General features: G+C 41.4%; 1 protein-coding gene across 1 annotated transcript; it reads left to right on the forward strand.

Moving 5' to 3' along the window:
- Positions 1 to 12,123: 12,123 nt before the first annotated feature.
- elavl2 (ELAV like neuron-specific RNA binding protein 2) lies at positions 12,124 to 110,204 on the forward strand (the record flags this gene model as incomplete). The annotated part of the gene is made up of 8 exons (XM_083789162.1): positions 12,124 to 12,188; positions 78,639 to 78,729; positions 84,860 to 85,103; positions 95,059 to 95,162; positions 101,087 to 101,240; positions 104,779 to 105,004; positions 105,814 to 105,852; positions 109,874 to 110,204. The coding sequence occupies exons 2-8, from the start codon at positions 78,655 to 78,657 to the stop codon at positions 110,202 to 110,204; spliced, it is 1,173 nt and encodes a 390-aa protein (XP_083645288.1). The 5' UTR covers positions 12,124 to 12,188; positions 78,639 to 78,654.
- Between the last annotated feature and the right edge of the window lie 33,975 nt (positions 110,205 to 144,179).

Below are 144,179 nucleotides of genomic sequence, written 5' to 3' on the forward strand. Positions count from 1 at the left end.
CTGTACTTATAGTAAGTAGAACTTTGAGGTACTTAAAGTCTAGAATAAACTATGCGCATGCTTAAAGTGAATGGCACATCGAGTGGCTTAAGCAACATGCAAAGTGAGTTTAACATTGTTTAACGTTGTTTAATGCAATCAGATAGGACTTTTCTGTTTGGATGCATGGGTTGTCAAGGCCTGAAAGTAGTTTTTTGCCACCCCTGCATAACTTCCGGGTTTGATGAGGATGTCACGTGCATACCCTCTATTCAAGAGACTTATATGACTAAAACTAAAATCTAAATTTGCTGCCAAAAACAACACTGACTGAATAGCCACCCCTCCCTCCGACCTGTCTGCTGGGGCCGCAATGCTTGGCAGAGATTGACAGACAGGAGGTTTTATCTCGACATCTCCATCCCTGCATTAAACCTTCCCAGTCCCACTGCCGTCGCGAGAGCTGTCACGCCACGGTTTGCCGCTCAACCCCGCTAGCGGTGCCCCGCCACCATGCTCACCACGTTACGTAAGCTGCCACCCCGGGCCCTATCGCACGGGGGCATCACAAACCTGAGGCGCTCGCACACACACACACAGAGAGAGAGAGAGAACTTCAGTAGGAATGAAATTTCCCCTTGATTTCAATCCCTGCATTAACCCATTAAGACCTGAGGCCAATTCTTCTTAACAGTTTTCTGAAAAGAAACTTCTCTTGCTATCAGTGCGTCTCAAAAGTTAATGATATGTATTTGAACACAGACTCCCATCTCAAAATTTTATTTTCCAGGGACACCCAGAAGCAAAGATTTGAGTTACATGTGTTCACTTTTCAAAAATATATTGTCAGTGTTTAGGGAGGGAACCACCTAACTCCATTGTTGAGGTTTTTGATTATTATTAATATTATTTTTCTTTTTGCTATGCTATTGAACACCCTTTACGTCTGTGTGTTGGTTAAAACATATTGAACCAATGAAAAGTAGTAAAAAGCGCTTTGGGCAAAACCTCTTAACTCCATTGGACCCAATGGACGCTCAAACTGTCTGCTACAGCAGCTAACTCCACCACTTCTCCCTCTCTCATGCAGTCAATATATAAAGTCACACTACCAGCTTTGATGAGGCAGAATTGCATAATTGTTTCATAATAATAATTGTTTAATAACGTTTTCTTATATTTATGTGCTTTCTACCCCCGACAGCAGAGCTATATTCAAAGATTTGCACACTTTCGCTGGTTTTCAAAAACATCAACTGATCTACAATCTTGCATGGAACAAGCTCCCTCTGTACCTTCGTCAGGCAGCCTCTGTAGACATTTTTAAAGCTCAGCTTAAGACCCACTTCTACAACATTGCTTTTAAGTGATCTTATATTTTTTGTTATTCATGTCCTCACTGTATTGCATTACTGCTTGTTTTTTAATGTCGTTGCCTTGCTTTTCTTTTATTCTCCATTGTTCTGTAAAGCACTTTGAGCTGCATTTGATGTCATGAAAGGTGCTATACAAATAAAGTTTTATTATTATTATTATAGATCTGGTGTTTTTGAACGAGCCAAAGTATAAAATCGACATTGAGGCTTTCCCGGTTTTCCGGGGTTAAAGGGCACAGAAGAACGTGTGGGTGAATGAGGTTCATTGCTGTGATAATACTGATCATACTGTGTTGGAGTCCAAAGCAATTTCCTGCCCGCCGCCGCCACCGCCTCTGTATCAGTATATACGCACGTCCTGAAACCACGGAGATTGGTGGCCAGGATGCTGAATTTTTCATGAGGCAGGAAAGGTTAGATAAGATCCTCCCGTGCATTGGAGATAGTGTACCTCCCCCTTGACAGATCTCCCTTTAGGGCTGAAGGGGAAAAAAGGGAAAAAATAAAATGTATAATATATTTGAACAATCGAATGGCTCATTTTCACACGCGCGCGCGCACGCACACACACACACACACACACACACACACACACACACACACACACACACACACACACACACACACATGTATGTAGTATACACACTGTAATGACCCGTTATAAAACATGTATAGGCACTAGGCAGAGAGAGAGAGAGAGAGTATTTAGTTTTTCCCATGTACTGTAAACTGTACTCCATACAGCTGTAGGGTCCATTAATCTGTACTCTCTGCTGTCAGATTAGACTCAAACAATGAACGAGTCATGTGTTCATGAACATCAAACATACTGTTTGCCTGTAATTGCCTGAAAAGATTGTAGAAATGGTAGAAATGTCATAACACCATAATGTCATGAACGCAACATCCAATAAACCCCCAACTTGGAATCACATGTTGAGGGGCCTCTAATAGAGCACAAAGAAATCGCTTTCACGTCAGTGGGGGGCGCCACAAACATGAAAAGTTGTACCATCTGTCATACAATCTCTTTTTTTTTCCCCCTGCCTTTTCCTCGTTCTTGCCGGCTGCACCCCATGACTGATGGAGCCCTCCTGGGTGTGGACACATACTTGGAGGCAGTTCTGTTGGCCTACACACTACACTACAGACTACAGTATTATAACCCATGTGTTAGAGGCTTTCACACATACAGTATACCACTTTGCTAATCATAGCTAATTTTGGCTAACTGGCCAGTCATGACAGATGGTGTAACTGTAACAGAATAATGAACTATAGAAAGGGGGGGGTGCTCCGCAGAGTGCATGTCTGGGAAAATAGCTAAAATTCTTTAATCACATAATAATAACGACAACAAAGTGAATTGGAAAATAAAATGCCTGCTTAAAGTTTAAAGTTCTGTTTAAAGATTTCAACAGGGCCTGCCTCTCTGATCTCTTTAGTGTTCCATAATTTGGGATCATAATTTAAATGTACTACAACATGAAATTCAACTTTTCAAAAATGTCTGGTGTTTTTCACGCTCCCCCTATGTGTTTTCTATCCCCACAAATATGCAATATTGAACAGATCAGGCTTCCTGCATCATATGGGCTTTACTTTTATGGAAATTGCTCTCAGGAACAGCTCAACTGATTTGGTCGTATGCGTGATGTCATCTGTATCGCCCTACTTTGTATAATTCATGAAAAGCATGAGTGTCTATTTCAAACAAAGTGTTTTTTGACACTCCCCCAGAGAGGACGTATAGGGCCTTAGTCCTGTCATAATTTGACCCCCCAGTATCACACCTTGGAAAGCATGAGTGTCTATTTCAAACAACGTGTTTTTTGACTGGGGGGGTCATATTTTGACAGCAGGAATTGCCTGTCATAATTTCACCCCCCAGTATCAGGATATAATAGGATGTTGATATTCATCCATCAGCCAACACTCCCCACTCACAGGTACAACACATCTTATCATGGTCAGTATCATGGTCAGTATCATGGTCAGTATCATATCGGTATGTCAGTATCATGGTCAGTATCATGTCAGTCAGTATCATGGTCAGTATCATATCGGTATGTCAGTATCATGGTCAGTATCATGTCAGTCAGTATCATGGTCAGTATCATATCGGTATGTCAGTATCATGGTCAGTATCATGTCAGTCAGTATCATGGTCAGTATGTCAGTATCACGGCAAACTTGTGGCATTACTCTTCAAAAATGATGTTCCACTTCAAAGAAATATCGTTCCACTTCAAAAGTGTGTGTGTGTGTGTGTGTGTGTGTGTGTGTGTGTGTGTGTGTGTGTGTGTGTGTGTGTGTGGTGTGTGGGTGTTCATTTCTTTTCCAATTTTCTGGCCTAATAAGCCTCCTGCATATTTTTTATAGTGTTATGTTTCTATTAAACACCAAGTGAGAAGGCTAATAACAGGAACAGAGAGCATTCCCCTTCTTTTCTGTGCTCTGATTTGACTAAAGCTCGACACAGTACTTGATTGCGGTTCACGTCACCGATCTACAGACTCACACCGTGTGTTAGTGATCTTGTAGATTGACTATTTTCTGTGCACGACCCCCGTGTGTGCACCTGAATCACCCATAATTGAGTTGGAGTCAGTCGGATAGTGTGTTACAAAAAACTGTGTTTCTATAAAAAGTCGTTGTCATGGCTACTCCTCCGGAGGAGGAGAAACCGACCGGTCATTACAATACTAAATTGCCAATACTAAAGCAAGATTGGACTGGTCTTGAAAAAAATATATATGTAATTATGTTTTCTTGACAGCTATGTGCCGTTCACCTGTCCCCAATAAAAAACTATTATGAAAAAAAAAAGAAACTCTGAGAGCTGTGGAGGTCCATGACATTTTAAAAAGTTTGAGAACCACCGCTATTGTAATTGTATAGCAGACGTGAAGTCCACATATACCAGATGGTGTGATTGTCAATGTCTGAGCCGCTTCCTCCCGCTTTCCTCCGCCTCTGGGTCTCAACACTATACTCACGACGCGACGCATTTAGACGCAGAATATGGATGCCGAGGTAACTGCTTAAGAGGCATCCACGAAGTCACACCATGGTGCTCCAGCATGGGGTGGCTTGAGTTGACGCTATAGAGCTCGTGAAATGTTCCCATGAGCTTTCTCCAGTCAGAGTGAGCAACACATATTAGCATAACGACTACAAAAGCCCCACCGACTGCTAGGTCTAAACGCAGACATAAGTGTAGCGGCACAACACGTTTGAGTTCTTAGCTGGAAAAGGTCAGAAGCCTGCTTCTCAAACATGGAGAAAAAGCAATTGCTGCTATTTTTGCTGGCATGCGTGACTACAGGCCTTTTTTTCTCTTTTCTCTGACAGAGGACTGTTTCTTTTTCTCTTCTAGCCAAAAAAAATGGGGTGGAGATGACAAGAGACAGCCCCGGGAAGTGCTCTCCTCTTCCCTCTATATATGCGTGTCCCTAATAATAATGCTAGCCACCGTCTTGTGCCCTGCCTGAGCAACTCTGGCTCGACTCTGCTGGCTGGCTGAGCCTTATTGGTGGTTCTTCAACTGAGGATGTCCTTTGACTTGAAGGTCGGCAGTGAAGTACAGTAAGCCTGCGTGCCACCAATGTTAATCCATTCTGACCTGAGATCAGATTCATACGAGGTTTCCGCCGGACACACACTGGTCTGATTAACCTATTCTGACCTGAGATCAGATTCTAAAAATGTCACAGTCGTTCTTCGATTTTTCAAAAATAGCAGACCTACAAGCTCGTATCGCGCCACTCGGTGGCGCGATATGAGCTTGTAGATCTGCTATTTTTAAATAGCTAAAGCATAACATGATGCCGACACCAAAATGGGTGCCCGGTCAGAATGGGTTAATCAAGAAATGTCTTTTTGTTGTAGACACTACTTGTTGAGCCGACCATTGCCTGGAGCCATGGACTATGACTTACCACGTCTGAGGCTGCTCAAATCTAAACTGTAGAGATGAACCGCATGAACCGTAGCTTCCCTACATTCTCTAGTGCTCGACATCAGCAAGAGAACACAATGTTACCAATGGTAATCTGTATGCTGGAATATTCAGGGTGAGTGACAAAATAGCAGCTAGGAGAATGAGACTTATACAGGACACTGCCAAAGACACCAGGAGCTGCCAGCCAGCGAACCGGTGCTGTGGGAACCAACACATGGGCACCGGTCACGAGGATGTCCCATACTAACATATTATGTGGATGTACACTCAAGAAAGATGCAGGAGCGCAAAGCACCAACGAGCTGGCCGGATGTATGGAGAACCGGGATGACTGGATGCGACGATGGAAGGCTCGTCTGAGGACGACCTAGAGAGAGAGAGAGAGAGAGATGTCGTAGTAGGTTCAGTGAAAACAGCTGATCTACAAGCTCACATCACACTACAATGCAACGCTGTATTATGAGCTTGTAGATTGGCTATTTTCGAAGAAGAGATGAGGTTTAGAGGGACCAAACCCGCGGCCAACGAAGTATAGGGTTTAAGTAGTTAAACATGCCAGTCTATAATCAATTAACTGAGGGCCTGATTTACTAACCATTTTTTAACCTAATTTCAGAATCATTCTGCAACTAGAAACACAATGTGTAATTCAGCAAAGAAGTACATTATCATTTTAAACCCACATTGTGTGCCATTGGCATCGAAAAGGTGTAGGATATATGTTAAGTGTGGTCGAGTATGCATTCTGCTGGATTTGCACATGCTCATGCATAACATGCCTGGGATTTCTCCAACACTGAAAACCAGGTGCAAATTAGCACAGGCAGGTTATATTATAAGAAGCGTCTGGTGGAGATGAATGTAAATAAATGCAGCAAAGAGACACAGATTTCCGATCGGTCTGCATAATGTAGATATAGATTAGACCTTGAATCTCCCACACAACGTTCCCATATGGCATTAACCCATTCTGACCTGAGATCAGATTCATACGAGGTTTTCCACTGGACACACACTGGTCTGATGAAACCATTCTGACCTGAGATCAGATTCTAAAAATGTCAGTCGTTCTTTGATTTTTCAAAAAATAGCAGACCTACAAGCTCGTATCGCGCCACTCGGTGGCGCGATATGAGCTTGTAGATCTGCTATTTTTCAATAGATAAAGCATAACATGATGCTGACACCAAAATGGGTGCCCGGTCAGAATGGGATAATCAAGCTCCTTGAAACTGTAGCTACGCTATCTGGTATATGGATGAATAGAATCTACAATAGCACTGCACCTGAAATATGCTTCCCCCAGGTGGATGCTGGGGGGAAGCATATTTCAGGGTTTTGTGCAACAGCTGTTGCAGTTCACAAACACTACAACAACATTCAACATACTAAACACATTTGCAGAAACAGAAAAACAAAAAAAATGAATGTTCAAGTCCAAGGCACCAAATCCTTGAACTATACCATCTGTTTTGTGTACAATTTTGGCTTGCTCTTATCCAGAAAGACGTCTAAAGTAAATGTAAGTAAATGGCACGAACCCTTGTTATTATCAAATTAGCTGCAAATAAAATAACAAAGTGCTGAAAAGTAACCAGGATACCAGGTAACATCCAAACCTTGTATCTGTCTAGAGCATTAGTGGACAAGCCAACTGTATAGACCAGAGCAGAATGTTTGCAAACAAACGTGTGGAGCTGTATGTTATGTACTGTATGTACAATATATTTACACAATATAAACGTGTCCAGACCATGAACTACTTTATGTCTTTGTTAGAAGATTTTTATAATTTTTTTTGTCTTTTCTGCCTTTATTGATACAAGTGAAGAATGTCAGGAAAAAGGGAGAGAGAGATAGGGAGAGACATGCAGCAAAGGTCGTCATGAACGGGACTCGAACACACTCTGGCCGGAGCCTATATGTGGCATGGATATTTAGAACAAAATATATCAGTAGGTAAAATTCTGCCAAACGCAAAATAGCAATGGCGCATTATAATGAAGCCTCTCATTAGTTACCATGAAGTTAGCAGCAAACACTGCTAAAACGGTCAGATCATACTATACACATCCAAATTAAGTATTTTGGACTTCCATTGGACACTGCTCTGTCCTACTGTTGATTTTGACAGCATATTTTGATTTAGTTTTAGTCAGGCTTTTGAGTAAAATGTTATTTTAGTTTAAGTCAAATTTTAGTCATCTGAAATGTTTTAGCTTTAGTCGATTAAATATCATACGTTTTTATTCGACTAAATCTACAGTTGATTTTGTTGACTAATGTGTTTTGGCAGGCCTGAGAGAGAGAGCGAGTGCATTTTCCGGCAGCGGCATCAGTCGCGGAACACCCGAGGCAGGCGGCAGTGTTTCTCGGCAGCATCAGTCCGACACTCTACCCCAAACCATAACCGCAAGCTCGACGCAACACATGTCGGACCAACGCATGTCGGACCAACCTTAGATAGCACTTCCGTAGACTTAGATAGCATTTGATACAGACTTATAGCATGTTATGTAGACAGCACTATAATTGCATTTTATATAGTCATAGCACGCCATAGTACATATGTATAGCATAGTAGTATACATGTATAGTTTCATTATATAGATATTCCACTGTTACATTCTTACGCATGTTTCATGATAAATGCTTTTATGTGATGTATTGCCATGCTTTTGTTCTTGCTTAATGTAAGTCGCTCTGGATTAAGAGTGTCTGCTAAATGCCTAAATTGTAAATTGTAACGCACTGCCGCAGAAGCGAGCGGCAGTCGAGTATTATAATCCCCCCGGCTGCCCCGGCAGCGCCGCGGCTGTTAGCCGGCAGTTGTGGCGTGGAACGGCGGCCCCGAGATGGAGTGGCAGTGGAGTGACATAATCCCCCAGTATGTAGTTGTGATTTGTGCACCTACCTGGCTGTCGGGACTCGAGACCGAGAAAGCCCACTGCATGCACACTCGCCACAGACATACTTCATAATTCATACTACATCGGGTGCCTACGCTCTAACAGAGCTGTTAGGGAGGCGGGGCATATCACACGTGTGCCTAATGCATTATGGTATGGTGGCTGTGTGTGCTATAGCAGCAGCCATCACCAGGCTCCGCCAAACTTTGTTAAACTCAACTGTCATTGCATCTCTGTATGTGTTTATGATTTTATTTTACAGACGGCACGGGTGGGCGGCCTTGCCTCTGGGCCCCCACGCAGTCGCGTTGTCTGCGTCACGGTAGTTACGCCCCTGAGTGCCACGACTCTTACCGGCAGTTGACCGACAATCTGACAGTGCCGCGGAACGGAGCTGTCATATTGCATCCACCTACTCCGGCAGGAACGGAGCTGTCATATTCCATCCACCTACTCCGGCAGCTGCCGGCCCTCTCCCTGGCAGTGTGGCATCTCATTGCCGTTGCTGGAGAATTGCACTCGCTGCTTCTGTCGTAATGGCTGTGTTGTGAGCTTGTAGATCTGCTATTTTCAGAGCGCAACCAGACCTTAAAATGACATGTCTTTTAGTTCTACTGGATCTCTTAACCACTAGTCCCCCCCTAACATTAGTCATTTTTTTTATTTGTTGATGAAATCAATATTTATATATTTTGTCTTAGTTTTAGTCATCATTCCTTAGTTTTCATTTAGTTTTTCATTTAGTTTTTGTCAGTGAAAGAAGGTAGTCGACGAAATACCACTGAATACCGCTCTGTCCGATGCAGGTTCTTGGAAGAACCGGAGTCTTGTCTGCAGTGAGCTGGAAGTGGTGGGAAGGGAGTTCTGTTTTGTGAGTCCTAATGTATTCATTTTATGAGCAATTGTTGCCCAAATTGAATTTCACTCGTTTGGAGTTGCATTGCAAATATTTCAGTGTTCCGGGTGGTCCCATTAGGTGATTGCGTAATTAGCTGTTGCCTTAGTAAATAAGACATTAATTCCCTGCACCTTGTGAGTGCAAATTGCACTGAAAGTAATTTGCCTTACGGGAAAATTAGCAATTTGCCTTGATGCACGTAAAGCTGGCCCTCTGAGTTAAAGTCAAACTCTGGAGTTTGACTGTGTAAGCACTAAGCAGAGCACGTTAAGTTTATTTCTATAGAACATTTCATGCAACAAGGCAATTCAGTGTGCTTTAAGTAAAGGCATTGAATGCATTTAAAAACATAATACAATTAATAATAATTATTATTATTATGTATAATAATAAATAGTACATAAATATGCTAAAAATGCAGTGGAGAACATAACATATTTTAGTCTGGATTTAAGAGAGTTTAGAATAGTTGGTGTGTAATTCTCAGATCCTTTTGGAAGTTTGTTCCGACTCCTGTGCATAGCTAAACTTCGCCATGTTTTGTTTTAATGGGAACAGTGGTCTGACTCATGGACGATCTCAGACTTCTCACCAATTCATAACATAGGGGCAAGTGATGTGCCCCTGAACCATTGTGTGATTTAAGTGTGATCACCAGTGTTGTGTGTACTGTGGTGCAAACCCACTCTTTTGACACTAATTGCTAAGGTTTTCTTTTTTTTTCTTTTTTTTTTTGCTGGGATGAGATACTCATGTCTCAGCATAAAATAATTACCTGGAAGTGCTTTCCAGAGCTGAAGAGCTGTTAACAGCAGAATGAAGAGTCTTATAGTCACCCTATTGTAGTCATGTGGATTAATTGTGAATTTGCCGTTAGTGGACATTGGAGTCACTAAACTAATGGCCATGTTCTAACCTTAAAGGACCACTTCACCACTTTTCAACCTATCTTCATATAATTAGGTCCTCACTAATAATCATGATGAAATGGCACAATGTTTTTCTACTCAGCCTGGAGGGCCGTGGGCAGTTCAGAAACCCGTCCACCAGTGACATCATCATTAGGCAGATATTTTTTAAACAATATCATTTTTTACAAAATATATGATACGAAAACGATCACTTCCATTTCGCATTGCAACTTTTCAGGACTAGAAAGCCCGCAGTTTCTATTAGCTTGGATTCCCCATCGATGATGTCACTGGCGGACGGGTTTTTGAACTGCCCACAGCCCTCCTATATGACACACGGACTGAGTAGAATTGTTTTTGCCATTTTATCATGATTATTAGTGAGGACCTATTATATGAAGATAGGTTGAAAAATGGTGAAGTGGTCCTTTAAACTCAACCCTGTGTTTTATTAGAAAGATAAGGGGGGGTGGGGGGGATTCATTTTGTGAAAAAATAGTTTATAACCTTGCATTTTCATTTCTCCATAATATAACAGATCCCTATGATACCAGTTACAGCTGCCAGGCGGCCAGTGAGGCCACAGCATGGTGAAGTAGTCCGGTAATCACATCAATCTTTTGACATTCAAGGACACATTTAGGTAGAAGAAAACACAGAAGACGGCGTTGCGTGCGTGCGTGCGGCTATGTGTGCCCATGCGACTAATGATATACCTTTTTTACCCCTACCAATGTGCTCCAATAAATATGTATATGTCAGTTCAGTGGTGTGCAACAACTGGGCGAGGTTACTTTACAAGGTTGAGGCATTTGTAAATGTGGCAGGATGCTCGGCCGTGTGCCTGCATGTGATAGTAACGTCCGATATTGGCGTTCTGAATAAAGTGTGTGACCCACACAGCACCTTGGACTTCCTCTGTGGCACACACCACAGGGGTGGGGCTGCGAACACAAGCGAAGGAACATTATACTATGGTCTCCTCTAACTTTGTGGTATATATATTTGTTTTGTTACAGTATACATTTGCACATACACAAAATGTGTCCTCTGCATTTAACCCAAAGTCAAAGTTGTACGATTTAGTCACACACGTTACCGCAGTGAAATTTGTCCTCCGCATTTGACCCGTCTCTTGCAGCGTGTGCCGCGCTCAGGAATCATTACGTTAGTTGATTTGACCCCCAATCCAAGTGCCAAGCAGGGGGGAGGCGTTGGCTCCCATTTTTACAGTCTTTGGTATGACCCGGCCGGGGATTGAACCACCGACCTCCCAGTTTCAGGACGGACACTCTTAACCACAAGGCCACTGTCTGGTTTATTGCGAACGCAGTGAGCCACTTACTATGACAGCAAGGGCTGAATGTCTGTGTGTGTGTCTGTGTGTCTGTGTGTGTGTCTGTCCCACTGTTACACCACCCGCCCGCCACCAGAGGGCGCAGCTGTAGCACACACACACACACAGGGCGCAGCTGTAGCACACACACACACACACACACACACACACGCACACGCACACGCGCACACACACACACACACACACACACACACACACGCACACACAACCACACACACACAAGCTGCGTTCGCTTCACGCATTTGCGCGTCTTACTTGTCTATCTATGAGGACGTAGTGTCATTAATACAGCAGTTGTAGGGGTTATGTGTCTTTCTCAGGGACACTTTGAATGCGTGCGTGCGTGCGGCTGTGAATGATATACCTTTACCCCTACCAATGTGCTTCAATAAATATGTATACGGTATATCAGTTCAGTGGTTTGCAACAACTGGGCGAGGTTACTTCTATCTATGAGGACATAGTGTCATTAATACAGCAGTTGTAGGGGTTATGTGGCTCAAGAGGTAGAGCAGGTCGTCCAATGATCCATGGGTCGGCGGTTTGAATCCCGGCTCCTCCTGGCTACATGTAGAAGTGTCCTTGGGCAAGACACTGAACCCCATATTGCTCCCGATGTGCTGGTTGGTGCCTTGCATGGCTTCCGCCGCAATCTATGTAAAGTGCCTTGGATAAAGGCGCTATATAAAATGCACCATTTACCATTTATTCTCAAGGACACTTTGACACTAAGACGGGAGGTGAACCGAGGATCTTCTGATTTCCAGACGGCATACAACTACCAGTGGTGGAAAGTAAGTAGTATATTTACTTAAGTACTGCACTACATCTCAGAGACAAATATTATACTTTTACTTTTTATATTTTTTTAACTTTAGTTACTGTAGATTTAGATTTTACTATTACAAAACATGCATGACCCATTTCAGCCCTATGGCCATTTGAAAATAGACGATCTACAAGCTCACAATGCTATTTTCAAAAGTTTTGTATACATTTTATACATTTGAAAACTTGTGAAATGGGACATTCTTCATAATGAATACCGTCTACTTTTGGTACTTTAAGTACATTTTGATACCAAAACATTTGTGCTTTTATTGAATTCCAGACTTTTACTGGTAATAGAGTAATTCTACAGTGTAGTATTGATACTTTTACTTACTGACTATATAGCACCACTTTTGGCCACCTTCAAGTCAAGGTAGTATCATTATAAAGCATTCATTTGTTTAGATTGTCTGAATAAAGATTTGAAGTTCTTCAGAAAACTTCAGGTAAGAATTTATAATGTGTTTTTAGAATCGGCCCCAGCAGGTCGTCTAAATGGGTTAAAATGTGTGAGCTCAGATACACGCGAAAGTCTCTTCCATACACAATCCAGTTAGCGTTACAATATGTGACCAGATTTGACTGAGACTGATTTTTTCCAAAAATGAGTTAGCACAGGCAGACTCTTCACATACTAGACTCACTAGAGCATGTCTGAAATAAGTGTCAGAGCTGAAATCGACATGTAAATATGAAATAAATGCTTAAACATGTAGCTAGGTGTAATGTTAAGAGACCACAGAAGTGAACCTTTCAAGCCTGTTTTCTCAACTCGCTGTTTTACATTACTAATACTCTATAAGCCATATCTCCAAAACTGGTGGGTCAAACTGAACAACCAATATGTCAAGTTGAAGCTATGATTCCCTGCTTTCATATAGACATGAAAAAACGAAAATAAATAAAATCAATGGCAGTCTCTCAGTCAGATTTGGTCACATATGCCCTTGCTCAGCTGGAACAAAAGGATAGAGGATTTCTTCCAATTCCAATCAGTTGACAGTCTGGGATGGCATTGGCCACACATTAGTGTATGGAAATAAATGAGTGAATGCATGTATGTATTTTACCATTCAATGCATTTATCTCTGTGACCAGCTTTTTAATTCTCATTCATCCTAAAAGGTGCAGTTCCAACACTATTGGGTCAGTCTAAATAAGCTCTGATTCATAATTGGCTCTGATTCCATGCCCTTTGAAATGACAAAAGCTAAGATACAAAGATTTGGAATGATCAGGTATTTGTGTATAAATATTCATGCTTTTGAACTTTTGGTTTGTTTGTTTTTTTAAATGCACACTATACCTGAACATGGTTTTGTATCTGAACAGAGCTGTTTCCATCACTTTGGCTATACATGGCCTTTTCAGGTCCCAAGGGGGTAATCACTACATTTCCCAGGGATGCCTGCTTGGCTAAGCAGTTTTAATACACAAATCAATTTTGCATTACCCCCTTCTGGCTGTGAGTGCTCATAGTGTGAGAGCCATGAAAAATTGATGGGCCTTAGCATGCAGATTGCAGCCCCAGTGAATCTTAAATCTGGCCAGGACCTTTTTTCCCACCCTTTCCTGCCTTCTTTTTTCTTATTTTTTTCACAATGTCGCGGGGGTGTTTGTTTTGCGTGTAAATTGTACCTCTGGACGCCCCCCCCCCCCCCCCCCCCCCCCCCCCCATGGACGCCCCCCCCCCACCAGTGAAAATAGAAAACGTTCGTGTCGGAGAGGAAATTAAACACACTGGAAGTAAGTGTTTGCCCTTGATAACTTCTGTTTCTACAGCGTGGTGGTGATGGAGTGGGCACACACACATGGTTTAGGGCTGCACGATATGGACAAAAATTCATATCACGATATATATGGCAGATATCTCGATATCGATACGATACGATATAATATATATCACGATATATAGGGCAGATATGTCGATATCGATACGATACGATATATCGTGCAGCAACATATTTTCTTAATGGGCGTGGCTAGCGATTCAGGGCTGGAGCCAGGCTACAACAGGACAGAGGGACAAACGGAGTGATGGTTTATTTTCCGAGGGGCACAGGCTAAAACAGAGGGCTGGCTTTAGAAGTGGACGATATATCGATATGTCGACGATATATCTATATCGCGATACCGTTGCCTTTTTGCGATACTGATATTGTGCATGTTCATACCTCGATACCGATACGATAACGATATATTGTGCAGCCCTAACATGGTTCCACACATGGTCCACACATGGTTCCACACAACATAGACCGATAAGCAGTATGTGTGTTGAAATGCACCACACATAATGACCAGTGACTATATAAACAGTGTTTGTTTTTAACACTGGAATTATATAGTGTCATTATATGGTGTAATTTGGCATGCCTTTGCATTTGAGTAGGTGATGACTTGACTGCTAAAAGAAATTATAGTGCCCATAATTAGGTTTCACTATGAAATGAAGCTATCAGAGGAGAGAATGAGGAAATTTCACACTTTGGAAATTAGATTGTGCAAGGTGCTGTGTTGATGTCCTTGACTATAGGCCTATCAAAAGCTCTTTTTCTTTCCAACGCCTCTCGCACACTTTGTCCTCTGACGAACACTGACAAAAAATCTGCAATGAACTGCAATTCCTTTACTCTGAGGGTCTTTTTCAATACCACTACATTTTGTTAATGTAATGACTTTCCAGTTCCAGAATAGGGTTGATCTCAACCGGTAGTATAGTGTGACATTAAGACTCTTGAATAGATCAGTACTGAATTCCTGCATCTAATGTGGCAACAGGGAGATTTTCCGTTCTAAAACACAGCAGGGCAATTACCATACAGTAAGTCCATTTGTTTCCTTTTAATGGTCTATAGGTCTAGGGAAAGCCTCGATCTGTTCTGGTCATTTAAGAAAATGCATGCATATTGACCACCAGGGATCTTTGTGGAGGTCAGCTAAATGATTGATAGTTAGGAACTAAATGGACAATTACAAAGTCTGTATAACTTCAAGAGTGTATGGAAGTAAGGGCCCATTTGTTTCCATGGTGTGCACTCTCAGAGTATATAGTAAACTACAGATTTTGCAGTGTAGACTGGAATCCCAGAGATTACCTATAAGACAAAGGGAGTCTGTTTGTGTCTGATAAATTAGAGATATATAATGAATAAATTAATCAATCTGTAGGCTTAAACACAATAGGAGGGTGGCAGAAGGCAGTGGGCATGCACAGTGACAGCGTGGATGGATTAATAAAACAAAAATGTATAGCTACTTTGTTCGATAATGCGGAAAGCAACTTGTAGTAACTTTTGGTCTCCGATGGGTGGAAACCTGAACTGTTCAATTCAATTTAAAAAAAATGGCAAAAGAACAAGAACCTGTATGATCGAATGCCCAAGGCTGAGCCAAAAAAATAGCAGCCAGGAGAATGAGACCATGCATGACACTGCCAAAGACACCAAGAGCTGCCAGAGAGCAAAATCGGTGGTGTGGTGTCACCAACATACGGGCACCGGTCACAAGGATGTCCCACATTATCCCATTCTGACCGGGCACCCATTTTGGTGTCGGCATCATGTTATGCTTTAGCTATTGAAAAATAGCAGATCTACAAGCTCATATCGCGCCACCGAGTGGCGCGATACGAGCTTGTAGGTCTGCTATTTTTGAAAAAAATCGAAGAACGACTGACATTTTTAGAATCTGATCTCAGGTCAGAATGGGTTCATCAGACCGGCGTGTGTCCGGCGGAAACCTCGTATGAATCTGATCTCAGGTCAGAATGGGTTAACATGGAGGGATGTACTCAAGAAAGACGCAGGAGCGCAAAGCACCCATGAGCTGGCCACATGTATGGATGGAACCGGGATGACTGGACGCAACGATGGAGGACTCGTCTGAGGACGACCTGGAGAGAAAAGCAGAAGCTCCGAGTCTACAAGCTCAACATGTTGTCGCTTCGCACTGCGTTTCGAGCTTGCAAATCTACTACTTTTAATACTTCACTGTGACGCAGTACTGTGATCAAGTATAGGCCTAGGCTGCTAATCTATAAAGATCTTTTTTTTTTAAATATGGACATAAGAGGTTTCTGCTCGACAGAGACGTTTTGTAACTAGTTTCCTCCAACACTGCAATGTGTACGTGACCCTAAAAATGTGAGGTACTGTACCTGCATACAAAAGCAAGCCCTGAAGATTCAGTGCTACACCTTTTTGTGTAGAGATGGGGGTTTGTTGCCATGGCAATGATAATGTCACTTCAATGGCAGAGATGGTAAGATGGTGGGTGGGTTGCATTTCATATGCAGGTGCTACTGTATGCCGGCTATGCGCTGAGGAAAGTGATGGAGATAATGGAATCAATTTCCTGTGATTTCTGAAGCATAGAGCTTGTGCCGAGAAAGGAATTACATGAGCCAGGGCTGAACATCATCCAGCGACTATTTGACTTCAGCTTGATCAGTGGGATTGAAAATAAATAAAATGTTTCGTGTGTGTTCACCTTCATATAGTATAGGCCTACGGTTGCTCATTGCTGCCATGTGGGATTAATTTTTTTCTGCTTGGTTGTGTCATATTATACCGACAACTTCATGTGGTAAAATCGACATCCTATGTGGTAAAACATCTTTATATGGTAAACACTACGGATAAAATACCACAGGGGCCATATAGCCGCCCTACCCATGGCACCTTGTTCTTGTCACATACAAAAAGTAGCATAGTTGGATATGGTTTGTAGTACTTTACTTATGAGGGAAGGCAGCATGTACACGTGTACAGTACACATGCTTAAACCATAGCAACTTCATTTATTCACACTTTGGGAGAAGAAGCTAACTACATTATAGGAGATTGATTTGAAATAGCCAGCACACAATGAATGTTTTTTTATATACCTCTCATGGACAGAAGCAACGGACACGTTTCGACTTTCGACTGTGGAAAACCTATTACTGTAGGTCGAAACGCGTGTATATGTACATATTAATATATAGCCTATATATATAGCCACGCCCGAGGCACCAGGGAGGAAATGAACCCCAGTCAGGGTAGTTTACACCTAAGTTTACACCTATGCCACCAAGATGTTCGGCCTTAAAAATCTATCCCGAAAGATTCGAAAACTCTTAATTTCTTAAACAGTAAACGGCTGCTTTTCTCCAATTGTTACAGGCCTTATCGTACAGTAGAATGTAATCGGATCAGCCTCCACTGTGACACTATATTTGGCTGATGGTCTGTGTTGTGTGGGTCAATGGCAAAGATTTCTTTCCTCACCATCTGCCTGCTCGATACTAACATGCTTTTCTTGCACTTTGGACCGCCGCAGCTTGCGTACAGCGATGTCGCCGCCGAGGAGAACGGGGCATCTTTCGCAGACTCACTTTCCCTGTGTAAATTCCCCTCCAGCAAATCCTCTAAGGGTTTCAGTCGGAAATGCCAATAGTGAAATCTGGTCCGTCAGCTCTAGGAGGTCAGGACACAATGTATTGAGATTGACATCTGCCTCGATGACATTGAATAGCCGTCGGCTTACAAAATATTTTTGGGTCAGCAAAGCAGCAGGGGGATGCGCGAGTTGACCTGTCACATTTGGCTCATTTAAGGACGTTAATATACACTCGCTATCCTAGCAAACACCATTGCACGCGCACACACGCTTCAAATTATCTTGGGCCCTCTTATTTGTTTCTGCACTCGAAGAAATGCGTCAGCTCAAGTACGGGGGGGTCATGGTTGTGATATTTGGACCTACATATAGTAGGTCACGGTCACTGATGTTTGCTCCAGCCTGGCAATGGAATGAAACCTGTCAAATATCCTTGTTGCACCCCAGCTCTTACGTGTGAGACCTGCTCAGACAGAAAATCAATTTGAATTCCATTCCACAGTGGCGTGCGTGTCCGCGCATGCATGTGTGTGCATGCACACGTGTGTGTGTGTGCGTGAGTACACCGTTTTATTTTATATTTGTGTGTGTGTGGGTGTGGGGGAGGGGGGGGGGGGGGGGTGTACACGCGCATGTACAGTATAGGCACATCATCATGTCCTTGAGCAAACACACACCGGTGCTTCTGTTCCGTATGATAGTATGTGATATACTAGCTAGGGTCTCAATGTGCAAGCGGCATGCATTTTGCACACGGTGTGCTCGCCTCATCGCGTGCCAGCATAATGCACATCCGTGCCATGCAGGCTATGTCTTCACACATCAGTGCGCATGCATGCTAGGTGTGAGGGCGAGGATGTCAGGGTGGTCTACCGCAGGCCAAACACCCGTCCTTGTTGTGGCTATATCCCATTCTGACCTGAGATCAGATTCATACGAGGTTTCCGCCGGACACACACTGGTCTTATGAACCCATTCTGACCTGAGATCAGATTCTAAAAATGTCAGTCGCTCTTCGATTTTTCAAAAATAGCAGACCTACAAGCTTGTAGATCTGCTATTTTTAAATAGCTAAAGCATAACATGATGCTGACACCAAAATGGGTGCCCGGTCAGAATGGGATATATACAGTACGCTTCTCGACTGAGGCTTTTCCAACGACTAATTCTGATCCGGCAATCGGTTTAGCCAACCGTTATGATTCTGCAAATGCCGGTTTTGGGCTGCCAAATGGTGTCCAGTCTCTCTGTTCCATCGATCAGACAGTCCTCTGGGCATCATTTGAGCTCAGTTAAAAGGGACATTAGCTTATACCACGTGACTTGTTGAAGGGAATATTGGCCCTGTAGATCAACTGTACTCCAGGATAGGCTGAGCAGCCGGGCTCTACTCTGTCTATCCATTCAGTGGTAGTGGGGTGCTTACAAGCAAGCAGTACATATGTGGGCTATGTGGTTGCTTTAGTTTATGTGCACTGTGTTGTAGTTTGTGTGCACACGGGCAGTGTTGTTTTTGGCATTTTTCGTCATAGTTTTCGTCACATTTCTCGTCGTAGTTTTAGTCGACGAAATCAACACTGCTGATGGGTCAAGGTCTGGCGGCTTGTGTTCAGTTCATCCTGAAGTCCAGTGTGAGATAAATTAACACACAGAGAGATTAACAGTAACGAAAAACATAGCATACTATTCAATTATTCTGAAGTAAAATAAAAGGCTGTGTAGATAGAAACTCAATGGAACCTTAAAGGGACACTTCACCCTTTTTGCAAAAAAATGTATGTTAATGACGTTTAGAAGCTTTAGAACACTTTCCTGGAGATCTTTATGTGTGTAATATGTGGTTTTAGATATTTTAGATTGTAGCAGTGAGCCTGTTGTCTCTGATGTCATGGACACTGGGCTCACTTCCTTCCTGGACTACATGTTGTCTCAGTAAGACAGCTCTCCCCCTATCCACAAGGAGGAGCAGTGCACCAAAGAATTATGGGAATTGTAGTCCAGGAAGGTAGTGAGACCAGTGTCCATGACATCAGAGACAACAGGCTCACTGCTACAATCTAAAATAACTAAAACCACATATTACACACATAAATACCCCCAGGAAAGTGATCTAAAGCTTCTAAACGTCATTAACATATATTTTTTTGCAAAAAGGGTGAAGTGTCCCTTTAAGAAATGGCATATTTAATGATCACAAAATGGGACCACGTAATATGAACATGAACAGCAAATGACCATGGATAAAAGCCAATACGACTCGCCATATCGCAAATCTATCGATTCGCTCCATATCAGTCCGTTGGTAGGGGGGGGGGGCGCCCCCGTTGGTAGGGGGGGGGGGGGCCTCGAAGCGCAGGGCCAGCGCTGTCATGTCTGTCCTGGAGAGCTCCTCCTGCTATATAGAAATCGCTGCTGTTTGTGACCTTGATAGGCACAGCCTAGTGTGCACACTCTTTTAACCCATTCTGACCTGAGATCAGATTAATACGAGGTTTCCGCCGGACACACACTGGTCTGATGAACCCATTCTGACCTGACCTGTGTCCAAATTATTGTCCATGGGAGACAAGTGCTACTATATTGTGCATCACCGTTGGCATATTATGGACTTCTGAATTAGATTATGTATTAGATAGCTGAACATCCATCTGAGCGGGTTTTGACTATACTGTACATCTGCCAAAGACACGTCCAGTGTGCAGAAATGCATGTTGCATCGCCCAATTGATTTCCTCCTGTCTGTGCAGGCCTGCCAAAGAGAAGATATAATGAGAGCTTGTTTAGTGTGCCTGTATCCAGTCCTCAAAGCATAGCCTCTAAGCCTGATTTATGCTCCGGCGCACGGCAGTGTCGCACGCCAAACATAGCAGACCTTAGATAGCATTTCTGTAGACTTAGATAGCATTTGACACAGACTTATAGCATGTTATGTAGATAGCACTATAATTGCATTGTATATAGTCATAGCACGCCATAGTAGGCTACATATGTATAGCATAGTAGTATATATGTATAGTTTATATGTATAGTCTCATAATATAGATATCCCACTGTTACTTTCTTAGCTTATGCATGTTTCATGATAAATGCTTTTTTGTGATGTATTCCCATGCTTTTTGTTCTTGCTTAATGTAAGTCGCTCTGGATTAAGAGCGTCTGCTAAATGCCTAAATTGTAAATTGTAATTGTAGACCTGCAAGCTCACAACATGCCGCGGATGCAAACGTATTGTGAGCTTGTATACTTGTTTTAGACGCGGGACACTGTCGTGCGACGAAGTATGAATCAGGCTTCATTCTGTAAGCCAGGCTACAGGGGATCCTCGCATATTAGAAATCCCATCCCAGTCGCAGTCGGCAGACTTGAACATTATTGACATATCATGTATGCATGCATGTATGTACTGCATATGCTGTAAAATAAGCCCCAGAGTTGGATGACATTTATCTTGAGCGAAAAGGAGGCAGCATGTCTAATGCTATTCAATGTATCATGTGCTTCTAAACGAACCTCCCAGAGCATTGTGGAAACATTGACCATAAAGTCGGAAACAGAGGGGTCTAATGATACTTATCTGTGTGCTTCTTTGAAAGTGCACTGTGTGTGTGTGTGTGTGTGTGTGTGTGTGTGTGTGTGTGTGTGTGTGTGCGTGCGTGCGTGCGTGCGTGCGTGCGTGCGTGCGTGCGTGCGTGCGTCTCTGTTGAAGGGGAGCAGTGGGGAGAATAGGAAAGCTGTGAGTGGCCCATCTATGAAAGCGCCATTAAATTGTCAGTTATGATGGATGTTCTGCCTTTTCTGCATTAACTGGTACATTAGAAGTCATTAATTCTTCAGGATGTGCACTGGAGATCGGAGCCTCCCAGGGGGGTCTCAATGCCTTGATAAAGCAGGAGAGGAGAGAGGGATGGAGTGGGATGGATGGAGAGAGAGAGAGAGAGAGAGAGAGAGAGAGAGAGAGAGAAAGAGATACAGTGCTGTTGCTGAAGCTTCATACTGGGAAAGAAAGAGAGAGATCGTTGCAGTGTGATGATGACCAATTCCAATGTTGATGCCTGCTCAGTGATTTCCATAGCCTTGAGCAGAAAGACTGATGCAAGAGCAACACTTTCATGCTTAATTCAGATCTGTCGTCTGATGGTGTTGCACGCCGGAAATAGCAATGCGACACCTTGCGAGATTGTAGATCGGCTATTCTCGCTGCACGTTAGCGCCGTACAGCTGAGTATAAATCAGGCTTTTCACTGCTTAAGAGCTGAAAGGATTCTCTCAGCTCGCAGCATTGTTTTCATGCCAAGAAGATCCAGAGAAAGTGGCTTTACAACACTGTCCTCAGCACATTCTCCCCACCCCAGCAGTCACAGTTCACGTTGAAAAGCTAATGGCTTTGCATTTTCATAAAATATCCATTTCCTTTTGTTTTCACAGTGTAACGTTAGGTGCAATTATAAAAAAGGTCACATTTAACCATGATAAATGGCGAACGCGCAGCCGAGTGAGTCAGACTTTTTCGTCGGACACATTAATCTGCTTGAGGGGTGTGTTGATATAAATCAAAAGTTTTCACATTGCAAAGGCACAATTATTCAACTGACTTTGTCAAAAGCCAAAGTGAGCTGCATATTGTGAACTGGGTCACTTTGCCCCCCTACCTGTGCCTATTTTCAACTTGTCAAAACCAGAATGCAACATTTCACTGACAATTAAACAACAATTAGTGGGCATAGTGCTCTTTTGATGGCCATCTGGAAATCAAACAACATGGATATCGTTTCTCTCTCTGTCTGTCTCTATCTCTCTCTTTCCGTCCGTCCGTCCGATCGTCCGTCCCCCCCCCCCCCCCCCTCTCTCTCTCTCTCGCTCTCTCTCTCTCTCTCTCTCTCTATGTCATGTTGACACAGAACCAGCCACCAAAGTGCCTCGATCAGCACAGGAGTCACAACCTTGAAGAGAGCATTATGATCACAACACAGGGCCACGCAGACACGCATGGGGGAATTTAAGGAATGTCAAGGCATGAGCACAGCAACAAAATCCCACTTCTATACTGCCATATATGTATAGCTTTCTCTTCGCACCCCCATGCCCACAAAGCAGGGAAACATAACGACACCTCCAGGACGTGAAATAGTCCTATGTTTATCCCCCAACCCCCCCCCACCCCCCCCCCCCCCCTTTCCTCTTTATGACCTGTTCTGTACATGTACAACCTCGCCATCTGCCGTGTTTTAAAGCCAGTAAAATATGTTGAATGGAGGGCAACGGGGACGAGTGGGGGTGGGGGATGTGCGCGTCGTGCGTTGAGTGGTGGGCTGCGGCTGGTGTGTGTGGTCAATGGAAACTGAAACAAAGCAGCCCACCACCAAGGTCCCACAATCTCACACACTTTCGCTGTGGGCGACCATGTATGCCGGCAGATATTTATCATCCCACGACAAGCGGGTCGCGAGCAAAGTCCCGCGACCATTGTTACTGCCTCTGTATTTATTGTCAGGCCTGCTGGGGCCAAGATCACAGCTGTTTGTTTGTTTATTTATTTATTATTATTATTTGCTTTTTATGGCGGTGTGTCCTATAAGCAGAAATGTGTGCAGAAATTGCTCTGAAGTTGGGCTATTTACAGACGTATATAGCCTTCCGAGTTGCGTATGATTGATGACCGCAATGCGTATTGACTTATGTAAGTCCTTGGGTATGGACAGTTTATATGTTTAGGTTTAGTTTTTTCGTTTTTCTGGGGGGAGTGTTGATACTGTTGGGTCTTGTGGACATGTTTATTCCCACCCACCGCGTCGCTGTGTCAGTGCCTTCATTTGATGTGGCATGTCTGTTAAATTGAGGTGTTGCGATTGTCAGAGGCTCCATTAAAATGGAATTTGACATGTTGTAAAAAGCCATTGGTGTCGTGCTAGACGTTGTCGTTCAGACTTCTGGCTTTATACAGCCGCAGCTTCACACTTTCCCAGGCTGCGGTCTCACCCCCCATAGCTCCTTTTCACCAACTGGTTCACTACGTCAAAACACCTGGGGAAGGTTATCACAGGGGCAGAAAGGCAGAGACAGAGAGAGAAATATCCCACTTTTGCACTACATCAGCAGAAAGCCAGATGGTCTAGGACCAAGTGTTCCAACTTCCCTCCTATTAAAAAGTGTTAGAAATATTCCCTATGTATTATGCAAGCAGAACCAAAAGTTATATCTTCTGAACCTAGTTTTATACTGTGTATACCAAAATTAGATCTGCCGCCCCCTGCATGTCCTCCACACAGCCATAGGGAGTCTGTCAAAACCATGCTGTGTGATAACTGGAACCCTCCCAACAATGTATCAGTATTTTTTATTCTTTTATTTTATGTGTTTTATCTTTTGTTTGACACTTCCTGTATGATGATTATTGTCTGACCCCCAGGGAGGAAGTTGAGTGTGCTGAACTCTCCCCTCTCCTGGCTGCACTTAAATACATCCCACACACTCTCTGAGCACAAGAGCTGAAGAGAGAAGTTCCCCTCGAAGCATTCAAACCTTCTCCTCTCATCTGGTTGACCTATGGCAGGCTTCCCTCACCCCTTCCCCCCCAAGACCTTTGCTGGAATACTCACGGGGCCTGGCTAATTGCTCTTAATATGATAAAAAGAAAAATCGAATAAAAACCGAGTCTGGTGTTGTGGGCAGGCAGTCTGTCAGTATATCCGATCAGAGATCGTCCTCCTTTAGGGCACTTCACATCCACATGCCTGTTCCATTTGCATCGTCTATTGCCATGTAGTGGAGACCTATGTGTGATTCCCATGGTGTATTACATATTTTTTCAATATTTTATATCCCACAATTTTTTTTATAACACATTTTTCACCACTGCCAATTGCCTAAGCTGTATAATTCTGGGCACTATACTCTCCCTCTGCCAACCTAGGGAGAGCCCCAAACTGAGCTCATGCCTCCTTCAGTGCATGAGGAGTGATCAGGCCGCTTCTTATCACCTGATAGGGGGGGGGAGTTTCCCCGGTAGGATGTAGCATGTGGAAGGAACACATTATTCCAACCAGTTCCGAAGGCAGTAGAAACCAGGATTACTGCATTTTTTTGTGAGGTTACCTACTAGGGGATATGGGGATGCATGGCTTATTCACAGAGATGGGCAGTATTTGAAATACATGTATTTGAAATACGTATTTGAAATACTTTTTTGTATTTTGTAATTTGTATTTCGATGGGGATGGAAGATGTATTTTGTATTTTGTATTTAGATACATTTTTGACCCAGTATTTGTATTTTGTATCAAAATACATTTTCAATGTATTTTGCCCATCTCTGCTTATTCAAATATATTTGTGACATGCCCTTTATATTTAGCAAAACATAAACAAAATTGACTACAGTAGCCTACATACAGTAGTCAATTGCTTGCGCTTGTTACTGTGCATTGGGGCAACCAATAAAGACCAAATAAACTAGAAGATAAATTCAACCGGGGATCACAAAATGTACTTGAAGGAAGTGGGCGGGAACACCACAAACTCTAAATGGCATATTGGAGCCAGCCAGAAATGGAAGCCCTCTGTCCCCAATATTTCAACCATTGTATGCCAGCAGTCACTTGGCACCGTCCATGAGGACTGAGGACGACCTAGAGAGAGAATGTTTTAGTGACTAACCCATTCTGACCTGAGATCAGATTCATACGAGGTTTCCACTGGACACACACTGGTCTGATTAGCCCGTTCTGACCTGAGATCAGATTAAAAAAATGTCAGTCGTTCTTCAATTTTTCAAAAATAGCAGACCTACAAGCTCGTATCGCGCCACTCGGTGGCGCGATATGAGCTTGTAGATCTGCTATTTTTCAATAGCTAAAGCATAACATGATGCCGACACCAAAATGGGTGCCCGGTCAGAATGGGCTAAATGACTAAATGTTCCGGGGCTTGATGCCATGCTGAAAATAGCCGATCTACAAGCTCACAACACATCGCAGTGCGACGCGTTTTGAGCTTGTAGATCGGCTATTTTCGACGAAATTGCCGATATATTTAGTCTTAGTTTTAGTCATCATAGCTTAGTTTTCATCTATTTAGTTTTTGTCAGTGAAAATTGGTAGTCGACGATCATTTTTCGTTTAGTTTTAGTCAACAAAATCAACACTGCTTTCTGTCAAGGAAGTTGTACATCACTCCTTATCTAGGAGTCACCTTTTTTAATTAGTAGGCTAATAAGTACCCGCTTTGAGTTGAATTGCCGTATCCAGTATACGTATTTTGTATTTTGAAAATACATGAAAATACATTTTCCAAACATGTGTATAATGATAAGTAAATTCATAATTGTTTGCCAAATATAAATTAATGACCCGTCAGAATGTCTAATACATTGAAGATTATTAAGAATGATACACTTTATATTTTAAGCAAATAAAACAGGACCCACAAAGGAATGGTAACTCAAAACGTACCTCTCATTTGTAGTTCAATTTGAGAACGGAACACTGTCGTCCCCCGTCCCCGTCCCCCCTCCTCCCAGTGAGCTGTGGCGTTCCACAAGGAAGCATACTAGGGGCTTTACTGTTCCTAATATATGTAAACGACATGACATCAGCTTGTGACTGCAACTTGTTCCTGTTCGCAGATGACTCAGCACTGCTGGTCTCGGACAGGAACAAACTGCAGGTTGAAAAGACCCTCAGCTCTGAACTCGGTAGAATCTGCACCTGGCTCAATGATAACAAACTATCCTTACACCTGGGAAAAACTGAATCCATCCTCTTCGGATCAAATAGTAATCTCAGCAAGGCAGATGGCTTCTTGGTTAGAGTGGGTGACAATATTATCACACGAAAAGATGAAATTACCTACCTAAGTTCCATCCTGGAGGCCAATCTTTCCGGTGATAAAATGGCCACCAACGTAATAAAGAAAGTCAAACAAGATTCCTTTACAGGATCTCCTCACTGGTCAACAAAAACACCTTGAAGACCTTAACAGGAGCCCTCGTACAAGGTTTCTTTGACTATGCATGCACCTCTTGGTACCACAGCACCTCAAAGGCCCTTAAAACAAGGCTCCAGACCTCCCAAAACAAACTGGTCAGGCTCATACTTGGCCTCACCCCCCAAACCCACCTCACCCCTGCCCACTTTGACAGGCTGGGATGGCTTAGGGTTGACGACAGAGTACAGCATCTTGCAATGGGTCTGGTCCACAAGATTCTATACGCCACCAAGATACCCATGTACCTGTCTAAATACTTCCTTAATGTAAACGAAGTCCACGCCCACAACACCAGAGGGAGTGCAACAAACCATGTACAACCCAGATTCGGCACAAACAAGGGACTAAATTATTTTCGCTCCTATGCCACCAAAATGTGGAACACTGGAACGCCCTACCAACAGTCATTAAGACATGTGAATCCCTTGACTCCTTCAAAACCGCTCTCAAAGGGCTGCAATTCAAAACTGGTCCCTGTAAAATCTGAATCCCCCCCCCCACCGCCCCCCCCCCCCCTTTTCCCCTCGCTGTATATGTTTCTTTTCCCTTTATGATGAATTCTTGTTCTGTTCTTTAACTATATAGTGTCTATTTGTGCGTCTCTAAATGTTTTGATGAATTGAACAAGGTGGACCCTCTTGTAAACAAGTGTAATGCTTAATTGGGTCGTCCACTCACAGTTAACAGTCTTTGTATTGAGTCTGTGCTTGAAATGTACTGTAATTCTGCAAACTGTTAATACATATTTCAATCAATCAATCAATCAAGTGTGTAAGCCAATCAGAAGGTGGAATAGAAGTGACAACATCACACATTGTGTTGTGTTGTGTGTATGGGTGTGTGTGTTTTGCCCCTACAGTTTAAACCTGAGGCAGTGTAAATGTTTAACACGTGTCCATTTGAGAATAAAACTAGAAAAAGTGCCCTTCTGGGCACAGGTCTCCACCAGGTTATCCACAGATCCGTGCAGTTAGAGGTAAAAACACTTTTCGGCCAGTTATAGCGCCACCTTGAGGCTGAGTTGAAATTGTTCATGTGGCATTTCGTCTTCGGCCTAGTGGGAATGTGGGTGCACAATTTCACGGAAATCACCAGATGTGTTCATGATTTGCAGCATTTTGTTTGAAACTGAGCACTCCTGTGAACTTTGGAAGCCAATCTTAACCAATCAGGATGGAGTGTGAGAAATCTGAAAGACCGGTTTGGTTGAATGGCTCTAGAGAGACTGTGTACCAATTTGCGTGATGTTTGGACAAAATCTGTAGGTGTGCTGTGCAAAAACCTGTTTTGCACAAAGCGGCCTCCTGGTGGCGCTATAACAGGCCGTTCTGGAAAGTTTGGGGCAGAGGTTCATCGTTGGCATCCAGGGAGTGTGTGTGCAAAATTTGGCATCGACCGGGTTAACGGTGGCCGAGATTAGCTGGTCACGGACGGACACACACACACACGGACGGACGGACGGACGGACGGACGGACGGAGTGCAAAACATACTCTCTCCCCATGCCTTCGGCCTGGTGGAGACAATTACATTAAAACAAAAAAAGTATTTTATGTATTTGAAATACAGAAAATACTCAATCTGAAAGTATTTAGATACAAAATACATCTCATTTCTTCCATCCCAGCGAAATTCAAATTACAAAATACAAAAAAGTATTTCAAATACGTATTTCAAATACTGCCCAAACTGTCTGTTGTGACTGGAAGTTGTTTCACCGTATATGTGTGACAATGAGTCTTGTCAACTTGGGTTCAAACTCGGTGGCAGAGAATCTGGGACGCGCTGCTCCCAGAAAGTATTGTGAAATCTGTTTCCCCTCCTTGCAAGAGCCAGGGCCTGTTGTTTAAGTCCATGTTCATCGTTCGTTCCCCATAAAGTACCACACAACCTTTTGAGAGGGGCTGTAATAAATCAGAGCATTCCTGACACGACAGGGGAAGATTATGCAGGAGCAGAATATGGTCGGCAATAATGAAGGAGATTTCACTTTGGCCGTTCGTCACATGTCAAGCCAACTGAATGGAAAAAGAAAGAAAAGGGAGAGAAAGAAAAAAAAGAACATTGCAAAAGACCTATATTAGTAGAGCACGTAGAGCTATCAAAAGCGCCCCTAAACTTTTAAAAGGAAAGATATTGGGAATGAATGGAATTATGAACTGTCACGGACAGAGTATAGTAAGTCATTTTCCTTTATTCCCCCGTGGCCATCCATGGCCTTTTCAGCAACTCTGATATTAGAAAATATTACTGCAAGAATTATGTTTTGACATTCAAATGTTATTGCATCCTTCAATATGTGTGTTTTGCTAGTTTGCTCTCTCTCTCTCTCTCTCTCTCTCTCTCTCTCTCTCTCTCTCTCTCTCTCTCTCCCCCTCTCTCTCTCTCTCTCCCATGCATGTTCTTTTGAATAATGGGGCAGGCTTGACAGACAGAGAGATTCTCTTTTGCCTTGTTGTTGTTTTAGCCCATAAACCCCACCCCACTGTCCTACATGGTCTGGACTATTTTGCAACATCTTGGCTACATCATAAGTGCATCAATAATTGAGTGTGCTCACAGAGGGTGGTGGGGGTGCAGGGCAGTGCTAAAAATTTTATGGCTTGTCATTATGGAAGCCCCCCCCCCTCCCCCCAAAACCCCACCCGCCTACCCCCGCCCCCGGCCTCCAGCACCATCTTTCACCTCCCATAGTTTCCCCCTCTCCCCTGGGCAATGTCTCTCTCCCTCTCCAACAGGAAGTGGTGTGATATGGAGACGTCTCTGGGGGTGGCGGTGGGGGGGGGGGGGGATATTGCTGTCGGCCCGGCGGTGACATCATGTGCTATTACACAGTCTGATCTAACTTAATGCACTGAATAATATCAACCTGTGGCCCGCTTGTGGGCCGCGACTGAGGCCAAATAACCGTGATGATATAACATTTATATTAAAGAATATACAGTATATGAATTATATATTAGGACCCTCTCAAAAACGAGATACTATATCTCAAATGTATATCTCAAATGTTTCACCTGTGTGAAGTGAGGGGCGCTCTTATCATCTTCCAACATCCAATCCTTGTCTGTTCTATGATTAGCCTATGATTAGATGATACATGTAATGATGATGTAAAACAAACGGTGTCAAAACAAATTGTTAATGGGATTTAATGTTTGTGTTAGGGACAAAAGAAACATTCATTTCTCTTCATTGTCAATGGCATTTTAAAAACAAACATTGAAATAAAAACAAACATTAAACCTGTAGGGACTACCGCCTCTCAAAGATTGGTTTTCATTGTCATACCAATAAATAGGAATTTTATAATCCACCCATCTGACCACTTAACAAGGCAGCAAGGGATAACAAGGGATATTTAACTTTCAAATAAAATAAACAAAAAATATATAACTTATTTAAATAAGTAAATAAATAAATTTGGGTCCCTTAAATGTACTGAAATCAAAAGTAGGCTACAATAAAAAATAAAATCCATAAAAGTCCACCACTAATTATGTCACAAAATATACAGTAGAATAAAAACAGATGTCTAAATGTCGTTCCATTACGTGTGAGGTCACATTCTATTTTTATTTCTGCATTTTGCAAACATTAGCTCTTCAGTTAGATTTCATATATGATTGACTTAATTTATTGCAGTGTCGCTGCACAGTAGTGCTTTCATCTGAGAGACTTGCCATGTTACAGCCAGGTGATTCATGTTGTTGTTCTGGAAAATGGGACATGTATACAGTATCCAGCGCTCATAAAGCTGTTGATGATGTGCCTCTGTGCTTCTTTGATCACAAGGCTTTGCGGAGACTAGTATCAAAGTAACATTTACACACTTGTCATCAGTGATTCTTCATCCTGTTTCAGGGGGAAGAACATTGTGTGACGGCTGCACCTATCATGTACTCAATCACTGACTGTGAAACAGAGCCTTCATATAATACTGTGTTATCTTCAGGTCAAAGCTTATGCAAGCCATTAGCTGGGAATAACAGAAACATTTGAAATAAATAGCAACTGACCATCTGCATTAAAACTACTTATGCAAATACTTTTAAGTGCTTGAAAAGAACATATCAACCGAGTCGAGCGTAAATAATGCAATGTTGTGTCTAGACAGAGCGTTTTGATCTTTGTGGTTGGTAAGACTTTCAATTATTTATATATACTTGTATATACGGTTCTTTTGTCTTGCAGGGTTTTGGCGTAGAAATACCTCACTATGTATAAAGCAAACAAACAGCCTTGACTAGACTAACTCACTTGTTTTACAGACTCAAGTAAATGAAAGTTAGATTCTGACGTATATTTTCTTAGCAACTTAAAGAGAGAGAAGACTGACGACGGTGCAGGCAAATTAAAGTTTCCAAGTCCATTTTATTGTAGAGTACAGAGACAGCAGATCACAGCCATGGAGCTGGAGCCCCAGCCCCATGGACAAGCTCCTTCAGCCTGTCGGCTTTACTAGGCTATATTTAATGTGAATTGTGGTTCCAATATACATCAATTCAATTGAAAAAACGCACTACAGTTGCAAGTCTGGTGTTTCAGAATCAGAAAGCAATATTTAACAAAGAGATTACTAGTGGCCCGGACGGTTAGCTCAACCATCTGGTCACCTAGGCTTCCAAACCAGCTGGACGGCGTGCTGCGGGTTTGACTCCCAAGCCCGACGGCATTTGCCGCATGTCACTCCCCATCTCTCTCCCCCTTTCCTGTCTGTCTACTGTTCCCTATCAATAAAAGGCATAAAAAAGCCCCAAAACAAATCTTAAAAAAGGGGGGGGGGGGAAGAGACTAGTATGAGAACACAGTGATGTTGACCATGTGTGGTTTGTTAAAGGGATTGTGACATAAAAAAAAAGGTTTTGGAATTGTTCTTGTTTTTTTTAGGTTTTCTAATCTCAATTGCACCCAAAAAACATGAACTTTTAACATTCAGTAGATTTTCTGTGATCTGGGGTTTTCTGGCTCAAACAGGTGCTCTGATTTGCCGGCAGTAAGTGACATCACTTACTGCAAATACCATATATGTCAATGGGATTTGCCAGCAGATGTCACTGTTTCACTGTGTTGCCTGTTTTCATTGTAGCTCAAAAGGCCCAAAAAAACCCAAAACACTTCAGACCACAGAAAATCCACTGAATGTTCAAAGTTCAAGTTTTTTTTGGGTGTAATTGTGGTCATAAAACCTAAAAGAAAAAAGAAAAATAAATGAAAATGAATGTCATAAAACCTTTAAATAGTTTGTTCTCACATGATTAAATTCCTTTTTGTTTTGTTTGTGGTATACAGCGGTTCTCAAAGTTGGGTATAGGAATCCCAGGGGTCCTTGAAGGGGTACCACGGCCTCCCCACTTAAACACCATGTTATAGTTTGGCTATTGGGAATTAGCCGATCTACAAGTTCACACAGCATCGTGACGGAACGAATGAGTCGTGCAGATGTGCTGCTGTTTCTGAAAATTGTGAAAATCTTTGAATAATTTAGAATTAACACAAATCTTCTCTTATTACGGCGGTCCCTTGCACACAATCCTTTCAGATAGAGGTGTACGTGTTCAAATTCATACACATTTTGTTAGTCATTCACATAAAAAATGTTTGAGAACCGCACTGCAGTGAATGACGTATATCTTGTCAGCCATTCTCCAGCCAATGACCCCGTGTTGACGGGAAGCCATTTTGTTCCTCTTGGTATCTGTCAAGTTCTTCTGTTTCTCTGCCTTGTGGTTTCTCTGTCTGGAAGGTGACATGGTGGTCGTTGCATGTTCACCAGAGCATGAAGCTCTGTCGTCGAGAGACAACAGGACTGTGCCACAGTAGCCTACAATATACCTGCCACTTGACAGCAGTGCACATTGTGCCATGCAGCTTCTGATGACTGTGCTTTTGTACCGGCCACCAGAGTTAACCCATTCTGACCTGAGATCAGATTCAAAAAATGTCTATTACATCCTGACAGTTAAATTTTTAACCCATTCTGACCTGAGATCAGATTCTAAAAGTGTCTTAGATTTTTCAAAAATAGCAGACCTACAAGCTCGTATCGCGCCACTCGGTGGCGCGATATGAGCTTGTAGATCTGCTATTTTTAAATAGCTAAAGCATAACATGATGCTGACACCAAAATGGGTGCCCGGTCAGAATGGGTTATTTTGGGGGGGGGGGATATTTCAATAATACGCATACATATTTTGGGAGTCTGTACCTCTCAGTGAAACTCCCCCACAAGCTTATACTGTCAAATATGGAGTTCCCCAGGTAGGCACCAGCAGAAGAAGCACTGCATGCTCCCTTTGCTGTAACGTGTCCACAGTGTGTTTTGAGACAGGTCATGGAAACCTAAAAGGACTTAACTCTGTACCTATTCCAACAACATGACGTGTTTGTTAAGCAGAAAATGCATTTTTAAGTTTGGGATACCAATTTAACCAATCGGGATAGAGAACGCAGTCAGAATAGGCCTACAGATTGTGAGTGACGAAATGAGCAGAACAAATTGGAACCTACCTGAAAATGTATTTTCTGTTTATTAAAGAGCCGGAGAGACAGAGAGACCCCTGTTACTCATGAACAACCACTCAATGATTACTATTAGAATATACTGATTTTACCTTTTAATTAAAAAAAATAATAGTTAAGCCAAAAGATATCACCCTACCTTTAAGCGTAATTAACCAGGTCCTGTGAGTATTCCAGCTATATAGATCTTGGTAGATGAATGAAGCCTGCCATAGGTCCACCAGATGAGAAGGTTTTAATGCTTAGGATGGCACTTCTCAATAGACCTTGTCAGTGGAACTGCGTTGCCAGGGAACGGCTTGGGCCTATAAGTTTATGTCCTGTCAGCTACCGAAATTCACAAACTCTGCCAGAGGAAATAAACTTGGACCCATCTAGAATGTTTATGTTGTCAAGTATGAAAAGGCCTATTCAAGTCGGAGTGTGCTCAGAGTGTGTGTGGGCTGTATTTAAGTGCAGCAGTGGAGTGAGAGTTCATTTTAAAGCGTGGACTGATTTGAAAAGTCCATCCGAAAACAGCCCCTGGAGAAAAGATTGATTGAATGTCCATGACTTATTAACCACTCAATTATGTTCAGCCAACATTGACTCAATTATTCAGGGGGATTTAATGACTTTGAAGAAAATGTAAACGAAAAGCAAATTCTACAATTAAAGGAAAATAGACTGCATGTACACTACAATACTTGGCCAAAGCTGTGAGGGGGAAAAAAAACACATACTGTATTGTACTGTATGTATTGACGGTGGTATAGTGACTGACTGGAGTTTTAGCATAAACAAGCACGACGTATGCTACTCTGAACATTTATTGAAAGCAATTGCTCTGGGCACCCCTTAGGGGGCGTTATCTGTGTATTTGAATTCACTGTATTCCCTCAACCCCTTTGCCGTGACTTTGTATTCAGCGTGTGTGGGTGCAGTGCATCGCCGAGCTCCACTGGTGTGTCAGTGGGACTGGAGTGTGCACAGTACACTGCACCAGCCAGTCCTGGCACAGTTTCCAATTACTTGTCCCATACACCCCCGAGTCGCTTTCTCTCTCTCTCTCTCTGAAAGATGTGTTTTTAGTATACTGTAGCACCACTGCCCAAAACAGAGCTCCATTACACCCAACTTCACAGCACAATTCTGGGTGTTAATTTAGTTCAGAGAGAGTAAAAGTTTACCTCGCGCTGGGTTGAATTAACACCAAGTTTTTCCTGTGTTGTCAGCGGACAAGCTCCTGTGGAAAGTGAGCTCGCGTTTCCTATATCTCTCCTCTCTCCCTCCCTCTCTCTCTCTCTCTCTGCTGTGTGTGTCATTCTTCTGTTCTAATGAGAAGCAGGGATCAGCAAGGCAGGCCCCCGGAGTTTGACAGAGATGCCTGTCGTGTGCCTCCACAGTTCTCTCTCTCTCTCTCTCTCTCTCTCTCTCTCTCTCACTTCCTCTACGCTCCCCTCTCACACCAGAGCTGTCGACTCCTGGCAGTTTGATTCTAAACTGTTCCCTCTCGTCGGACCGGCTTCCAGGAAAGCTGCCATGACAGAGAATAAAACGAGGGAAATGTATAGTTTGTAGCGAACAATGTGAAGACGAGCTTCCCCTCCACGTGGCGTGTGGAAGGCCCGTGTGTTCGGTTTCCTTTTGCGGTTCAGGCGGTAGTCTTCACATCCTCTTTCCTGTTCCTATAACTTCTCGACGTGTTCTTAAGCAGGTGCCATCAAAGTTTAGATTCCAGAAAGTATTCAGCGTTTCGGAAAAAAAAATGTTCTGTAGCGTGACTGCCAAATGAAACAGTAGTGATATATGACACATTGCATATTTAACGATTGCCCTGGCGTACACCTACAGTACAGTATGAGCAGTGGCAAAATGGAGGTTAAGAACATGGTGCTTTTTGTGATCGACCCAGCGTAACATTCGAGCCATGTCACCACCAGTGAAATTCCCTGAGGTGACATGGAATGCAAAGACAGCATGTCACCTCCACCACTCTCCACCCACGCTGCACTCATGAGGATGCCATTGCACAGTGTGCTACTGTACTCTCTAGCTTAATCCCCTGTATAATATGACACACTTACTGGAGGCTATACTTACTCATTCAGATAATACAATGAGATGTTGGGCTGCATTGTAGAGATGTCCCGATACCATTCTTTCATTCCCGATCCGATTCTGATCCCACAACTCCGATACCGATATCAATGAGATACTTTGTCTTATATAATAATAATAATAATAATAATACATTTTATTTATAAGGCGCCTTTCAGGGCACTCAAGGTCGCCGTACAGGTTTAAAACAGTACAAAAACACAGTTAAAAGCAGAACAAAACACAGCTTGCAGCAGAAGACACTAGAGGTCACGCAGAGTCATAGGCCTGCCTAAACAGGTGGGTTTTGAGGTGAGTTTGGAAAATGGTGATAGAGTCCATGTTTCTGATGTCAGGGGGGAGGGAGTTCCAGAGGTGAGGGGCAGAGCGGCTGAAGGCTCTTGACCCCATGGTGGACAGACGGGCTGGGAGGACTTTCAGGGTGAGGGAGGCAGACCTGAGAGACCGGGTGGGGACATTGACTGCTGCATATGACTGCTGCTCTGAGTCCTAATCCTCTCTACTTTGAGAGTGCTAGTAACTAATGTCTAACACGACTGCTGTTCTAAATCCTTTAGACCCGTTATTGGCCTTATACCAAACCTTGAAACGTACCTCAGTTACGTCACGAAGAATGGTGGTCCCTTATTCCTCAAGACACAGACTGAGTCGCCCGCCTTCGTCTGTGGAAGGGCAACAGAAACTTTCCATCTGTGAAACTCATAAAGCAACATTGTAGAACTCATCCTCTTTGTAATTACCTACCCCCAACAGGTAAACCGTATCAGCACAGCTGTCAAGCCGTATAGCACATGGAAAGGAACCTCAAGGTGATCTTCTCTTCCAGCTGTTACTTTTGGTAACTTCTTCTACAATAAAGACAATACCTGTGGAAACGCAGTCGCCTGGGGCAACTCAGTGTATCACCTACAATACACAGCCTGCTGAAGGAACTCGGGTCCAGATACAAGCTGCTTCTGCTGACCAATGGGGAGACTCAGACACAACAGGAGAAGATGGTGGCAGATGTGAGTAGTTATTTGATGCCATTGTGGTGGGAGGAGAGCATGCTGAGGAGAAACCTTGTGTCTCCATCTTCAAACACTGCTTCACACTGCTAGAGTTGAGCCACAGGAATGTGTTGTGGTTGGAGATTCGCTGGACACAGACATTCAGGGTGGTTTCAATGCAGGCGTTCGGGAAACAGTTTGGATCAACAACAAGGGTGGCTATTCAGAAGAATATAATTGGATTGCATTTAAATGTATTCTATTTTTCAGTGTTTATTATTTACTGTAGTGTAGTTAGTTTAGAGCTATTTTACTCTTGACTTCCGCCGCTCGCATGAATGCAGACCAGCCTCTCGTCTTTAGCGTAAATAAAAATAACGTTTTTGCTACTCACCAAAACAAAGGCGGGTTGTGTCATTAGAATGCCTACTTTCCTTAGTGGGAGCACTCTGATCCCCCACCCCACACGTATAAACGGTACTTTTTGGCCAAAAGGGGATTTCATTTCCACCGGGAAAAATATACTTTTAGTTACTCCACTGCGCCTTCTACCGTTATTGCCCAGAGAATTGCCTCATAGAGAATATTCTTCCTCCGGTGGTGCTTCCACTAAGGAAAGTAGGCTTTCTAATGACACAACCCGCCTTTGTTTGATGAGTAGCAAAAACGTTATTTTTATTTACGCTAAAGACGAGAGGCTGGTCTGCATTCATGCGAGCGGCGGAAGTCGAGAGTAACATAGCTCTAAATGCAACGCATTTGAGCTATGGACCAGGGCTACCCTTATCCCTAAACGTATTTGCCATTGTTTACTATTTTAAACCATTTTAAAATAGTTCAAATAGCCGATCTACAAGCTAACAACGTGTCGATGTAGATTGGCTAGTTGAACTATTTTTAAATGTTTTAAAATTGTAAAAAATAGCAAATAAGTTTAGGGATAAGGGGTAAGGGCGCAAGATAGAGCCCATAGTGTCTATTTTACGTCATGATGATGTATGTACGGTGATAAGAGTGCCCCTCACTTCACACAGGTGTGATTTTTATTAGCTCTGAACCTGTATCCCTTCCTAGTAGTGTGACTGCAACTACACAGCTCACAGGAGTTTGACATGGGTTTTCACACGTCTCCTAGCAACAATGGACAAGTTGAACTTGTCTGGAGACTGTCTGAGGAAACCTTTTGGAGTGTAAATGTTAAAAAGACCCAAACTATGCTATCTCTTATGAATGTGCAAATGAAATGAAATGAAGAACTCTAAACTGAATTCACTTGACATAAAGTTCTTCACCCCAGGGTTTCAGAATATGATGTAGGTTGTGTCACTTTAAATGGCGTAATTGACATTAATGCCACTGCCTGACTGCATAACACTGTATGATATAGTGGCACTGTGGCAACACTCGACTGCTTGAGCCTTGACGAGATGTGGTCAACAATGTATTTCCACTCAGCAATTACTATGAGGAAGAAAAGATAACAATTCTGGGAAATGTACACATGCTCTTCTTTTACGTATTGCATTCAAGCTGGTATAGCAGCCCACTTTTGTTATAATCAGGGTTATTGATGTACTGTACATCGACAGTGTGTACTGTATTCATATACATTCTTGTTTCATCATTCTCCGCTCTTCTGCGCGGCATTCTAGGACTGACATAAATGAAAACTATAAGGCAAAATGGAGAGAGAATCCTAGAGATAGAAAGAGAGAGAGACTCCCTGACTTATCGCAGACTCAAGTAGGTCAATACGACAGGCTTGACTGATTTCTATTCTGTTATGTCTGTTTTGTTCAGACTCGTCGAATCTCAGTCTTGGTAGATTCACCTGTTTGATAATAAAGCAGACGGGAGGGCTGAATGAATGACAGGGTTAATTCATTCTGGACTTCCATACCGCTGTAGGAAAAACATAATACAACGAGAAAGAGGTGCACACTGTGGAGGTCATATCTCCTCCAGGCCGGTGACCTACCCAAGGCTGTGAAAGAGGCAGAACTCTGTTTATTGCTGGGATGATGTGGAGCATTACATCAATTGTCATTTGTCCAGAGCCAAAAGATCAAAAGGAGATTCCGCTTTGATCAATAGCAGGGGGATATCGATCAAAGTGGATTCTCTTTTGCCTCTGCATTCTATAGAGACCACTCAATTTATAATTCAAATTTGGAGTACATCGGATGTGTTCATCAATTGTGTTGTTTTTTTCCCTCGCACAAACTTTAGAAGCCAATTCAAGCCATTATGTCAAACATCTGTAGCACACGAGTCCAGAGATCACGTGAAATAAATCTGTGTGAGGTTTAGGGCAGATTCACACTATGGTCCCGGGTGCGCACTCGGGACCACTTGGCAGATGTTGTAGTAGTGTGATGAACGATGCGTACCGTTCCCGGGAACGGATTGCCCAACTGTACCCGGGAACGGATTGCCCAACCGTACCTGGGATCGCAATCAATCAAGTCTCGGATACGGATTGCTGCAATGTAATCCGTACCGGCATGTGCACTTAAGCCTCTCCAACTGATCCCAAATGCCGCAGCTCACTTGGTCTTCAACCAGCCAAAATTCTCACACGTCTCCCCCTTCTCCGCTCCCTCCATTGGCTCCCGGTCGCTGCCCGCACAGAATACAAAACTCTGATGCTGGTATTCAAAGCAACCAAAGGCATGGCTCCCCCATATCTCACAAGTATGATCGAACCCTACAAACCCTCCAGTGCACTCAGATCAGCCAACGCAGGGAAGTTGGAAGTACCCTCACTAAAAGCGCCGGGACAACGCTCCACACGTCCCAAACTCTTCTCCCTTCTGGCTCCAAAATTATGGAATGCACTTCCCATTGCAGTCAGAACTGCAGCCTCACTCCCAATCTTCTGCCGTAGTGTCACCTTTTCAGACTCCATCATGGCCCGTAGGACTTGCCCTAGCCCCTTAGATAGCACTTTATGTAGACTTAGATAGCATTTTATACAGACTTAAAGCATGTTACATAGACAGCACTATAATTGCATTTTATGTAGTCATATAGCACTTTATAGTACATATGTATAATATAATATAGTATGCATAGTTTATATATAGTTTCATTATATAGATACTCCACTGTTACGATCTTAGCTTACCCATGTTTCATGATAATTACTTTTTATGTATGTGTTGTTTGCCATGCTTTTTTTGTTATTGCTAAATGCCTAAATGCCTAAATTGTAAATTGTACTAAAAGGAGGAAGTGGACTATAATCATAATTTACTGTATATATTTCTATAATGACACATTAATTTTTTTTGTACTTGTTCTGGTATGGCTACTTGAATGTTGACAAAGAATGAGTGATAATCCGTTAGTGTTTGAGTATCATGAGCTGTGGAAGAAATACATGCACTCCAGCTAGGACAAACATACCAAGGTTTAGTCAGTGACGTCACTGCCATACAGACGAGAGACAGCATTACATTGCGCGGTTTAAGACGATTTGAAAAATATGCAGGGATTGACTTTCTTGGCCTACTCACTGGAACATACACAAGAAATGTGGAGCTGATGAGTTTGCGAGATTGGTTCTGAACTAGGGCTGGGTGCATGATTAACCACAATACCGCCATACGGTATGTAAGAAGGGTTCATATTAACTGTGATTATTATTACCTGAACAGGACATTAAAGCATTTTATACATCCAGCTCATACAACCGACAGACACTGAGATGATCCGCAACGTCATCTATAGAACACCGAAGTCTGACTTTCAGGGCGCCAGTACACAGGTTCATGTCTTTTTTTATTTGTATTGAAATCCCCATTCATATAAGAACTGTGTTTGAAAAATAAACCGATCATCCCGGCCTTTCTGTCAGGGGGGTGGCTGTGCGTCGTTAATGATGTCCATTCATATTTGATACAGCCAGTTTCTAGAGAAAATGGAATTAATATGGTCGCATTAGCCTTGAAACTACATAGCACAAAGCAATGTTGCTGCTAATATATGTCACACCCAGCTGTCAACACATTGCGTTCCTGAGATTCCTCGTTGACGTAAGCTCAGCTGGCGGTGACTCGACGAAACATTAAATATCAAAAAACAATAATAATAATAATAATTAATTAACATGTCAGTTTATGTTGTGCGACGGGCAGCTGCAGCCACCCCGCCTACCCGGAAATGTAGTCTCTGGGTTGTCTGACTCTTTTCTTACGCTTATTGTGTTACTCTTTGGAAGCCCAAGGAAGCGCTTCTCCACTTTCTCCTCCCTCCTTAAACCCCCTCCCCCCACTCAACCTTCATCCCTCACTGCTGATGTTTTTGTCAACTACTTCGAGAAGAAGGTTGATGATATCAGCAGCTCCTTTCCTCCCCTCCCACATTAAGTGGCATCTGATTCAACCAACACTAACCCCAACATACCATGCATGTCCTCCTTCTCTCCTCTTTCCCCCTCTTTCTCCCAATCTTCCGCCGTAGTCTGAAAACCCACCTTTTCAGACTCCATCATGGCCCATAGCACTTAGCCTACCCCCTTAGATAGCACTTCCGTAGACTTAGATAGCATTTGATACAGACTTATAGCATGTTATGTAGACAGCACTATAATTGCATTGTATATAGTCATAGCACGCCATAGTACATATGTATAGCATAGTAGTATATATGTATAGTTTCATTATATAGATATTCCACTGTTACTTTCTTAGCTTACGCATGTTTCATGATAAATGCTTTTATGTGATGTATTCCCATGCTTTTGTTCTTGCTTAATGTAAGTCGCTCTGGATTAAGAGCGTCTGCTAAATGCCTAAATTGTAAATTATTTGTACATTTCCACCATCAGTTCTTATATGGGGATTTCAATGCAAATAAAAAGTACACGAACCTGTGGACTGGCGCCCTCTACTGACAGTGACGTCAGGACTTCGGTGCTCTATGGTTCACTGTATGTCATGATGGGACATCCAGTACGATGATCTTTAAACGTGGGTGGCTAATCTGGCGAAATAATTGTCACGGGGACTGATGGAATTCTACTTTGTTCAAAGTCACTTTCTTTCCTCACAACTATGCATTTTTGCTAAGCGTTTAACATAATGCCTTGTCCACTCCATGGTCCATCTGCTACTTCCAAAAGACCACATCAGACTTATAATAGACCTCATTAGACTTGTACTGAACACACTCTGAGCTGGTATAACGTAGCCTCACTAAAGTCACTATACAAGCTCTGCTGTGTCTATGTGCCTTTGGAGAATTAAAGATTAATTGCCAATTTCCACCCGTTTTCAGCATTGATTAATTACAGTGAGACTCGTTGGCGAATTGAGAAGATTAATGCTGTAAGATTTGCCCCTTTAGATTGTTATTGATTTTGATTTTCTAAAAAAAGAAAAGAAAATCTGTCTTCTTCTTCTTCCCAAGAGGGCAGATGGCTAAGCTTCAGAGGCTGCATTTAGGATTTAAAAGTGTGCCAGACAGAGTTTTAAATTATATGTTCTGTGAAAGTGAAAGAAGTTGAAGTGAAATAGGCTGTTATGAATAAAGGTTCGCATAATTGGCCAACAAATGGGTTAGATGATACGGTTACCAATGGCAACAAAAGAATATTACATTATTCAAGTTGCCCTCTATTTTATCTCTGCCATATTACTTGTGCCACAATAAAAGTAAACAAGGCCCAAGTGACTTTTTGCTAATTATCTCTTCTTAAAGGTATATTCAGTGATTTCACTTATCACTTATTTTTTTGTTTTGTTGTGATAATCCTCCCTACTATAGAGTGTGCTGAGTTCCTCCCTGTTCCCCTGGGGTAAAAAAAAAACATAGGTTTCGTTTTTGGCTAGGTGGCCCAGCCTTCATCCAATCAGGATAGAGAGGGGCCTTCTGCCAATCATGATCAAGCGGGGTGGGCCTTGGTGTGTGTGTGCTGTTGGCCTGTTGCGTGTCCCTCCCACTGTAATGCATGCATGTGCACATCTTGTTACCGGAGCTCACTCCTGCTAGAGCAGGGGTAACCAACCAGGGGCTCGCGAGCTACCAGTAGCTCGCGGGAACCTTTCAAGTCGATCCCAAAGTGTCAGACTGACGGGCAGAAATACACAGCAGAATGTCGTTCGCAAAAAAAGAGCAGATCTACAAGCTAACAACGTGTAGAGGCTCGATGCTTTTCAGCTTGAAGATCTGTTCCCCTTGCTTGCCTTCCACCGCACCGCCCTCGGCCCTCCCCCTTTTAGCACTCTGTGCTCATGTGCTGTGACTGTGTCTGTTGTTCCCCTCGCAGGCAGCACACAGAGCAATGAGAGCATCAGAGTGAACGCAGCATGATAGCGTCCCCGACACGTTGAATATTATTATTTGTAAAGTTCGAACGCCAACTTTTAACACTGCACGGCTGCACGCACAAATAAAGAGTGCACTCGGCACTCGCACATGATGGATTATTATCGATCAAAACAATCCTTAGCGTGTTGCACAGCATGAATGATAAGTAATCACCGACCTGGCTGGATAATATCACTATGACAAATTGTCAAAATGTTTAGTGCCGCTGTCAAAACATGACACAGTGAGAGCTGAAGATTCTAACTATTGAACAAGAAAGCCACAGTTTTGAAGGAAGTGGGTCCTAGACAGGCGCGCCTGGCCCTGTCTGTGGCATTGACACAGTGTCCCCCCCCGATTGAGTCTGACCACGCATGCGCAGACCGTCGCTTTGTATTCAGACAGTCTCAGAGGCACTTAAACTGTAAACAGACCCCCCCCCCCGCTTGGAGTGGGTCCCCCCCCGCTTGGAGTGGGCCCCCCCACGCAGGACATGGGGGGACACCCTCGTCAAACATCAGAGAGTAAAGTGAAGGTTCCCTGCTAAAGTAATGCTAGTGCTTCCATGCTAGTAAAGTCATTTGCTAAACCAATTTCGCGATAAAATCCGTTAATTGTAACCGATCGTTTTTGAAGATAATACTAGTATGGTACTAACTGGCTAACAGAAATAGCAGAGAAGGAAATATTAACAATGGTATTTTGTAAAAGTGTATTGGCCCGCCTAGCCTACAGAGCTACCGTCAACAACAAAGGATGTTGCCGCCAGATTCTGCGAGAGAAATAAGCAACCAGTTGTGAAAACAACTTCAAGTCCAAAATAAGCGAAAATAACAACACAAATCTTATTTATATAGTTTTTTTATTTGTACTCATTTGGCACATTTACACAGGCCTAATGCATCTGAGACTGTTATTTTAATGTTTGTTTTTTCATACAAAATGCCAAATAAATACAGTAGACTATAATTTTTTAAAGGAGAGATGACAGGCAAACGATCAAAATGACAATGGCTCTACATTATCTAATTGTGTAGACTTTGTAGAAATTAAGTAGGCTAATCTATTATCTAATGCAACAACAAGTAACAACAACAATACTATTTGTGTTGTGTGCAGGCAGCTAATGTGTCTGTTTGGTGTGGGGGAACCCTTGCTACCAATGCTAACTACAGCTTCCATGCTAGTGCTTCCATGCTAGTAAAGTCATTTGCTAAACCATTTTCGCGATAAAATCCGTTAATTGTAACCGATCGTTTTTGAAGATAATACTAGTATGGTACTAACTGGCTAACAGAAATAGCAGAGAAGGAAATATTAACAATGGTATTTTGTAAAAGTGTCTTGGCCCGCCTAGCCTACAGAGCTACCGTCAACAACAAAGGATGTTGCCGCCAGATTCTGCGAGAGAAATAAGCAACCAGTTGTGAAAACAAATGCAAGCCCAAAATAAGCGAAAATAACAACACAAATCTTATTTATATAGTTTTTTGTGTTCTTAGCTTCTGTAAAACAGATTTCATTGCCAAACACTGTCTTTTGAATAGGCTATTGTGTAATGTGAGCTTGTAGATCTTCACTGTTATTGTGCTGTACTTGTGTCACACACACACACACACACACACACACACACACACACACACACACACACACACACACACACACACACACACACACACACACACACACACACACACATCAATCTAGACAGCACTATAATTGCTTTTTATGCAGTCATAGCACTTTATAGTTAGATATATGTGGGTGATTCTTCAACTTGGGGCACTTTTGAGTTTAGAATTAAAAAAAATGTAAATATGGTTTGAACTCAGTTTAGTTTTCCATTCCTAGGTGTTCATTAAGGGGTCTGGAACAATGATCTTAGCTATCAATCAGGCCATTGCTATTCCTATTTTGATTGTGGGATGTCAATGGGCCATTCACAACCATCTATCCAGGAGGAATGTAATGTCAATAAGCCATCTCTTGGGCAATTGTGGTGAATATGATTGCATTTTGTATCCAGAAATAATGACAAGAGCTGTAGTGTCACCCAAAAGTGCTTTTTGTGCAAAAGTAATGCTTTTAATGGATTCAGAGTAATGAAAAACCCCCAGTTTGACCCCACACATTATGTAGTCATAGCACTTCATGGTTATATGCATAGTTTATACATATAGTTTAATTATATAGATAGATATATTCCACTGTTATGTTCTTAGCTTCTGTAAAACAGATGTCATTGCCAAACACTGTCTTTTGAATAGGCTAATGTGAAATGTGAGCTTGTAGATATGCATCTTCACTGTTATTGTGCTGTACTTGTGTCACACACACACCAAATCAATCTAGACAGCACTATAATTGCTTTTTATGTAGTCAAATTGGTACAGTATACTTTTACAATTTATCCAGGGACAATTGTCTTCTAATAACACTTTACAAATAACACAAGTGCTTACTGTAGTGAATTAAACAGAGAGGACTGGAGTCAATTGGGTTATATTATTTTTAACACGAATTTGAAGCTGTCAAAATCTGACGGCCATTGACACGCCCACCTTTTGGTAACGCCCACTTTTGGCCACGCCCACCTTTTGGTAACGCCCACTTTTGGCCACGCCCACAAAAAGGCCCCCCCTTGTCATTTTCCAGGCAGGCTCCACTGGTCCTAGACAGGGCTTACGTATAGCTCATGCATGGATGCATGGATGATAGACAGACTATCCTGCTGTTCTATCATGTGATATTCGATGCAGGGCAAGATGCTCGATAGTGAATTAAATTGTAACATTCTCCTTGGCTTTGACTGCTTCAGACAGAACATCTGACACACAGCTACGGTAGACTATTAATTTACTAAGCTGTTAACTTACTCGGCTGCCTACCGTTGCTCGTTAATCAGGTCACACAATGGATGGACCACTGATATTTATCCATCCAGGTCGGTGATTTTGTAACACATGCTTTTGTAAGCGACGCTAAGGATTGTTTTGATCGATAATAATCCGTCATGTGCGTGCGCGAGTGCACTCTTTATTTGTCCGTGCAGCCGTGCACAGTGTTTCTCCCACGTTTGGTTAAAAGTTGGCGTTCAAACTTTACAAATATGTGAATATTCATTGAAATGAGAAACAAAATATTGTGCTGTAAAAGCAATTCATGTCCTTTGCATTTTGTTTTATTAAAAAAAAAACTCAAAGAAGTTTATTTGTATTTTTGTCCTAATATTTTTTATTTCTAATACATTTGTCTTAAAGCGCAAATAACATACTTTCTAAAATGGCTTTTAATATTTAATATCATATTGTCTATGTCCCTCAAAGTTATTTCTAATGGTTTTGAGCCTCAATCACCACTGATATAAGTATAACCAGGCCTTGTCATTTCTTTCTGGACTTTGAAAGCAGTTTTAGCTGCAGTACCACAATGTCCTGGGGTGGTGGGGGTGCAGATGCAGATTATTTAATATTTGAGTCATTATAATACTGATGCTAGATAAAACCAGGTTGTTTCCATTCCATGCCAGCTTGGAAAATCGACAATGGTGGACATTGTAAACAAAGTGGAAATGCAAATTTGGAACTGAATACTTAAGAAGAGGAGGAATTATACAAAGTAGGGTGACATTGATGACATCACGATGAGGCCAAAATCAGTTGAGCCGTTCCTGAGAGCAATTTCTATTAAAGCACCTAATATGATATGAAAGCCTGATTGTTCAAAATTGGTTATTTGTGGGGATAGAAAACACATATGGGAGCTCCAAAAACAGAAAAGAAATGGAAAAAGTTGAATTCTATGTTATAGGTCCTTTTTACATTGATAATATAACTTACTATAAGTTTTTATTCTTATTTAAGCTTTAGTCTTTGTGTGGATGTGTGCACATGCATTGAGCCTGTCAGAAATAGCAAAAAACAAGTGTTTTTTCTAACACGTTTTAGTGGTAGATCTTGGCTTACAATTGGGAATAAAATGGGCTCTTGGGCTTGAAAAGGTTGGTTACCACTGTGCTAGAGGATACAAGTATTGTCTTGTGGTAGTTGATCTTTTTTCCAAGTGGATTGAGGCATTTCCATGTAGACATGCGGATGCAAAGACTACAGCTAAACATCTGTTACAAGATGTTATCTCACGTCATGGGATTCCTTTAAAGTTGTCATCGGACAACGGAAGCCACTTTGTTAACGAAACAATATCACATATGAAAACTGGAATTGATTTAAGGCAACATTGTGCTTGGCATCCTGAGAGTGCAGGTTCTGTAGAACGAGCTAATGCCGTGCTTAAGAATAAACTTGAGAAAATGATGGAAGAGACAGAATTGGATTGGGTGACTTGTCCTCCCTTGGCATTTGAATGCTCCTTTAAAGTCTTGATATGGTCTCCTTTCCCCCCCCCCCCCTTTCCCTGCAACATTCTTACATTATGTAAAAGACGGAAAATGGGTCTCCCTGTCTCTATTTGGGGCACATGTTTCTACTGCCAGCTCTTGGGTGAACTCCTGTTGCCCATAAATGCTATGATGTCATGCTGTGTAACAGAAACAAAGGCAGCAATAATCGTATAGCGTTGGTTGTCACTTATCCCCCCCCTTTTATGGTGGCGGGGGAGGAGGGGGGTGGGGGGTCGATCTCCAGTCGAAAGAAATCAGGAAGACTGACACATGTCTGTTGAAGGCAGTGGGGTCTGTATTGTTTGTGCTCCACCAGGATGTTGGCTCCCCCAAACATGGGATTAGGGCTATTGTGATCTGCCTAAAGCGTGTGGTATTAGCCAATATTCTCACGGAATCTCATGAAAGCCACTTTGAAACGTTGGTTGCCTCTGATGTGCATGTGTCGGGGGGAAAAGGTGCCATGTCTGGGCTCTCCCCAAGATCTCAGATTCAATTATGGATCCATTTTAAATGAGATATTGCAATAGGAAATAAAATCCCATATTGTGGATAGCTTTGAAATGGAAAAAAAGCAGTAATTTGCAAGACCTGCATGTGCTGTGTGTGTGTGATCTGCCAAAGAGTGTTGTATCAAACAGATTTTATGATTCCTCGGTCTCTGTAGAATAGTCACTCCTTTTATGTATATTTAACTTTGCATGAGAATCGTGGGAGGGGGGTTGATGGAAATTAATGTAAAATGTAAAATCATTCAAATACAGTAGCTTGTACTTGAAAGGCTTGCCATCTCGCTTAGCATGACGGACGGTTAAGATGCACTTGCAGTGCTGTATATTATTTGCCGTTCAGGAATGTTGTGTTACATTTCTCTCACTCTCCATTTGTTCCCCATCGGTTGGCTGCCTGCTACCCGAATTCCTTTCAGTTACCTACAGGTTTCAAGAGGATGCCTGCATGAGCCCACCATTCCAAACCTGTTGAAATCAGTCGGGGGGGGGGGGGGGGGGGCAAAGGTGCTTCATTGATTGCAGGTCACTGTTGAGCGGATGTTTGTCTCCCTGATTACACCTTCCCCTGGGAGGGCGTTTGTTGAGCTCCTGTGATGACACACACACACAGGCCCACATCATCAGTGTCTCATACCCTTGAGAAGGGGACAAAGCAATACCCACTCAGAGCATGGTTCCATTTTGTGGCTTTTTTTTTTTTACACTGTAAAATCCTTGAGTGTTAAGATCAGATTCATACGAGGTTTCCGCCGGACACACACTGGTCTGATGAACCCATTCTGACCTGAGATCAGATTCTAGAAATGTCAGTCGCTCTTCGATTCTTCAAAAATAGCAGACCTACAAGCTCGTATGGCTTTGCTGACTCCTATTATTGGCTTTCAACACCTGGGTTCCTGAACCAGTGTTGTTTTTGGCAGCACCTGGAATGTTTTAGTGTTAGTCTAGTTTTAGCCGACTAAATCGACAGTTGATTTAGTCGACTAAAATGTATTTTGGCGCGCCTTGATGCCGTCGTAATGGCTGGTTTTACACTTGCTGAAAATAGCAGATCTACTATTTCGGCTATTTTCAGCATGCGACCAAGTGTAAAATGACTTATACTGGATCTCTAAACTGTTTTAGTCTAATTTCTATTTGTTGACGAAATTGTCAATACATTTAGTCTTACTTTTAGTCATCGTGTTTCCATTTAGTTTCCATTTAGTTTTCATCAGTGAAAAAAGGTAGTCGACGAACATACATTTATTCGTCTTAGTATTAGTCGACAAAATCAACACTGTCCTGAACATTAGCTGATGATTAAATTAAGGGGATGCTTAAAGGTTTCAGTAGAGCACACAAGGGTTTCTTTGTCACATGATGTATCTGACTGCTATATAGTAGGTTTGAAAACACAGGACATGATGTTATGGTCCAGAGTACCTGTAACAATGTTTGCAAAAATGTTTTAGTTTTTATGTCTTTGTTTTGTATTCATGAATATAGCAGCCTCCAAAATGAACATTTATACAAAGCCAGAAAAATAATCCTGGCAGCACACTTAAATTATTTTTTATTTATTTAGCATCAGTAAACCTTTATTGCCTAAATTGAATTGAGAGAATTCAGACAATTAGGAGAATAGGGCCGTCTACTGTCTTCCCTGTCCTTTCTTTTATAGACAGCTAAATTAGCATTACTGTAGTTATCGTAAGCGATCCTATTGATGTTATCTAAGTTACTGTAGGCAACATTTACCTCCATCTGCGGTATGGACAGGTGGACATGGATCAAAAGTGAATCAGACACCATGGTGTCAAAATGCCTGTCTGTGGCAAAGCGTTCAGAAAAAGTTAATCTTTCATGAATAAAAGAGTACTGTATGGTATGCAAGACATTACTCCAGGGCTCCGTACATTAGTGCTCATTAGGGGACATATTTAACCCATTCTGACCTGAGATCAGATTCATACGAGGTTTCCGCCGGACACACACTGGTCTGATGAACCCATTCTGACCTGAGATCAGATTCTAAAAAATGTCAGTCGTTCTTCGATTTTTCAAAAATAGCAGACCTACAAGCTCGTATCGCGCCACTCGGTGGCGCGATATGAGCTTGTAGATCTGCTATTTTTCAATAGCTAAAGCATGACATGATGCCGACACCAAAATGGGTGCCCGGTCAGAATGGGTTAAAATGGGTTTGCATTTTGTCTTTGTGGGCAGTATACATGTATACAGTATATTAACCACTTAAACCCTATACTTGATTGACCCGGGGTCCCCCAAGGGTCCCTATAGTTTGCCCCCTATTTGTTTCTCTCTACACCAAATCTCTTTTCTGAAAAAAAGCCCATAAGATCACAACATGTTGCAAGATCACGCATTGCGACACGTTGTGAGCTTGCTCGCTGACCACGTGGAACAAGCGCAGGAGCTCCTGACCAGAGTGGGATCAGAATGTGCCAAGGTTGGCCTCCGGCTGAATGCCAAGAAAACTCAAGTTATCACCTATAACATCCCATCAGAGCATCCACCTCTGACAACAACAGAAGGCACTGCTTTGAAGGAAGTCAATGACTTCAAGTACCTGGGCTCATGGGTCAACTCAACCGAACAAGACCTGAAAGTGAGGAAGGCACTTGCATGGAGGGCCCTAAACGGCATGGCCAGTGTATGGAACTCCAACCTCCCCCGTCAAACCAAACTCGGCTTCTTCTACACAACGGTAGAGTCTGTTCTCCTATATGGCAGTGAATGCTGGACCCTGAAGCCAACCCTGCAGAAGTCTCTCGATGGGTGCTACATGACCAGAATGTTGCGTGCAGTACTCAACATCAACAAGAGCACACATGTTACCAACACAAATCTGTATGATGGAATGCCAAGGGTGAGCCAGAAAATAGCAGCCAGGAGAATGAAACTAGCAGGACACTGCCAAAGACACCAAGAGCTGCCAGCCAGCAAACTTGTGCTGTGGGATCCAACACACGGGCACCGGTCACGAGGACGTCCCACGCTAACATACGTGGATGTACTCAAGAACGACGAAGGAGCACAAAGTACCAACGAACTGGCCAGATATATGGAGAACCGGGATGACTGGAAACGACGATGGAGGGCTCGTCTGAGGACGACCTAGAGAGTGAGCTTGGCGATCGCAGAATGTTTTCAGAATGGGAACCTATTATTCATGTTAAAATAAGTCCCTTTGCAAGAATGAATGACATGCACGATCCATCCATTCATATTCATGGTAAAGCTGAACCATCTCATTTCTACAAACCAAGCAATTTGCTCTGGCGTTATATCAATATGTCACTGCATATAGCTTAACCGTGGTGGACCAAAATAAGATTGGCATGTTTCTCTTTGGATAAAATAATCTCAGCAAACTGCCATGTCTGAATAATTAATCATTCAATCACTTGTTTTGTTTGACCCAAATGCACAACATTTATCACTTTGCTCTGTGTCTCCTAATGCAATATTCTCTTTAATTTCAGAAAGATGTTGGCTCTTCACGTTTAGGCCAAACAATCCCTTGATGAATCACTGTGGGGATATACATAATAAATTGCATTTATATGGCACCTTTGAAAAGGGCGTGAACACGTGAAGCAAGGCAGATGGCTTCTTGGTTAGAGTTGGTGACAATATTATCACACGAAAAGATCAAATTACCTACCTAGGTTCCATCCTGGAGGCCAATCTTTCCGATGATAAAATGGCCACCAACGTAATCAAAAAAGTCAATCAAAGAACAAGATTCCTTTACAGGATCTCCTCACTGGTCAGCAAAAACACCTTGAAGACCTTAACAGGAGCCCTCGTACAAGGTTTCTTTGACTATGCATCCACCTCTTGGTACCACAGCACCTCAAAGGCCCTTAAAACAAGGCTCCAGACCTCCCAAAACAAACTGGTCAGGCTCCTACTTGGCCTCACCCCCCGAACCCACCTCACCCCTGCCCACTTTGACAGGCTGGGATGGCTTAGGGTCGACGACAGAGTACAGCATCTTGCAATGGGTCTGGTCCACAAGATTCGATACACCACCAAGATACCCATGTACCTGTCTAAATACTTCCTTAATGTAAACGAAGTCCACAACCACAACACCAGAGGGAGTGCAACAAACCATGTACAACCCAGATTCGGTACAAACAAGGGATTAAATTATTTTCGCTCCTATGCCACCAAAATGTGGAACGCCCTACCAACAGTCATTAAGACATGTGAATCCCTTGACTCCTTCAAAACCGCTCTCAAAGGGCACCTACGGATGGCTGCAATTCGAAACTGGCCTCTGTAAAATCTGAATCCCCCACCCCCCCCCCACCCCCATTTCCCCTCACTGTATAATGTATCTTTTCCCTTTTTTGCTTCCTATATGATGAATTCCTGTTCTGTTCTTTAGCTACATAGAAATGTCTATTTGTATGTCTCTAAATGTTTGTATGTCTCTAAATGTTTTGATGAATTGAACAATGTGGACCCTGTTGTAAACAAGTGTAATGCTTAATTGGGTCGTCCACTCACAGTTAACAGTCTTTGTATTGAGTTTGTGCTTAAAATGTACTGTAAATTCTACAAACTGTTAATAAATATTTCAATCAAAAAAAAAAAAAAAACCTTGAGACAAGCTCAAAAGAGCTGGCTCTTTTGAGTTCCAGAGTTTGGCCACATTATTATCCTATTGGGTCACTTTGCAGGTTTCCAGCCCATAGACCCCGCCCACTCCACTGAGCGCACTGGTTCGGGTCAAGGCTATACATAGTCTGGATTTTCGGTGGTTAGGTGACCACCGAACTACAACATGACGTCACGCGCCGCGGTGAAGAGCAAACCACCGCCACCGCTCCAGCCCTTCGCTCTGTTTTTACTTACCACCGCTCAACGTTATTTCAGCTCCGGTGGTCAGCTCACCACCGGAGCGGTGGTCACCTTACCACCGAAAATCCAGACTATGAATAGGCCTTTAGAGTCTGACAATCAGGCTAGGTCAATGTTATATCATTTAATAATAATAAACTTTATTTATATAGCACCTTTCATACATAAATGTAGCTCAAAGTGCTTTACAGGGCAGAAAAGATAATAAAAACAAAAGCAAAACAAAACAGCATTAAAATACAATAGCGCAGTGTCAAATCAGGAGAAGGCAGTGGTACAAAGATAAGCAAGGCAACGACATTAAAAGAAACAAGCAGTAATAAAATACAGTGAGAACATGAATAATAAAAAATAAATAAAAGATCACTTAAAAGCAATGTTGTAGAGGTGGGTCTTGAGCTGTGCTTTAAAAATGTCTACAGAGGCTGCCTGACGAAGGTACAGTGGGAGCTTGTTCCATGCCGACGGCCCGTAGAAGCAAAAAGCTGCTTCCCCGTATTTTTTAGTTGCCATTTTTTTAGGCAAAGCGAGCAGGCCAGTAGTGGAAGACCTTAGGGGCCGGTTTGGGACATATATATTTACAATGTGGATTTGTGGAATCATGCTAAATACCTGAAAGAAAAATGAAACAAAACTACAGTAGCAGCCTAGCAGGTGGCTTTGAAAATATGATTGAAGGATTTTTTTTTTTTTTTTTTTAACAAATAAAATGCCACGGTAGGCCTACATTTCTTGCTGCCAGACTCTTTAACACCACTAATGTGCCTACAGTACACTTCTTTATTCCACAGTGTCATTTATTTATTTATGTTATTGGGACTGGACTGTATTTGTCAAGTAGATTATCTGCAAATTGACAAATTGAAGTGTTTTTTCTTTAACAATTCCTACTGTAAATGAAGCCTCGTGGTTTGATTAAAACTGTAAAAAGCTGTTTGATTGCCTTAATCTTGTGCCTTAAAGAGATTGGGATCGGCTCTATATCAATGCGATCAATATTAAATGCCTGTCTGCATTTGAGAGGATCCAAATCATGGATGTTCCATACACTGAACTAGCCCTGGTCCAGTGCGTTAGCGAGTTCTCACTAACGTCCTGCCAGGAAAGCATCTGCCTGCGATGGGTCCAACTTTAATAAGAAATAAAAGCATGTTTTGTGTTGGTGTCTATCCCCCATGCAGGCTGAGAAGCCTCTGAGCACCCCAGCTTATATATACTTTTTTGGGCTTAAAATAAAATAAAATATTTTATTTAGAGTGCCCTCTACAGATCTGGTCTATGGGTAATTTATGTTGAGAGGCTTCCCCGGCCTGGAGAATAGACTTTCACCAACACAAAACAGGCTTTGTTTCAGTGATTACCGAAGTGGTTTTGTTTATTTTTTGATATTTTTTACTGGTATGCAGCAGAGGCTTTCTTGGCAGGGCGTTGGTGAGAACTCGCTAACGCACTGGACCAGGGCTAACGCTGAACAGACACGGCTAATACAGACTAACTACTACTAGTCAACTAAATAAATAGTATTACTGACACAGTTATAACTAGAAATGCACTCTGTCGAGCTGCCAACTTGTGCACGAGCAGAGCGCGCAACTGGACTACCACCTGGACTACCACCCAACGTGTGAGGATATCTTGCCTATGTATATTCTCTTTCCCATTGTAAATTGCAAGCTTCTTTGGCAAATGGGCAAATAGAAACGGTATCAGGCCAGTATCGGCCAATCAGGGATTGTGTATTTTTGGTGGACGTCGCTCGGCCAATCAGAGCGCTGCGTATGTCGGTGGCCCCCTCGGGCCAATTGGATTGGCTCAGTATGTTGGTGCCGTCGCTCGCCAATCAGGGATTGGCTGATGACGTAACTATGTATGTTTATGTAAAGACGGTGGTTCCTGATTGGCCAGGGATGCCACCAAAAATCCACAATCGCTGATTGGCCGAAGGAGTCACCAACATATGCAGCCGAAAACAGTACTACAAGTAACTACATCCTGTTTTCTTGTCACCAAGTCATTATAGTTGAAGGTCATACATCATCATACATCACATTCCGTGCTCAGACAATCAATCATCACTATATGGGGTACTGAACTGGGCACAGGAGGGGCCCCTCAATTTTTTTTATATATTTATATAGGCCTATATATTTTTTGAGACAGCTATGTGTGTGGCTGGGTCTGTCCCTATGTCCCTGTGTCCGAGCACGAAAATAGCGTTATAGCGTTTGTTCACCACCAAGTGTCACTGTTGCACAGCCTAACACACAAACACAGACACACAGACCAGGGAGGAGGGCTTGTACAGTACAGTACAGTACAGTACAGTACAGTACAGTACAGTACAGTACAGTACAGTACAGTACAGTACAGTACAGTACAGTACAGTACAGTACAGTACAGTACAGTACAGTACAGTACAGTACCACTCACCTCAGATGGGTCTGATTTTTTTTCTCCCATAGAATCAAAGATTTTATGGTCATGATTCACTAGGATCTATATGGCTTGATTCTAGGCTTAAAATAATTTATATAAATATTTTTGTAAATCGCTATGGGAAAAATGAATGGCCGGTTTTTCAGTGGAACCAGAAGTCCACGCCCACTGCTATGCCCTATTTATTATAAGAAGTTCTATTATAATTATATTATTATTATACTTCAATCAATGTACATATTTTACAGGCTATTTGTTTGCGGGCAGTTCTTTCCACGAAAGAGAAACTGCTGCCATTCAATCGGACAACAACTCACAGACTCCCTCCTCCCTCCCCGACATCTGGATTTAAAGGGAGGCCTCAGATCAAATCACACTAAAGAGACAAAATGGCAAACGAGCTCAGGCCACTGTTTAATGATGCCCTTTGTTTGCTGTCTGGGAAATTCACTTTCTAATCTCCCGGACGCTGTGAAGGCTTGCCACGGAGTAGTGTGTGCCCCATAAAACCCCCTTGATTTCTTATTTTATCTGTGGACAACCAAATCGATAGTCGTCTCCCCTGCACCTGCTCTCCCAGCCCCCTCGCCCCCATAGCTCCAAATACAAACCCCCTTCCCGGCACCCCTGGAGAGAGACATGCCCGTCGTCCCGCTCTCCAATCAGATTATTTAGGCCAGGCTATTTCAAGGGGGAACGAAGCTCTGGGTGGACACGATCTCCTCAGTGTCTCCACGAGACAGGGGTGTGTTTAAAAAAAAGAAGAGGGGAAAAAAAGGACCATCGAAATTTCCCAGGATCTTGACACATCTAATTGAGATTTCATGCCCTATTTTCTCCAAGATCCAAAGCCTCGCTCTTTTCTACTGCGAGCAGTATTTCCCAGAGGATCTAGATGAAAGAAATTGTTTGCAGGTTTTATTTGGTTTTTGATGCTTACATTTTTTTCCCCCCCTTTATCACCATTGAAACAGCTTTTCAATGAAAGTGCCTCCTTTGTTCAGTAGACAAAGTGACTGCGCTTGATGTATTTTGTTTGAAGGGTGGTGAAAAATGTATCCCAATCAGCTATTGATGGGTGGGGGGAATACTCACCGGTAGTGCCTGCTTCTTATTTCTTCCACCAAGCAATTTTTTTATGTCACTCTGCTATAGTATTTGCAACGGCTGACATTCACTCCCACAGAAGCCAGTGAAGCTTTCAAATGGCCCCTCGTCATAATGATGCTTGACAAAGCAACATGTTCCATCATGACATAATTGGTTGGGCTTCACTCACACCTTTCTATCTAGCATACAACATTGATGCATGCTACTGTAGATGCATGCTAGATGTAAACAAATAGTAAAGTGTCAATGCATTTCCAATGGAAGTCACATGGTTTGACACAACATTTTTGTTGTACGGCTTTCGGCTGTGTTTTCGACTGCCCCCCCTCCACCAACACAGATGTTGTGTCAAACCATGTGACTCCCATTGGAAATGCATTGCGAGCTTGCATCAGCCAATAAGTCTCATGCATCAATCTGTTGTGCACGTGTGAGTCAGACCCAAGGAAGTGCTTTTGTTCAGTCCTCTTGACGTTCACTTTCTGAGACAACATATTTGTGGTCATGTTATCCTATAGAAATGACACCCGTGTGAATTGAGGGGGCAATCATCATACATACATACATTGATGTGTTTTTTTCCAGGGGGGCAGTCAGACAGATATTTTGTGAAGCCTGAAACTCCTGAAAGTTCATATAATGGCCTGTTGTGGCGCTGTCATTGGACCCAGAAAAACCCATAGCCCCATAGAAGTCCATGTATTTGGGCCCAACTTCACCTAGACTGTATTACCTTAATAAACATGGTCATGAATACTTTCTGCTTCCAGTCACTAGTTTAAAGTCTCATTTCTAATGTCATAATATTCTTTTTGGAAAATTATGGTCCCATTTATTAAAAAAATGACCATAAAGTCGCGCATGTTCTGAGGGGCGTGGCTACCGGTACAGTCTATGATCGGGATTCCCCTCCCACTCGAGTCAAAATAAAAACCAACGGAGAAGAAGGGGGGAAGTCCCGCCTCGCCAGCCAATGGCCAGCTGGGCCCAAACGGATCTAGAAAGATGGCGACTTACAGTGCAGGAATAACAGGCTTCATTTTACGTCCATGTTAGACCCGGGGAACGCTTTGTCCATATTTTTTTTACAGTCTATAGTTTTTTCACAATGTTTGTGTTTACACAAATACTCAAGGCTGGCCATTCATTGTCAATAGCAATCAATGTTTGTGTTAACACAATGTTTGTGTTTACACAAACCCTCAAAGCTGGACATAGGAGGGGCTGGCACCCCTCAAAAAAGATTAAAGAAAATCACTGTGCTGTGCCTTCACAACATAAAAACAAGGTTGTTGTATTTGCTGGCAAAGAAACTAATGTGACTGTATTTCTTCTGTCTGTGTCCCTTTTATGCCCATATATGGAGATCTCTGTATCTGTCAGTTTTTGTCCCCTTTATACCCAATATCTGGAGCATATATATTGGCATGCCCATATATATGGTTGGATTGGCGTATCCATATAGCGTTCATGGACATATCAGTCGGAGCTATGGCTCTGGACAACCTGATCTCCATATTCATAGTGGCATACAATGCCTATATGGGCATACTTGGGTTTGTTTATTATGTTTGAGTCAGAGTGACTCATTAGCCAATTTTAATAATATATTGATTGATTCATTTATGTATTTACTCTTTGTGTGGCCCATAGTATCTAGTTTCCCATCAACCTGTGTAGTTAGCACTATGACTAATCCTCACTAGTCTCAGGGTCACTGATGACCGCATCCCTGTATTCATGTTATGACATCATTCAAGCTTGCATTACACGGCGTAATGGTCACAGTGGGAGTGTATACCTCCCAGCAGGACCCTATATTGCATGCTCTACAGTAAATGACATCATACCCCCCCCCCCCCCACACACACACACACACACACACACACACACACACACACACACGCACACACCAGCAGGTGCCATGGAAAGGCTACCATTTCTGGTTCATAAGTAGATGAGAACATTGCATGATTTTGTGCGAGTTGTTATTAAAGTATGAGTCTGTGCTAAAGAAGTTGGCCAAGTCATGTTACATTTGCAATTAACCCATGCTAACTATTAGCTATAGGGCACCCCAGCTCTACCTCTAGAAAGTGTCTTTGCAGGAGTACAGTCCCTAATATATGCAGAAATACCCCCATAAAAGAGCAGCAATGTTCTTTATCATTGTGATTCTAAAATATAGACCATGTTCAGTTGTAGGAAAGTGTAGGATAATGCTTCTAAACATCCCAATTCTTAAAATTCACAACATCTCTTTTCAATTTACTCCAGTCCCCCTTTTCCTGATCTTAAGAACCTTCCCCAGCATCACGGCCAGCACAGAAAGCAGGATTTACAGAGGTATTTTACAGCAATTATGCCTATTACCTTGTCTTTGTTTGTCATGAAGAACATGCCGACATTTCATTGTCAGTCCCAACGGGGAGGATTAGTATAATCACCCAAAAAATGCAACACTGAGGCAATCAACACAGTAGAGGCACATTACACACAGGAACTGCACTATTGACATCTTGGCAAATCTTCTGAGGCCCCCTAAAACACCACCTGGTGTCCAGGAAATATAGCTGTGTTTGCAGACATTTTATCTGCCAATGAGTGATCATGGAGGTCAAGTATACTCACCCTTGACCTTTAACAGCAGTGGTCGGGATCCATTATGCCTCATGTGATACAGATGACCTGCAGGGAGCAGAAAGAACATGAGGAAAAGATCTGGATGTCTCAGGCTTTGGCAGCCAATGCACATTACACAGATGGATTAAGCCAGGTAATGACCCTGGCACTGTGGCCATGTTGTTTTTGTTTAGTTCTTAGTCTTCCCGGGGGTGTGCCCGTACATATTTGTGTCTCTGAACTATGGACGTTGACCTTTATTTACCACGCAGTCAGTCAAGTGTGAATGTTAGCGTTTGCCCTCCATTTGTGTGATATTGCTTTACAATAAAGAGTCCCCTGATAAACCTCTTTAGCACCTTTCAGCTCATGGACAGTAAGTATCCTACTGCATGACATAATGGCAGCTCACTATTGCGTTCGAGATTCCAGTATCCAGAAACATAACTGGAGCACTTTATATATGTCATCAGCCTCAGGGAACAGAAATCTACTGATGCTCAGAACAGAGGAATGTTGTGTTTGTGTGTGTGTGTGTGTGTGTGTGTGTGTGTGTGTGTGTGTGTGTGTGTGTGTGTGTGTGTGTGTGTGTGTGTGTGTGTGTGTGTGTGTGTGTGTGTGTGTGTGTGTGTGTGTGTGTTGCACAAAATGCAACAATTCAATATTCAATAAATTCAACAAATCCTTATGGGTGGAAATGAATTCACCAATGTTATTTATTTCCTATGTTATTTATTTCCTTGTTAAAGGTATGCCTTTAAGAGGGTCCGGCCCCTTTCAGGAGTTCAGAGAGTACAGATGGGTGTGGTCAAATGTTTGGCACAGGTTCCTGGAGTTCTGGCTGAGTTGTTTGTTCACTTCCTCCTCTCTGTGAAGGGGTTTTAAAGCCTCCTGTGACTTCTAAACCACTTTTCACTTGACTGAAGTGTTGCATGTGCATGTTTTGGTAACCAGCAAAGAACAATTATGGACTTGCCCCCAGTTTTTGTTGTGTTTGTTGTCTCTTTGGTTGAACCAAGATGGTTGTTTTCATGTGTTCACTGGCTATGGCATCTAGCTAAGCCCGCAGCATGCTCTATGGGCCTGACAATAAGAGGAGGTTTATGGGCCACAAGCTACTGCAGTCTGGTAAGACTTAATTCATTATTGTTACTGTTATTGTTTTCTACTAAATGAAATGGTTGCTCTGCAGGTGAATTATCACGAGTAGTGTCATGTGCAGTGTTGTTTTTGGTAGCACATTTCTATTTGGTCTCTTGATATCACAAGATTTTGGCGGGATTTTGTGTTTTGGTGGGCCTTGATGCCTAATGGCTGATTTTATACTAGCTGAAAATAGCAGATCTACAAGCTCACAACACGTCGCAAGCGTGTTGTAGATCGGCTATTTTCAGCATGCAACCAAGTCTAAAATTGTGTCTTTTACTTATACTGGCCCTCTTGTCCACTAGTCCCTTCCTAACAGTTTCTGTTGACGAAATTGTCAACACATTTAGTTGTCGTCATAGCTTAGTTTTCATTTAGTTTCCATGTAGTTATCGTCAGTGCGAAAAGGTAGTTGACGAACATTTTCCGTCTTGGTTTTAGTCGATAAAAAAACAACACTGGTAGTGTGTCATTTCATAGTCCTTCAGTATGTTCAGTGAGTGTTTTGGAGGTGACCAAAACCATGCCAACATTACTGACTGCTATGTTTTCTGCCTTGTCTCTAGGTTGCTGTTTTAAAGTGGCACAGCAGCCAACTACCAACAAACCAACTATCTAAAAATGTTTATTTTCCATAAATCAGTGCTATTGAACACCCTTTACTCTGTGTGGGTTTTACAAATATTGAAGACAAAGTTCATGGACAAAGCTGCCTGACAGCAGATATGTATTATTCTGAATTTGGAAATGATTAACTTGGGAACAATTAACGTAATAAACCATTTTAATGAGTGTAGAAATGTGTGTCTCCATGTCATGATCATAGGATTTATTCCTCTTGTTTTTGTCTTCTGCTAATGCACAACACGGTGATATTGCATGAGCAGCTGTGACATTGAGGCATTTAGCACTGGTTCAAAATATATATATATATTTTTTAATTGACACAGCTAATGACAAATAATAAGGTTCAATAATAATAAGGTTATTTTAACCAATGGCAAATACTGTGATTCATTATGTTTTAGTTTGACTTAAAGCAGGAGGCACTATACTATGTAACTTTGTTTAATGAATAAAAAGTGCAATGTTGTCCAATTTGTATGGTAGGGTATGTTAACACAATATACCTTCAACTTTGGGGTGGTTGTATTTAGTCTCCCTGCTCTTCTATTGAGATATTTAGATTGTGTCAAAGGTCATGGCTCACCTAGCCGCAATTTGCAACTCTAGATTTTTTTACAATGGGATGAATCTACAGTTGCAACAAGCTCCATCCACTTCCTATTCATCATTTTTGGTTTGCGATCTGCTTGTCTTAAACGACGTTAAACTCACCAACATTGCAGCTGTAGTCCAAGCTTGAATTATCCTCTTTCAATCTGCCGAGCTTGTTTTTCATAAAAACCCACCGTAGAGATGTTATGAGATACTTTCTGTCAAGACATCCTCTGCAAGTGATTATTTTTCTAAGTGTTGCAGTTTGGAAGCACTCGTTTTTGTTAATGGGTCGCGCTGCTGCCTCCTGCATTATGTGCAAATTCGAAACAGGTGGAACGCAGGGCCGTTCAGTGACGTACGACGAGTGCTTCCAAACTCCAGCAAAAGAATCACTTGCAGAGGATGTCTTGACAGAAAGTATCTCAAGTATCCATCTCTACGGTGGATTTTTATGAAAAACAAGCTCGTCAGATTGAAAGAGGATAATTCAAGCTTGGACTACAGCTGCAATGTTGGTGAGTTTAACGTCGTTTAAGACAAGCAGATCACAAACCAAAAATGATGAATAGGAAGTGGATGGAGCTTGTTGCAACTCTAGATTCAACCCATTGTAAAAAAATCTAGAGTTGCAAATTGCGGCTATGGCTCACCTAGATGCAAGATCTGACACAGATTTTTACTTAATGGTCAACATACAATTTATCCCCTGAGCAAGCAGGAAGGCTCTTTTAGTTCAATGAAGAAACATTTTAGCATTTGCACTGGAAACCGTGGTATAAGAGGAAAGTTACATATGTGCTGCTCAGAGTAATCTAGTAAGAGTGGTGACACTAGCGTTGACTCCCATTGTAACAATGGAGTGCGGAAGTGCTCATTCTATCTCAATGGGATAGTTCCAATGTTTGGAACTATAGCCCATAGGCACCCGCTTTGGGGCGAGATCAAAGCGTGTCGCCACTCTTACTATTCCACTCGGGTGCTGCTATAGCTCCCACAGCCTCTCTGGCCTCCACAATGGAAATAAGATAACATCTTTACACAGTTAAACACACAGGATTTTACTGTGCACCTTTTATTTTCCTTGATTTGTTGCACAGAACTCGCCTTTCTCAAAACCAGTCATGAATCACCATGGGAAACTATAGTAAAATATTAACTATTACTTTCAGATTTTGTCTGCACAATTTTTATTTGCAAGTATGTGATTAATATAGATTGCCTGTTTGTAATGGACTAGTATTTTAGCTTTTATACCAATTGCAGATAATGAAACCAACTGAAAGAGTAACACCAATGAGATTGATCATTTGTGTCTGTGTGTTGTCCTTTGGGTGGAATATATTTAATTATATTCAGAACTCACACAGGAGGCTAAGACTGGTTTTAATTGCATGCTGCATCCAGCATGTATAGTGTTCACAAGTAACTGTTGCATTAGTCAGTTTGATGTTTGGTCAGGAGGGCAGAAATGCTTAATTTGCAATAGGCTTGCATGCATTTAAACTTATCTTATGTTCTATTTTTGAGTAAGATTTGTTTAATTGTTACTGTAGGAGGGAACTGTTTGACTTTGTTCTATATAGTTCCGAATCATTTGTGAGCAGGAGATTTACAATAGTGTAATTTGGGAGAACTCTGAACTTCCTTAAAGCATCCCTTGGTATCCTCCCACACACAACTGTTGCTCTTCTCTCCAAAGCATCAATTTAAAAGTTAGTTAGATTAGGCCTATAGTGTAATTCATTCTGTTTGCCTTTTCAAGAATGTCTCTATATACCATTACACCTAGGTCTGTCTTGCACACCGTAAAGACTATTCAAATTGAAATGACACGCGAAACCACATTTTCTCGTATTGCCTCTCAAGTTGAATAGGTCTGGTCTGGTCTATAGTGGAGGTGGAAAGCCTGGTGAGGCGAGGTTAATAGAGTGATTGTCACTGTGTAACCGCCGGCAATGTATGCTTCCAAATATGCGCAGGGGAGAGAGAGCTGGAAGCTGCGTGCTGCATTGTCAGAAACGTGTGCGCTCTCCGTGGTCCTGAAATGCTCCAGTGCTGAAAACGGTGACAATGCGCTGCCTGCTACTGTCTGTCCTATAGAAAATGAGGGAAACGCATTTTGTGTTTGGCAAAAGCACATGTCGATATCAGATAGTTATTTCGGCGAGCTATTCATTTCCAACAGTGTCGAATCCGTGCAGACTGAGGGGACATCGTGGCACAAACGGCTGATGCCGAACGCCAGTATAGCCCAATGAAAGATCCAGTGTCGAGTCGTGTTATCGTGTCTTGTTTTCTTGTACGTGTAGTGTAGAACCAACAGGGGCAGATAACGGTGAACCGCAATTATCAGACGAGCATCGAGGACAGGGTAGCCTATATCAAAGTAGCCTATAATCCGATACCTTACCCATCGAATAGGCTGCAAGATTGTACCCTGTAGGCTAGTTGTTTTGTATGAGCGGCTTCATTTCAGTCTGTCAAAGAGAGACGTTCCTTCCCCCCCCCCCCCCCCCCCCCCCCATAAGGCGTGGCAGAAGAATGCATTTCACATATAATGGAATATAATGCACCGATATTTTGTTATTCCTGCATGCGTGCTTCAGTGCATGCCTCTGCATGGCGGCACTTGACTTCAATTTCTATGTTTTAAAGTAAATGCTTGATCATTTTTGAATGACTCTGGTGAGAACGAATCGCATCTTTGGCTTGGAAGGATGGCAAGCCGAACGGGGAGCGCGTTATAGCCAATTGCATTGAAGAACCACTACGTGCTCGAGGGTGGATGGAGCTACTCCGGGTATACTTCCGCGTGCATGCGTGCTCGCGTGTAGGTTGAATGGATGAGACTGGCGAGAGAGCGGAGAGGTATAGCATTGCTGTGATACGGCCCTATATATTTGCTGACAGGACTATCTTCTTTTTAAAGACAACCTCCTCCTTACATAGCTTTTCACATAGTGATGTCGCGTATTTGTGTGGCGCACCTGTAAAGAGCGAGACGGGCAGAAGCCGACTTTTTTAATTATTTGATTCCTTTTATTTCTTCTGTTCATTTCCTTTTATTTAATGCATTTGCTGAAAGGAACCCATTCTGTATTTTGATTTAATAAATATTTAATTTCCTCATTTTATCTTGTTTGTGTTGGCTTTTATGTTTCCAAGTTTGAACTAAGAGTGGAATTCGTCTTTTTACAACCTATTACCAGGTGTTTTCTTGATTCAGAGATTGTTTGCCTAAGGACGTCCGTAACTTTCATTTATAGAAACGGTAAGATATTTTACATATTTGCTCATTGATCTGAAATATTTGGGATGGATATTTTAGTGCATAAATTCCATGATACCAGTGACTATAGGGTAGATCATGCCTTCATTGTAGTCATCTCTGGTTAGTGCATGTAAACGCGATTGCAAAGTCAGCGCGAATGATTTCAACTGAATGTCTGAATCCAATTTGCATTGACTCTATTTGACTGACAGATTTCTAGTCTGGATTGCTATGCGTTGACAGATGATGGACCTACAATGGGATAAATGGTTCAGGCTAGCCTATTCTACTTGCAAGCATTGCAAACGTTATTTCAAATCATCATGGGCGAGCGTCTTAATTTCTCGCCCATGTTATTTCTCTAGTGTGCATGGCCAACATGGATTGGCCTGGAGAGCTGTAACGTGGGACACTGGCTCGTGCTACATCGCTATTGTATCGCATGTTGTGTTCTAAAATTAACAGGTTTGTGCCCTAAAACACAAGGCAATTGAGCTTATTTGGACTCCAAATTATAGGCCAATTGAGGGATAATGGCTGCACCCAATTAACCTGATTTAAAAAAAGACGATTAAATAGGTACTCATCCCTTTTTCATCTATATCACATTACATTTTCATACATTTACGTCTACAACCGTGACCAAATAGCACATTGTCACACATGAAATTGATCATATTGGACATAGTTTTGACCCTAAAAACAAGGATTTAATTGCATTTGCAGGTTACTCTGTAACTTGGTGAAATTGAACCTCCAACGCTGCAAAGTGAATGCTGCACATGTTAGGCGCAGTCCGTGCACTGCACAACTAATGCTATTGTTTGACTGCAGTGTGTTGGGTAACAAAAAAGAAGAAGCTGGAGACGTAAAGGGATCCGTTTGCTATATCCTTGCTATTCCCTCCCTTATAATTACTCAAGGCAGGCCTTTTTAGTTTTATGCCTATCCTACTACTACTAACCGCTAACCAGTATGGATCTAAAGCACATGGCATTGTACACTACTTCATTGTTTCCTGTAGACATAATATGCAGCAGTGGCATAACATAATCTAAAAGATGAGCTTTATTTGAACGTATATATCCCTGCAGCCTGGACATCTAAATGAGGTCCACCTCCCATTTGGACCGTCCCGCCTCTGATTGGCCGAGGGTCTAATTAGTTTACTTAGTGCACTGCGCGCACCCGCCGTCGCCCCCCGTTCTCTCAGCGTCAAGTTGTCGAGGAAGAGTTTCATGCAATTGAATTCTGGCTCTCTCTTCAAGCTATAAGAGTATATCCAGTCTTAACTATTCTACAAGAACAGGTAAGCTGAACGTGAGAACTGTGACGCTTGGCTGTGTGAATTCATTTTCTGTTCAGCTAAGAAAAGTGTCGCCCGGGCCCGGAGTTGCACAAAAAAAAAAATGACGTGCACGCCACGCACCGGCCTGGGCTGCTAGCTAGCCAAGCCTGGAGTTTGGGTGTAGCAGCAGCAGCAGCAGGTGGCTTTACTTTACCAACCCAACCCCAGTGGCTTCATGGACATTAATTAATCTCTAGGCCTACGTCATATCATCATATTCTAGTCATATCTGTCGAATATAAACTGCGAATGTAACGTTTAAATGTACCACGGTACGTCGGCCACAACGGCGAGAACAATGCATTTGTTTGAAGCTAGCTTCATGTACCTGTAGAAGGCACGCATGGCCGGCCCAGACGCCATTCTTTATTAAAAAACATGCATGTGTTTTTAACCGTAGGCTAAACATTTGTGTTACTGCACAGTGCACACACACACGGCAACATTTTCTTTTGATATGCCGTGGGCCTAGATTGGTTTGTATTCGTTAAAACAAAACCAGCATTCCCTAGCCAGAGTTGATATTTGTTAAGCTTAATGAACGCCACCTGTGTTTCTGCATGTGGTCGGAGATGAGGACTTAATGGTGGAACTCAGATGTAGGACAGTGGACACTAGCGTTTACTACCTGGCTAAACTCAGTTCAATGCCAGTAGGCCTACTCGGGCAGGTTTATGCAATTACTTACACATACACACACGGCTGTTCTCCGCAACACAGGTGTGTCACGGACTCACGCTACAAATGAAGCAACCAGCTCCTCTCCCCAACACGCACGAAGAAACCACAAACCAGCCCCTTTAATAACCTTTTGATTCATTGAATAAACCAGTTCATCCAAATGCTGTTCCAATGTGTGGGCTACCTAGCCACAACATGTGGCTGTAATACGAATTCAGCAGATGCTGTAGTGAGTTGTGTATTCCTTTGACATAATATGATTGGCCCCTTTGTATTTCCTGCAATTGTAATGCTATTAAACAATGGGGCTCGGATGGGTTAAATTGTTTGATGTAGGCTATACCATTAGTTTTAACCAAGGAACTATCAGTTTACTTGTCCCCACAGCATAGTGTTACCCTACATTTTGACATAGCTATGGAATTCATGATGAATCTTTGTGCAGGCCAATGTCGTGTTTATTCCTTATATCAGCACAACCATATTGATGCCATCATCCATAACTGCTATTTGTGTACACGGTGCACTTTGAGTTCATGCAAATGCTAGGCTAAGAATCAGGTTTTTAGTCTAATGCTATGCAGTATTTCGTTCTCAGTGTTACTGTAGTTTCTATTTAGTTGGCCTCCTTAGTAGAGTTACTATTGTCTCTGGCTCCTTAGGTACTTACTATTGTATCTGGCATTGAATACTGAGCAGGCAAGTGTGCAGAGAGCAGGCTCTGCCTTGTGTCAAGAATTCAAGCTGTAGTCTGCAGTGACTCAGAAGGTCACCAATATATCCTGTATCATCAAGCCAGCAACTGACGAGTTAATTTATCAGGAGACTGCTGATGCACTGTTTCGTAGGTGGCCTGTGGGAATGGAGAGCATGGACCAGCAATACAGACTGGTCGAGGCCTGAGGGTGTGGTGCACTCTAGTGTTGCTTGACTACTATGAGTCTGGGGTCTCAATAAGGGGTATTGAGTAGCTGCAATTTGCAACACTGTTGCAATCTAGAGTTGTTACACCAACCATTGACAGCCCATGCAACCAAACAAAGTCCTATCTGATTGTATTAAACAGCATTAAACTTTGGTTGAATTATCTGCTTTCTATCTGCAAAGTGTTTGTTTCATAAATATCCACCGTAGACATCATGTTATGAGCTACTTTCTGTCAAGAAATTCTGTGCAGGTGAACATTTTTCTGTTTTTGAGTTTGGACGCTTTCGTGGGGAATCCCTGAAACGGCATTGCCTACCACATGTTTTGAAATTGCACATAATGCAGCCAGGAGGTTGCATTTTTGAAAACGAGCGCTTCCAAACTCCAATACTTGAAAAAATAATCACCTGCACAGAATTTAGCTCATATCATGACTGGATTTTTTTATGCAACAATTTGCAGCTAGAAAGGGGATAATTCAAGCTTTTTGTAAATGCAAAAAAAGTTTAATGTTAATCAGATAGGACTTTTCTGTTTGGATGCATGGGCTGTCAACGGTTGGTGTTGCAACTCTAGATTCAGCATATATATATATTTTAAATCTAGTGTTGCAAATTGTGTAACTCTTCAATGTGTTATAATGTGAGCATGTTATGCTACACTTCAGTAGCACTGTGCTCTGGGTGTTTACGGCCTTCATGGAGAGTGCAGGCACATTTAGCATCATTAATGCTGGCCAACATCACATCCTATCCATTAAATTGTGCATTGTTTGACCTCATGCCCAGTCCTGCATTTTCATTCTCTTGGTATCGCACGGGAATCCTCCTCCCATGATATTTTCTATTAATATCCACAGCTTTCAGGCATTACCCCCTTCAGCATTCCGCTGCCTTCTACAATTGCAGTGGCTTCATGTTCTTTGAGCGATCGGGGGAAGAGTGGTTGTCTTGATGTATTATTGAGTTAAGACATTTGCCTTTTTCTAAATAAAGGCTGCTGACAGAGCTACTAAAACGCAGGAACTTCCAAAGGCCACGTCAGTGTGCTATGCAGTAATGTGCACTAGGGCTGTCAGAGAATTAGGTTAGTGTACGGGGGATGGCTTTGGCAACAAAACCCCCCCCCCCCCCCCTTTTGTCCTCCTCAAAACTATATCCCATCCCCCTCTATTCTCTAGTTTCTTTCTGTATTTTTCTCTCTAAATATTCGCTTGTTGCAGTTGACTTAGTCTGGGCTCAGTGGGTGGCGCATGGGACTATCTTCCCCTTCCCTCCGTGTCTATTTTGTGTGCTGGCCACAGGGTGTCCCTCCCTCCGTGTGTGCTGGTCATTGCCGGAGGCCAGCACTGCAGTGTCCTTGGACCTTGTCACTGAATCACAGCAACTCGTATAGATCTCCCACATGTGCTACTACTGTGTGTGTGTGTGTGTGTGTGTGTGTGTATGTGTATGTGTATGTATATATATATATATATATATATATATATATATAGGTATAGGCCTTGGTATCAAATTGCCTTTTTAGTCTCAACTGTTTTTCCTCCATTTGTTTTAACTTCACAATTCTCCTAATTGTTTGTCATGTAAACAGTGCAATGTTGTCCACTTGTTTTGGAATGAAGTATTCTGGCATAAGCATGGTTATTGATGAGCATGGATGCTATTTTGTAAAAAGGTGATTTGCAACAAAAAAAAGTTGGAAATAGAACATGATTGTAGTTTGGAGAGGGAGCAGACATCGATAGATGCTGAGTAGTGCTACTTAACTGCAGTTTGGTTTGTGATCACGAAACACCAACGCTCACAGCTGCTCTCTGTATTTTTTTTTTATAGCCGTTAATAAATGCGTTTAACAACTATGCATTTCTTCAACTATTTTCTTTTATATGGCATGAAGAAGACATTCACCATATTCACTGGGTGTTCATACTTAGAGTGCCGGGAAGTGGCATTTCCTCCGAACCAGCAAATGACGAGAGCAATATGGCCGCTGTGTGAATATAGTCAATTGAAACGTGTATGTGCAAATCACAGCCATGTAGTTTACACTTTTGCTAATTTGCATAACGGTACGCTTTGGTAATGTTTATGTGGCCTTTTTAGTCTCGAGTGTATATTTTACTGGGTATATTTACATTTTCTGTGACTACCATTGGAGCATTGATATTCAATTTACAAATCTAATATCTAGCCCAGTTTGAGCCAGAGGGGCAGGGGCATGCATGTGTCAACTACTTGGACACAAACATACACTGGTTTTCTGTTTAGTTCATTTGCATTCAGTTTAGATCATTTGCATGTTGCATTCCTCTCTGCTGGAGATGGATGTTAAGGCATATAGTATATGCCTGTAGTATAAAATGCTGTGCGATGTCAAGACTGTTTCCAGTCACTGTGTGTGTGTGTGTGTGTGTGTGTGTGTGTGTGTGTGTGTGTGTGAGAGCCATATTTTACAAGGACGGACAGGCCATGATTGTTGCTGTGTCTGCAGATTGTCCACTCTGTAGCTGGGTTGGTGTAGTTCTGACGGAGAGCTCTAAATACTCATGTCATAACACGCATATTTATAGGGGACCTGTCCCTTTTTTAAATTGAATGTATTGTCAATTACCATAATAGTTGTGGGAATTAGCTAATCTGGAAAAAGTCTGATCTGCCAAACATGTTTACACTCATCCAAAAACTGAAAAAATTATCAATATGACATAGATTAATTCTCACTTCACACTAAAATCTATTACACTAAATTAAGCGGGATACACTGGTTGGACTACTCTTACACTCTGTTGTGATAGTTTGAAAATGAAGATCCAGTATTTATCTTATTCCAAATTATCTTTGAGTGGTGCAACCACTCCAAGGAACAGCAATGTCCGTTTCCGCCTATGTGTTCACGGTTCACCAGGCTATGTATGTGTTAATGAGCACGAGTATGACTATTAGTACCAGTAGGGGCGCTGTTTGCCAGAAACGGAGAGAGAGATTGTGCTGTACTGTTGCCTGCTAATATGAGAGAGAGAGAGGAGGGGGGAGAGAGGGGAGTTGCACCACTCAGTTCACACAGGTGTGATTTTATGCAGTTAAGCAGTTCAGGTGTTTTTTCAGTGAAATTGATTTAGTTGGCTCCAATCAAATATACTAGTTGTCTACTATATTTCAGATTGAAGACTTGCATGCCACAACACATGCACATGGATCTTGCACTTTGTTTATGCCAGCTGCTCAAATATTCCAGATAACGGGCCATAACAATCCCAACAATTTGGAGAAAAATGAAACCAATCTATATTCACAAGTACGGTATGCTAGGTGCTCATGTTCGTTGGTCTACTAGCTGTATATTTTGTTGAAAGCATTTATTTTATTGATGGCACCAGTGCCATTAATTGAAAACAAGATGTCAAACCTTTGACTAGAGTCTCCTGAGTCCTGTGGCAGTTGCTTTAATCACACCTCATTCATTTATTTACTGTTGAATTACTGAGGGAGGTCTTTATTATTCCTTGTTGCATGCTACATGTGTCAGGGATTTGTTACACATTAAATCTGAAGCAGTGCTTGTTGTTTTGACAGAATTCTTCTTTTAACGGTATGTCTGTATGTTTACCATTTGTCTAGCACAGTAGGATTACAAATCAAAATGGCTTTTGTTCTTTTCCCTCAGTTGTATTTATTGGCATAATTCATTCAGTTGAATTTCAACTGTCAACATGTCTTACTTCCAAGAACCAACCCTGGTCACCAGTGACCAAGGACAAATCATTGAGTGGTTGAGGCAAAACCTGCCACTCCTAATGGCATCCTAAAATGGAGGAAGGCCTTTGGTTAAAGGAGAATTCCATACTAAAAGGCTTTCTTACCTTTCTTTGTAGTTGTTACGTCCCCACCAAAGAGGTCCAGGTGTTATTTTGTGCAAAAGCTCCTTATTGGCTATTTCCCCTACCATAAGCCCTAAATTAATCGCATTGAATTGAATAGGACTATGGGGTGTTGTGCTAATTCGCTTATTTCCATCGCTCAAAATTATTATTATTTTGAATATATCCTCTCTTCATAATGTAAATAATATCGAGGCACACTTTACTACTTATTTCGATGGAAATAAGCGAATTAGTACAACACCCCATTCAATTCCCATTCAATTCATTGAGGGTTTATGATAGGGGAAATGGCCAATAAGGAGTATTTGCACAAAGAAACACGGACCTCTTTGGTGGGGACGTAACGACTACTAAGAAAGGTAAGAAAGCCTTCTAGCATGGAATTCTCCTTTAAAGCACAGATTACAAAGAATTTAGCTACAGTGCAAGACGTATGGATAAATCAATGTAGCACTTGGACTCTGAGAACATACCTAACTAACAATGTTACAGCTTTCTGTATGCAGTGAGTGGCATTGAAGCAGACCAGCAGATGGTTATGAAATATTGACGGGTGTGCTAGAAGTCAGAAGCATTCATTCTCTTTATTTAACCAAAGACATTTAAATTGGGTATCCTTCTGGCATTCCATCAGGTTCTTTTCATAGTAGCATTGCGTGTTAAGTCCCCCACCCTCATCCCTCTCTCTTGCTCAATCTGTGTGCGAATGCAGTGGGATGTGTGAGTACCAGTTAACTAAACATGCTACACTTTAATGACTCTTAAAGGGATCCATTGCTCAGTGGGGTAAATCTGTAGTATGGTGTGGAGGAGGATGGGTTTATCCTAGCACTGACGGTAGTGGGGGGAGGGGGACAAAATAACCCCATGATCTTTAACTGGGGCTGTTTTTCTGATGAAAACCGCAAGGCAAGGCCTCCAGGGGAACAAGATGCTCCGCACTGAAATGCCAGCACTGATGAAGGCTGGTTGGCTGCCTCCAAATACTGAAAGCCTTCACTGGATTTTCTTTTTGGGCAGAGGCTTCATGCCAAGCCTCCGTTTCCAAGTGTTTATCTAATGAAATATTTCTGCCTTGTGGCATTGTCTGCAGCGGGATAAGGGCCAATGTTTGTACTTCAAATGGAAGGTGATACTGAATTGGAGATGGAAGCAAGCTTTTACGTGTTTGTTTTGTTTGTTATCCACTGCATTTATCATACTATAGATTAAATGGATTGCTTGCATAATATGCAAGTGAGGGAGGACCGCGGGATGCACACGCAGATTAGACACACCAACGGACCGACATGCAGAAACAGCGGTCAGACATGCGGTCAAACATGCGCTGCTCCCATGCTTGCGGTTAGGGTTAGGTGGAGTCTAGTATAATTTCAATTATAATTTGGCTGAATTTGATATGTTTTTCATCATAACTGGGCTGTCAAGAGTTGCCGAGTGCAAGTAGCAGCAAAGCAGACCCGTTTTGCAGTCTTTAGCATTACCTGTTTTAGACTAGGAGGAAAATAACAGATGGGAAGAGCAGCGGGAGAGATTATTTGAGCTGTGAAGTTCAAGCCTACGTCATTGCCTGACTTGAACGTGTGCATGCAGCACTATTTTGAGTTTATGTGTAGACTGTACTTGGCACTATCAGGAAGGACACAGCATGCTCACGTTGAAAGCAAATCCGGCTCAGAAATGTTTCGATAGTGGTTTGACATTGCATGGATGACATTTTGGGCTACTTCAGTGGACTTAACCCCTTTTTGGTGTTTTAAGTATTATGTTATGCTTTAGCTGTTGGTCTGCTATTTTTTGAAAAATCGTGAAAATGTGGCATAAATCTTTGAATATATATTCTTTCATAGCGAACGTTTTAAACTCTACTTTGCTTCTCTGGGGTCCTGACTCCCTGGAACAACTTATATTCAGATGGGGATCGGCGGCAAATTACATATATTTCTGATGGGTCCCTGACATGAAAATGTTTGATCATGACTGACATAGAAAGTAGAAACATGGGTTTTTCAGAAAACTGTCATGATTTAGAAGACATTTGTAGAATCTGGTCTCGGTCGAAATGGGTTAAAGGGATTCATTTGACATGGTTTGTCTTGAAACTTTTGTTTTGTTGTTTGTCCACGAGCTTTGAGAAGATTGAAATGCTTAGTTGGTAAAATATAATTGGGATTTTTGTATGAAATCTGTGCAGACTGTGGTGGCCAGTCCTCGTGCCAACAATCATTCTAGTGTTCAATCGGTTACATTTAGCAAAAAGAAAAGTACAGGTTGGCATTTTCAAATTACGTTTAAGAGTAGCTATTCAATGGGACACCTAGTGTTAACCCTTGGAATGCCAGTCCCAATTTTTTTGTTTGGGTAACAAATTGGCATATTTTTAATTCATCGTTTTAACATACAAGAAAGATCTGGTGGATTGAAGAGATGTTTTTTTTTGTTCATTCATTGCAAATGTATTCTCTCGATTCGCCACCAGATGGCGGGAAAGCATCATTATGCTGATTTTGGCTAAAATAGACGGATCTTCCTAAGTCACTTCCGGTTGAACGATCAACAACATCCTGTAGTATTTTGACCCTAGTCAATAGTTTGGCTGGTCCGGATTGCTAAGCTAATGCTATATTTTTCATAACTAAGTCAAATTAACCTCAAATCAACCCCAAAAGATCGCAAAATATCACATTTTTTACACCGACGCACATAGAGACGGCGCGCGTGCACGATAGCGCACGATCACGCGGATTTCGGCCGTTTTTTGGTAAATTACATCCAACATTAGTGATATTAGCGAAAAAATATTAATTTTTGCTCTTTTGACCCCGCGATAACTGATATTGATTGTCATTCCGTTTTTTCCGTTAACGGGAGGTTTAGATTTTTCGATTAATTCAGTTTTTTCCGTGAATTGTAGGCCAAGGGTTAAGTACATACGCAGGCCTGTCACAATTAGATAATTGCAATTTTGTCATAGTCATTGTCTCCATATTCCAAAAAAAATTTGTACATAAAAAAGCAGAAATGGTAGATCTACAAGCTTACAACACGTTAAGCTTGTAGATCAGATATTTCCCCTATTTTTAACTTTTTTTAACAATAAAATTAATCTGTCAGTAATTTCTTTGTATATTTCAGTTGTCATATCTGCCCTGTGTATTTTTGAGGGGCGCCAGCCCCTCCTATACACAGGTTTAATTTGTCTTTAGTTCAATGTTTGTTTTGTAAACGCCATTGACAATGAAGGGAAAATTATGTCATAATGTGCCTCATTACATCATATTATTGTCTCTTTATTGTTAATGGCGTTTAATTTACATCAGTATGCTGATCAAATCACATCGTGATTCGTGAAGCCCTCCATTCTTTCTGCTGGCTGTTTCTACGTGTAAACGTAATTTCTTTATCTTTATATTGTGTGTTTAACCCATTTTGACCTGAGATCAGATTCTAATGATGTCTTCTACATCCTGACAGTTTTCTGAAAAAGCTATGTTTCTGTGGAAAGCCCATCACACACCGTCTGCGACCGCCGCGCGTCAAAACAGCCGCCTCCATTATTTTCGATGAACCTATCGCACACCGGCGGTGTCCGACGCTCGCTGGCGCCTCGCCTGGCGCCCCGATAGAACCAGTTCTATTTTCCAGGCGGCGCCGAGCGGCAACACGTCGCACCACGTCGGACGGAGCCGGTGTGTGTTGGGCTTAAGTCGTCAAAAATAGCAGACCTACATGCTCGTAGCGTGCCACTCGGTGGCGCGCTATGAGCTTGTAGATCTGCTATTTTTCTAGCCTGGTTTCCAGCCCATAGGCTGGAGGTTGGAGGCTCTCAGAGTCTGACAATCAGGCTGCTATTTTTCAATAGCTAAAGCTTAACATAATGCTAACACCAAAAGGGGTTCCCGGAACTTCCCGCCCAAAAATGTATGTATATTATGTTAGTCAGATCATGCAAGACATTAGGTGTGTTTTCATAAAGCACTGGTTTTGCGCAATAAGGCTCTTGCGAATACATGGAATGGAAAGACCTCGAAATGCGAATGCAAAAACACTTTTGCACTTGCAGGGGGTGGATTTTGGCCTGTATCGAAAAAAAAGGAAATGTGCAAATGGGGTATGGAAACACCTGCGGAAAAGTTTTAAGTATTGAACTCATAATTTATTTCTTTTGAACAGTTGGAAAATATGGGGAGGCAGTGGAGTGAAGGGTGGGTGGGTGGCTAGGGACTCCCTCGGCTGGTACCGTGGTAACCACGGTACCAGCCGAGGCAGGGGAGTAGTAGTTCTACTAGTTTTTTCCCTAGTAGGGAGGGAGTGATGTTGTCGATACATTTTAAGGTCCCAATTCACCACCCGTCCAATAATCGTGTAGTGTGTTCAAAGATCCCATCTGAAGTCTGAATCCTCCCGAGTTGATCGGGGCACTCCGATCATTTTGATATCTGGATCGCTACTGTATGGATGCAAGGCACGCACGCAACGCTATAATGTCAGAATCTATTTGAAACTTTTAGATAACCTGCCTGCTCCATGCAGGCTATCCGATCCATGCATGCTTCATCTGATATATTCATTGCATAAGCAACCAACACGTTTAAATGTGTGTACTACAACTGTTTTGCAGCTGCAATTAATCAATCCATTTATAAACGTCCGTTACACTAAGCTGAGAGAGCACGCACAAAGCGCATCAATCAATGGTGTGAATTGCGTGATCGTGGACGTGGATTACTTTACTTATTCATCAAGGTGAAAAGGTCTGTCGAGGCATCGCCTATAGGCTATAATTTATTATCTATAATAGGCATCATTATTTATTCTGACTTCCAAGTTATTCCTGTGATGTTTATGCAATCACTATGTTTCATGTAGTTCTTCTCTTTCACGGGTAGGCCTATGGGCTTGAATGTCCCTTAATTAACTTTAATATGTAGGCTTCGATGAACTTCAATCTAGTCTTACCAGCGCTATATAGTGCTAGTTTAATAGTTAATTAAATTCCGAGCAGCCTCTGCACAGCATAAAGGACTTTTAGCCCAATCGCCAACCAGGCAGTCCCTGTATTATATTTTTGTATAGCCTAAAAGAATGTCAAAGTTAAATACATGTAAAATAGCATGTGACTCACTGTACTGGCATAATGTTGCCACCTACTGCTTATTTCATTAGCTTATTTTATCTACCATGAGTCGCATTATAAGTGGATGAAAACGACCGCCAATACGCTTTACTTTGTTTTAACTTAATGAACATACGCTTCCTATTTTCGCAAAAACTTAATGAAAAAGCACCTATTGAGGAGGGATGCACCAGACAGTTACAACTTGAACCCAAGCATGCATATTCTGGGGGGAATATTCACCAAAGCAGATCTACAAGTTCACGAGTCACAACGCATTATTGTGTGCTTGTAGATTGGCTATTTTTGGGAAAGACATTTGCTGTACATTTGGGGAGGGGCGTTACGTACAGTTCTAACTTGGGTCCATTTGACTAAGGGCCGATTCATACTCCTATTTTAGAGCCGAATAAAAGTCGGTTCGGCGTCCATTTTTACGTCATTTGAGGTTCGGGGGACGGGTAACGTGCTAAAGTCGGCTCTTCGGTGCTACTGAAAATTTCTGACGAGCCGAAATGATTTCGGCACTACAGCGCCGAAACAGCGGTAAAATAGGAGTATGAATCGGCCCTTAGAATAGACAGTTTAGGTGAGTCATAACCAGAATCACGGTCATCTAGTGCAGGGGCCAACACTGATAATTTCATGAATTGGTACCACTTAAGGTGACTGTACAATTTTTATATTTTTTCATTCTCCTTGGGCTAAAAACGGCCATACCTGTCATCACAAATGTGATGAGGTCAGCACATAATCCATAAGTGGCTATGGCCGAATTTATACTAGGATTCTGAATCATGAACACCCCCTAGTTTGACACGTCTCATGCTACTTAAAGCATAATGACATTTGGAAAATGTTGCCTTTTATAGGTTGTCTATGGTGTGGTCACATATAACTAGTGACAACTGGCATTAAGCTACTGAATTGGAAGAGTTGTCATACCAAAATCTAAACTAGCCCATTTCGACCTGATACCAGATTCTACAAATGTCTTTTAAATCATGATAGTTTTCAGAAAAACGTATGTTTCTATATTGGTTGTTCTCAAACTATTTCATGTCAAGGAGCCCCAGAATTATATGTAATTGTTATATTATTATATGTAACCCCCATCTGAAAATATGTTGTTCCAGGGACCTCACAGAAGCAAAGATTTGAGTTACAAATGTTCTCTCTGAAGGAATAAATATTCAAAGACTTTTCAAAAAATTTTCACAAGTTTTCAAAAATAGCAGATCTGCTATTTTTCAATAGCTAAAGTATAACATAATGCTGAAAACACCAAAAAGGTTGTCCTGCCCAAAATGGGGATAGAGACATGTAGGAATACATAAAACATAATAACCTTTAGGTGGTACAGAAATCTGTCTCTGCGCCTGGGCTAATCCTTGAATGTTTTCCTTTTTAGTTTCTCATGTGTACACGGTCATGTTCAATTAATTTGTGGGAAGCAGTTTGGTGAGAGAATGTAGTGAAAATGGCGTATTTAAGTCCAGGCAAAGATGACAATCCTAAGGGTTACAAATGCCAACTAATGTAGTGTAAATCAAAGCTTATAAATATAAGTACACCACCTTTCAAACAACTCTATGGATTTCAATGTCAGACTGTTGCCAGTGGCAACATTTCTCTTTGCTTGTGCGTTTGCACTTAGAGGCGTGGGTTGCAACCATTCATGGGTGTATTCACCTCTTATTACCCCTAATATTGTACAATTTGCAGCTATGATGTTAAGCGTGCCTAAACCAAGAAAACAAATGGTATTCTTGTGCAGTCTACTTAACTGTTATGGTGTTTTTCTGATGACTCTTGATTATGATTACACACACATTATAACACACACAAAGATGCTTCTTTCTTCGCTGCAGTGTATGTGTAGGCATACCTTAAGTGTGTGTGTGTGTGTGTGTGTGTGTGTGTGTGTGTCCATATTAAACTGACTGCATGGATTTAGACGCTTGTTAACTTATTGGTAATGAGTTTAAGGCAAAGTAGGCACTAGTAGACAGAATGTTCTTGTCATAAGGTTTGTCAGGTCACAGCTTGCCAGTGTTAAGTTTGTTTGTCTTTTGGAGGTAAAGCTGTGTGTCATGACCTCTGGGTAATATTTATAGATCTTGCTTGTTCAGATTTTTGAAATATTTAAGTGCCAACTTGATGTGCGGGTGTGCATTAGCTCAAGCCATCTGCTAGATGTAAGCGAACTTTCTGATTTGTGATTTCAGTACACCTTTCTGCGAAGCGTCCATCTACTTAATTAATGCCTTTCCATGCTTATTGTGCTCATTCCTGTAGACACTAGACAGCTGTTTCCATTCTTGACCGAATATTTATACATCCCTTGGTTCTTCTGTTTGTTCCTCACCCAAGCTGACTTGTAACTGAGTGAAACGTTGCCTTTTGCCTCTCCCTGGTTTAACCCAATCTGCATTTATATGGACAGCCAAAACATACTATCAGCCCACACTGAGTCCCTCCCTTCCAACAATGACATGTTATCACCACTGACTGTTCACTGTGCATCACTGTTCATGTTGATCTAACATGAAGCGCTTTTTGTGTCCTCTTTTGCAGACAACTCCAAACTAACATGGCAGTCAGACTGTGCGATGTGGCTTCTCTTCTCAGAAGTGGATCGTGGGCGGCTGAACCGGCTTGGACTGGGGTCTGTGGCATTTCTTTCTTGAATTAATTTGGCCACTAGGCCTGCTCATTGTCTGTGCTCGGGTCATACCAATGATTCTAGCACTCAGTCACACATTTTGTATGAAATCAAATTATTGAAACCCCATGTTGTTCATATGATACGTGACTACCTGTATATTGGTATGGTCTAAACATGTCGGACTGCTGCTGATATTGACTGAATAATGTTTAACTTAACAATTACAATATTGATAGCGGTGTTTGACTAAACTGACATACATCTGCACATCACTGGATAATGTGTTAAAGGATGTCTTCATACATGAACCCGCTGCTTGTTGCCTCACAACGTAGGACTATAGTACTGTTCCAGGCATGTTCAGTACCAGTGTACTGAAGGTGGCTTTGATTTGAGTGGTGCAACCACTCCTACAACCAGCAATGTCCGTGCCTATCTATGTGACTATGTGGCCATGAGCACGAGTATATGACTATAGTGTACCAGTAGGGGGCGCCAGAAACAGAGGGCTAGTGCTGCAATGTCGCCTGCTAATGAGAGAGAGAGGGAGAGAGAGAGAGAGGTGGGGGGAGGGGAGATGCACCACTCAGTTCACACGGGTGTGATTTTTTTTAGACCTAAGGACGATTCTACAAAAAATTTCCAGTTTTCAGAAAAAACTATTTTTCTATGTCTGTCATTCTCAAACATTTTCATGTCAAAGACCCCCCCCCCCAAGGAAAATTAAGCAATAAGCCACGAGAGGTCTCAGGTTACCGGGTATTTTACACTGCCTGAGAGCGTAGGCAGACCCGACGCGCAGCAGAGGGTCTTCTACCCCCCAGCCAGTGTAAAATACCCGGTAAGCTGGGGCCTCGAGTGGCTTATTGCTTTTCTAAAACGGTTACAAACATATAGCAATATTAAAACTATTAAATTCACAAAAGTATCTATGCTTTGTGCCACCAAAGTGATTGAAGGAGTGGGTTATCGGTGAAATTTACACCGGTCACGTGACGGTAACCAGCCAATCAGAATGAAGTATTGGGACTACCCGTTTTAGAACTATATGTAATTGGGACCACCATCTGAAAATGTGTAGTTCCAGGGACTCCCCAGAAGCAAAGATTTGAGTTAAAAACATTTGGTCTGAAAGAATGTATATTCAAAGATTTGCCCCACATTTTCACGATTGTTCAAAAATATCAGCTCTACAAGGGCCACGCTATAAGCTTGTAGATCTGCTATTTTTCAATAGCTAAATTATAAAAGAATGCTTAAAACATCAAGGGGTTCCCGCCCAGAATGGGTTCATCGACCGAATACTTCATGCTGTTCCAAGTGCACTTTTTTCTTTTTTGAGAGGCAATGTAGCTTAAGTCCCAGCCTTACTCATCTGCGAAGAGAAAAGCCTTGTCACAACCTAAGGCAGAGAGCGTATCGGCGGAAGTGTCAGGCCGGAAACATCCGTCAGATCCGTCATTTCCTTGAGCAGTACTTCCGTCAAAACCCCGCAACTGCCACCCCCAGAAACACTACAGCGTCTTGCCCAGCCTGGGCAATGCATGGCTTTCCGAAATTACGTCATAGGCCAGCCAAGTATATGGGCCTTTAATGTTTGGTTAGAGCCCAATTATAAATTCCCCGTCCCCAGCCAAGTCTATGGACTTCAATGTTTGTTTAGCCCATACTGGGCGGGAACCCCTTTTGGTGTTTTAAGCATTATGTTACACTTTAGCTATTGAAAAATGGCAGATCTACAAGATCATAGCGCGGCACCGAGTGCCGCTCTACGAGCTTGTAGGTCTGCTATTTTTGAAAAATCTTGAAAATGTGGCTCAAATCTTTCAGAGTGAACGTTTTTAACTCAAATCTTTGCTTCTGAGAGGTTCCTGGAACAACATATTTTCAGATGGGGGTCGGTGGCCAATTACATAACATTTTTGGGATCCTTGACATGAAATATTGAGTACCACTGATACAGAAACATGAGGTTTTTCAGAAAATTGTCATTTAGAAGATATTTTTTTAATTTCGACGTCGGACCTAAATTGTTTAGGGCAGTTATGATGTATGTTTTTGCTAGCCAAGTCTATGGACTTAAATGTTTCTTTATGGCAGTAAATACCGTCAGACGTCATCTGGCTGATATAAATACTGTCCTCGCTGCGCCCCCTCTTTAGATGAGTGTGATTATATTTTTTTTAACAGTTGAGCGGTGCAGCTATTATTCTGAACATTTATAAGTTATTGTGGCTTTTTACTCGGCATGGTTGAATGCTGATTTACTGCTGTTTCCAACATGACAGCCATGTAAACGCATACACAAAGCAATGTCATTTACAGCTAAAAATTGCACTCAAAAATGTTTTTGAAAACATTTGAGCCAGAAATTGACAAAGCAGTACCAGAAAATGGATTATATTTGATTAACTCACTTCCTTGTTTTCCGACTGTGCTGCAGCCGGCCACTTATGGAATACTTTCATTACCAAACAAGGAAATACCTGGTTTTGTTGTGTTTTGGGTCAATTTATTAATGTGTATTAAGTAGCCGTGTAATAAGCAGGATAATGCATGGCTGAGTGGTCATTGTTTATATATAAATCACCTTCAGGGTGATTAACCACCTCCGCTTCGAGTCGGTGGTTAATCAGCCTGTCTGTGATGTATCTATAAGCCATACATTATCCCTTACTTACAAGTTGTTGTTTTTGCCTAATAATATGCCTGTTGAGATATCCATTCCCATTAGTGCCCTTGGTATTGTTGTTGTCGGGCAGAAACCTTGTACTGGAAGTCCAAAACCGTTTGTTCCAATGTACCGGTAATCATTTAGTCACAAGCTCTTGTTAATACTTCATTGGTTAAATATTTATGAAACCCACCGACTCACCCAAAAGATTACTTTCTACTCACCCCATGGAGACTTGAATTCATGGCTGTTTTTTTTAATGCATTCCTAAGCCAATAATTTGATGACAGCAGTGGTTCCCTATAGACACAGACAGAGTGTCCTTTGTCTTCAAATCATTGGTTTAAAACAAACAAATCACTCCCGCGTGAAGTGAGGGGCGCTTTTCATCGTACATCATCCATCCATTCAATCTTTGTGTAGGACAAAAATTGCCGATTTGCTCGTCCACATGTGACGTAAATTCTCCATTCATTGTCGATGGGAATGTATTGTTTGTGTAAGATGAAAATCTACACTATAGTTGAATGTAGGAGGGGCTGGCGCCCCTCCAAAATGTATATCCATGAATTCAAGCCTCAATGGGGTGAGTAATCGATAGTTAAAGTAATGTTTTGTGTGGAACTATCCCTTTAACCAACTTGGCGTCCCTATTTTGGGCATGCCATTATAGTGGCAACATCTTAATTGTAAAAACTCGATGACAATTCATCATAGGCTGAATCAGCGGAAACTGCCCATAGATCCGAAGTCCCGTTAGTCCGAACATGCATTAAGGTTGGCCAGGGCTCCAGACTAACTTTTTCACAGGTAGCACTGGTGCCACCTACCTTTTCATTTGGTAGCACCACCAGAGATTAGGTAGCACCATTTTTTTCGTGGTATTATTACATGATCTTATCGGGCACCATTTATTTTTGTAGTGGTTTCCACCATTAAAGGTTTGAATCATAAAACCCCCTACAAAGGTCACTGTGTGAAAAACAGCAACCTACCTGGTTATACTTCAAAACACTGTAGATGGTTTGAACCCAACACAAAGTCACTCAGTCAATAAAGTAGGGATGGGTCCGATTAATCGATTAATCGATTATCGTTTTTTTTTTCCTGTTTTTTTTTAAATGAAAATCTGTTGGAAAGGCAATATTGTCATCCAAACAGGACAGGGCTATAGGCCTACCAAAGTGTGCCTGGGATGTGTCTGTGTAGCTGCATGACTGAGTGGAAATTGATTCCAATCAAGATACAGGTTTGGAGGATTTAGCAGGTGTTGGGAATTTACCTAATCAGGCCTAGGCTGGGGTTGCTATGGTGATCAATTGGATCAACAGTGGTCCTCATTTAAAAGATGGAGTTAGTAACCAAATGGACCCTTATTAACTCAAGAGTTACAATTATTGTTAATCAACTACATCAGGGGTTCCCAAACTTTTTTGACTTCCCTTGGGGGGAAGATTTTTTTTATTTGTAGGGTTCATAAAAAATAATTTCTTTTTATATAAAATAGAATAAATAATAAAATAAAAGCCCCCCCCCCCCCATACAAATCGATTTTCATTTTGGACACATTTACTAAAGCTGGGACTCGATTAAAAAAATTAATCTAATTAATCAGAGGCTTTGCGATTAATTAATCTAGATTAATCGCATTTTAATCGCATATCAATATTCAACCCGAGAACAGCGAGAAACCTTTTTTTTAAATGTTTTTTTGGTATCCCAGTGAATCAACGAATAGTGACTACAGGATACCACTCATTTTCAACATTTTACTGTCATTAATATACCTGTTGTGGAAATAATAATAAAAAGTCACCCCATTCTGTGTTGCCTGGAACTGGAGGTCTGAAAAGAATTTAGTAACAGTAACGTAGTAAGTACATCTCAGTGACATCACAAAGCTATAGCCTACTTACTTCATATTGTTACTGTTTTTTGTCAGACCTCCAGTTCTAGGCAACACAAAATGGGGTGACTTTTTATTATTTCCAGTTTTCAGTACTATAGAAAAGCGCCCAGTGAGAAACGTTCCGCGGTGAAAAAAAAGGTGCGATTAATTTATCTGTAGTTAATCGCGATTAATTTTTCTGTAGTTAATTAATCTAAATTAATCGCGATTAGTCCCGGCCCTAACATTTACACATCCCTACAATAAAGGCAATATTTATATTCCACACACAGAAAGTCAGTTTAAGGTTTTGTGTTGAAAATTAAATGCAGTCCAAAACTTTGGGATTAATAAAGTGACAATTTGTACAATATCCCATTAACCATTATCCAAATTAATTCCTTATTATAATATTTTTACATTTTGGAAAAGATCTTTTGCAATGTGAAATGCCACCGAATTCTTAATCCTTTTCCTTGTCTTCATGGGCCAAGTAGGCCAACTTGTGAAAGCTGCTTACTTTTATTGTGAAGGCAAAAGTTTCTAAATGCTCTCAGAGCCTGCATAACTCCGCGTGCTGAAAATAGCTGATCTACAAGCTCACAACATGTCGCGGACGCGACGCGTTGTGAGCTTGTAGATCAGCTATTTTCAGCACACACTTTGTACGACGAAGAATAAATCAGGCATCAGTGCTCTTCACTCACTGGGAGGGAGATTAATGTATTTTGTTGGCCGATCATCATGTATGGACACAGGCTACCTCCTCGATGCAAACATAACAAGCTTTGGAAGCTATTTTTCGTGGCACGTTATATGTTTAATCAAACAACAAGTTTACCTCCTCACTCATTGTTTTGGTCGGGAGCTTACAGTCTATGGTCGGGAGTCGGCTGTCTGTGTAGATCATGACTTATCATCATGCAGTTAGATATGCGCGCTGCGCTCCAGTGAAATTGTACAGCTGAGAAAGATTCGTTAATTTGTGTCGGATAAACCGTTCAGACCTGAATATATATTCTCCTCTGTTCGTCCCGTTTGTACCGCGGCAGGTCGCGCTGCGCCTGTTTGCGCAATTATCGTCTTTGCGTTGACTTTGCAGGCAGGCAGAGAGAGAGAAAGAGAGGGGATTCGATTGAGCCAAAAGAAAGTAATACTTTATTATCGCACTACTAATAGCCGCCCGGTGCCCGTGCCTCAGTGTTGAGACGGAGTAAAAATAAATAAATAAACGCATAGTTTTTCTTTCTTTTTTTCGCACATTTCCAAGTATCACCGGTGCGACCTCATTACATTTTAAGTATCACCATAAGAAATTAAGTCGCATATGCGACCTAATAGGTCGCACGCTGGAGCCCTGAGGTTGGCGAACATGCACTGCTCCCGTGCTTGCGGTTATGTTTAGGTTAGGGTTAGAGATGGGGATAGTAATTTCGGAACAATGAACCTAATGACTAATGACACGGCACCTGAAGAGCGTCCTTTTCTTAACTGAGTGTGAGTGAGCATGTCTTTGAGTCAGTTTTGTCTTGGGTTCGGCAAAACTGACTTTCTTTTTGTCTCTTTAGCAGGTAATTGCTGCCATGGAAACACAGCTGTCTAATGGGCCAACTTGCAACAACACAAGCAACGGCCCCTCTACAATCTCAAACAACTGCTCCTCTCCTGTAGAGTCAGGGAGCATAGAAGACAGTAAAACCAACTTGATAGTCAACTATCTGCCTCAGAACATGACCCAGGAGGAGCTGAAGAGCTTGTTTGGGAGCATCGGCGAAATTGAGTCCTGTAAACTAGTTCGAGACAAAATAACAGGTAACATGCAGACAAACACACTGGCTCTTTCCATTTCTATCACTTTCCAACTCTTTTTGAGGGGCATTAGCCCCCTCCTATTCCCAGCGTTGTGTGTTTGTGTGTACCCCATAGTGATGATTTGATTGGCTGAGCACGGAATGTGAGGATAAAAAATTAGGACGCCAAAAGTGATTGGCCGGAATGTGATGATGTATGATAAGAGAGCCACTCACTTCACACGAGTGTGATCTTAATTTTTATTTTATATATAACTTATTTTAAGACACTCTACTTTTAGTTTTTATTCAAAGAACCTCTTTACACTAGCCTGACACTCAGTCTGAATCTCGTTTCACTTCAATATTCAGACTGAAAGCCCTCCCCACGGCAGCAGTTTATGGGATGGGTGTCATCAAAGCGGCAGTCTTCGGTGGTTCATACCATCCAATCCGAGTAGTAGGATGACGTTGTCAATCATGTGGCTATGGCTAACCCGTTTGCTAACCAAACAAACACAGCCAACGAGCACTACTAGCATGTAAACAAAAGCTGTAAAATATGTCTGATGATGATGTTTATAAAACCTCTCGTGTCTGTAAAGAAACTATTTATCATACGTCGATTTAATAGCCAGATTGATACGGTCGTGAGTTACCGCAGTGGGGGCAGCAATGTTTGTTGTCTGACGCTGTTGAATGACGGGGCTGATAGCCAATCAGGTGAATCAGCTGCTACGATCGGATTTCCGAACGACACTGACGCAGCCGTAGGCAGAGAGACTACAGACCTGAATCGCCAGAACATATTTTCTTAATGGCCGTGGCTAGCGATTCAGGGCTGGAGCCAGGCTATCTTTACATTAGAACCCAGGCAAACTAATACAAGTGTCCCCACAAATGTCTGCATCAATATGTGTTCAATAAAATGTTATCACTCTGGTTCTACCAACTGTATTAGCCATTAAGTCATACGCTTTGCTCTATTTATGCATGCACACATGTGAGTTTCCCTACATCCATATATATAGATGATCTCTTTGGATGGTGTTAATCTCTTTTTCTACTGTCATGAATTATGGAACTTTTTACCCTCAATGAATTGAAGTCAGAAGCCTTAAACTTTAAAATCAGGCTCATATTTGGTGAGGCAAACAAAGTCTCACATGTTTTAATTAGATGCCACTGTGTAAATGTTTCCACCATTATGAAAACGACCCAGCAGCAAGCCAGAATGAGTTGGGCCATTAAGGGCTGATTTAATTGTTAAATATCACTGGATTAATATGTAGTGTGTACTGGTGCCTGGTGTGTAGGGTTTCTTTGGAGAGAGTGGATGTTAGTTTTTGTTATTATTGTACTTGCAGACTGGGAGGACCTCAAAAGTAAAAAAAAATAGTCAAATTGCATATTTAGGTAGAAGACTTTATAAGATGACTTTTTAAAGGAGAGCGGTGTGCAGCCGGCATGGAGGCACATGCTGACATGGCCTCTCGGACGTGAGCGGTTAGATAATGGCTGAGGCTGCTGGATTCTTAACGGCGTGCTGAGTTTGTCAAGGTTGCCTAGACCTTCCTCCATCTGCTCTTTAGAACTCCCTCAGTCCCTCTGTCAGGGACTTCAGCCTCCTTAGCCTTTTTCTTGGTTGAGAATGAATAAGCTTCTGTCATTTGCATATTTTCTCTGAAATTGCCAGAGCCACTGTGTAGTGAACTGATCGTTCACCGTGAATGGAGGCTGCCGGGTAGGAGGCTGATTCTCCCCAGTGACTTGTGTGAGAGAGAAGCCGGTCTTGAATTGACTCTACTCCTTTTGTAATTATAGATCATTTTAATGATGTTTTGATACCCAAGGGTTTGACTGCCTTCATTAAGTGAACATAAAAGATGTGCACAGAACCACCTCCTGTCTCCTGAAATATTCATAATGTTAAATATTTCACAATGCTTACATATAGCTGACCACTATTCATGAGAGGCTGTCTTGTGCGTGCTTGGCAGAAGCACTGCACCTACTAATGGCTAAAGTTATCCATGCCTAAAAATGTGGAGTATTTTTAGATAAATGCATTCATGTCCATCTTCCTTATGTTGAACTGCATCACATTATCTTTAATGAGGCTTTCTGATTTTAACAGGGTAGTTGCTGTTATTTAAAATATAAAAAGTACATTTAGAAGTTAGTCAGATCAGTGTTGTGTTGCACAGTTTAAAGGGGCAAGCAGTTGGGAGTGCATCACCTATGCATTCACGTGGTTGGATTTGTTGGGGGCCATTCAATTATATTTATCCCTGCTTCTGGTCAGATTTAATTAAATGCATTCACTTCCTATTTATATTGGCTAGTATCAGCATTTAAAAGTAGTATAAACCAACCATGGCAACCCTAACCCCCCCCCCATAGCTACTCTATAGCTATAATGTTGTGAGCTTGTAGATCTGCTAGTTTTGTTAATTGTCGTACAAAGAAGTACATGGTGGTTTGGCCAAGTACTTGTGTTTGATGGGGGAAGGGGGGGGGGGCAATCAAACAAGTGTTTGGTCAAACACGTGACTTCTATTGGAAAAGCATTGAGGCGGCCATGAAACACGGACGGAACAGAGCATGTCATATATCCGTCATATATAGCATATGTGTACAAGCCCCCCCCCCCACACACACACACACACACACACACACACACACACACACACACACACACACACACACACACACACACACACACACACTTTTTTGTGTTGAAGTTGTAGGCTTACAGGCCAAGCCATGTTGTGTGTCATGTAATGATTCCATGCAGGAAATGGCATTGTGAAGTGATGACAAGCTAGAAAAGCATTTCATTGTATGAAATGGGTTGAGATGAAACGCAAGTACCGGTAATATTTTTCAGAAATCTTTTTGGCACAACTCACTTGGGTGGTTGAACATAAACATACTTGATAGGATGCATATTTAACAGTACAAGTGTGAAAACGGTAGCCTAAATAATTTAAGTGTTTGGAACCAAATGGAAGACTTATTTCATATTCTAACCACTCATGGGAGTCTATTAGAGTAATGTTAACTCCATAGACACATACAAAACAGAGTACAAAAATCACGGCACTCCATCTTTAATGTTTGTTTAGAGTACAATGTTTTAAAGAAGTGAGATGCCCCTCACTTCACACGAGTGTGAGGCGGCGGTGGCTCAGGGGTAGAGTGGCTGGATGGTAACCGCAAGGTTGCCTGTTCGAACCCGGGCTCCCCCAGAGTTAGTGTCGAAGTGTCCTTGAGCAAGACACTGAACCCCACATTGCTCCTGATGTGGTTGGTGCCTTGCATGGTTTCCACCACCAGCAGTGTATGAATGTGTGTGTTAATGGGTGAATTGATGCACAATCTATACAAAGTAAATGCGAGTGTTTTTGTAATAGCAATTTAAGGGGCGTTCACATGTGGCGTGAAGTTGGGAGCAGACTTGATCTCTGGTTTCATCCATATTTTGCTCCTTTTTAAAATTGGGCTTACGTGGTTAATCGAGACACCAATGATAGAGGCTGCCTTTCTTTTTGTTTTAGAGGGCCAAGATCCAATTTCTACAGGGCGCTAAGGCTGCAACAGTTAATCAAAGTATCAAACTAATCAATTTAATCATTATAAAAATCAATCAACAACATAATTGCTCATATTGATCCTTGTGTTGGGGCATGTCATAGGCAAGCTCAATATTGATCCCTATTTTGGGACATGTCATAGACAAAAATATTAAGAATAAAAACGAATAAAAAAATGTGCGCTTCTTGATTAAATTAATTTAAAAGGTACTGGATTGAATAATCACTATGAAAATAACATATTTGCAGTCTAACTCATCAGCCTTGCTTTTATCTATCAAAAGATCAGTCATTTAGTTCAGTGGTTCCCAAAGTGGGGTCCGGGGACCCCCAGGGGTACTTGAGGGAGTTCCAGGGGGGAACCAGCTAAATGATCATTTGGAACCAACTGGACCCTTATGGGTCTGTAACTCAGAGTACAAATTTGTGTACATTTGTACACTCTCAGAGTTACATTAGCATTGAATTTTACAATATAAATTGGGGGTCCCAGAGATAGAAATGCCATTAAATGGGGGTCTGTAGACTAATGCATGTCAAACTGGGGATCCTTGAAATTAAACGGGTTGAGAATCACCGCTAGAGCCGTACAAATCTTTTCTTATGGGGGGTCCCTGGCATATATTTTTCAAATGGGGGTCCGCGGTCTCATTAGTATCAATTTGGGGGTCCTTGACGTGAAAAAGTTTGGGAACCACTGATTTAGTTACTGACTCATTTTCAGTTATGGCGTGTTGCTTCTGTTTAGCATAGCCCTGTGGCAGTGTCCTTAACTTCAACTAGTGTCCATGTTGGGGCTGGGTGATATGAATTAAAATCCGTATCACGTTTATTTCAGGTGCCTCAATTGAGATTAATGAATGATCATAGAGCGTAGCAGTCCCGCCCCCGACGACTGGCCCGGAAGAGAATTCCCCATTCATTTTTTCCCATAGACGTTTCAAAAAGTATTTATTTAAAGACCTTTTATCATGACAATAATCAAAACTATTTGGGCAGATGAAATAATTAGAAAGAAGAAAAAAAGGGCACACTTTTCTTAGTTTTTCTTCTTTCTAATTATTTGATCGGCATTGTGTTTATTGTATTTACTTTTTTAAACATTATGGCAAAAATGAATGTGGGATTCTCTTCCGGGCCTGTCGTCGTCATGAAAGGGGGAGGGACTTGGACGCTCTATTTTATACACTGTTGAGGGGCTATGCCCATTTCCCAGCTTTGTCTGTTTGTGTGAATTTTAGCGATGATTTGATTGGCTGAGCAAAGTACATATTGAGGATAAAAAAATGAGGGCAGAAAATTGGTCGGAATTACAGAAAAGTGAGGACGCCAATTGTGATTAGCCAGAATGTGACTATGTAGATGATGTATGATGAAAGTGCCCCTCACTTCATACAAGTGTTTTATATTTTTTTCCTTTATTTTTAGTTCAATGTTTGCTTTAAAATTGACAATGAAGGGAAAATGTAGTCATCTTGTGCCTAACGCAAACATTAAATGCCATTAACAATAAAGATAATTGAATGTTTGTTTTGACAGTTTGTTTTAAATCACCATTACAGATCACCTAATCAACATGACTTAGACTTTTTATACATTAGCGCCCCTCACTTCACACGGGTGTGATTTATTTTTTAACACTGCCCTCATAGTTCTCTGACGAGGTCTGCACTGTAAATATTACGGGCTTGCTATTTTTGCACGCCAACATTGTACAATAAAGTATAATAGGGTTGATTATAAAAACCACACCTGTGTGAAATGAGGGGCGCTCTGGTCATCGTACATCTATTTATGTTAGCGGTCATTTGACATTGCTACATAAGTTACATAAGGGTGGTCCCTTATTGGCAAAGCGCTCCCAACATGTGAATGGTTAGCCGATTTGCTCGTTTACAAATGACATAAGTTTTCCCCTAAATATAAATGGCGTTTAATGTTTTGATGTTTAATTTATGCCATATTTAGAGGATTTATCAGCTCTTATCATCATGCATCATCTCATACTGGCCAATCAGAATGCCTGTTGCCTGTGATTGGTTAGCTGATTTGCTCATTTACATATGGTGTACATTTTCCCTTCAATGTCATTGGTGTTTTATTTTATTTTATTTATATATTTATTTATTCAGGGAGGTGTACAAAGTTAGTTTCACATCGTCATTGTTGTTGGTGACATTCCCCGCCCTTTTTTTTTTTTGTGCAACCCTTCCCCTTGGGCTGGGCAGAGTGACCAAGAGTGGTCACACTTGCTCAGCCCACCCTCCCGTTCACCCTCCCACCCTCCCATGGGTCACAGGGGAAGCAGAACACAAGGACCAAAATAAATGTAAATACAACACAATAAGGAGAAAACAAATGGTAAAGTAAGCAAGATAAACAAAAAAGAACAACGAATGAACAAATAATAATAGTAATTTTATCTAACTGCTGGGCAGTTAGATAAAATTACAACTGATCGCTCGGGAGTGTTTCCAAGCCGTTGAAGTATGTTATGAAGGGCCGCCATCTAGCATGGAATTTCCCGATTGAGCCTCTAGTTTGGAATTTAAATTTTTCGAGCTTTATGAAAAACATCACGTCTACCAGCCAGGTGGATATAGTTGGGGGGGAAGGGGATTTCCACATGAGCAGAATCCTCCTTCGTGCCAAAAGGGAGGTGAATGCGATTACATCTGCATGGGTGGATTGAAGGATTAGTGTGTCACTGGGGACCCAAAGATGGCTATGCGAGGGCATGGTTGGATGTCCAGTGCCAGGACATCTGATAGGGTTTTAAAGAAAGAGACCCAAAATATATATAGTTTAGGGCAAAAAAAGAACATATGACTAAGATCAGCAGGGGCATGGTTACATCGGTCACATCTGTTGTTCACATTAGGATATATCTCTGCTAGTCGGGCTTTGGAGTAATGGATCCTGTGGAGGACTTTAAACTGTATAAGACTCAATCGTGCACACGAAGTGGAAGTGGACTGTTCTTAATTGTATTTGTATTACTGTTGAGGGATGTAATGCCAGTGTAAATATTACATTGTCATTGGTGTTTAATGGTTTTGATGTTTAATTTACGCCATATTTAGCGGAATTCTGACATAATTTCTGTGGGGACAAGATTTAGCGAACATTTGACCTGAATTCCCCTTTCATTGTTGATGCCAAATCTTGAGACGTGTGGGGACAAAAGCTGTTTATAGAAGGGGCTAACTCCCCTTAAAAATCACACCCGTGTGAATTGAGGGGCACTCTTATCATTGAACTTATTCTTTTGTGCAGGACAAATAATCCGATTTGCTCGTCCACATGACGTAAATTCTCCATTCATTGTTAATGGGAATTTAATGTTTGTGTAAGACGAAAATCTACACTAATGAATGTCGATTCGTTGATGCATACGAATTCAAAGTAAAAGATTAAAAAAATGGATTTCCATTTTTCAATGAACCTGCATCCTAGTTGTGGGCATGACGGGTTATCCCACCCTCCATTCTGGCAGCCATGCACATAGGGAGTCAGTTCATATCTCATATTCTAGGCAGATCTCCTATGAGTCTTGGTTTTTTAACAAAGACCACTGAAGTAGCAGAGATTGAAGTGTTCCACAGGAGCCACATAATTTCCATTTCACATCCCCCACCTCAACACATGCCTACACACAGACTCAGGCTTTGTTTGACCTCCGGGCATTAACGAAAAGCGTGATTTCACCAGCTCATTTCAAAGGCTCTGCGTCTTTCTTCTAAGGCACTCCCTGAGATGTAGGCCTAAGGTGAATGTAAGTTTATGAACTGCTCGTCACAGCAAAGGAACCCATGAGACCGCTGCCTCATGGTGTTGTGAGCCAGAAATAAGTTAATATGTATACATTCAGGCCACCTATTTACTGCCAAAGCTACAAGTCCCTTTATAGTATTTGTTGCTGTCAGATGGAAACCTTATGTCTTAAACCATTACTTTTAGACATAAGGTTTTCAGGAAATAAAGGGGGCAGACATTTGTTCCAATAAATCTAATGTCATTTAAGTTCTTGTTGATACTTTTAATTGGTTCAATTTGTAAAATCCACACACTTAACACTAGCATGTCTGAGAGGTCATTTTGACTGTTTTATTTTAGATTTTGAAGTTTATTATCTTTGCCCATGAAGCTTTCAGAAGGTTCCCCTTCCATGACCATCATCATCCATCACCATTCGATCATCTCAGATATTTTTGACATCTGAAACATTTTCTAAATATGAATTTAAGCATATAACATTTAAGCCCTCAAGGGCGAGTATTGCCCATTTGCAGACCGCGGACATGTTTCCATCAGAGTTTGGAAGCACTTGTTTTCAGTAAAGCAATGTCCTGCTGCCTCTTGCATTATGTGCTAATTCAAAACAGCATGGTACACAGGACAGTTGAGTGATATCTAACGAGCACTTCCAAACTGCAACACTTAAAAAAATAATCTCCTGCAAGGACAGAAAGTAGCTCATAATGTGTCTACAGTGCATTTTTATGAAACAAACACTGAGGATAGAAAGAGGATAATTCAAGCTTTTCGTACAGCTGCAATGTTGTTGAGTTTGACGTTGTGTAATACAATCAGAGAGGACTTTTCTGTTTGGATGAATGGGCTGCCAATGGAAGTTGCACCTTGTTAGCACCTTGCCATTAACTGATATGGTAAGATGGCCGTGGTATGGTCAGGTGTCTATAGGAGCTGACTGTTGATACATTAAAACCATTCTGAACGGGAACCCATTTTGGTGTTAGCATCGTGTTATGCTTTAGCTATTGAAAAATAGCAGATCTACAAGCTCATAGCGCGCCACCGAGTGGCGCGCTACGAGCTTGTAGGTCTGCTATTTTTGAAAAATCGAAGAACGACTGACATTTTTAGAATCTGATCTCAGGTCAGAATGGGTTCATCAGACCAGTGTGTGTCCAGTGGAAACCTCGTATGAATCTGATCTCAGGTCAGAATGGGTTAAAACCATAGCTGAAGCTGCTGCTCAGCCTCCCCCGCCTCTAATAAATCATCCTGTGTAAATAATTGGTTAATCAATGTTGACATTAGTGTCCCTCTTTCCCTCTTATTTTTTTAGTCCCAAAGTGAACACGGTGCCTTGGAGTAATTTTGCTTCCATTATGCTACTACGGGAAATCGGGAATATGAAAATATTTCCACCCGATGATCTAATAGAAAGTTTCTATTTCATTGAAGTAGCTTGGATGTTAACCCATTCTGAACGGGCACCCATTTTGGTGTCAGCATCATGTTATGCTTTAGCTATTGAAAAATAGCAGATCTACAAGCTCATATCGCGCCACCGAGTGGCGCGATACGAGCTTGTAGGTCTGCTATTTTTTGAAAAATCGAAGAACGACTGACATTTTTAGAATCTGATCTCAGATCAGAATGGGTTCATCAGACCAGTGTGTGTCCGGGCGGAAACCTCGTATGAATCTGATCTCAGGTCAGAATGGGTTAATTTGCTGAAGTTGCTTGTGAACTTGACCTGCAGCAGAATTGCATGGAGGCCCAGTGATGTGGGCGGAGGAAATTGAATTGCCTGTGTGCACATAAGAGTGGGTGTCAATCTATTGTACGTCTTGGAGATAAACGGCTGCAGGAGGGGGTTTGGGGAACACACTGAGACACAGCCCGCTGCGCTGTCAGAGATGTGAGTCAGTGTGTGAGTCAGATATTTGTCAAAGAGATGACATGTTGTCAAGGTTCTGGTGACCTTGTGTATTCTTGGACTCAGAGTTTTCATTGATTGACTGAAAAATGTATTTCACAGTATGTAGAATGGGTACATTTCAAACGAAAGTCAATACAAAAACTGCTACTTTGTGGACAAAACCATGATAAAGACACAGGGTCCACCATTTTCAATTAATCAGAACATTTATAGACGTACAAATACACACAGGAACAGGAAATCATCCTAAAGAAAGTAAAAAAGGGGGTAAAAAGATAAGGGGTGGGGAATCAGACTTTTCTTTAGTATCGAATTGCAGTCGTCTGTAGGTGCCCTTTGAGGGTGGTATTTGAAGGTGTCAACGGATTATATTGTGTATATATATATTGCTTAACCTCCTTTTATTGCGTTGTAAGCTTGTAGATATTTTCAAAGAAAATGGGAACAATTGAAAAATGTCATCTACAAAATGGGGAATGTCAGGGTTAAAGACGTTAATTCTTCACTTGATTATACCTTTTTCAAAATAATAATAATAATAATTTCAGTTAACGTCATTGTGGAACATGTTTTACTTAGTTACAGTTAACATCCTCCTAATATAGGCTATATATTGTTTGCATATCCAGAATATATGTATTATGCCCCTGGTTATGCACAATTTTGAATACACCTTGTCTTGATTGCAGGGCAGAGCCTAGGGTATGGATTTGTGAATTACGTGGACCCGAAAGATGCAGAAAAAGCCATCAATACCTTAAACGGCCTGAGACTTCAAACCAAAACCATCAAGGTAAGATGACCTAAATGAAATTGCAGAAATATGTAAAAATAGGTTGCCATTTAATTCTGTCTTTATGCCAAGATTTCCTTTTAGACCAATAAGTCGAGGGGCAATCTGCATCGACGACATTGAAGCCAATTAAATGTGAAGCCAATTAAATCTGTTTCCGTTAACAACAGCTGCAAAAAGGCCTACTATTATAGCTCTCTGGCTTGAAGCACTGTGAGGGGAGCAGAACTGAGAGAGAGGCATGGCAGCCTATTGTTAATCTGGGCACAGGCAGCTTTGTCTGGGCCTCAAGTAGAGCAGAACTGTTTCTATGGTTGCGTGTGCTATGGAGTGGCTCCCCCATATGTATGATGCCAGTACAGGGAGGTGGTGGCCATTAGCATTCATCAGACAGTGCATGGACTGTGGTGTGCTGGTGGAAAAGCTAATTTGCTTCATACAGTGTCGCAGGACCTTGGAGGAACGGTTAATCCCAGATTATTGGATAGGATGTGATCTTCCAGTGGGGCCGTACACGGCATTGGTCTGATCTCTCGGAAATGTAGGCAAGAGAGAGTTAAAAAAATAACAAATTCATTTTTTTTAGTAATTATGCTGATTGTGATTGGTGACAAGTCGTGTATTGCAAGCTTTATTATTTTGAAGGGGTACTGTGTGGAATGTTGTGAACTCACTTGGTTTTCCGTGCACAAATCAAACGTGGCACAAAGCTTTATCCTCCTCACACCTCTGAAAGTGGAACATGGGAGCGTTTTCTTTCCCTTTTTTTTCCTACATCACATCACCAAATTCTCCAGCTGCTCTGTTAGAAGTGCAAATAAACCCCATTGAGCTAGAGGAATATACTTTGCAAGTATTAGCATCAAATGAAGTGTGAAGGTGAGGGAGGGATGGAATGGCAGAGAAGGCTGTGCGGAGGGAGGGAGCTTTAGCTTTTTTCACTTTCACCTTGTATGCTTTTGCTTCAGGACAGGACTAGGGGAAGGTGAGAGAGGGGTGGAGAGTGGGGGGGGGGTCTCATCGATCGGGGAGCACCGAAAAGAATCCTATTTGGAGGTTTAATTAAAGCAAGTGAATTTTATTGATACAATCCATCGGGCGAGATTGCGGAGAGGGGCCTGGCGTAGGACCATTTAGCAGGCCTGACACTGTAATTAAATGCGGCCGCGGTGCACTCTCCAGATAATAGACGTCCCTGTCACGCGAACCTGCAGCCACCAGGCACAGGGAATTGCAAGATGCAGCAGACCCTGGCGCTGTCCGCACGCACGCGCACGCTCAGTTTGCAACACAAGTACTTTCCCCCCGTTGACTCAACTGTAGGCTGGCTGTGTCGGAGTGCGTGCATGTTTTTATGCATGTGTTGCGCTGTAGAGTCTGCATGTCTGCACGGTGTCTCTGGGAAAGGATGGTGGTGCAATGAGGAAAATGAATTTATGACTACTCAGGGGTGTAATGATGTATTGATCCACAGTACCTGGTAGATGACTATCTGGTCCCCCTCTGTTTTCTATTACTCGCCTGTGTTTATGGACAAATGTTGATTTATGGTTGGGCTCCAGCCCAGTGCAGTAGGCTGCCAGAACACCCCTTCTAAAAAACATTATAGCTCTAGAAAGAAAGAAAGAAAGAAATGTTGACAACATTGGTCTATGGAGAGAGACTAATTTGTTACTTTGAAGTGACATTTGTTGCATTCTTGTATTGTTTTTCCTCTGCCAGCCTATAGTGCTATACATGGATTTTCCTATGGACCATTTATTTTTTATGGACCATTTATGATGGTACATTTTTAATGCAGAGAAACGGTATTTAGCTAACAGCGACAATTCTCCCGATCCCATTGACTCCCATCCTATATTAAAATGACCACAGCCACATCACTCAGACAGAACCATCAACAAACCCATATATAGGCAGGACCACGGCCACGTTAACCCATTCTGACCTGAGATCAGATTCATACGAGGTTTCCGCCGGACACACACTGGTCTGATGAACCCATTCTGACCTGAGATCAGATTAAAAAAATTGTCAGTCGTTCTTCGATTTTTTTCAAAAATAGCAGACCTACAAGCTCGTATCGCGCCACTCGGTGGCGCGATATGAGCTTGTAGATCTGCTATTTTTCAATAGCTAAAGCATGACATGATGCCGACACCAAAATGGGTGCCCGGTCAGAATGGGTTAACTCTTGACATAACCATAAGCAAACCCGATAAGCCCATATAAGCATATCACTATGACACAGATGATTTTTCCCATAGGCATATATGGTAAACCAGTTGTCCAAAGCCACAGATCCGACCGCTATGCCCATATTGCCCATGGATTTTTATTTATATACCACCTTATATACTTTTTTATTTTTAATCTTTTTGTTCAGAGTGCCATACAGTTATGAAAAACATGCTTTACATTTCAGTTTACAATATGCACCTTTTTTTTTCTTTTCTTTTTTTGCTGCCAAACAGACAATATAGTCTATAACTGATATATATATTTTTTTTATTTAACCTTTATTTAACCAGTAAAAACCACATTGAGACTGAAGTCTCTTACAAGTGTGAACTGGCCAAGACAAGAGGCAAAATAAGTGACACAGCTCTGCCAGTAACAAAACATACACAACAAAAAAACAGGACATACATAAATACAGTACCCACTACCGAAGAAACTCAAAGGGAGAACAGGAACGCGACCAATAAGGACTAATAAATAAAAACTAAGCAACGGAAATTGCTAGTAGACTAAAAAGCAAGCAGACATTTGCTATACGTCAAAGCAGGAACAATGTATGTGAAGTGTGCCCATGGCAATCCATTTAAAGCTCACTAGGGGAATCACAGCAGCCAGTTTGAGTCTGGACTGTAGGTCATTCCAAGACCAGGGTCCGAAATAATCAATGCTTTTTTTTTCCAGCCTCAGATTTTGTTGGGGGCACGACGTAGCGTAACCAAGCATTTGATCTGAGGTTGAGAGAGTTTTGGACAAGTTCAAATTTAGAACTAATGTAACGTGGGAGGTTACCAAGAATGGCTTTATAAATGAGAGTATACCAATGTCGCAACCTGCAAGACGTTAAGGAATACCAACCCACTAGGGCGTACAGAGTACAGTGATGAGTCCTATAGGGGGAATTGGTTATAAACCTCAATGCAGCATGAAACAGGGGGTCAAGTTTGCTCAGAGTTGAGGAACTAGCAAAGCGGTATCTATCGCTGATGGATATAGATGAGAAATAAACAATCCATAATGATAATAATTATACATAAAGTATAGTTGCAAAGTAATCCATGTGGGGCTGCCAGACATTCCAAAAGTCCTGTTGCCTATTAATATTATAATACATTTTGTCTAGAGGAGTGTAACTAGATAGTTCATTTAGCCAGTGTGAAACTGTAGGAGGGGTAGAGGACTTCCAATGTAAGGTAATACATGTCTTTGCTGCTAGAAAAGCTAGGTCAATGTATTTCTTTTGGTGTCTGTCCCAACCGTCCTCCCCGCCAGTGCCAAAAAAGGCATAGGCGAGGGGAAAGGGAGACAGAAATCCCCAAGCTAGATGAAACAGCATCTACAATTGAATGCCAAAATGATGACACAGCACTGCATGACCAAAACATATAGATGAAGGTCCCCTTCTGTTTTTTACACCTCCAGCAGAGAAAAGACAGCTAGCTCACTGTTCATCTTATGGAGCTTCTCTGGCGTGCAAATGCGTGCAAATTGGTGAATAGGAATCGTGATGCTCTTTGAGTAATGTGGCGCAGATTTAGAAGACATTTGTAGAACCGGCCTCAAGTCTTGATGGGTTAAGTGCCACCAGTGAACCTGTACTATTATGTTCAGGGAACCCCCGCCCTCACTCCCTGCCACTGCTGGAGTGGCATGACTGACTGGCATCGCCGTCAGTCATAAAGTCATGTTAGTCTAGTTTTGAGTTTGCTTGTTTGCTGCTTGTACATTCATTTTTCCCCTTTTTTTTTGAGTGGTGCAACCACTCCAAGGAACAGCAATGTCTCTATGTCCTAACCTATGTGACTATGTCCCGATGTTTAGAGTACCAGTAGGGGCAAAAGTGGCGCTGCTGTGCTAGAGAGATATATAGTGTTGCAATGAGAGAGAGAGATAGAGAGGTGTCAGTTCTCGACAGTTTCGGACACTGGGCGGCTCGCCAGAACCCTGGGGGAGTTTCTGTGGGTCTGGAAGTTCCGGGGGCCCACCGGGGACCCCCACACGGAGTTGCACCACTTGGTTCACACGGGTGTGATTTTCTTTTTGATGGGCATGCAACACTGTTGTACTATATGAATTAGGCTTTAGCGGTACCATTGTGAATACAAAAGTGCACTGTACACAATTTGTTTTTAATCTGGAGTGGCATGTCTCCCCGCAGCTCCATGCTCCTTGTTTTGGGGCGTTTTCTTCAGTCAGTGTATCACTCAAAATCCCCATACATGGGGAAAGCCCCCATATATGGTGCCCAGGTCTCGTGACATCAGTGATGTAGATCCCTGATGTCATAGTAAATGCGACTTTCTGTCGCAATTAAGTCCATATATGGAGATCCCTGATGTCATCAATATTGGCCAGCAACTCTACATCTGACCTCAAACCCTTAGATCTCCATATATATACGTTTGTAGAGCTACTATTATTGATGTGTGACACCAGGATTAACCTGGAACTTTCTTGTATTTGATTTATAAAATATGGCAATAGAGTAGTATGTTCTTGTTTGTCTGAGGAATTTTAAAATAATCATAATATTCATGATGTTCCTGGATGTGGACACATTTTTATAACAAATTGTGGGAAAATGATAACATGAATCCAGCATCGTGAATCGTAGTTACACACACATCACTGCACTCGGTGCACTGTGATGCCACACTTTTCACATTCATGCGAGATTGCCTTCGTGAAGAATCATGAAGAATGCCCCTGGTTGCCAAAGCAGCCTGACGTATGATTTCTGTACTACCTTTTTCGCGGACGGTGGGACCTGATGGGTGCTGAGGGGGCACTTGTTTTACAGGTTAGGGTTAAGGTTGGGTTTAGGCATAGTTTTTGTAAGGTTTAGGGTTGGTTTAGGCATAGTTTCTGTGAGGTTGGGGTTAGGTTTAGGCAGTGTTTTTGTGAGGTTGGGGTTAGGTTTAGCCATAGTTTGTGTGAGGTTGGGGTTAGGTTTAGGCATAGTTTTTGTAAGGTTTAGGGTTGGTTTAGGCATAGTTTCTGTGAGGTTGGGGTTAGGTTTAGGCATAGTTTTTGTAAGGTTTAGAGTTGGTTTAGGCATAGTTTCTGTGAGGTTGGGGTTAGGTTTAGGCATAGTTTTTGAGGTTCCATAACCCCACCCTACTAGTAGTAGCTGGCGCTGTAAAACAAGCACCCCATCATTATCCATCAGGTCCCACCGTCCGTGAAGAAGTGAGTCATGTATTATTTCACTCCACCTTTTCAGAAAATTAGGGGCAAAAACAAGAAGTTAATTTGGGGGCAGGAACAACACTGTTATCGTTTGGCTTTTATTCTGAAGGTCAAGTTTATTCTGAAGGTCAAGTATCAACAAACATGCTGTCCATTGCAATGTTGTGACAATGTCTTACGTGTGTGTGTCTTTTTAATTGGACCTGAACTTCTTTATCTGACGGAACTGTTTCTTTCTGCTTACATTCTCTTGGCAAGAAATAGGCCATAGTGTCAGCTCTCATCTGTCGGTGTGAACAAATGTAACGAGAGTTGTGAGCCTACCAGCTCTGATGCGATTCATTTTGAGAGGTGTGTGTGTGTGTGTGTGTGTGTGTGTGTGTGTGTGTGTGTTGGCACACTACAGTGTGTTTTAGCTGTGTGTAATCCTTAACCCTTCTGCAATGCGCTGTACAAGCTAACTGGCGGTCACGCTATCTGTCTCTCCGCCCCGTAAGGTTTCCTACGCTCGTCCAAGCTCGGCCTCCATCAGAGATGCAAATTTGTACGTGAGTGGCTTGCCAAAAACCATGACTCAGAAGGAACTGGAGCAGCTCTTCTCCCAGTACGGGCGCATCATTACCTCACGCATTCTGGTGGACCAGGTGACTGGTGAGTATAATATGAGAATGCCACGACTGATTTCAGTCGCTTGGATTTTATAGTATAGAAATAGTAGATGGCATGTCTTCTATAGAAGCATTTTGCACAGAGAAAATAGCCAAACTACAAGCTCTTAATGTGTCGCACTGCAACGCATTGAGAGCTGGTAGATGGGTTATTTTAAGATCAGAGTGATCAAACTAGCACACTTTTCCTGCCATGTATTAATTCATTAATTATTTCGCCCCTGACGGTGTCTTTCCATGAGCGTTTTTGCTTGAGCCCAAAATTACCCCAGGACGGCATGAATGAATATCACTAAAATATAATAATTTTACATTGAGAAAACGGCACTAGTGTGGGGGCTACTTTCACATTGCTTCACAAATCACACATTAAGGCCATACAAACTATTTTAGTCATGATTTTATTTTGCTTTAATCCATGAGTCTACCAGCCCCCCGTTTTCATCTCCCCACATCACCCTCCGTTCCTCCTCCTGCCTGCACTGGCTGTCTGGCAAGGTGCCACCATCAGGCCTAAGGAATACATCAAACATGTTGCTATGTGGTCCCCCAAAAAATGCAATTTTCCACTGGAGCAGTTCATAAATATGCATCGATGGATAGAATATGAAATCGGTGTAATGTAGTAGGTCTCTGTCTGGTAATTCCTTTTCTCCTTTCCGCTTACAACATCCCTCCCAGCTGCTTGCATTCACCTTCTCGCTCGCCCTCCCTTTTTGCTGGCTTTTTTTAATTCCCTAAGGTTGTAGCTGTAGCCTGTTTTTGTGGCAAGAGGTAAAATACATTTACAACGACTTATAATCATTTCCCAAACTGCCATGTGGAAAGGGATCCATATGAAATGCTAATAAACTGAATTTCCCACAGCTATGAACAAACGCGTCTATGCCTCTTTACATTCCCTGCTGCAGCAGAGGGCACGATGCTTTGAAGCAAGGACTTGGAAAGGAAAAACCGATCAATTTGCTATGTTTTGACTAATGCATTAACGCAACACCTTATTAACGGCACTAATTTCTTTATCGCATTAACGCAACAAAAAAAAGCACAGCGATTGGCAGGCGGGATGTTGAGGAATGCTGGTTCCTGCAATGCACTCCCTTCCCAGACCCCTTGTTAGGATGTTTTAAGTGGAGTAACAGCCTTCCATTTACATTTCACAAAGGTTTTGCTCGTGTCGTACAACAGTCCAAAAAAGCTTGAGAAACCTGTGCAATTCATCCATATAGAGTCCAAAAGCAAAACCCCCGCTGTTAATTTTGCATCGCATTGTAAACAGCTGTGCCTCGTTTCTATGGATTTGATTGTAACAGAAAGTTCTATTCCAGACTGTCCACAGTCCCATCTGCCAGTCACGGAGCTGGGACTGACAGTACACACAGAGAGACGAGTGGTCTTGCTACCGCACTAGCTAGCTAGAAGCCAGCCCAGAGGTGTTGCCAGTATAACTCTATGGCAGAAACAAGCCACCTAGGTCTATACAAAATAAGACAAAAAGAAGCAACACTGGTCGTTTCTGGCCAGTGTTGCCAAATAAGCGATTAGTAAGTAATTGAATTTAATTTATAAGCGATTTTGGGATTATCTTTGTAGATTGAAAAACATATTGGGGGTCCTTTGCTCTTGGCATGAAAATGTTTGAGAACCACTGCTCTAAAACAATGTTAGACAAAGTTTGAGCCACAAACACATTGCTCTCTCTCTTCTCCCTTTGTATAAATTAAATAGGCCTATTCATGATTCTGCTTATAGAGAAGTAGTCTGTTAGTTTGTTTTATGGAAACAGTTGTTTGTGTTGAATGTGCTAATTGCACAGAATTATTCAAAAGAGAGAAAATGGGCAAGCCATAAAATAATGCACATTGGACTTGTCTTTTCATACGTGGAAAAAAGGTAAATTAAAAAAGTAACATTCAATGTTGTCAAACCTGATCGGAGCATCTCTACAATACAGCGTTTTCTTTCAGTTCATCATTGAATTTAGAGCAAAAAAGGTTTTGCGATTAATTGCGATTAATCGCGCGAATAACTACACAAATCATGCGATTAATCGCGATTACATTTTTTAATCGCCTGACAGCACTAGTTTTGACACATCTAAAATGGCATTCCCAAAGTAGATCTGCCTACGGGTGTCACAATTATTATTTTTTGTCAAAGTTTTAAAGAAACGCTTGTTTCTCAATAAGTAACTTTTTTTATTTGAATAAAAACAATGATTCTGCGCTTCCCTCAAGAGCATGAGGAGCATTTGAAGGATTTTCAATTTCCCAGAAATTATTGTAGTATGCTGTGATGTCAAGTAGCTCTGTGTTGCTCAAGGCAATTAATTTGCATCGCACATGCCCTTCAATACGCTCTATTTTGAAGATCACAGACTTGACAAATGTGCTAAGCTTTGGAATGATCGCGGAAAACGCTGTTTTGAATCTGACATAAGAAATGAATGTAGACCGTAAAGTCATTCATATAGATGTCTTTGGTAAGCTGCTTGCAGCTGCATTTTCAGATGGCCCCTAGTAATTATTTTTCAATGAGAGGCAATGTGTCGGTCAGCACTGCTGCGCATGTGCTAGAATTGAGTAGTCTTGCTGCAGGCTAAACATTAACTCTAACCCCAATCCTACCAGCTGTGTCATCTTTGAAATGTTTACCCTTTTTCCTTCGGATGTCTGAAAATGGCTTCTGAATCCTAAAAGTTTCCTGAAAAACCTGTTTCTATGTCAGCGGTGCTCAACCTTTTTCACGTCAAGGACCCCCAGAATGATCTGTATTTGGCTGCGGATCCCCGTCTGAAAATATGTTGATCCAGTGACCTCCCAGAAGCAAAGATTTAGTTAAAAACGTTCACCAAGTATATAACTTAAGTTAACTTAAGCCATATGCTTAAATGTTTTATAAGACCATCGATTCATTCAATAGCTCGTTTTGGAAACATCGGGGCTTAATGAGACACTGCTGTCTCGTTGAACCCAGCTGGGTGAATAACCTAAATTACCTGTCCAACGTCACCACTGTAAATGCTCCATATAAATATGTAAGCACTAATGTTAATGTTCACTGCATACATAATAATATAGTTACATGATGACCAAGCAATGTTACAGTCCACTGTAGGCTACAGCTATTTGGTTAATTCCCAATCGTAGCGCTGTACAGCTATTCAGTTTCCCCATCGTAGCACGGCGTGCCTCGTTGTGTGCCCAAAAGAACAGATCTGCAAGCTGTCGACATGCCATCGAGCGGCATGTTTATTGTTTGTATGTCTGTTCTTTTCGTTTACAAACTTTTGTCTTCAATGTTTGTTTACACAAACCCTCAAAGCTGGACATAGGACGTGCTGGCGGCCCCTAAAAAAATTGATAACATATTGGTGCTCCTTAAATTTGGTGGGTGCTCCTACAGTAAAGCAATTCTGGTGCTCCTACATTTTTAAACTGGTAGCACCAGTGCTACTAAGTAAAACAGTTAATTTGACTAGCCCTGCAGCCATAATCATAGAGCATGTCCCTTTTCCCCAGGAGTCTCCAGAGGGGTAGGCTTCATTCGCTTTGACCGGAGAATTGAAGCCGAGGAGGCCATCAAGGGGCTGAACTGCCAGAAGCCTCCCGGTGCCACTGAGCCAATCACGGTGAAGTTTGCCAACAACCCAAGTCAAAAGACTAGCCAAGCGCTTCTCTCCCAGCTGTACCAGTCCCCCAATCGAAGGTACCCAGGACCCCTCGCGCAGCAAGCACAGCGCTTCAGGTGAAATTAAAAGAAAAATAACTGAAACTGCTACCCATGAGGAATATGTTGACCTTCAAGTCTCTTGAAATTAGCATTTAAATTGTCTCAGCTGAATTGTGTGAAAATCTGTGTTGTGTTGTGTTGTGTTAAGACTGTCGAGAATAATTCAGCCCTTTCAGTCTTTACATTTTGAAGCTTGGCTGAGCTACATTGTCCTGTTGCAGATGTAGTTTGGTTTGAGGTCATTTGGTCAGGCATGGCAGTGGACGAGCAGTTCTCTGTATAATTAAGACAGCGCGTCATTTGAGGTGTTAAAGGCAATGGCTACTTACTCAACATCCTGGGATGTTTTGTGCTTTATTTGAAAAGGAGTATGGGTGGGAAGGGGGGGGGAACTATCAATATATTAACGACCATCTGATGATGGTCACGTAGGATCATAATGTTAACTTTTTTTATTCAATAAACTTGAATTGTTCCGATTTGAAGAGTGTAGCACCTAGTAGCAAATCCTTTCCCGTGTTTTTAAAGTCAACTCGTGCTCTTCCCAACCTTGTTGTGTCTGAATCAAGTGGATGTTTCCTGTTTGCTCTGTTGAGTAGCTAGAATATCGACACTCAAGGCAAATGTCAGCAGGTTAATAAGGATGGGATTGTCTTGGGAATAACGTGGCGGGAGAACAGCTGACTCCACTTAGTCTCTAGTTATCGATTCAACTCTGTGGCTCCTTGACGCAAACTTTATGAAAATGTATTCATTTATCTCATGGAAACCATCATGCATACTGGAGCTAATATATGTATTGGTTTTTGTGTGTTTGGTTTCAGGTTGGACAATCTGCTTAACATGGCCTATGGAGTCAAAAGGTAATTTAGATTTCATTCTAGTTTTGATTAGATTGATTTCTGGGTTTACAAGTCTGTCTTAATTTTCAGAAACTGCTGGGAAATTTGTTTCTTAAAATTTTCCATGACTCTGGCATTGTGTGTAGTGGTACACTGTTGTGCGAGGGCACGGGATTAAGTGGTACTTGATCACTATGAGGTAGCACGTTCAGGAAGATTCAATCTGTTTCCAGGTATCTGTGTTTTTCCCTTGATTTATTTTTATGGGGCATGGACCATCTGACTGAACATCTCTGTAATGAGAAATGGGTTTGACTGGATTCAGTGCCAAACTATGCAATGTCATTGGAATGGTAATATGGGAATCCATCAGCAAAAAATTAATAAATGAATGAATTTGCCTCTGAGGGCAGTACCCGTGTCCGCATATAGAGCCCGGGTGTCAGCTCCTTCTGCCCTCCTCTTCCGTTGGTGCGTATTTGTTTACATTCCTACTAACAACAAACTGTACACATTGTAATGTGAGTTGCCGATAGATTCAGCTGCGCCGCTCTGAATCTGTCTTGAGAGATTATTGGAATGGTAGTGTGGTAGAGTGTTGTGTCCCATAGCAAGCGTGACGATACAATACATTTGAGGGAGGGAGGGATGGAGAAAGCACAGAGGGCTGTGGGTGAACTGAGGTTCTGAGGTTGATTCACGCTAGCAGGAGAAAGACCACTGATGGGGGTCATGCGTCACCCACTGTCGCTGCTGCAATTCTGTACAATCATCTCCCCCCTGCCACTGCAACATGCTACTCTGTTGACCAACCTCTTTAGCTACAAACGTTGGATGCATCTTTGCATCTTCATGTCACTGGCTTCCATTGACAATGAATGGTAGACTGTAGCTTTCATCTGCTGTGTGAACGCAGCATTAGTGTCAGATCTCATCTCTTGGTGTGAATAGTAGAGCTTTGCCATAATTATAAGTAAGTAAGGCTAAAGCCAAGGGGTCGGCTTGGGACAAAACTGTTAAACCACACCAGTGCAACTCATTGAGTTGCGTTGGTGGAGACAGGAGATGGGCAGGAGCCCATCTCCTGTCTCTGTAAGCGTCGACATGATGCTAGTACAGTATGTCGCAGGGACTTACCCCCAAGTAAGTCTTTGGTATGACCCGGCTGGGGATCTAACCCCAACCTAACCACGAGGCTACTGAACTGGGACGTATAGTAGAGCTTTAATCGGGCTTAATAATTTGAGGCCCAGCCCAGCCGACAAAAGTTCAGCCCGGCCCGAATCCCGTGAAATGTTTGACAAATTAGGCCTGGCCTGAGAGCCCGTTTGTTCCAACAGCGCATTGTTTCTGATGTTGTGTTGGTCCGACTCTCTCCATTACTAACCCTATCCCCTAACCGCACGCGAAGCCAAGTAGTCGGGAGTAACGTTGGTTAACTTTATCTACTGGAGCTCTAACACTTGTGTGTGTGTGTGTGTGTGTGTGTGTGAGCACACGCAAACAACGGCCGTGAGGTTGTGACACACAAACATACACGTTACTAAAATAATAATCATACTAATATGGGGGGGAAATAAGACTGCGCTTATTTCACCTGACAAATATCACTGTGTGACCATTTCTTGTTTTGTTGTGTTTGATAAAACCATCTTTGGTGCTGAAAATGAATTAATGAAACATTTCTTTCTTGGCCTAAGCAATTCTTCCCCGGTAGTGGCTTCTTGATTAACTGATTAATTTCCTAAAAGTTGATTTTGCGATGTGTCAGCCACTTGAACTATTATTTGTGGTCTTGAGACGCTGTTAATTTGCAGTTTCCGTTGATATTATTCCATATCTAAACAACAAACGTATAGTTTTCTTAACTATATGGAAATGATTGAAATGATCAGAAGTTGAAAAAGTAACTATATTGGTAGCGGAATGGAACTGCATTGTGATGACACATCAGTGGAGGAAGCTGCTGCTGTACACTATTGCCAGATCTTGTAACAATATTTGCCAGATCAATATTGGCCTATACTGTAAGTGAACATTATAAATGTCTAGCCTTTCAATTAAAAGCAGACACATTGCAATGCTCTCGAAGCCTCTCTATTGTAAAAGGTTGAGTTAAAGCTATTGCATATTGATCAGTAGTGAGTATACTTGGATTTGTTGATGGGGAGTTTAGAATGTTGCATTGCATCCACTCCTGATATGACATCACAGCACTGGGGCAGATGTATCTGTTCAAAACACATTTATACATCAAACCAAGAAGGCTCTGAATTAACCCATTCTGACCGGGCACCCATTTTGGTGTTAGCATCATGTTATGCTTTATCTATTGAAAAATAGCAGATCTACAAGCTCATATCGCGCCACCGAGTGGCGCGATACGAGCTTGTAGGTCTGCTATTTTTGAACAATCGAAGAACGACTGACATTTTTTTAAATCTGATCTCAGGTCAGAATGGGTCAATCAGACCAGTGTGTGTGTCCAGCGGAAACCTCGTATGAATCTGATCTCAGGTCAGAATGTGTTAAAAGTCCATATTTTTTTGTATTCTATATATCTACTACTACGTACAGTATGCGCCACGTCTCTGCGTACGTGTGTGTACGGTTGTAATGCACGTAACTCGAGAACCGTTTGACCCACCTACTTCACATTCGACACACGCATTCCACACCCCCCCACAGTGCAGTGCCAGATCATCTAGTCGGTCGGACCTACGGTTCACCAGAACCACCACAAAAGGCTCTGGTCAGGCTCTGCCAGTGGGCCTTATGAGGCCAAATCCTTTCACCTGTGCAATTTCCAGCCTCTGCCTCAGCCAATTGAGGCTCAACCAATCAGGCTCTGCCAGTGGGCAGAATTGATTGCCAAGTACACAAGTACACTAAAACGGGTGTTATGACAACATATGTCATTAGGTTCCCAAGTTGCATCGTTCCCAAGTAGTCCGGTGGCCGACTGCGATGGGCACGTACAAGTCTAGTGCTTCAAATTGACAAGATGACGGTGTGTGTGTGTGTGTGTGTATGTGTGTGTGTGTGTGTGTGGTCGTCTTTGTAATTAAATAGTATCTGTCCGTTGCCATCACTGTCTCTGCCAGTGTCACGGTGTTGGTTGTCGTAACTGCCACAGAAGTTTCGTCCATACTGTTTGGTTAAAATGTCATACATGCATCTTGTGATCTACCCACTACACCTTGATCTATTATGGACAGTGATTCTCCCTCTTAAACTTTACTGCGTCTGAAGCGTGTTCCGAAGTCTCTGAGATGGTACTTTGTTTGAGCTCAATTGAACAGAGAGTATTCCTAGAGGATGACTGAAGTTCAGTTCCCTAGAGGCTCAAAGGCCTATCACTGGCAATGCTAGACTTGTGATTTGTCTTCTCTGCTGCTGGTTGGCTGGTGTCTTGGTTGCCAAATCTCTCTCGGGTTCCTTGATGCTGGGAGCACACCTGTCATGGTAGATGTTCCCTGAGAGGCCAACTGGAGCAGCTAATCTCATCCGACACCTGCTGAAATAATTCATGGCTTTTCCTATGCACTTTGGATTTTGTTCTTCAAACCCCAAGACCAGATTTACCTAAGATCAGGGATTTTGGGACTCGTTATTGCAGTCTCTGAAAACAAACTGAATATTTAATAGTTCATTTTATATTGTTTATGAACAATGATTTTGGTAATATTCACAGGGAACACAGATTTATTACACCATCCGTTTCAACTTTTGTGCTGTGCAGTTGAGGTACAGACTTGGTGCATTCTTCTGACAGGACTGCTTTTGTAAATAATTGTGTAGCTGTAGAGAAGATATTGAGGAATGCCAAAGAATTTGGTTATCCAGTGATTTGTGAAACAAAGGTGTTTGAAGTGTAACCTCTTTTGAAGAGTAGTGTAAACATTCCTCAGGTCTGTAAAGTTGTCAGTTTCTGTTACTGCTCATTGAAGTGTCTTTTACTCTTTTCTTTTTTTCTTTTTTTTTTTAGATTGACCCGTTGAGTGTTTTGTCTTGAACCGTGCTGTCTGTTTGTGTTTTACAGCAGGTTCTCCCCCATGGCCATCGATGGGGTAACCAGTCTGGCTGGCATCAACATCCCGGGGCACGCGGGCACTGGTTGGTGCATCTTCGTCTACAACTTGGCTCCAGACGCCGATGAAAGCATCCTGTGGCAGATGTTTGGGCCCTTCGGCGCAGTCACAAATGTCAAGGTCATCCGCGATTTCAACACAAACAAGTGCAAAGGATTCGGTTTTGTCACCATGACTAACTATGATGAAGCAGCCGTGGCCATCGCTAGCTTGAATGGATACCGCCTCGGAGACAGAGTTCTCCAAGTGTCATTCAAAACCAACAAAACGCACAAAGCCTAATAACCCACTCCGATTGTTTCTGGAGAACTCTGCAGAAAATGGAAACGTATCGACCGTATACTTTCTACATTAGTAAAACCATCTTTGTAAAATCAGTGTTACAAAGGAAAACGATATTTGGCGTCCAACAGCGTGATTTTCTTCTCCTTCATTGCTAAAGCTTTGAATCTTCTTGATATAATTTATGTTGAACCAGAAAAAAAAAAATCTGCAGGTTTTGAGGCCTGTGATGTTGCATTCTATTGCTGTCTCTACGGATGGACCTTTCTAAAATGTTACTACTAGGTTTTCGTTGTTTTGTTGCCCATCTGCTTTGAAAAAGTAAGTCTTGTAAGGCTTTGTGTAGTGATTTATTTTGTATTTTTCTGTGTTCTGATTTGCCTTAGGTGCGTTATGCTTTCAGTGGTTAAAGTATTTATTTTTGGACGATTTTCAGTTTTTGTTTTTGTAAGTATTCTGTTTATTGTAATATGAGTTGGTTCTTGGTTGGCTGCATAATGTTGCTTATTGTAAAATTTAAAGGAGAAAAGACAAAAAAATTCTTAAAGCAGTACCTTGCCAAAGAGCTAAGAACCTCTTTGATGTGGGTTTAAAAAGCATCTATTTTTATAAAAAGAAAAATTTGGAGAAACTTTTTACTGGACCTGGAGCAAATATTTTGACTTGGATACTTTGAGAAATATCTTCATATGACACCTTGTGAGCTTTTGAACTTTACCAGAAAGTTTTCAGCGGTTGAAATTTCTGGAGAGATTTATGATGTAAAAGATACCTTTTGAGATCTTTGTATTATCTTTAGATTCTAGAATCAATGGCAGTGCTGGTTTCATTTGTAAAATCATCTGTGGGTTGTCCCATCATCCTGGTTATTATATGACTAGCAAACTCACTTTCAGATTTGATTTTTGAAACAGACGGAAAAATACAAAGGTTTATTCGCGAAAAGTGCATGCAAAATTATAACGTGGAAATATCTTAAAAGGTAAAACGGGGGATAAAAATCTGTTCTTCCGTAAGAATTCCCTTCAGACAGAGCTCATGGTGTTTTGTGGTGTACTTATGCTATATCATTAAAGGCTGAATTTGTCTTACTATCAACTAATAAGGGTTTTTACCTGCTTTGTATGTAAGATTAAGGGAGATGGGCTGACGATGGCAGCAGCTTAACAAAACTGTTTGAATGAAGAATAGGATTGATCGCTCCGGATCTTAGAGCTACAGTACCGTATGTAAATAAGTCCTTTTATGTTGAGTATTTGGCAATTTTATTTTGGTTCTTTTTTGGACTTAATTGCAAAGTGCTTTTGTTTTTTAAGAGTACGTAAGGTATTTTCATTTGGAATTTTTTGCTTTCATCTCGATTGTTTACATTCAGTTGAATACTTGATTTGTTGTCCTATGGACTAGATTTACAGTGCATCAGATTTGTTGGTCGTTTGGTCTGTAGATAGTCTTGCTTCGTAAAAAGTATTAAGAATCTATGGACATCTAAGTTATTTTTTTTTGTTGTTTTATATATATATATATATATAAACACCATAGATATATATATATATATATATATATATATTTATGTGGTAAAGAATTGATATAAACCACAAGTTTTGAACTGTTTGATTACACTTTTGTTTTTCTTTCTTATTCATATATACGTAATGCATATAACCTGTCTTTAAAATCATAAAAAGGTGTATATTGCTCTTTTCACTTTTGGGGAAGGACAATGAAGCAGTCACATGACCGTATAGCTAAAAAAAGGGTTGCAAGAGATTAACACACATCTTGCGCTACTTGGAAGAAAGACCTGGAGGCTAGTCGAGCCTTAATAGATGCACCGAGTGCTGCACCTGCATCCTGCTTGGTACTTTAAACAATTAATAGTCATGCTTCCCCTTAAAAATGAGCAGTGTGCTATGCATTATATATTTATCTTTGCAACTGCTTTTTCTCCCCCCTTTTTTTTTCTTCTTTATCTTTATCCTCCTCCTGTTTGATGTAAAAGTTAAATCTTTGTGTCTAAGATTGAGCTGTGATACTTGCTGCTGCGGGGCAGGGGCTGGATTTCTCTTTTTTTCCCCCTTTTTTTTTTTCACGCCTGACCTCATTATTGACTTTTTTTTTGTTTGTTTTTTGTAACAGACAATGAATCCATGAGTGGATTCTGACAATTTATGCTTTGATGGCCTGGTGTGAAAAAATTTCCTCCTGCCCCTCTTAATGTGAGAATGATTATTTAAATGGAAGTTGTACAGTATGACTTTGTTCACAGCATTTTTATTTATTTTTCTCTTTCTTTAATAGAATATATCTTTAGTTCCCGTATTTAAAAGGATGTACATGTTCTTTACTTTGTTTTGAATATTTTGGACTTTTACATGTTGAGTACATCAATAAATAAGTTGGAGGGCAATGCAATTCTGTGAATGAATCCCATGATTACTTCATCAATACATTCTTAAACCAAATTCTTAAGTAAAAGAAAAGTGTCATATTGACAAAAAAAACAAAACCATTGTTGAGCAACACGTCTTGACACTTTTAGCCAAAGCATAAATTATGCTTTGAAAGACTATTTTGATCTTTAGTGGCAAATTCTGTGTTTGGCAAAAAAGGCTCATTTCCTGGACAATTCACGGTTTTCTGATTTTGCTCTGCCCTTTTGATGTAGTTAATATTTCAGTTGATTTGTTTTTAACCTGTCTTGGTTAAACATGTGATTTTTTATTTTAGTAGAACTCGCTGCCAACATAATCATTTATAGCTTTGCTTTTTTTCCTGCCTACATAAGTGGGCCTCTTAAGGGAAGCAGCCTATCCAGATTAAAAAGATTTCTTTACAAAGACATTTGGTCAGTGCCTCAGAGTTTATCTGAATGATCATAGACGGGTCATTTTGGTGAAACATACCTTTATTTCTTCCAAATGCCAATAACTGACGGGCATTGTACAGAAGGTATAAAGCCTATCAATTCTGGCTGGTCAGAGGATGCTTAACATTCACAAAAAGAACCCTCGTACCTCAAAGAAACAAGCTAATGAAATGAATTGTTCTCCCTACAATTTAAGCATTTAGCAGACGCTCTTAATTCAGAGCGATCCACAGTAAGCAAGAACAAAAACACGCATCAAATCCATAAAATATGTCATCAAGACTCATAGGTAAACGAATAACCTAACAGTGGAATATCTATAATGAAACGATGCATATACACTAGAGTGCAATGTCTACATAAAATGCTATTTACTTTCCATAAATCCCTCAGTCTTGCACTAGATGGCCAGAAGCAGAGATGAAAAGTAACTGACTGTTCTCAAGTACTTTTACTGTAGTGAGTATTTTCATTTTTCTTTCTACCCAACTAGATCTCAAGAGTCAAATAGCCTATTGTACTTTTTACTGCAATTTGGAAATTTAAGTTACATTGCTGAATTAGATTATTAATACAAAACATTGCTGATCTACAAGCTCACTGTGTCGCAACTTTATGAGCTGTTGTAGATCTGCTATTTTCAAAACACATGAATTTTGATACACTTTTACTCAAGTAAACCTTTGAGTACAGGTCTCATGTGTAATAAAGTATTTTTATATTGTATTTCTCATAGATAGAAAAATAGATGCCTCATTGGCCGCTGCAGTTTGTTGGAGCGATGTGTGTTGAAGGAGAATTTACACTGGGGGAGGAAGTACGCCGGAAGTGTGGAAGGCACGTTACGCCACGCTGCCACTCAAGTGATCACTGGCCAATCACAGCACATCTTTTCCGGGACTTATCAGACCCGAACATGCGCTCTGTGACGCACGCTCATGCTTCCGCGGTGCTTCGCAAGGAATCTCGGGAATTTGTTGCCCTCCCTTGATCACATACACTTCCAGAGCCAGGAAAGGGCGTCTACGTTTATGTCTATGGTATTTCTACCTTTACTTATGTAAAGGTTACTACTCCACCACTGGCCCTAAGTGGTAATGCATCATCGTAGCTCAATGTAGCGACTCTTAATTCAGCTACCGTACAAACCCTTTTGTTTCTCCTTTATGTGGCATAGTGACATTGAAATTATTGAACTCATTCCCAGGCGTTTTCACTTGAACAGAGGATCTTCTACATCAGTGGCTGAATGCTATTTACTGGTTGGCCCAATAGTTAATTGGGGTAGAGTTCAGGCACTGGCTCCAGAATCTGCTGTCACAAAGAGTGGCACGAGGCTTGAAGGGAGAGAAGCCTGATATAGAGTATTGATTTTCCTTATCGCATGCTCCACTTGAGGCCGGCAGCCTTGGCAAAGGTGAAATGGCCCGCTTTGAAGTGAGCTTCCCTACTGTGCGGCCACCTCTTTCTGTCGGGACTGTCGCTTTAAGGGGCATTGGAAGGACAAAGCCCTGATCCGCTGAAGCAGCCTGGCTAGGCTGGCTTTTCATGTGTCTTTTATTTTTATTTTTTTCATGGCAAAAGTTCTCTTAATTGTGCTGTGTTGAAGAGCTCCAGTCCACCCACTTATTTTAATGAACACGATATTTATGCCATGCTCAATCATGTAGCAATTGTACCATTCTGCATGGGTAGTGAAGGATATGGGGTCTAATCTGCATGCAGTTTAAAAAGCTTTCAGTGATTTATTGGCCCATTAGCTTAAACATTACAACAGTGTAATCTCTCCCGATGGCCATTTCTCGTATTGCATTTTTGAATAATTCTGTTATCTACAAACGTCCTCCTTCAGTCAATTAAAGATTTCTTTGAGCTTCTTGGTGGAGTTGTTGTGCAGGTAACGGATATCTGAGTGACAACTTGCAGGCATGCCTGTGGCAGTTGTCCCAGCTGTAGAAGGGTGTTGTCATTGCAGACGTGCAATTGATGCGATTGGTCATCCTACAGCTGATTACACGGTGCCAGTAAAACAGGATTAGTAGGCGAGGGCTATGGCAGTCATCTCGGATGAGTCGTTTCTAAGTTGATGTGATGTTATTATGTCCCACTCAGTTTTTAGACAAGCCTTGGACCCTTTTGTGTGTTTGAAGGAGCAGTCATTCAGATCAAGGGATGATGGCCTGAATTGAATGAATGCGTGACTGGGTAAAATGAGATTTTACTCATTTGAAGACGAAGGTGAGGACGAAATTCTGATTGGCCGGAATGAGATGATGTATGATGTTGTACGATGATAAGAGCCCCCCTCACTTCACACAGGTGTGATTTTTATTATTATTTTATATATTGCACACAGGTTTGTGTTCTTTTGCCCTTTCTAGTGGTGGAACTTGGTAAAGGCCAGAATAGGCAAGTGTATTCACATGCAAATGCACAGGTTACAACCTAGCCAGGCCATGAATGAAACGGCATACAGTATTTTCAATAGAGCACCGAAGTCTGACGTCGATATCGGAGGGCGCAAATCCACGGGTTCATGTACTTTTTATTTGCATTGTAATCCCCATAGGGGGATTTTAGATCGCCTCATATAAGAACTGTGTTTGAAAAATAAACATGTCATCCCGGCCGTTTCACATTGTTACTGCTACTGATTACTGAATTAGTTAAATTCAGTAGCAGTAGACGATATGTATCGCAAACGATACAGACACACCTCCCAATGACAATAACACAGAGACAGCTTGTTTATTTTTGGACCACAATGCTTATATGAAACGATTTTAAGATGACCCCATGTTATTCTCCATAGAGAAATGACTTCCGTGAACCAGGGGAATCGAGGGGATGAGCGAGTCACGTCAGGACATGGGTGCTCTATTCACTGACTTTTCTGTCCAAAGAGTGAGAGGTAGTGGTTCATGCATCTAAACTATACTAGAATATCTAGGACGTTGAAACGCCCATGCACCCTTAGTTGCACAACACCAATGTATATTGGTTGCATAATATAATCTGCTTCCAGTACCTACTGGAGTCATGCTTCCCCTTATAATAAATTGTTGTCTTGGCTGTTCTTGCAGTAACCACATTCTTGTCTGCTTCCAGTAAAAATTACTTGGAATGCCATGTGGGCAAAGTCCACTGCGAAATGTGATTTCTGGCAATGTCCCCTATTATTATTAAACTATTGTCCCCCGTTTTGTGTTGGCCCATCCCCCACAACCAATATTTAACATTCAATCGTTAACCGAACAAGACTAGGTCTAAACCTAAAGTATATGACTGGATTGTGTGTGAAACGGTGGAGAGATTTGAAATCATGGATTCAGGAAGTGGCAATACTCTGCCAAGGTATAACTTCATCAGTAAGTGATGTTCAGAATTTCCTGTAGAGGTAGGCAGGGTCATGCCAGTTTAACCCATTCTGACCTGAGATCAGATTCATACGAGGTTTCCACTGGACACACACTGGTCTGATTAACCCATTCTGACCTGAGATCAGATTCTAAAAATGTCAGTCGCTCTTCGATTCTTTCAAAAATAGCAGACCTACAAGCTCGTATCGCGCCACTCGGTGGCGCGATATGAGCTTGTAGATCTGCTATTTTTCAATAGCTAAAGCATAACATGATGCTGACACCAAAATGGGTGCCCGTTCAGAATGGGTTAATAGATCATCCGGGCTGACTGGAACCAATAGATGTATTCGAACCATGGCTACAAGTAGCATCATCTCTGGCTTCAAATTATGAGAGAAGGTCACTAGTAATTAGGATAAAGCTACATTGTGTAGCATGGAGGAACCGGACTCTCTTTTCCCTGTGTTTTTGCCCAGGTGGGTGTGGTTTAGGCATTGTTTCTGTGAGGTTACGGTTAGGATTAGGTTTAGGTTTAGGCATATAGTTTTAAGTGAGGTTAAAGGACAACTTTAGTTTTTTTCAACCAAGGTTCATGTTGTAGGTTGTTATTAGAGAAAGTAAAAGATGAGTGTTACTTTTTTTAAATTGGCTGCTTTCTTTCATTTTAGAAATTTTAGCTGTTTTTGACAGGGGGGCGGGGGCATTCGAGCATGGGGCTAAATATGTATTATTTTACATAATTTTATAGCGATTTATTTTTTTATCATTTACTGTAGTCCTACTAGACTCCAATAAATTACATCTGGCCACAAAAGTTCACAGGATCTAATGAATATGAAGGTAGCCTATACTGGGGGGAAGCCACACTGTAATAGGCTCAATATGTCAGTTTGACACATTCAGTAGATCCCGTGATCTTTTGTGGCCAGATGTAATTTATTGGGGTCTAGTAGGACTATAGTAAATAATTAAAAAAATAATCGCTATAACATTTTGTAAAGAAATACATATTTAGCCCCATGCTCGAATGCCCCGCCCCCCTGTCAAAAACAGCTAAAATCCCTAAAACAAAAGAAAGCAGCAAAGAAAAACACTCATCTTTTACTTTCTATAATAACAACCTAAAACATGAACCTTGGTTGAAAAAAACTAAAGTTGTCCTTTAAGGTCAGGATTAGGGTTAGGCCCATCTAGGAACCCATTTGGGAAAGAAAAAGGAAAAGAATATAGTTTTTCTTCTTGCTTTTAGTAGAATCTGTCTTGAGAGATTAGGGATAGGCATAATGACAAAACCCACCACGCTTGTCGCTCACCTGGGCGAAACACCTAAGAAAGAGTTACCACACCACACCACCTGGAAGAATCATTCACGTTTATAGGGCTGGCCCTGCTATTTCAGGCCAACCAAGAAGCACTAAGGCAGATGTTTTCTCTATTGTTATGTCACCACCAGTCTACCAAACTGCCAACACTCTTCCTACTCAAAGCACAGTATCAGAGACAGGGGAGGTGATGAATAAAATGTCATTAAATTCGACCCAGTGCTGCTGATGTCAGCAGGTAACCGTAAACACATTTGCATGTGGTCTGTCTTGCTGCAGTGATTTATGGGCACAACACATTTTCCATTACAGTTCATTTATAGTCTGCCCCCATCTTCCTGTCAATAAGTTGCTTGGCACCACAACAACTTACCGTCGCTGTCCGGTGGTACAGTATGTTCAAAACCATAAAGTGTTATTGTTTACAAATATATGGTTGTAGATCTGCTATTTTCACATTAGGGCATTCATTTATGAAAGAAAAAAATAATAATTATGGAGACAGAATGATTCTGCCTAACAGCAGCATTATGCAGAAGGTCTGCATAATGTGTATGTATATATGTACATATGTGGGTAATTTGATATTTCAGTATTTCAAGGTGTCCATGGGCTCCATGATGTCATGGACACTGGGCTCACTTCTTTCCTATACTACAATTCCCATAATGCTTTGGTGCACTGCTAGTCCTTGTGGATAGGGGGAGGGCTGTCTTACTGAGACAACATGTAGTCCAGGAAGTAAGTGAGCCCAGTGTCCATGGCATATATCTATTCTACGTCCGAGCATAGACATGGTAACTGGTAATGGTAAGCTGTTATATCGTACTTATTATTTATTTATTTGCCACCACGGAGTAACCTCGCAGCAGACTATCCAGCTTGTATCCTCCACCTCGAAGGAAAGTCTGGTGCGACTGGCAGTGTCTGTAGGCCAATCAGAGGCAGGCGGGGCGTTACCATGTCTAACAAAATACTATAATTAAAATGGTTATTAAAAATCTGAAAACTAGTGGAAATTGTGGCCTATGGGTGATGCTAGGCCATGGCACGCCAAAAATCTGTTTTGTCTTGAGGAAAGGCTTGGAAAGGTCATTGGGTCACTGAAATGATTAGGGTATATCTTCCAGGGTCAGGAAATGTCATGGGAATCCTACACTTTAGATTTTGAGATATCTTGTTTACAAGTGGACGTTTTGTCTTACAGCAATTCCATTGTAGTTTTCAAGTAGTTTTTGATACAGCTTGTTTGGAACCAAAGTGTTGAATACATCAGTCAAATGACTGATATTGGTGTCCTCAAAGAATTTAACACAATGCAAAACTCTCATACCTAAATGTACCGTATGTGTATTCTTCGATAAGTATCAAGCTGTATTGATTTATTTGTCGTCGTCCCGCCTATTGAATTCACTGTCAGCTACAAGCATTCACATACCATGTGTACACTGTACAGTATACTATCTTGTTTGAGCGACAGATGAAACGATAGATTAAGTTAATTGAAAAACTATACATCTGTGACTTATTTATCAACATATATCTTTATGTTTCTACTCTTCTCTGGCTGCGCAAAGGAGGAGAAACGGACAAAAGAGGAGGCGATCATTATGTTTCAGTAGAAATCGGACCGTTATTTCTGGTGTTGCTACCGTCAAGTTGACATTTTCAAAGCCCTCGACTGTGGACAGTAAATTGATGTTGGAGTAAACAAAGCCACTTTGACTTGTACTACCTCCACAGACAGAGCAATTACGACATAGCGTTTCCTTTCCTTCCCTGAGAGGTTTCAGTTGATGGGTGGCTTGTAGAGACCTTTACAAGCAAGCTGAAAACTTTGCTATCCAATTTTAATACTACTGTAGCATTTAGGGTTCAAATGTATCTCCCTTCTCCAGCATCGTTCAGCCATCATTTTTTTGTCAGTTCTAATTCCCATTTTACAACTGTTATTTGGCATCTGCAGGACATTGTCTGTCACTCACCAGTCAAATGCTCTTGAACCTTTTAAATGCAGAAGGTTTAAGTTGATTGACATGGAGTGGATGGAGAGTGGTCCTTTCATATGAATTTCATGTGATCAGCGATTTAATGGCGTCGCGATACTTAAATTCACAAGTGCTCTCTCTCTCCATGGCGGCTTTTCCATCAAGCACCTTCTGAAATGTTCTTTTTTTAACAAGCAATTACAGAAACAAAGGTTTTAGACAATGGTTTTAGACATTGCAGAGAATAAGTGGAGGCTGTTTGGAGATGGATGGGGGGGATGTTTGTTGGTTACACTGAATTTAATTCAATCTTGGAGGTATGGCAAGCCTACAGAGCTTGCCATACGAAAAGCGCCATTCATCTTTGTAAATCCCAAAGATGCCAAGCAGCTTGGTTTTTACCATAATTTGCAGTGATGAGCGCCTCGCTCCATCGTCTTGCCATCTGTTGTACATCAGCTCTGGCATTCAACTCAGCATTTGGTTCTTGATATGATGTCTTCGTCTTGCTTCCATTCCACAGTAAAAGATGTTATAATGATTGGATTTCAATGCTTACATCACAAATGGTCGAATCTTGGCTCGCTCGATCCAGTCCACCACTGACTCCCAATGGGGAGGCATCGTCTATCCAGGGATGGATGGATTTCTAGACGCCTTTAAGACTGCTGTTGTGGAGACGCACGCACGCACACACACACACTGATGTGTGTCAACATAGTCAGACCCCCCCCCCCCATCTCAGCCTCTCTTTTTTAGTTTTTTCTATGAAATTACTGTTGTTGTAATAGTTATGGTTTGTGTGTCATGCTTGTGTGCTGTGTACTTGCCTTGTCATCCTCCTGTCAGAGTTTAGTAGTTACTAGTTAGTAGTCGTTCCTGGCCATGTTAACGTATATGCTAAGGCAGATCAACTTATATTCTGTTTAGATCAGCTGATCTTTACAAAATCACATGAAATAAACCATAAGCTTCTGCTCATCTGCTTTACTTTTACAGAACACTGTTTGGGAATTGGAAAAACAAAACGGATAAACAAAAAGTATTTTCCGCAGTGGCCCCCTGGTGGCTCGGGGCCCATTTCATTTGAGATGGTTCAAATATTCTAGCTAAATCGACTGCTAACAGGGCCTATGTTGTACTCTCCCAATGGCACCATAATGAGGCGATGAAGAAAAGGGGCGCAGATTAGAATAACAGCCTTAACTAATCCATATCAGGCCGATGAGGCGGTGCGTTTGGGGAAAGCGTGTCATTTCTCATTCCGCAGTGCAATGCCAAAATTGCTCTTGCTCTCGCTCTCTCTCTCTCTCTCTCTCTCTCTCTCTCTCTCTCTCTCTCTCTCTCTCATACAACCCCCACGCAAAACAAGCCCTGATAGCAGCTGTGGCAGGCCGCCGGCACGAGGATGGCAATCAACATATTCAGCCCCCCTCCCCTATCTCTGCATGCCTCTCTCCTTCACTGCTTGTCTGCTTTTTCTCAGCTCCCGCCAAGCAGTCAGAAGAGAACACAGAGGAAAATCCATGTCTGACTGTAAATAAAAGAAATTTCGTTTTGGCCAGTAGGAAACGACTCCGGGCTACTCCAGCCCTCATCCCAGGGACATATAAGGCTGTGCTGCCAATGATCGCTATTGACAAGTCTTCCTGCTGGCCGTGGCCAGTGTTGCAGTACTGTGCAAACATGGATAGAATTTTAGATATCGCTGTCAGCACAAATATTATTTACATTCAGAATTTCACAATAATGGAAGAATATATCACATATATTCCAAATGGTTGGAACCTTGATCAATAAAGGAAAATCGAATACCTGCCTAGATAACCTAGCTTGTATAGCTTCGCAACATTATTAAGATGTTGCTTTCAAAACCAGTGGTTGTCACGGTTTTATGCAGCATTCAAATGCAGCATTTTTTGTTTTATGCAGCATTCAAATGCAAAGACACCAACAACAACAAAAAAGAACGGGCCCAGAAGGGGAGCGTCACACTCCTTCATTTCAACATGGGTGTCAGGTTCTGCCAAAACAGCAGAGGAGATACAGTATCTCTGGCCAGTTTCTCGTGCCTGTGCAGAGTATGCAGGTAATGATATGAATGACTATAGAGTGTGACCTCTTATATACCGACTGACTGCCGTAATTTAAATTCCCCACCACTGTCTTTGGCGTCGTGGAAACACCATTTGCTCCAGCCAGAGCAGCGTGGCTCGTTACCTTCCATCGTGCAGACAGACAGTGGAACCATACAGTGTTTTTTTTTGCAGAGGGATTTACATCTGTGTGCTGCTGATAAAGAACGTCAGCTTTCCCTTTGGTTCTCCTTTCCTCAAAAGTCTCGGTCTCACAGGACACGCTCTTACGGCAAGACATAAAAAAAAGAAAGCTACATTGTTCTGTGACTATATACCTGCCTCCAACGCCCATTGCATCTCTCTCCCCTGGTAGATACTAATAGCTGGTTTGGCTCCTGTAAAATGTAATTGTGGCGCCAAAGGCAAGAAGACGGGGGGGGGGGGGGGGGGGGGGCACAGACTGTGGGTCTTTATAGATTGCAGAATCTAGCACTTAGACCACCCACTGTGTCTGATGATGATGTGTATACCTTTGAGGAGCGAAGCGTTCACTGGAGTGTTGAGGCCCTGGTAGGCAAGATGCTCTGTGTGTGTGTGTGTGTGTGTGTGCGTGTGTGTGTGTGTGTGTGTGTGTGTGTGTGTGTGTGTGTGTGTGCGTGTGTGTGTGTGTGTGTGTGTGTGTGTGTGTGTGTCGTATGCTCATTTGTGCTTAAGCACATACAATAGAATCTATTGTAGATGTACTGTATTATGCATGTGTTTGTGCACAAACTTTGCTGAAGCAATGTGTGTGCACTAGCAGGTGTGTTAGTTAGTTCTGTATACACTGAGTTAAGAATGACTGGAGAGCACCAGGAATAATGCCTCATCTCTCATTTCCTCTGCAGGAGCTTCCTTGAATATATTTAGACATGTTTAATTTTCACACAATAGGGCATATAGCAGTGGCAGCCATGTTGTGACGCCATTCATTTCTCCCATAGAGATTTCCCAGAGAGAGAGAGAGAGACCCACCCTATTTCCATGAAACACATCATGTTTATAGATCATGCATGCATCATGGTCTATTACTGTAGCTGTTGTGTTTCACCGTAGGTAGCGTGAGTCACACATATGGCCTTATACAGTATACAGCAACATTACAGTGCATTTCAATGAGCCCCTATCTCCTCATCAACTCTGGATTGAATTCAGTGTGAGCACTGAGCACACGCACACACACACACACACACACACACACACACACACACACACACCACACTGCAGATGGCTAAGATCTGAAGGAAGTGCTGTCGTCGACATGGCAAAACATTATGGCATTCTCAGCCCGCAAAGGAAGGTTTGTTTGCAAAAGTGTTCCAGGGAGTGAAATCCTTTATAACATAAAAGTTATTTTAAGAATTTTAAAGGCTGCTCTGAAAGAAATTGTTTCCATTTTGAAATTTGGACATGGCTATTTCACATTTTTGGTTCGTTTCTATTGGACAATTATTTTAAATAAGATAATATGAAGTAACTTTTCACTAGACTATATAATATCTTATAATATCATTATTTTAAAATCGTACTTTTGCTTGAGTACAGTTTTGGAGAACAGACAATGGAGAAACTCCCACATACGTCAGCTGACCAATGGCGTGACTTCATCAGACAGTCAAAGGCTTTTTCCACACAGTCTCTTCCGGGTTTTTAGACAGCTGGTGGATGGAGAGCTTCATTTCCATCCACCAGCTGTCTAAAAACCAGGAAGAGACGCCTGCCACGAGCGGATTTCTGCCGTGCCTAGATGCCTAAGTGTGGAAACAGCTAGAGTGTACCCAGCCAGAAAAACGGAAACACGCTGCCGACACTGCAAGTTGCAGCGTGGGTGGAGTTTCATTTCCATCCACCAGCTGTTTAAAAACCTAGAAGAGACGGCATGTCTATTACCGTCTTGGTTGCTGTTGCTGCTGTGACTAGTGTTGCCAGATTTTGCAAACAGAAACAAGCGACCAGGTTTATGAAAACAAGCCCAGCCCAGGCCAAGAATCAAGAAAACCCCCTAATTTGACATGTCACATCCTACAATAAATGTGCCACGTCTCTGTGTGTGTGTGTGTGTGTGTGTGTGTGTGTGTGTGTGTGTGTGTGTGTGTGTGTGTGTGTGTGTGTGTGTGTGTGTGTGTGTGTGTGTGTGTGTGTGTGTGTGTGTGTGTGTGTCTGCGCGTGTGCGTGCGTGTGTATGGTTGTAATGCATGTAACTCGAGAACCGTTTGCCCCACCGATAGCCCTGGAACATGACTGCCATGATAATTATCATGACAGTCATGCAGTAACTTTGCCCTGTTTTTTGCAGTCGCTGCATTTACAAGATTTCCGTATATATAAACATTCAGATTTCAAATATAAAGTACTCACAAAGTGTCCCACGGGTGTTAGTTAGTAGCAGCGCGAGCGATTAGAATTGCTGCGTCCCGCGTTCTTTAATAAAAAGCATTTTTGTCCGAGCTCTCCGGCTACTTTTTTCAAACGGGGTTCGTTTGGGAAATCCACAGTTGCACACCGGGAGCGCACTCGCCTATTAGTCTGTATTGGCAGGGCGGTCAGCCTACCTATATCGAACACACCGAGTGCCACCCTCCTCCCGACCGATAGGGGCGCGTAGTTGAAAGCCAATGGCAAAATAACACCTCGGATAAAAATGCTTTTTATTAAACAACGCGGGATGCAGAAATTCTAATCGCTGGCGCTGCTACTAACTAACACCCGTGGGACACTTTGTGAGTACTTTATATTTGAAATGCGAATGTTTATATATTTTAATTATTTGTAAATGTAGCGTCTGCAAAAACCAGGGTGAAGTTGCGTCATGACTCTCGTATGAATACGAGAGTCATGTTTACAGGGCTACCCCACCGACTGCCTCAAAATCGACACACACGGTGTGTGGTGGTTCTCCAGAACCACCACAAAAGGCTCTGCTCCGGCTCTGCCTGTGGGCCTAATCAGCCTAAATCCCTCACCTGTGCAATTTCCATCCTCTGCCTCAGCCAATTGATTGCCATGATTGCCAGGCATCCCCACACCTGCCTATTGATGTACTTATCTAGTCCACTTTTCATTAGATTAGTACTCTTACTTTTGGTACTTTAAGTACATTTCGATGCCAATTTATATATTGCAGTAAGCAAACAAATGCAAGTACTTTTTCCACCACTGGTTTTCATCAAGGCAAACTGCTCTCAGGGGGAGTGACAATAAAAGAAAAAGAATAATAAGCCATTTGTTTCCCAGCATTAATTAGTTTGCCTTTGCTGACAAGACACTTTACTTTAACTTCCAATGTGATTGTAATGTATCATGGCTAAACAAAGAACAAACTGGGGCTTGGCAATCCTCTGAGAATGTGTGTGGCGCGGGGGTGGTACTCTGAATATCTGCACGCCAAGTTCCCTCCGCAGCGTGGCTCAAATCCTTCAGACTTTGTAGCTGGAGAAACACTTAAAGGTATATTCAGTGATTTCACTTAATTCAAATATCACTTATTTTTTTGTTTTGTTGTGATAATCCTCCCTACTATAGAGTGTGCTGACCATATAAGGAGTTCCTCCCTGTCCCCAGTTAACCACTGGGGGTCAAAAAACCTTAGGTTTCGGCCCAGGCCGTAGCGTAACGGTCTGGGCACCGGACTGGTAATCCAGTCGCAGTGTGCCGCGGGTTCGACTCCCGGACCCGACACGGCCTTTACTGCATGTCATCCCCCCATCTCTCTCCCGTTTCCTGTCAGCCTACTGTCTGTCCCTTCAAAAATCAATAAAAGGCGTAAGCCGCAAAAAAATATCTTAAAAAAAAAAAAAAAAAAAAAAAAAAAACCTTAGGTTTCGTTTTTTACTCTCTATCCTGATTGGACGAAAGGCTGGGTCCCACAGCCAAAAACGAAACCTAAGGTTTTTTGAGTGAAATCACTGAATATACCTTTAAGTGGCATATAGTATATTTACCTCATTATTACTGTTGACACACTCTCTGATTAAAAAACCTCTCATGAAAATGTGGTCTCACTTCCTTCCTGGACTACAAAGCCACACCTGCTCCATGCAGCCTTCCCTCTCCACAAGGAGGGGAAGTACACTAAAGCATTATGGGCATTGTAGGAATTCAGCAATCCAGTCAAACCCTGATCAAACACACATACTTCATTATTTGTGTGAGAAAAAACTGCAGTAGCCAAGGCTTAGACCTTTATACAATTAACTACTCCATGTTTTAACGTACTTCCAAAGTGTGTACACTGTTTAAGACCCGTAAGTTGCAGGATGTTTGTTTTAAAGTGATGTAACATCAAGGGTTATTATATTGCACCAAGGGGTTTCATACGTTTGTTAGACATACTAACAGTCGACAGGCATTAGTCCGACAACACTGTTGCTCCCGACATGCGCGTCCGGTTACAACTAAGCCGTGGCCGGGTTCAAACTCACCCGTGTGGCTCCCGACATATGCGGCAGGTTAAAAAGAACCCATGGCCGGTTAAAACTCACACGTGTGGCTCCTGACATGCATGGCAGGTTACAGCTAACCTGTGGCAGGTTACAACTAACACATGGCTGGCTTCCTGTGAGGTTAGGTTTTGGGTAGGGTGTCGGACTCTGACTGTAGGACTGTTAGTATACCTCGGACCAAACACATGCACCCGCACCATAATGCATCGTGTCGTACAGTGTGTGTGTGTGTGTGTGTGTGTGTGTGTGTGGTGGGGGGTGGGTCCAATTTGTGCGTTCTGCCCCGCACGGCCCGGTATTGACCTGTTCCGCCTGTGGTGGGCACAAAAGGGAATGGGATACAGACAGGCGTGTACAACGGGCCGGGGTTGTCTTGAAGCTTTAGTTCCATGTATTTCTATTTTGGTATATAATAGCTATTTTGGCTATAATTTGCCAATTATAGCAGATCTACCAGCCCAGACGCACGTGAGCTTGTAGATCGGCTATTTTTGGCCACGAGATTTTGTGTAGACGGCTACGGTACAGAGCCAACTCTCATCTCAGGTCCAACCCTTAAGGTAGCCCAAACATTTAGATTCTCGTAGAGGTTTTTTTCGATTCTGACGAATCTCTCTACGAGAGTCTAAAAGATAACCCCGCCCCTAACGTCGAAAAGGAACGTTTGTGCCTCAAAAATCACTCTTACCTTGTACAAAGGCAAAATCTAAGCTGCTTTAAATGTTGCCCCACTTGTTTGTGATCTGTGCGCACCCATATTAAACACCGCACATGCTTATTTTTCAATAAAAAAAGGTATTTTAATCCACTCTGTCTCGGAATCTGGCAGCCATCTTTGTTTTCTCTCCATTGTAGATGCGCAAGAGAACCCTGGCCGCTAGGGGCGCGGGCAATGTTCTGTTGCGCATTTACAATGGAGGATTCCGAGACAGAGTGGATTAAAATACCCTTTTTATTGAAAAATAAGCATGTGCGGTGTTTAATATGGGTGCGCACAGATCACAAACAAGTGGGGCAACATTTAAAGCAGCTTAGATTTTGCATTTGTACAAGGTAAGAGTGATTTTGAGGCACAAACGTTCCTTTTCGACGTTAGGGGCGGGGTTATCTTTTAGACTCTCGTAGAGAGATTCGTCAGAATCGAAAAAAACCTCTACGAGAATCTAAATGTTTTGGCTACCCTTAAGGGGTTGGACTGAAACCGTATACGTCTTCGTAGAGCAACACTCCTGTCTGAATTACATACTGCAGACCGTCATCCCCTCTGTGCATTGGAGTAGTATAGTGGCCGTTCGGCCCTGTGACTGCGGTATCGTAAATTTTGAGTTGTTTACGGATGCTGCCGTCTTTGGTTGCGCTCCGGGAGGGGTAAACTTGGAGCAGGGCCATTTACCGGGCAGCTTGATGAGAGTGCAGCGAGGCGAGTTAATTAATACAACATCCCTGGGCCTGCGGGCAAGGATGCAGACCTGACCTAGGAGGGAACGAGGACAAGAGATGGAGGGACAGCAAAGGGAGAAAGAGAGATGGAGAGAGAGAGAGAACATAACAGGGAAATAATAAGAGACAATCCAGTAGGGAGAGCATAAGGGATGAGGAAGAGGTTGAGGAGGGACTTGCGAGCTGTCCTCAAATGGCTTTTCCATGATCCGACAATAGCCAACACATTCTAAACTGGTCGTTTTAAAGTACTGCAGAATATTTGTCGATGTTTCCAACTTTCCATGTCGTATGTGATCAACCTTTTCTATATTGGAATATTCCTTCTAATGTGGGAGCAACAGATTTGATGGGAAGCATGCTGTACAGTACACTAAAGTCGCTTTTGAAGCAGCTATTAAGCAGATCTACAAGCTTTTTTATTGTTAAAATGTGTGCAAATCTTTGAATATATATTCTTTCACAGCAAACATTTTAACTCAAATCTTTGCTTCTGGGGAGTCCCTGAAACAATATATTTTCAGATGGGAGGGTCAGCGGCCGATAAGCAGATAATTCTGGCGGTCCTTCACATGAAAACGTTAGAGAGCACCACTGATACGTTTTTCTGAAAACTGCCAACAGACATTTTGTAGAATCTGCTCTCAGGTCTTTATGGGTTAAAGATGTGACAGTGTTTTCACTCGTGGCGGCACTGTACTGTATCTTTTGCTTAACTTTTCCTCAATGGGAAAACACTTTGTTTGCTGAGCTCCATCAAAAACAAGAAAGAAAGTTGCCTGGAGACAGGAACGTCCATGAGAAGGTACCCCCCTCTTCTCACACTTTCCCTGTTCGTATATGTTTACATTTCATTTCTTTCTTTTTGCTGTGGAAAGATCGCTTCGAAGACCACCAAACGAATCCCTGCCCCACTCAACCAAGGTGGAGATTGAAAAAGAAAAATAAATAGCAAATTACAGTATACACAAACTCAGTTTTATTGGAGCGTTGTATTGCATTACCAATCTAAACTGTAAACCTTGGGGGGGGGGGGGGGGGGGGGTGTTAAAATGGACAATGGACACAATTGAAATTGAGCATGGACGAGGTTGACCAATACTCCCTATATACTACCAAGCAATGTTATTATTTTGCGTTCAGCTGCCTTCTTGTATAGGCCTATAATACTGTATGAATTCAGACTGGCTTTATCGCCCCATACAAATCAGTCAAACTAGTGGAGAATGAAAAGCTGTAAATGGCACTGCTGCCAGCAGACACAAAAAGCGATAGAGGCTATAAATAACCCTGAATAAAAAGAGAAAGCTTCTGAATGTAAGTTGTGTCAAAATAGGAAACTGCTGGGCTGGATCCCATTTAACTGGTTTTTCCCTTTTCCTTTTGGATGGTGTTAATAATTACCATATTAACCCATTCTGACCTGAGATCAGATTCATACGAGGTTTCCGCCGGACACACACTGGTCTGATGAACCCATTCTGACCTGAGATCAGATTCTAAAAAATGTCAGTCGTTCTTCGATTTTTTCAAAAATAGCAGACCTACAAGCTTGTATCGCGCCACTCGGTGGCGCGATATGAGCTTGTAGATCTGCTATTTTTAAATAGCTAAAGCATAACATGATGCTAACACCAAAATGGGTGCCCGTTCAGAATGGGTTAAAATGCACGTATGAGTCTGTGCAGTTGTGGGGAGAGAGATAAGACCGGGGAGAAGCGCTGGGGGGTGGGGGGGAGTCAACCGGAGGCCTATCAGTCAGCTCTGAATTGCTTTATAATTACTGAGAGTGAGACGCACGGACATAATTTCCTTCTAAAAAAATAATGCAAAGTTTCATTTTCGTACTGTCGTGGGGGGAAAGGGAGCCGGCCTGAATACATTGGCTTAACCTCTTCATGTAGAAGCCGGCATGGTGCCATGTTAAGCACGGTGTAGCCTACTTTCTGCACAGCATGAGAGTGCTGCTGCCTCCTTTTTTGTGGGATCGGATGGAATAATCCAAATTTCTGACACATTGAGGTTGTGTACAGTACAGTGTATGAATATTTCTTTAGCTTAACCCATTCTGACCTGAGATCAGATTCATACGAGGTTTCCGCCGGACACACACTGGTCTGATGAACCCATTCTGACCTGAGATCAGATTCTAAAAATGTCAGTCGCTCTTCGATTTTTCAAAAATAGCAGACCTACAAGCTCGTATCGCGCCACTCGGTGGCGCGATATGAGCTTGTAGATCTGCTATTTTTAAATAGCTAAAGCATAACATGATGCTGACACCAAAATGGGTGCCCGTTCAGAATGGATTAATGCACGTATTTATTTGCATAATACGTGTGCTACATTGTACATTATATTGAGCCTGGTTGAGCAAGTTTGGTATATTTGATTTAGTAGTCACTTTTTTAAAAGACAAACAATTCAGGAAATAGTCAACGAGTCAACGACACTTTTCTAGGTTCATTGTAGTGATGGTGCAAATGTATTTTCGAATGACATGAAACCAATATGACTACAAAAAGTACAATTGAATGCATGCCTTTCAAATAAGATTATTCATTGTATTTGCCATCTTGCCAATGCCATGCCACTGACAAACATGAGTGTCCACAGTAGAGTCAATAAATAGTCAAAATATCCTCATCGTTGTTGTAAACTCTTAAGTACTGAACCCTCATCTGGTTTGACAGACGGGTAGTGTGTGCCGGCTGGGTGGTGTGTGACAATCCGGTTGAAGTATACCTTGGTATGGCGGCGGCGGTCGGCGGGCCCGGGGGAACAATAACGCGACACGAGACAGTATCACGCTAAAGATTCACCAAGTTCATTACACACATACAGGAAATATATAGAGCTGGATCCTAATGACGTGACACAACACTTGAGCCATAACAACCGCTAACTGCAGCAAGCTGACCTTGCTGTCTGAGATGGTTACAACTTACATGCCGGCATTTCGACATACCCCCCATTCCGACATAACGCCATTTCGACATACTGCCATTTCGACATAACGCCATTTCGACATACTGCCATTTGGGTTTGTCTCCAGTAGCTAACTATGCTACAGTTCAGGCAGTACACAATACATATCTAGTACATTGTGTATTCACGTACAAGTACACAGCCATGGGCGATCAGATTACAACAATCATCAATGTGATCGTCATCACCTCCCCGCGTCAGATACTTCTAATGACAATGCACCTTTCTACCTTTCTTTCCTACACCAGCGTTAGCTTCCCAGACTCTGTGCTACAGAACGAACCGGAAGACACATAGTTCTGAGATGTTTGCAGAAAACGGCAAAAAATAATGAACACTTAAGCAACATTGAGAAATTAATTTTGTGTGATCATATTGTGTGAGCAACTGGATAGTTTAAAAAGCGTGGCAGAGAGAGGCTATACCAAAATAGAAATACATGGAACTAAAGCTTCAAGACAACCTCACGGTGTTGTCATAGAGAACATGTCTTAGCAAGCTACACATTAATTAAAGGCAATTCCACTCAATTAAATTAGGCTAAAGGTTTTAAGAAGCAAAGCCACCAGAACTGGGCCTATAGTAAAGGATTAATTGCAAGCAAAACATTATATTTTGCATCACCAGTCAGTCCCTGCACGTACTCAACTGTATATATTTGGAAGCTGGAGGTGTGGAGATGGAAGCATAGCAAGGTTTCAGCTGGTGGCAGGTTCTCTGATGAAATATTGATGGGATTGAGTTCTGCAATCCAGGCCTGTCATGACAGAAATTACCCTCTCTCTTCTTCAGGTGTAATGCATGGTCTTTCGCTGTAGAAAAAAGCCATCCACTCACTGTTACCTTTGATCAAACACATGAACGTTGAAGGGGAGCTTATACAAGTGGTGGAGATCAGTGGTCTGTGCACACAGCGAGGCTGATACAGTAAGGTCTGCTATATTATTACTCAATATGGTGCAATGGTGCCACATACTGTAATGTCACTTTCACTTTGTATAATTGCCAGATGATACAATGTAGGACTTTGCACTTCTAAACCAGTCATTGGCTGTTAGATATATTACGACTGCTGTTCCTGTATGATATGACCGAATGTTAATTACTGTCTATGCGGGAAATGAGAAGTATTGACTTGGCATGCAGTACAGTATGTTAGTACTGCAGTACAGTATAGACACTCTAGCCCCTCAGCATTTTCTGGACATTTAGCTACAGTATGTACAGGAGTGCATTATTTGAACACACGATTACACTTTCAAAGTGGAACTTCTGTTCCCTATACACATGCATTGATTGTGTGTTTACATATTTTGTCTTCTCTGTCGTGCACATCCACATGAATAATCCCAGTTTCTACCTGCTTGATAGTGCCGAGTATACTCATGACCAGCTGTCCACAGTCAGATGTACGTTATGTATGTAAGAGAGTATGATATGTGCTGCTGCTGTGTCTCCTGCGTAATGCCATATGTATGGCTGAGTGTCCGCCTTATGTCTTAGAAGGTTGTTAATCCCTTTAAAACGGACCTGTTCCCTTCGCAGAGGAGGCTGCATGGGCACGGCTTGCTCCCGTCTCCTGCCTCTTTTGCTCTCACAGCTCCCACGCCAGTCCTTGCCAGTGTTCAAACACACATTTCAGAATAACTGTGTTTGCCTTCACGAAGGAAAGGGGCCAGTTATTTGATCTTTATTAGAGGCGTCTCACGTCCATGTGCCATGTGGCCACGAGAGCAAATATTAACTGCAGAGAAAGGTCTGATGTGCAATCAAATCAACGCTGGTTTGTTTTTCAGCCGTTCCTAAGAATATATCTGTATTTGTCCGCATTTATTTTGAGAATCCAGAAGAAAAATGGGCACACTTCATTGTTTGCCCTCATTGTTTGCCCTCACGACATCATATGGCTGCGACGCTCGTTTGTTCCTGTTCCCTTCTTTCGTGCTAACCAATATTATGTAATTAATAACCCTAACAATTTGCCATAATTGTTTCAGTATGTGGAAACAAAAACACGAAGTGGAGCAATGACTATTATCAGGTTGATAACCAATAATTACTTCCAAACTATGAGCTCATTAAGCAGGCTCCTGTGGAGGAACCAAGCCTTGCAGAATCCCTTCCTCTCTCCCACCAGGACTGCCACATCCCCCATCCCCCCACCCCCCCCCCCCACCTTCTCCTTCTCGCTCCATTCCCATTTATTTCTTTGTCTTTCCATCCTTATGCGGTTTTCATTCCATCTGCTCTCCCTGCTGTTTCTGTTTCAATTACATTCAGTCAGGCTCACTATTTATTTATTTCTTGAGTTCTTCCTTTCTCCGTCACTCCCCCATCGATTCCCCTTCTCGCCTCTATCACATTTTCCCTGCTAAAAACCTAACTTTCTTTTTTATTTATGCACATGGTGTGCCCCTCTCTCTTTCTCTCTGTCCTCCCACCCTTCTCTCTCCACTCTCGACCCTCTCTGAAAGATTAACCATCCTCTGCATCTCTCCTCATCTATCATCCTAATGGGGGCTACGAGGGGGAGGAGAGAGCAACAATTTATACCAGGAGAAATGGCCGCTGTAGGGCCATGGAAACCATTTGAACCGCCGTTGTCAAGCCCAGGTCCAGCTTGTCGTGAGGATTATTTATGCTGTGCCGCTGATGCAGGCACCAGTTATCTCCTAAATTACTGAAATTGTCATATGCACAGTTATATAGTTCACCATCAGGTGCTCGAACTGGTGCACGCACAAGTCCACACGCACACCACGTGCACACACACACACACACACACACACACACACACACACACACACGAGGAGGAGAAACTTGACTGTATGTCAAAATCTGCAAGTATTACGTAAGTCTGGTTTTAGCCTCGGTATACCCAGACTTTTATTTTCATTCACATTCGGCTCAAAAAGGAAAGCCTGGGGAAACGAGACACATTTCCTGGTCTAGGAGTGGGAGTGAACTACAGTGGTGAACCAATATGATCCAACGCATTGCTTCCGGCGGCACCCGCCCCTCTATACCAGAAATCATGGTGGCTGGGCCAGGCTAGTCTGGTTTAAGACATTTCTTGTGCACACATGTATGTACTCAAGGCCATGGTATGTTGTATAATTGGATGGGGTCTGAGAGAGAGAGAGAGAGAGAGAGCACGTTTCAGTGGTAATATACCCTATAAATAGGATGGATGGATAATAGATAGATGATAGTAGAATAGATATAGTAGAATAGATGGTTGCATGGATGAGATAAGTGGAAGGAATTAGAATGAAAGGGTTGAAAAGGTGTGTGTGGCTGGCTGGCCGGCCGGCCACCTGCCTCACTAACACAGCTCGTCTAATCCAGGCAGGCGGCGCCAACGGTAGGAGGCCCTGCAACCACATGCTACCACAGCTCAGCGCCCCAGCCCCCGACCGCAACACGCTCACACTGGCCGCACCCCGCCATGGAAGTGTTATGGCTCGCTCACCAAAGTGAGAGAACAAACACAGGGGAAAAAATAACAATTTAAAAAATGAGGAAAATCAAGAAAATGACTTAACCCTCTAAGACACAGCGTTGCTTTTTAGCAACAATTTTATTTAATTTAATTACTAAATTATTATTTTTTTCTGTTCTTTTTTCACCTAAACGTCATCAGTGATGTTCAATGGCATTTCAATGCCATTGGTCATGGTATTTGCATATAAATACCCCCCACAGAGGCTGAAATTCACACAAATAAAAATGTCTGGACTCTGTGCAATTTTGAACATTTTTTAACCTAAGACTTTTGACCTTTACCCTAATAAAAGTAGGTAAAATAATTGTAATATGTTTTTTTCTGATCATTAGAATGTCTAGAACATGTTTTATTCATTATTGTGAAAGATATCCCCAAAATGTAAATTATTAATTTATTATATTATATAATTATTATAAATCTTTCATCAAACTTTTTTTTTTTTCTTTTTTTTAACATATTTTTTAGTCTCACTCCTAGTAGTACAAAGTAGTAGTAAGGTTGAAATCTATTTTTTGCAAGTAGAAATTAATGCGGGTGTTAGAGGGTTAACAAATTATGAGAGAAATTATGAAAACCATGATTTAAAAAAAGAAAGAAAACACTTTCAAAACGATATACAATAGCATGTCGTTTTTCATGGTTTTCGACGATAAATAAAATCATGCAAATCATGAAAAATATAATAGGCACGTCAAAGAAAATCACTTTCCCCTAGAAACTCTTCACACTTTTTATAATTTAGCTTACTGTGGACACACATGCTGGAACTTTTTACTTTTGTGGTTTTTGAGTTATTCTACGTAAACTCCCAATGCATTGTCAATGGCAATAGTCAATGTACGCTATACATACTTACACCTAGAAACCCCTTTCACATTTTAAATTGTTCATATTACGATGGACATGTTTGCCTGAAAATTTATCTTTGAAATGTTTAATTATTTTAGAAATATACTGTATGCAACACAGTGAAAATCACCATCGCTATTTTTTAGCATAATTACTGCTAAAACAAATTAAAAAAACAACAAAAACATAGAATTGTCACTCATTTAATAATAAATAAATAAAGTGTATATAATATATAGGCTAATGTTATGTTAACGCGGCGTATATGTGCATGTGAACGTGCGTCCAAAATTGAATTCAGATTACGTCCATGCACACATACTTATATTCTGAATGAATATGTTGCTAAATTAATTTCAGCTTTGATCCATTCATAAATCTGATAAATAATGATTAAATAATTAAAGTAGTATGCATTATGCTTTTAGCTTTAGAAGCACAATATAATTGAATAAATTGAAAATTACTTTTAAATGTTTTGTTTTTTTAGAGCACCATCCAATATGGTGGAGGCACTGGGCGCTGGTTGTTACTATGGGACTTAATGGGAGTGTCACCTCTTTATATAGAATATCTTTAGTGTAAGTATGTATAGGACTATAGCAGCATGCCAAAGTTTGTGCTATTGCCATTGAGAATGCATTGGGCGTTTAAATTAAATAACTCAGAAACTACAAAACATTTCAAAGTAAAACGTTCCAGCAGGAGAAGAGGACAATCATCAGAGTCAATCATGACTATGATGAAGACAGCATAGGTGGAAACCTTAGTCGTTATCCTGTATAGAGCGTCGCAGTCCCGCCACCTTTCATGACGACGCCAGGCCCAGGAAATTAATCCCAATGCATTTTTCCCATAGACATTTTAAACGTATTTATTTAAAGACCTTTTAAGCGTCGTATTAAGCCAACTCTTGTGACAAATCATGACAACACACACAATATTTTGGACCAAACAGATACTTACAAAGAAGAAAAACAACAAAAAAAGTGCAGTTTTTTTCTACTTTCTAATTCTTTAAAATTGTGTTTGTTGTCATGATTTGTCACGACAAGAGTTGGCTTTGTCCATGGCGTAAACGTCTTTAAATAAATACTTTCTGAAAAGTCTATGAGGAAAATGAACGGGGATTTATTTTCCGGGTCTCTCGAGGGGGCGGGACTGCGACGCTCTATACTAGCACCTATTAAAAGGCTCTAAATGTCCGTGCTGCTGTCCCCCCAGTGCCCCCCGGTGTCCCCCCAGTGCCCCCTCAGTGTCTGCCCAGTGTCCCCCCAGTCCCTCCCCCAGTGCCCCCCAGTGCCTGCCCAGTGCCCCCCAGTGCCTTCCCAGTGTCCCAAATGATTTGAAAATGTTGCTTTATTTTTGTAACCCGGTTGGGTATATTGTGAGATACATGATTATATTGGGATTCTGAAGTACATGATTAATACAGGCAACATGAATCCCCCCGTCATATTATTTCATTTGATTGTTCCAATACATGATTGTGTTTCATTTCATTTAATTAGTTGGTTACATTATACTGTGAACTGTGGTTGAGACATTTTGCATGATTATACATTTACTAAAGCTGTGACCATGGGCTATGGCCCATACCGTACGGCATACTATAGCACGCAGTTTTTCATAATTTTTGAGGTTTTGAAAAAAATGAAAAAGAAAAAAAAACATGGGTTATAGCCTATAGTTTTTTGATTTCTAGAAAAAAAATTGAATCCTCGTTTTTCATCATTTTTGACCATCCCACTGAGCAATAGCCGGCTATTAGACGTGCGTCTAAAAATGGGATAAAAAACGTCTAAAAATAGACGTCTAAAAAAGTCTAAAAATAGACGTCTAAAACACGTCTATTTTTAGACGTTTTTATCCAATTTTTATACGCTCGTCTAATAGCCCATATCGTACGGCATACTGTAGCACGCCGTTTTTCATCATTTTTGAGGATTTGAAAATAATGAAAAAAAAGAACGATGGGTTATATAAATTTCTTTTAACCTCGTTTTTCATCATTTTTGAACATGGGCTATAGCCCATACCGTACGGCATACTATAGCACGCCGTTTTTCATCATTTTTGAGGATTTGAAAAAAATAAAAACATGGGTTATAGCCCATCGTTCTTTGAATTTTTGAAAAAAAAATTACCTCGTTTTTCATAATTTTTGAGGTTTTGAAAAAAATGAAAACAAAACCATCCCACTGAGCAATAGCCGGCTATTAGACGTGGGTATAAAAATGGGATAAGAAACGTCTTAAAAAACACGTCTAAAACACGTCTAAAAATAGACGTCTAAAAAAATCTATTTTTAGACGTGTTTCAGACGTCTATTTTTAGACGTTTTTTATCCCATTTTTAGACGCTCGTCTAATAGCCCATACCGTACGGCATACTATAGCACGCCGTTTTTCATCATTTTTGAGGATTTGAAAAAAATTAAAAAAACTAACAAAAAAACAATGGGTTATAGCCCATCGTTTATTTTTTTTCTTTTTTCTTTTTTTATCCTCGTTTTTCATAATTTTTGACCATGGGCTATAGCCCATACCGTACGGCATACTATAGCTGTATAGCACGCCGTTTTTCATCATTTTTGAGGTTTTGAAAAAAATGAAAAAAATACCCATCGTTTTTTGAATTTTTGAAAAAAAGATTTAACCTCGTTTTTCATCATTTTTGAACATGGGCTATAGCCCATACCGTACGGCATACCATAGCACGCCGTTTTTCATCATTTTTGAGGATTTGAAAAAAAACAAAAAAAAAACATGGGTTATAGCCCATCGTTTTTTGAATTTTTGAAAAAAAGATTTTACCTCGTTTTTCATCATTTTTGTACATGGGCTATAGCCCATACCGTACGGCATACTATAGCACGCCGTTTTTCATCATTTTTGAGGTTTTGAAAAAAATGAAAACAAAAACAAAAACATGGGTTATAGCCCATCGTTTTTTGAATTTTTGAAAAAAAGATTTAACCTCGTTTTTCATCATTTTTGAACATGGGCTATAGCCCATACCGTACGGCATACTATAGCACGCCGTTTTTCATCATTTTTGAGGATTTGAAAAAAATGAAGAAAAAAAAATACGATGGGTTATAGCCCATCGTTTTTTTAATTTTTTAACTTTTTTTCAAATCCTAAAAAATGATGAAAAACGGCGTGCTATAGTATGCCGTACGGTATGGGCTATAGCCCATGGTCAAAAATGGGATAAAAAACGTCTAAAAATAGACGTCTAAAACACGTCTATTTTTAGACGTGTTTTAGACGACTACTTTTTAGACGTTTTTATCCCATTTTTAGACGCTCGTCTAATAGCCCATACTGTACGGCATACTATAGCACGCCGTTTTTCATCATTTTTGAAGATTTGAAAAAAAAGAAGAAAAAAAAACCGATGGGTTATAGCCCATCGTTTTTTGATCAAAAATGGGATAAAAAACGTCTAAAAATAGACGTCTAAAACACGTCGATTTTTAGACGTGTTTTAGACGTCTATTTTTAGACGTTTTATCCCATTTTTAGACGCTCGTCTAATAGCCCATACTGTACGGCATACTATAGCACGCCGTTTTTCATCATTTTTGAGGATTAAAAAAAAAAAAAAAAAAAAAAAAGGATGGGTTATAGCCCATCGTTTTTAGATTTTTTTAGATTTTTTTTTCAAATCCTCAAAAATGATGAAAAACTGCTTGCTATAGTATGCCGTACAGTATGGGCTATAGCCCATGGTCAAAAATGGGATAAAAAACGTCTAAAAATAGACGTCTAAAACACGTCTATTTTTAGACGTGTTTTAGACGTCTATTTTTAGACGTTTTTATCCCATTTTTAGACGCTCGTCTAATAGCCCATACTGTACGGCATACTATAGCACGCCGTTTTTCATCATTTTTGAGGATTTGAAAAAAATAAAGAAAAAAAAATACGATGGGTTATAGCCCATCGTTTTTTGAATTTTGTAACTTTTTTTCAAATCCTAAAAAATGATGAAAAACTGCGTGCTATAGTATGCCGTACGGTATGGGCTACAGCCCATGGTCGTCTATTTTTAGACGTGTTTTAGACGTCTATTTTTAGACGTTTTTATCCCATTTTTAGACGCTCGTCTAATAGCCCATACTGTACGGCATACTATAGCACGCCATTTTTCATCATTTTTGAGGATTTGAAAAAAAAAGAAGAAAAGAAAACCGATGGGTTATAGCCCATCGTTTTTTGATTTTTTTTAAATCCTCAAAAATGATGAAAAACGGCTTGCTATAGTATGCCGTACAGTATGGGCTATAGCCCATGGTCAAAAATGGGATATATATGGGATTTTATCCCATTTTTAGACGCTCGTCTAATAGCCCATACCGTACGGCATACTATAGCACGCCGTTTTTCATCATTTTTGAGGATTTGAAAAAAATGAAGAAAAAAAAATACGATGGGTTATAGCCCATCGTTTTTTGAATTTTTTAACTTTTTTTCAAATCCTAAAAAATGATGAAAAACGGCGTGCTATAGTATGCCGTACGGTATGGGCTATAGCCCATGGTCAAAAATGGGATAAAAAACGTCTAAAAATAGACGTCTAAAACACGTCTATTTTTAGACGTGTTTTAGACGACTATTTTTAGACGTTTTTATCCCATTTTTAGACGCTCGTCTAATAGCCCATACTGTACGGCATACTATAGCACGCCGTTTTTCATCATTTTGAGGATTTGAAAAAAATGAAGAAAAAAAAACCGATGGGTTATAGCCCATAATTTTTAGATTTTTTAGATTTTTTTCAAATCCTCAAAAATGATGAAAAACGGCTTACTATATTATGCCGTACAGTATGGGCTATAGCCCATGGTCAAAAATGGGATAAAAAACGTCTAAAAATAGACGTCTAAAACACGTCTATTTTTAGACGTGTTTATCCCATTTTTAGACGCTCGTCTAATAGCCCATACCGTACGGCATACTATAGCACGCCGTTTTTCATCATTTTTGAGGATTTGAAAAAAATGAAGAAAAAAAAATACGATGGGTTATAGCCCATCGTTTTTTGAATTTTTTAACTTTTTTTCAAATCCTAAAAAATGATGAAAAACGGCATGCTATAGTATGCCGTACGGTATGGGCTATAGCCCATGGTCAAAAATGGGATAAAAAACGTCTAAAAATAGACGTCTAAAACACGTCTATTTTTAGACGTGTTTTAGACGACTATTTTTAGACGTTTTTATCCCATTTTTAGACGCTCGTCTAATAGCCCATACTGTACGGCATACTATATAGCACGCCGTTTTTCATCATTTTGAGGATTTGAAAAAAATGAAGAAAAAAAAACCGATGGGTTATAGCCCATCGTTTTTTAAGTTTTAAGCTATAGTATGCCGTACGGTATGGGCTATAGCCCATGGTCAAAAATGGGATAAAAAACGTCTAAAAATAGACGTACTGCATACTATAGCACGCCGTTTTTCATAATTTTTTAGGTTTTGAAAAACAAAACAAAACATGGGTTATAGCCCATCGTTTTTTGAATTTTTTGAAAAAAGAAATGTACCTCGTTTTTCATCATTTTTGAACATGGGCTATAGCCCATACCGTACGGCATACTATAGCACGCCGTTTTTCATCATTTTTGAGGATTTGAAAAAAATAAAAACATGGGTTATAGCCCATCGTTATTAGAATTTTATTTTTTTTAATCCTCGTTTTTCATTATTTTTGACCATCCCACTGAGCAATAGCCGGCTATTAGATGTGCGTCTAAAAATGGGATAAAAAACGTCTAAAAATAGACGTCTAAAAAACGTCAAAAAATAGACGTCTAAAACACGTCTATTTTTAGACGTGTTTCAGACGTCTATTTTATTTATATTTTTTATCCTCGTTTTTCATCATTTTTGACCATGGGCTAAGGCCCATACCGTGCGGCATACTATAGCACGCCGTTTTTCATCATTTTTGAGGTTTTGAAAAAAATGAAAACAAAAACAAAAACATGGGTTATAGCCCATCGTTTTTTGAATTTATTTTAACCTCGTTTTTCATCATTTTTGAACATGGGGTATAGCACATACCGTACAGCATACTATAGCACGCCGTTTTTCATCATTTTTTAGGTTTTGAAAAAAAAACAAAAAAAACATGGGTTATAGCCCATCGTTTTTTGAATTTTTGAAAAAAAGATTTAACCTCGTTTTTCATCATTTTTGAACATGGGCTATAGCCCATACCGTACGGCATACTATAGCACGCCGTTTTTCATCATTTTTGAGGATTTGAAAAAAATAAAAACATGGGTTATAGCCCATCGTTTTTTGATTTTTTTTCTTTTTTTTTTGAATCCTCGTTTTTCATAATTATTTACCATCCCACTGAGCAATAGCCGGCTATTAGACGTGCGTCTAAAAAACGTCTAAAAATAGACATCTAAAACACGTCTATTATTAGACGTGTTTTAGACGTCTATTTTATTTTTATTTTTTATCCTCGTTTTTCATCATTTTTGACCATGGGCTAAGGCCCATACCGTACGGCATACTATAGCACACCGTTTTTCATCATTTTTGAGGATTTGAAAAAAAATGAAAAAAATAATAAAAAACATGGGTTATAGCCCATCGTTTTTTGATTTTTTTTTTGTTTGTTTTTTTTAACCTCGTTTTTCATAATTTTTGAACATGGGCTATAGCCCATACCGTACGGCATACTATAGCACGCCGTTTTTCTTCATTTTTGAGGATTTGAAAAAAATGAAGAAAAATGAAAAAAACATGGGTTATAGCCCATCGTTTTTTGAATTTTTGAAAAAAGAATTTACCTCGTTCTTCATCATTTTTGACCATGGGCTATAGCCCACACCGTACGGCATACTATAGCACGCCGTTTTTCATAATTTTTGAGGTTTTGAAAAAAAACAAAAAAAACATGGGTTATAGCCCATCGTTTTTTGAATTTCTTTTAACCTCGTTTTTCATCATTTTTGAACATGGGCTATAGCCCATACCGTACAGCATACTATAGCACGCCGTTTTTCATCATTTTTTAGGTTTTGAAAAAACAAAAAAACAAAAAAAACATGGGTTATAGCCCATCGTTTTTTTATTTTTGAAAAAAAGATTTAACCTCGTTTTTCATCACTTTTGAACATGGGCTATAGCCCATACCGTACGGCATACTATAGCACGCCGTTTTTCATCATTTTTGAGGATTTGAAAAAAATAAAAACATGGGTTATAGCCCATCGTTTTTTGATTTTTTTTTTTAATCCTCGTTTTTCATAATTTTTTACCATCCCACTGAGCAATAGCCGGCTATTAGACGTGCGTCTAAAAAACGTCTAAAAATAGACATCTAAAACACGTCTATTATTAGACGTGTTTTAGACGTCTATTTTATTTTTATTTTGTATCCTCGTTTTTCATCATTTTTGAACATGGGCTATAGCCCATACCGTACGGCATACTATAGCACGCCGTTTTTCTTCATTTTTGAGGATTTGAAAAAAATAAAAAAAATAAAAAAAACATGGGTTATAGCCCATCGTTTTTTGAATTTTTGAAAAAAAGATTTAACCTCGTTTTTCATCATTTTTGAACATGGGGTATAGCCCATACCGGGATTAAACACATATCCTGGCTTAATATATCCTGGATCAGCGATTAAGCGGTTTCATGAAAGCTGGTTAATCTTGCCAGATTAATTTAACCAGTTAACCTGGATATGTTGAGGCTTGATTCGGTTTCATGAAAGTGATGCTACATTAGTTACCATGGAAACTAATGCTTTGAATTTAGCCTGCTCCGGACCAGGCTATCAGCCAGGTTTAACCTAATCCTGATGTCTTTACTGTTCATTAAACGCCCAATGCATTCTCAATGGCAATAGCACAAACTTTGGTCCTACATACTTACACCTAGCAACCCCATTCTAGCCTACTTAGGTTCATCTTACGGTGGACATGTTTGCCTGAAAAGGAATCTTTGAAATGTTTCATAGTTTTAGAAATATAGTGCTTTCAAATTTGAGACATTTAACATGGGGCTCAATGGCAGCTCTATAGGCACGTCAAAAGTCACTTTCACCTAGAAACTCCATTCACACTTTTTATTATTCAGCTTACTGTGGAGACACATGCTGGAACTTTTTTTTATTTTTATGTTTTGTAGTTTATGAGTTATTTAACTTAAACGCCCAATGCATTCTCTATGGCAATAGCACAAAATTTGGCATGCTAATAGTCCTACATACTTACACCTAGCAACCCCATTCTAGCCTACTTAGGTTCATCTTACGGTGGACATGTTTGCCTGAAAAGGAATCTTTGAAATGTTTCATAGTTTTAGAAATATAGTGCTTTCAAATTTGAGACATTTAACATGGGGCTCAATGGCAGCTCTATAGGCACGTCAAAAGTCACTTTCACCTAGAAACTCCATTCACACTTTTTATTATTCAGCTTACTGTGGAGACACATGCTGGAACTTTTTTTTATTTTTATGTTTTGTAGTTTATGAGTTATTTAACTTAAACGCCCAATGCATTCTCTATGGCAATAGCACAAAATTTGGCATGCTACTAGTCCTACATACTTACACCTAGCAACCCCATTCTAGCCTACTTAGGTTCATCTTACGGTGGACATGTTTGCCTGAAAAGGATACTTTGAAATGTTTCATAGTTTCAGAAATATAGTGCTTTCAAATTTGAGACATTTAACATGGGGCTCAATGGCAGCTCTATAGGCACGTCAAAAGTCACTTTCACCTAGAAACTCCATTCACACTTTTTATTATTCAGCTTACTGTGGAGACACATGCTGGAACTTTTTTTTATTTTTATGTTTTGTAGTTTATGAGTTATTTAACTTAAACGCCTAATGCATTCTCTATGGCAATAGCACAAAATTTGGCATGCTACTAGTCCTACATACTTACACCTAGCAACCCCATTCTAGCCTACTTAGGTTCATCTTACGGTGGACATGTTTGCCTGAAAAGGAATCTTTGAAATGTTTCATAGTTTCAGAAATATAGTGCTTTCAAATTTGAGACATTTAACATGGGGCTCAATGGCAGCTCTATAGGCACGTCAA

The sequence above is a fragment of the Protomyctophum parallelum genome (genome assembly GCF_964188405.1).
Source record: "Protomyctophum parallelum genome assembly, chromosome: 18".
In the NCBI taxonomy this organism is placed as follows: domain Eukaryota; kingdom Metazoa; phylum Chordata; class Actinopteri; order Myctophiformes; family Myctophidae; genus Protomyctophum; species Protomyctophum parallelum.